Source organism: Poecilia mexicana, unplaced genomic scaffold, assembly GCF_051168715.1.
Source record: "Poecilia mexicana isolate PSO_F unplaced genomic scaffold, ASM5116871v1 scaffold_17, whole genome shotgun sequence".
NCBI lineage: Eukaryota > Metazoa > Chordata > Actinopteri > Cyprinodontiformes > Poeciliidae > Poecilia > Poecilia mexicana.
The window spans coordinates 23,081,820-23,225,998 of NW_028263386.1; the positions used below are offsets into that span (position 1 = coordinate 23,081,820).

At 41.1% G+C, this 144,179-nt stretch overlaps 4 protein-coding genes across 5 annotated transcripts; 1 reads left to right on the forward strand and 3 right to left on the reverse strand.

Annotated features, from left to right (window-relative positions):
* The first annotated feature begins 2,264 nt into the window (after positions 1 to 2,264).
* On the forward strand, positions 2,265 to 67,830 carry zswim5 (zinc finger, SWIM-type containing 5). Of its 2 annotated transcripts, none has more exons than XM_014999599.2 (16): positions 2,265 to 3,090; positions 48,544 to 48,731; positions 49,010 to 49,178; positions 50,536 to 50,684; positions 52,339 to 52,489; positions 53,234 to 53,410; positions 53,492 to 53,668; positions 54,182 to 54,328; positions 54,451 to 54,588; positions 56,930 to 57,081; positions 58,003 to 58,105; positions 58,188 to 58,323; positions 59,151 to 59,308; positions 60,240 to 60,403; positions 61,660 to 61,741; positions 62,765 to 67,830. In XM_014999599.2, exons 1-16 carry the CDS (start codon positions 2,562 to 2,564, stop codon positions 63,625 to 63,627), a joined length of 3,483 nt encoding a protein of 1,160 aa, XP_014855085.2. In that variant the 5' UTR covers positions 2,265 to 2,561; the 3' UTR covers positions 63,628 to 67,830. The 2 variants fall into 2 exon arrangements, with proteins under 2 accessions (XP_014855085.2, XP_014855086.2); XM_014999600.2 differs by having other exon boundaries at positions 56,933 to 57,081.
* Positions 67,831 to 77,308: 9,478 nt separating this feature from the next.
* urod (uroporphyrinogen decarboxylase) lies at positions 77,309 to 84,166 on the reverse strand. The gene is made up of 10 exons (XM_014999603.2): positions 83,989 to 84,166; positions 82,263 to 82,375; positions 82,017 to 82,096; positions 81,817 to 81,879; positions 80,684 to 80,881; positions 80,437 to 80,598; positions 78,992 to 79,126; positions 78,594 to 78,694; positions 78,201 to 78,267; positions 77,309 to 77,575 (listed from the first exon to the last, which is right to left on the reverse strand). Exons 1-10 carry the CDS (start codon positions 84,009 to 84,011, stop codon positions 77,411 to 77,413), a joined length of 1,107 nt encoding a protein of 368 aa, XP_014855089.1. The 5' UTR covers positions 84,012 to 84,166; the 3' UTR covers positions 77,309 to 77,410.
* A 928-nt stretch (positions 84,167 to 85,094) lies between these two features.
* Positions 85,095 to 103,753, reverse strand: lyn (LYN proto-oncogene, Src family tyrosine kinase). The gene is made up of 13 exons (XM_014999602.2): positions 103,561 to 103,753; positions 94,002 to 94,149; positions 93,619 to 93,661; positions 92,892 to 92,997; positions 92,119 to 92,217; positions 91,906 to 92,009; positions 91,663 to 91,812; positions 90,825 to 90,977; positions 89,433 to 89,615; positions 89,102 to 89,178; positions 87,967 to 88,120; positions 86,913 to 87,044; positions 85,095 to 86,083 (listed from the first exon to the last, which is right to left on the reverse strand). Exons 2-13 carry the CDS (start codon positions 94,125 to 94,127, stop codon positions 85,881 to 85,883), a joined length of 1,530 nt encoding a protein of 509 aa, XP_014855088.1. The 5' UTR covers positions 94,128 to 94,149; positions 103,561 to 103,753; the 3' UTR covers positions 85,095 to 85,880.
* A 737-nt stretch (positions 103,754 to 104,490) lies between these two features.
* Positions 104,491 to 109,431, reverse strand: LOC106925322 (cAMP-dependent protein kinase inhibitor alpha). The gene is made up of 3 exons (XM_014999604.2): positions 109,118 to 109,431; positions 107,750 to 107,940; positions 104,491 to 106,908 (listed from the first exon to the last, which is right to left on the reverse strand). The coding sequence occupies exons 2-3, from the start codon at positions 107,910 to 107,912 to the stop codon at positions 106,835 to 106,837; spliced, it is 237 nt and encodes a 78-aa protein (XP_014855090.1). The 5' UTR covers positions 107,913 to 107,940; positions 109,118 to 109,431; the 3' UTR covers positions 104,491 to 106,834.
* Positions 109,432 to 144,179: the final 34,748 nt, after the last annotated feature.

Genomic DNA, 144,179 nt, shown 5'->3' on the forward strand with positions numbered 1-144,179 from the left:
CGTGGATTGTCGGGTACCGTTCCTTTTCTGTTGCCTTACTGGGTCGCCGGACCAACAACTTTAGCTCAAGTCATGGCAAAAAAAAAAAAAAGAAGATTATTTTGCTTCGGTTCAATGAAAGGGATCATTGATTTGCAGAGCATTTCTGTAAACCTGTTTGCTTTTTGACCTTTGGACCACAAAACTGCTTAATTAGATTAAAAGTCTTTAACATTCAGAGATAGCCTCAGGTAAATGAGCTGTGGGTTACAGTCAGATGTAGAGGGTGGGTGCGGGGGGTGGTGGGGGTGTTAAGCTGTAGCCTTGGTATTAGATTAAACCCTCTGTGTCCTGCTGTGGGAAGCAGACTTAAAACTGCATGCTGCCGCCATTCAAGACAATGCGTATTTGCTGAGTTGGTGTAATTGATATTTATAGGCCACATAATGGTGTGAATCAAATTAGCAAAACAATAACTTTGTCATTGATGAGGAGAAACTGCCCATGAGTGCTTTTGCTTGTGCCAAGAACGACAAAAGAGGAGATAAGTGAGAGTTTTTTTAAAAAATTTTTTTTTTATCATTATATATTTTAAACACGAGAGCTGCAGACTCTCGCTATGAGGCATGTTTTACGGGGGGGAATCCAGTGAAATTATTACTGGTTTTAGCGCATTGTGTGATTCTTCTCTCCAAAAGCTATTGCCGTTAAAAAAACAAACGAAAAAAAAGGACAAAAAACAGGGGGGTCTGGGGGAAACATCTGAGTTTACATGGCGTGTACGAGACGAGACGCTGATTGGAGTATAAAGAGGTTTGTTATTGTATTGGTCAGTGTCAAGCATCATTCTTAACCTCCCTCCAGTCCACACAGCCCCAGTCTCTCTCTCTTTCTCTCTCTTTCTCTCTGTCTGTTCAGTACAATTAAGCCACAGGCATGAAGGCAGGAGGACAGGAAATACAGACATTAGCATTTTAAAATAAAAGATAAAAAGTAATACGTAAAAAATATTCAGAGATATCTGTCTTAAACAGGAATGGGATAATTATGGGGGACACTGAAGTTGTTGTTTTTTTTTTTCTAGAGAAAACCTGTGGTCAAAAATTATGTGTTTCTCTCTAAGAAATGTGGTTTCTGTTCCGCTGTGGAAACCAGAGCTTTGGGTGAAATTAGATGTGTACATGTTCAATTTAAATCTAAACTTTTTTAACTCAGCAACACAAGGAGAGCATTTAGCACGATGCTCAACGTGTTTTAACGTTTCTTACGAACGCAAGTCTTGTTTCCAGTGAGTTTGAGCTTATGTAGGGTGAGACAGCAGGTTTTTTTGGAAGACTAGAATTGAACCTTTTGACACATATGTGAAAAATAAAAATGTATGCGAGTTGTAAAACTGATATTAGACTGTCCCCACAGTGAAACAAGGCGGAGGCAGCGTCATGCTTCGGGGAGAGTTTTATTCAGTGAGGACAGATGGACGGAAACAGAGCTGGCCCCAGGCATACATGCTAGTTAAGCATCTGCTTAGGGCCCCACCACCACCACTAGCAAATGGCAGCAACAGTGTCATTTGCTTGTATTTGTAGTGATAGATTTACACCGTCTACACTTTCTGTTACAAAATGTAAAAACAAAAGATATTACACTTTTTCACTTGTTTACTGTAAGTTCAGTGTTTGTCTGCAGATGTTACTTTCAAGTAGTTCAATGAATATGCCACACTTACAGCAAGTACTGCTCTGCATTTCAAAATGCTAATTAATTGGAGCATCTTTGCTTGTTTGCTACTATTTTCCCATAATATAAGTGAAGTGATCTGCTACTGTAAATAGTATTTTTGTAAGGAAATATTGACTTAAAACAAGCTCCTATGTCTTGCTAAAGATTACTTGTAGTTTGGTTTTGTCTTATTTCAAGTGTCATAAGGTATTAGCACTAAAAGACTAAAAATACTTAAGATTTTGTGTTTTTGCAGTGTAAGCTAATCACAAACACTAATATCAATATCATACAAGCATAGTCTAGCCTAGGAATGACATGTTAGTACGAGAGGGACCCCAAATTAAAATCTGCGTAGGATCCCCCAAAAAGGCTTGTGCCGGCCCTGGACGGAACTAAATATGCAAGAGTATCCACGAAAAAAACAAGAGCTAAGACGAGACAGTGACCCTAAACAAACTAACCTAAATGAGTTTCCTAATGTCGCCGTTCTCTTTGACAGAACTTGGGCTATTTTTGCAAGGAACCGTGAATATACTATGTGTCTAAATCCGCAAAACTTCTCAAAGAATGTATTTATTTACAACTTATGTTACTTTGTCTTTGCCAATCACATAAAATCTCATTGAAATACTTTAAAGTTTTTGGTTGTTTACGTGACAACATGTAAAAGAAACACTTTTTTCTGGATAGAAACTGAATCTTTGTTTTATTTTGAAGGCTGCGATCGGAAGTCCCCCTGAAAACCCTGCTTGGTTGTACAGTGAATCGCTCAGTGTGTGTGTGCCGTTTGAGAGCGTGTGTTTCGGCTTCCTGCGCGGTGTCCGCACACCGTCCGTCTCGTCAGTGTAGATCGGCTCACCATGGCGGAAGGACGCAGAGAACAACCGCCTCATCCTCCCCTCTCCTTACCGCCAGCAAGCAAGCGACCCTGCCTCCGCCCCGCACCCAGAGGTCCCGGGCCGGGGCCGGGCCACGGCAGCGGCTCGCCCGGCTCCCGGTATCGCTCCCCGGAGTCTCTCTTGGACTGCGCCGCTAAAGCGGTAGCGGAAAAGTGGGCCTTTGAGAGAGTGGAGGAGCGCTTCGAGCGGATTCCGGAGCCCGTCCAGCGCCGTATCGTCTACTGGTCTTTCCCACGCAACGAAAAGGAGATATGCATGTACTCTTCGTTTCAGTGCAGGGCGGCCGGCGAGGAAGGTCCGTCGGTGGCCGCCGCTGGAAGTGGGGGGACGGGGTCCGGAGCTACAAACGCCGGTGGCGGCGCAGGATCTACCGCTGGTGCAGCGGCTGCCGTGGGGGCAGCCGGAGTAGTGGGCACGGGAGACGGACTCCCTTTCCGACGGGGGATCAGGCTGCTGGAAACCGGCTGTGTGGAAAATGTTTTGCAAGTCGGTAAGTGGAGTATAAAGTATTTAACAAAAAAACAAAACAAAACAAAAAACATTTGCTGGCACACAAACCGAGGAGTGTTTCCGAGTTCCTGCCGCTGCTGCTGGATCTTGTCAGGGGATGATTGATGGAAGTTTTTCCGCTATCGCAGAAAGTATGCAAAGCGTCAACTTTGAACGCGTTTCGGACCACACATGCTTCGTGTTATGGTTCACGCTTAGCAGACATAAAAGGAGACAACTATGGCCGAAGTTTGAGCTAACACTGGCCAAGAGTGGGGAAAATGAAACGAAGATACTGCTGTTCGCTAGCTTAGCCGACCAGCTGCTGTTTAAAAATTAAAGGGGCTTCCTATTGTAGGCTACCTTTATATCCTGTAGGTATCCTGTTCACTTTGGTGGGTTTTGTCCACTTTTGCTGGGTTTTTTTTAATGACGTTAAAGGGGCTTGCTTTTCCAGTAGCGGAAGGTGTTCTTTTTTCGACTCTCTTCCTCTTTGGGTGTCCTCGACCGGAGCTGTCCGGAGCCGTAACCCCGGCAATGAGGAGGAGGAGGCGGAGGGGAGAGGGAGGAGGAGGAGAGCTGACAGACGCGGATACAAAAGCAACCGACGTAAGAGCGTCGGGGCTTTATTTTTTTATTATTTTTTTCTGTTGTTTCGCAAATTACTTTTTCTCAGCTCAACTTCGGTTGAGAGTAGCTTAGGGTGGAAACAAAGGCGGTTATCGGGTCCCCCTTATTATGATTAATCCAGGATTAATCCGAGAAAAAAAAACAAATCCCCCCTCAGATTTTTTTTTCTTCGGTTTTTGCTTATTTGCTGGATGGACAAAGAGCGCTTCGTCGCCTGCACGTCACAAAACAAACAAACAACAACAACAACAAAAAAAAAACACCGCCACCGTTATCATTGGAAGTTATTCTGATGGTATAATTAAAGTTAACCTAGTTGTTGCGGTGTTACATCTATATTTGCTAATCGGTGCGCTCGCCCGCAGCGCTCCGAGCCGCGCGCAGCACAAAGGCTTTCCAGTTGAAATGATCGATAAGCGTCTCGCATTTCCAGCGCTGCAGAGAGAGAGAGAGAGAGAGAGAGAGAGAGAGAGGCTGCTTTCAAACAAAGGGCCATTCCGCAAAGCTTCAGCTCCTTCCTCTCTCCCCCTCCACCTCTTCTTCATGCTCAGCAACAACTGAAACCCCAGACATCAGGGAAATTGGTGGCATGAAACCGACGGATAGTCAAAAACAGTCTTCATATGGTTACCAGGAGGATTTTCTTTTAGCTCCCCCTTCTTCTTCTTCTTCTTCTTCTGCTCTGGCCATATGGTGAGAGAGCCGCTGGAGCTTTTCTGGGGGTTTCATGTTGCTCTGAGGTATCAAGAGGAGGGGAGGGGGGAGCAAAGCTTTAAACTGTACCCGCTGCCTTCTCTCCACAAATGCTGGATCTAATTGCATCTCATAGATGCTCATTGATTTCAGCCCCATAAGGGCGGGGGGAATAGGGGAATACGAAACAGCGACTTAAGAATATTAACTCGAGGTTTGTTTTGGAATGTGGTCTGGCTTGATCTCGTTAGTTATTGCAAGTTTGATCCTTTCCAGTGTTGTGCAAGAGTTTGGAGTGGAGCAAAGCTAAGGTTGCCCATAGTTAATTGCTTACATAACCACTTCCTGTGCCTGAAGCAGGTGAGGCAGCTTGGACGAATCTACATCAAAAAGCTCTACATCAAAATGATATCCGCTCTCCTGATGATTTTTGATATTTTAATTGTTTCTATCAGCAAATAACTAGTGAAATGTTAGGGTTCCCCCCCCCCAGTTATTTAAAATGTTACCAATTCTCAAACCACACACACACAAAATAATAATAATAAATAAAACTTAGGTTATGTAACACATAACCTAGAGATATCATTCCAGTAACACAGTAGGGAAATTTAGGTGTAGTAGAAGCAGCAAGTTAAATATAGACGGAGATACTTTCAGCTTAACGTCAGTAAAGTGTTAGCATGTTAGCATTATGGAGTAATGCAGAGTTTCCCCTCTCCTAGCTGTTGGTCTGTCAGCTGGCTGAAACGAGGCTCATTCAGTTTCTCCTCACTTGCGAGGGCAACGTTTTCACTTGTTTTTAGCCATTTTTTTTCTTTTTCTTTTTTTGCTTGTTACAATTAGACAGTAAACTGTGTTGGTACTTAAGAAAAGCCATAGCTCGTTCTTTTTCTTTTAAACTAGAGTAGGTAAGCTACAAGAAACATCTGTTAAGAAGCGGCCTGCAGGGTTGCTACCTGAAAAGCTAGCTTGTTGTTGTGTAGCTCCACTGGCAGCATACTGGAAAAAAGTGACTTGATTTAGCAAAATAAGCAGTTTAATTTACTACTAAAACATTTAAAATTTTGCTATTTCTGCTTGAGATGAAAATACCAATAACAGATGTGATATTTTATTGTTACTGTAATAGCTTTGTTTAGCTGCAGCAGGAGTAATTGTTGCTTTTTGTGTTTTTATTTAAAAAAAAAAAAGGTTAAATCATGTTATCCAAATTGGTTTAGATGTAGAACTGTGAGAATGAGATCATCTCATTCCCAGACCACAACTGAAGGTTTGCTCTTTTCAGTGTAGGTTTTGCAGTCTGTCTGTATGTGACATGAAGGTGGGAAGTGCTGATGGTTAGCGTAACATGGCGTGCAACGTTTGCACAATGTTTGTTTTAGTTTATTTTGGTCTGACAAAGCAGGCTGCTCACTCCACCAATTAACCATTTTTCATGGCTTTAAATCAAACGTCTGAGGGCGCTTCAGCCGAGAAAGCACAAGATTCCATTTCAATGGAGGGAAGTCTCGTTCTCAGAGCAATACAGTCATCATATCAGCTGGCGGTCATTTGGATCGTTTGGCGTTTTTGGTCATTTTGCACCCAGCTTTTTTGAGTATGAAAAGAAATGGTGTGCCAGCGGATACTTGACATCCAACATGAAGATGTTTCGTACTCGCTTTGACTGACAATTATTGTCATTTTCCATACTCTACCCGAAGTTTACTTCTGGAAAATATTCTGACTCCCAATAAGTGATATGCACCTGTTGGAGGAACGTCAGTCATCTGAGGTTTGTTTGGAAGATTTCACACGTCAGCTGGTCAAAACAAGGACCAAAATGAATGGAAATATAGCGCAGTGTTCAGAAAGTAGTAAACAATGATGAAAATGAATTTGAAATGTTAAGATTTCTGATATATCAGATGTTAATTCAAGTGCATTCATGTAAAAACAGTTTGTTTTACAGGTACAAATTGAAGCGATAAGGTTGTAACAAGTGGATAGGGAATTATTATTAATTGTTAGGGTTTGTGTAGCTTTTAGGGTGTTTGGGAAATATTCTTTGCTGTGAAAGTGGCTGGATGATGACATACGAGAAAGAAAACACACCGAAGGAGACGGATATTCATCCGTTTAAAGCTAATGGTTTGCTTCTTTATTGATGCAGACATGGCTCCATTTTAAACTAGACGTCCGATATGTTTGCGGAAGATTTTGACCCGTCTTGATTTCCCTCTCAGGAGCCCACAGGGTTGTCTATCATGGGTTCACCTGGTTATTTTTTTGCTGCTCCTCACAGCTATCACAAGCAAAGCAGGAGCTCCAGTTCCCTGCAAACCCATGCTCATCTTTTGACTAGCCTTTTGCTCCGGTTTCTCAGAACTGCGGAGCCTCCAGCCAGATTCTACAGTGTGTTTAGATTATTTTTTTTCTTTAGCAGGTTTCACAAAAAAAAAAGAAACAAAAAAAAAACAGATGTAGCACTTAAAACAAACTCTGGGGATGGCGGTTAGCCGCTCGGTTGTCTCCAGCAGCTCAACTCTGTTGGCTTTTAAAGTCGGCACCTCAGCCCAGATGAGTAATAATGAAATCAAAATGAGTCACATAAGCGCGTCTTTATCATCAAAGGCGTCTTTGTATGCGTCAGCCGTACAGAAATGATTTGGCTGAGCATGTTTCTTATTGCTGCCCTCCACCCTCGCCCACATTCCGGGCAAAGGTCTCCATAAGTCGGCCTCTTTCAGCCGCGATAGAGACGGATCGGAGGAACGTAAGCCCATCAGCGACTCATTGGCCCATGTGTTCTTAATAATCCACTCCTACCCCCAAGTCATAATTAGAATAATCAAAGCAAAGCGTGATTGTTTTTGTCACACACAAATGCACGCACACACACACACACACACACACACATAATATCCACAGTCCCCCCTAACCCCATCTCCTCCCCTTTACCAGAGCCCTTATAAAGTCCTCAGAGAGCAGGAGGAAGGGATATAACTGGCGTGAGGGTGGGGCTGCAGGGGGTTCCTCAGCTTTGAGTCAAGCGTTAGGATTATTGGGTCATGCTTTGTTACCCAGCTGTAGAAAAACCCCTTGTTCACAGACAGACAGGGGGATAGTGGGGGGAGCGCGTCGGGGGTCATCGGGTGTACGCGCTTGTCGCCGTCTCAGACGTTAATGCTGTTCCGGGTGTCTTCTGACGCTTTCTGAAACCTCGGTGACTCCGACGTAGTGAGGTGTAATGCCTAGACGCTGAAGTTGCAAAGTGCAAAAAGACGCTCACAGAACCGTCTCCAACCCTTAAAAGGTCGAGGTTATTGTTCACTGATAAACATTCGTTAAAAAGATAGAAGTTTTTTTCTTTTCTACGTTTTATTTTTCGGTTTGATGAAGGTTTTGGAGAGCCGGCCTGTCTTGCCAGCATTTGCCGGGATGCAATAATATCCTGGCAGGATGGCCGCGGGCTTCCTCGTTTGCAGAACTTCTGGTGTTCGTCTACCCTTTGGTTTTCTTTTTTTTTTTTTTTTTTTTTTTTTTTTTTAAGAGCATCTTGTGACTAGACCCAGACCGAAGGCAGAGAGCTCATCCTCGGTTGCCTCATCTCCCATCATTCCTCCTTTCTGGAGTCTCCACTCCTGAATCCGCTAACACTGCTTACTTCTCATCTCAGCTTTGCAAACTTTGTCTCTTCTTACAAAATTTGTGTGTCTGTATTTATGTAGTTTTAGTATCTGCTCGTCTCTTGACGTTTGCTTCGCCTACTCGGCATCACTAACCACTCAAACTTGGATCAGACGGCGTCCTTGAGGCTTGTTAGTTTGTTCGAATGCCGCCTTTTTAAGAGGTTCCCTCCGTGTTTCTGCCTTCTGGTTGAAATCTTCATAGTGGTTTTTTTAACAGGAGGAAGCTGGGAATAATCAGTCATGACTCTGAGGTCAAGCGGTTGCCGGCTGCAACTCGGCAGTGTTTCCACACTGTCGGGATGTTGGCTCATGCGCTTCTGGGTAACGGTGAGTAACTTCAGTTTAAAGTTGACAAAGCGCTGCCTGGAGGATTCAGAACGTTTTGATTTCCCATCCGCCAAACCTCGCCTTCGGTCGTCTTCATGTTCATGCATTATTTTTAATAATTTAAGCCAAAAATTGATTTTTTTTCTTAGTTTTCTTTAAAAGAGTTGCTTATATTACAATAAAATCAGATGAAATCTTCAGTCTCTTATAATGTAACATCAGTGTCAACAGCCAAGAGAAGTTTCTAAGTTTTGAATACCTTCAAGCATTTGAGCTTTTGATCCATAGCTGAGCTTTCAGCCTCAACATGCAGATGATTTCCCCCACAAATCATAGATTTCCCCAACTGGACAAATGTATACAACAATTTAGATTCGTACCAGCACAACATGACATATTTTGTTCTTGCCGTCTTCATCTGGGACCTCTTGTTCTTGACGCATATTCTGGGACAAATCTTGTATCTGAGAAATATGAAGCTGCAATAATATGGACCTATGAAGCAAGTGAAAACTTATTTCTACAAAAAAAAAAAGACAAATCAAAATGTGTAATGCTGATAAATTTGCAGTGCCTGGCCTAATTTGATAAAGGTCCAGCCAACTGGTGCTTGTAGTCTCACACTTGGTGAAATGGAGATCACCTGAGTGCAGTATGTCTCATGTGGGTGGAGTGTAAAGACGCCTGTGTGTTTAAGGGTCATTCACTGGTTAATTTCTGGCTACTGTTAAAGCATAAAAGACAAAGGAGCACTCTGAGCATAAGTCAGGAGATGGATACAAAAAACATCTCTTAAGGTACTGAACATCCACTGGAGTTGACTTAAATCCATCATCTGGAAATGGAAAGAATATAATCACTCCGTTTTTACTAACCTAGTGACTGCGCAAGAAAGAGGCCAGGTCACCATGACTACGATGAAGGAGTTGCATGCTTCAGCAACTCAGATGAGTTTACCAAAAGGCATGTGGGAGACTCCTTGGCCTTATTTTATTTTTTTGATGAGACACAAATTGAGCATTCTGGCCATCAGACAAGACACCGTCCCCCACTGTGAAGCCTGGTGGTGGTGGTATCATGGTGCCGGGATGCTTCTCGTCAGCAGGCCCCGAAAGGTTTGTAAAGGTAGAAGGTAAAACGAATGCAGCAAAATATAGGGGAATCCTCCATTTGCAGTCGACAGGGTGGATGTTCTGGAGTGGGCTAGTCAAAGCCCAGACTTTAGTCTGAAAGAGAATTTGTGGCAGGACCCAACCTGACAGACCTGGTTATACAAGCATTTATTTTATGTAAAATATTTTCATTTGTCAGAAATCAGTTTTCACTTTAAATGTGTTTTTTTGTATAAATCCACATTTTGTTGAGCCTGACTTATTTGCAAAAGCAAGAAAAAGGGGCTCAACGCTTTTTAAGTGCTCTCTTTGAATTGACGAGAGCTTTACGCCTCACGCTTGTTGTAACTGCAACTCGGTACCAAACGGTGAATTTCTCCTGGAGAGCCTGTTTGTTCACTAACATGTCAGTGTCTGCATTTTACCCACTTAGCTCTCAGCCACACTCTACCGGTCAGCTGCTCTCCGACTCACAGAACTGGGGTTGGGGAGGTGGGGGGAACGGATATTTAATCAGCGTAATTAATTCCACGCCGGCCGAGCTCAAAAAGAGGCAATCGGTGAAACAAATCATCCCTGCATTCTTATTAGCTCTCAGAGGCCTGTGAGAGATGAGGCCATTAGGAGGAAGCGCTGATTTTATTTATTTATTATTTTTTTTTTTAAGCTCTTCACCGGCGGCCGCACCTGCACGCACACAAACTCGGGACTGCACAATTTCCTTATTATGTAAAATCATTAATCCGACATTTTTGTTTATCGACCACATTCGCTCGCACAAAACACACAAAGCATAAAGGCAGTCCTTTCACTCTCATTGTTGCTGCCATTTGATTTTTACTGACAGTTAAACGGTGAAATTCCCAAGATGTGAAACTGAAGTTTTGACATAACCTTGATTTATCAGAGCAGAAATTTGAATATTTTTGTGCTGGTGTGGGGGAATAAAAGCTCAACAGGTTCTCCTTTTGTTTTGTGTATATTTCGCTTTTGTAATTCACTTCTATTTTTTTTTTTTTTTAAGATGATCAACTTTTCACCCTTCCCTCTTGCATCATGTTTAATAAAAGCGATGCATATTTGTTTTTTTAGATTCTATTGTAGGTTTAGGGATTGTTGACAATGTCTTCCAGTAACATAACTACCCAGTAATATTTTACAATTTCTGTCAACTTAACTTAGCAAGTTTTCTGGAGAAAACCCAGCATATTGTTGTGTTTCTCTTGTTAAATATTTTTGATTATTTACAACTATGAGTGGTCAAAAAGGTCCAAATAATTTTATCTTTAAATTACACCTTACTTCCATTTAATTCGTTTTTATGCACACTTATCTGACCACTGATTAAACAAAAATAAAATGAGACAACTTTCAATTGAAAGGTAATTATTGGAGTCCTGTCGCCAAACTTTCTTGAACAGAATATGTAAACATATTAAAGGCCTTAAATCATTACTTGTCAAAATGTTCCCTGCTAAATGACAAAACAATTGTCCTGCATGAGTAGGTATCAGACAGTTAGCCCACAAAATGTGGAATGAATAACTGTGTTGTTCCTTTAACAACTAGTACTTAAAACTACATTGTTTGCTTTTTCTTTTCAAATTTGGTTGTTGGTTTATTTCTGGGCAAGTAAAAATTAACCTCATTGCAAAAAGATGCACGTTTTTCCAAGATGGGGGTCTTCTGTGTTTTACGGCTTCTGGTTATCCTTCTGGCCACTTCATGGCACAAAAAGTTTGGACGCCGTCGCTTTAGAGCAGCGAAGAAAACAGAAGTCACCCGTCTTAGTTTTGTTTTCTCTTGGATAACTTTGTTCGTCCTGCATTTACTCACTTCTTTTTTTACGGCGCGCGCACTTCCCACTGCCGTCACTACAGAGAAGTCAATATAATTAGGCTTTTTGACGCTAAGAACTTTATGCCTTAATACAGTGTGGCTCGATCCGTCCTCTTCCACACGCAGGCTTCCCCCTGCTGTTTGTGCTTTTTGTTAAAACCTGACCTCAGGTGTTTCAGCCACAGTTGCCGCCTCAACCTTGTTTGCTGCAGCAAGGGAAAAAAAAGGAAAAAAAGCGCCGTTTCCCCTCCTGCCGCTGGTACAGTTTGCTCAGCATCTTTTCTCTCCCCAAAGTGTGTATGAAAGACAAACCCAGAGCAAACAAATACAGTTTTACACCACCTTTCATGTTTCTTTGGCCTACCTATCTCCTGTGTTTGTGCAATTATCAGCAGAGATCAATGGCGTCCTTGGTCTTTTAGCTCTTGAAGCCGACAGCCTCCTGTGTTCAGTTATTGCGCTGCTCCACACCTGTCTTTTATTAGCTTTTCGAGTGTGTGAGTGTGTGTGTTTACCGTGTTTGTTGTACGCCTTCGGTTCGCGTCTTTGAGAGAGGCCGGATTGGAAAGGGGACAGGCTTTCAGACCGGCCTATTATGCTCCAATTTGGTTATGATTGCCTAACAAATGTTGGTGGGAAAGAAGAAAAATTAGCAAACGTGCAGGGAAAGAGGGCGCCATTTGAAATGCAAAACCCAACTAAAGCAGAGGCCGACACATGATATGATCAGAAGGGAAAAAAAAAACAATGTGAACAAGAAATGCAAACTTTAAAACGCCAGATTTCATTATGCACAGCTTAAAATATGAAAGCACACCCTGGTCCGCACTAGGGGAGCTTTAAGATGGTCTAAAAGTTGGAAATTAAATATTTAAAAAGAAGAGAAAATAGTTTTATTTATGTTTAGCAGTCTGAGCTGTGGTTTTAGTTTCTTGATAAAATATTATAGTTGATACGAGTCCCATCAAAACGGGGAGGGAACATGCAAATGTTAGCCTAGCATTATAGCAAACAGAACCTGAGAAGACGAGCTGAACTTTTTTTTTTTTTTTTTAGAAATATAGAAAATTTAAAAAACTTCCCTTGATATTTCTGGGAATTAACTGCAAATGTAGAGTAACTTGTACAAACTGAATCACATCCATCCAAACACTTTACAAAATGCTATTTTTGTATATTGTAAGCCTTTGATATTGGCAACTTAAAGATTAATACCGTAATTCAAGTAAGGTATTAATCTTCACTGTGCATAGTCCTTGGGTTCTAATGTGTGGCTTCAGTAGTCCAGGGTCCCAGAAAACTTATGTGCATGTAAGATAAGTTCCCTTAAATTCCTGTCGTTTTCCATATAACTCACCCATCCAGTCAGGTGTTACCTATAGAATCTAGGAATGCATAATATTATCGGCATGGTATCGGTATCAGCTGATATTAGTTGTAAAATTTAATATTGGACATCGGCCATTCCGTCAGAATAATTCACCGATTTCTATGACAAACCATATAAAACACAGCAGAATGTCATGACGTTCCACGAAGTACCTAATCTGAGACCTGGACCAAGTGAAAATGTCAGCGGTGTGGAAGTTTTTTAACGTGTCAGAAACTGATTGCAGAACTGCCAATTATTCATTTTGAAGTCTTTCTTCCTTTATCTTGGATGTCGTTATAAAAACCCGCTGCCATTTTAATGTGATAACATGGTCCAGTTAGCAGTAGCACTGTAGCACCAACTTTGCTTTAGAACCTGAACGTTCCTTCTGTCCTCACTGAGCAAGCTGCGCTTTGTGTCGGCCCATCCGGGTTGGTTGTTGATCCATATGCTAATGCTTTCCGTCTTTCCTCTGACCGGTGTAAATTCGGTGCTTTAATGTCTTTAATGCATTCGAATGGCCAGTCACAGATCATAGATTTCAGGCACAGATAGTCGCCACTCTTTTTGTTCCCCGTCTGTACGAATACGCACAGGGGCTGTGTGTTGCAGCGAGTGTGTGCAACACATTGTAGTCTTTTCTAAATCCGAGCAGCACCGAGAGAGGCCTTCACGACAGAGCGAAACTGATGAGGAGTGAAATATGGATTATGTCTGGACTAGAAACCATTTCCATACCGTTTACTTGAGCTTGATCTCAAGAAATGCATCAAAACATTAATATTTTTCTCTCGCTATAGAATAATAATCTGTCATTATGTAGGTAGCTTTTTTTTTTATTGTGGTTACATTTAATGTTGTATTCAAGTGTAAAAAAAAAAAGTGAGATTCCCCAATGGGGACCGCTCAAAGTGAAGTGAATTTCCAGGTGGAGGAGGTTCTTCTCTTTCTGGCGCTGTTTGCCTCTATTCACCTCTGCCATCCTCTCTCCCCAAATGTGTGAATAAAGGTTTAAAAGGAAGCACTTAGTGCTAAAAGTATGAATAATCATATCAATTGGAGTCCAAGTTGCCTATTATAGTGATTCAGACTGTCAATGTGCATTAGCAAATGGGCCTGGTAGTTCTGTGTGGCTGAATAATTCAAAGTCCTCCTTTGTGTGAGACTGAAACGTGACCAGAGCACTTTTTATTTTTGCCCCTCCTCCCCCCCATCATCAAATGTCCTTAAACGTCTAAGCCATTCCCATTTTCCTTTACGGAAGTGGTCATTACGACTCAGTCAATTGCTATAGGCACACATTGAATAGCCGCTAATGTTCTATTGTGCCCTGAAGTATTGCTGTTCTTTCTGTTACAGGTGCAGAGTTGCTCATATTTCTCGAGCGTTTTTGGAGAGTTATGTTGACGGGGGAAGGGAAGCTTGAGCTGGATTTTTACATTTATTTATCCGCCGCGTAGTCGAGCAGTTTTGATGTATCTACAGTAGCAAGTAGTAGAAATACCGAAGTCGGAGAGCGCAGCGCAGATCTCATGCCCTCCTCAAAAGCGAGGTCTGTCTTGTGAAGTGCTACTTGGTTGTTTCGTCTGGTAAATGTAAGACTCAGCTAATATTATGGGCTGGGGAACATAAAGGTGTGTGTGCTTTTAGTTGAACTCTCTGTGTTTTTGTTTGAGACTCTTATTTTGAAGTCAAAAAGGAAGTTGTTCTTGAGTTTCTATTTCATGTTCAGAGAATGGGCTTATTCAGACTTCTGACTGTTCACATCACATAAACTTGGTTACATAAACTTTAAATAAGCCTCCATCCGTATTTAAAAATCATTTGCGTTGTAAGACTGTAGGTAATTGGTAACAAAATCACAAAAAACGTGGTGTAAACACAGAATGTCGGCTCTGGCTAACGTTTAGCTGCTAGCAGGGCGAAGAGTTAGCATCTGTTTCATAGCTTCTTAGCTTCTCTAAGCTATAGAGGGCTAACATGCAAACTCTTTGAGTTTGAACTTGTGTTAATCAAACTTGAAATGGGTGATTCCACACTGCTATATTTCTATTTTGTAAAAAAAAAAGAAGAAGAAAGAAAAAATACACGTAAGCTAAACATTTTAATCTCTTTTCTATCTCTTGAACCACCTTTGAGTATGAGGAGTGTCAAAACTGTGCTGTATTGTCTGGTTAAACCTGAGCAGGAGCATTTTACACCCTGATGTAATTTGTGAGGTTTGTTCTCTGTTATGTAAAACCAAATGAAGCCACTGTGAATCCTTAAACATTGTAGTTTTACTTCCATAAAATCATTTGTTGTCTTGTCCTGTCTCCTGCGTTGGACATATTGTTACAGATATCTGTCAAAAAAAAATCTCTTTTTTTTTTGTTTACCTTTGGCATTTTTAACAAAGAAAAAGTAATTTTTTCCCCCTTGTCTTCAATTCTGATTTATCATTAGACTAAGATGAATATTTATTGCTAAAGCTACATATTGGAGCTCTTAACAGCTTGTTCAAAGTACGATTGAGAGGTTTTTTTTCCCTGAGTGCTGTTTAGTCATATTGAATGTTTGATTGTACCTCCTTAAATCGGTCGGATCGCAACAATTTATTTTTCTTGGATTTCCTGCGATGCGTAGGCTTTCCACTTATTCTGACTCGCCTATCTGTTCCAAGAAGGCCTGCCGGGTCACGCTGCTCTATTGACGGCCTCTTCTTCCCGAAGCCATCAAGGCTACAATTGGTACAGTAGAGACACAGCTAATCTCATTGGATTGGATCATGAACTTTGAAACAAATATCTCCAGTTTCTCATTTCAGGGCGCAGCGTTGTGCTGCGTTTTCCACGATTCGCGTCCCTTTTCCCCTTTGCTCGTCCTCCCTGCCTCTCCCTCGCTGCTAATAACAGCACTCTGTGTGGTTTCTCTAGTGGAGAAGGCCTGCTATGGCCCATTAGGCTGGCGTCTCACCGCCAAATGAATGGTAAGATGACTGCGGAGGGAAGAGGGATAGGAGAACAGGAGGCGAGGATGAAAAAAAAAGGGACGGGGTGGAGATGGGATGGGATGGGTGAGAAGAGGGAGCAAAAGGAGACGGAGGGGAGGATGTGAGGGACTGGAGGGAGCGGGTGGGGCGAGAGGATGTGTGAAGTAAGGAAGACGTGACAGGAGGGAGGAAAGAGGATAGCTGAGAGGCAAAATGTAAGAAGTACATAACCAACCTGTCACCTCTGGCTCTCCCTTCCCCCTACGTACACACACACACACACACACACACACACTTCACAGTCACCAAAAGCCAAAGGGGTGGGAGGGACCTCATTAGGCTCTCAGCAGTCCATCACACACACAGGGAAGAGAGCCTACGGAGCTCTGTGGTAGGGGGATGGGGGATGCCTGCAGAAAAGAGGGGAGTTGAGGGAGAAATGAAATTGAATTGATAGGAGCAGTCAAGTGCAGCAACCCACACGCACACACACATGCACTCAGGGACATAAGGGACCAGCTCCCACCACACACACTCAGCCTCTCTCTCACAGCAACATGATTAATGTGGTCAACAGCCGTGAGGATCAGTCTGGCCGAGACCTCTCACCCTCTTATGTGCTCGTGCACACGCGCACACACACACACGCACGCACACACACACTCACACTCTTCTGGCTTCCCCACTCACACAGTCAGCCATCTTTAGTCTCCTCGCACCCAAACAAAGATGGCGGAGGCAGGTCTGCCACACGGGAGAGGTTATGCGGATTCAGTAGTCAGTAGAAACAGAACAAATATGTGAAATGTGCTGTCAAAGGTCAAAATGAGGTCAAAGGTCAACACTCTGTTGACCTTTGACCTCATTTGAAGCTCACAGACATTGAAAATGGCTAAAGAAGTGTTCTTACTTCAGTAGCAACTTCTGGACTGAAGAGTGTTGTCAGTGTGACGTCTCTTGCGGTGCATTCACTGATTGGGAAGAGGATTGGATGTTTGGTTTCCCACCAACCAATCAGCCATTGGGGCCTGATTGCCATAAAATTGAGCGATGTTTTCATTAATCTATACCTAGCATTAGCTTGGTAAGAACCAGCTCCTTGTTCTACGCTCTGCTTTGTGCAGAGAGTCTGGACTCTTGGCTATAGAGGAAAAAATTGCATACCGTTGAAGTTTTAAATTTTCACCTGGTCACTGACATTTGGCGGTGATGTGGAAGTTGTTGCGCTATGAAGCTTACCGGAAATTGCCTCCACTGTGAACAACCATGCTCCACTGCGAAGAGAGAAGTACAGAGCCAAATGAGATAGATGTTAATGTCAAATCAATATTTGGAAGAGTGGCCAACACGGACCGAATGGCTTTGTTCACTTCCTCCACGGCCATTGCGGACTACAATTTTAAAATGCAGCAGAAAATCAACATCATCATCACATCTCCTGTTCGCTTCGCTGATTGGTCCGGAGGAAATTCTAACCGAGCAATCCAACTCAGTGGGAGAAAACCCAAACAAAGGGAGATTACAAATGAGTGTAATTGCGTAAGAAGGCGATGGCCAGGCTAACCCGGCACAGAAATTAAAAAACAAAATGGGACTAATTTTCTTTGTTAGGAAAAGATACCTGCACTGTTACGTAAAGTGTTGAGCTGTTTGAAGTTGCTTCCATTCACAGGAAACGGGAAGGATGCAGAAGTCACTACTCATAAAATTGTACATTTTATGTATTATGCTTTCTCTGTCGCATGCTTCAGAGTGTGTGTATGTGCGCTGTTGGTCAAATGTGCGTATTTGCCAGTGGATGTAGTTTTTTCTGGTAGTTGTCATGGTGTAAAAGGATTAGGGGCCTTCACTACTACCTTACACAACATTCCTATTGTGTTGGTGTGTGCAGGGGCCCATCGGTGGAGGTTTCTCTTGAGGCCCTCCTGTTTTTTCTGAGGAGGAGCAAAGACCGCATTCACCATGTGTCCCTATGTACCCACCAACTCTGAATGCTTCTGTGGCCGCAATTTTCTTGCAGGAATGAGCTTCAGTTTTCACTTTGCGTCTTCTTCTGTTGGGAAAACACCAGCCAAGGTCCAAAAAGTCTTCACCAAGTTGCCTGATTAGATTTAGTCTTGTTTTGATTTTGAAAACGACTTTTCACACAGTTAAATATCGCCTCACAGAAAAAAAAAGGCACAAGGCGTGCTAAGCACTTTTTCTGCCACAGCAGCAGAAACCCAGCCTTTCTTTGTGTAAGTACTGAGGACTATATACTGTGTTTGCATAAATCAATGTTCAAAGTATTGTCTTATCAGTAGGATGAAACACCACCACTGTAACAATAGGATTAAAGCTGCACTTATGAAAGAAGCAATTAAATGCTATCTTATCTCATCTGCTTTTAACGGCAAAAAGCACTTTCATAATTTTTAAGTTTAGTCCTATACTTCGTCTTCTTCTTTTTTTTTTTTTTTCTTGAGTCATCTGCAAGTTCCTGCAGACGAATTTGTGGATGCCAAAGAAACCACCGCCGTATCTCTGTGGTTTTGTTATCTATACACTTAAGCTGTTAACATGAGATTCTCCTGGTATAATAACCTTGAGTAGAAATGGCAAAGGAATTTATTCAAAGAATTAAATAAACAAATATTTTACAGCAAAAACTAGATTCCTGTTTCTACTAAACCACTATATATATTTTGAAGTTGTCATGGTGAAGCTTGTTTTAATAGACATGTGGCTTGTGTCTTTATTAACTGTGAGCTTGGCTGGTGCTTCCTTTAATTTGTAACTTTTGTAAATGTATGTTTTCAGCAACCAGCCATTTCTTGTGCGATTTTTTTTTTCTCTGTAAACAGACATGCAGGTGTCGGAGTCTTCTTTTAGCTGACTGACTGGCAGAGTGCAGCAACAGGTGTGGAGGAAGTCTGAGAAAACTCTGGTCACCCTGCCAATCTCTCTAATTCTTAATTAAAAAGTGCTGAAAGTGTTGGAACGATATGATAGAAACTTTTAGTGGTTTTGAAACTGTGACTCTTTAAATTCTTGGCATACTTTCATATTGGTAAGCAGCTCCTACTGCGCTGTCTGGTTTTGCTTTAGTCATTTTTAACCCTTGTCCGTTTTGCAGTTGTTTAGATTAGTTCATTCGCTCCACAGACTTTACTTAAATAGAGCTTCAGTAAGCCCAATTATATTCTGTTTGCACTTTCTCTGACATTTATAAACAAAACCCACAGGACCTTTTTTTTTCTGGAACAGTTTCCCAGGGCAACCACTAATCTAGATGCTGGACAAAAAGGTACAAGTGGCAGATCAATGCAACCCGCACCATACCAATCGCTTGTACAAATGAGCCTGCTTTCAACCAGGAAGACTACACAAGTTTTTTTTAGTTTTTTTTTTGTTAATCTAAAATTCAATGATACAAGTCCAAACAAGTAATGCTTCTAAGTATTGTACTTTCAGGGTTTGCTGCGGGTTTTTCCCTTTGTTGAAGTACTAAGATGTACATCAAGTATGCAAAAATCTGATTTCTGGCTAAATGTTTTAGTCCGTATGTCCTTCCGTAGATCCCGAAGATCTTTGTCGAGACCAACAAACTTTTTTCTAATCTTGGTGAAATTCAGTTCTTCCATGTACAGTGGTTTGAGTAACTAACAGTGGAAGCCATGTTGAACGTTCATAATTAAGGAGATCCACTAGACAGATAATTTTGCAACTGCTTGACCTTTTAAGTATATTGAATAAATTAGTAGTAGAAGAAGGAGACGAGTGAGAGGGACTGCTTTGGGATTAACCACCATTTTTTATGATTACTCTTTGATTTGGTGTCCAACCTCTAGCAGTTTTTACCATCAGAGCTGCTGTTTAGCCTTAATTGACCCCTTTTTGATGTATCCCTCCCTTGTTCATTTCTTTGTCTTCCTCTGTCCACCGAGGCCTGACATTAAAAAAATTAAAGGGTTTTTGCTTTCCCACGGTTTCAAAGCCTTTCTGTATTTGACGGCAGCGACCGTCTCTGATAGACGGCTGATATGAAGTGTGAGTTTTATTTGAATTATTTTCTATTATATTGCAAAGTACTTTTCAATCAGTTGAATTGCTATGGAGAGAGAAGTTTTCCATCAAAATGAACGTGAAGCGCTCACTGCCAAACATGTCAGCATTGCTCAAAGCCATGTAAAGTGCTTTTAAATGAGCTGCCCTGTCTGCTGATTGACCAATTGAACTGTTCCATTGTCTTTGTCCTTGTCTTTTTTTAAAAATGTTATTTTGGGTTTACAAGTCAGCGGATTAGAAGCAAAAGAAGTAAAAACTAGAAGGTTGTCAATGGTTCCTTTGGGGGTTTTTTTCTATTGCTTTTAACCTATGAATCCGTTGCTGCACCGTTGCCACTGAAATGGACAAGACGTGGAGACATTTGTCTACGTTCATGACTACCTGTACGTACCACAACGTCCACACATCAGTTCAAATACAACTTACCTCCCAAACCTGAACAGTTTTCCCCCGAACCACAAACCGACTGCACAATCACAATTATACAACACCAAGTGACCCTGCCCCCAGGTGATACCCTAAAGGTTGGCACACCTTAGCATATACAAAGACCATTTCATCCCATTAATCTAAGGAAAGCCAACAGTTCACATCTTACTCTTTCAATTCCCTCCTTTTCACTTTCAGCTAAAAGCAAACTCACTTTACAATTTCCTCCAGTATTACAGGCTGCACTGTCAAAAACGATTCTCCTCGAGAGCCGGTGTTTCACTTAATGCCGAATCAGTTTGCATGAGGCAACACATAAAAATAAAAGCAACCCACTCTGCCCATATTCAATAGAGTTTGCTGTTCCTGCTTTTTTAGGGAGGTCCGCATCCTCGTATTCCATCACCGAGGTGAAACCAGGTACTATTTATTTTTATTTTTTTTTAAACTGTGTTGCCAGGTGACTCAGCTGGTTCAATAGACGGCAAGGCAATAGCGAGCTGAAGGGTGAATAATGCCTTTGACATCAAAAACCCTTGAAGCCAGGCTGGAGTCGTTTTCCAAAAAAGCCAAGAAAGGCCACAGAAGACCTGCTAGGAGTGGCTTTAATGCTGCTGACACTTAGTGAAAAGCTGCTGCTTTATCATTAAGGGGAGCCACATTTCCCATGGCAACAAGATACAGAAATGAATCTCTCGAATGAGGGATGCTCTTTTGAAATCCTGAGGTGCGACCCTTCCAGCGATCCAGACGGAAGAACAAAGGGGCTGATATCCTCTTGTGGAAGAAACCAGAGCTGCGAGGCTCTTAACTTTAAAAGACCTCTGGCCGCAGTAAATGTTGAGGCTACAACTAACATTGATAATCTAGACTATTCCTTTTCTAAAGAAAACAAAAGTGTCACAGAAACTAAAGCAGAAGTACAAACTCCTATATGTTTCAACTAAAACTAATAAAAAAAACCCCAAGTGGCTCCCTAATTAAAAAGCAGTTTTTTTTTTCTTCAAGTGAAATTAGTCAGTTTGGTATTAAATTGGGGCCTGATGTTACTTGGTTTGTCACATTGTTCATTGTGTTCATTGTGTGATTAGGGATGGTTGAGGAACAAAGGGCTAATAGAATCCAGCGTTTTAATCACCTCGTGATCCGGTGGAGCATCGAAAGTCTTTTGCCTTTTCTTTTGTCGTTGAATTGCTTGAAGTTCTAATTTTGCGTAATCGTTTATGCTGACAACTCAACCCTAAACTCCAACTGATGTTATGGCACATTTAGCCGCCATTGCACTTTGGTCTGATGTAGACCAAAGTCTACATCAGACCAAAGACTTTGGTCTGATGTAGACCAAAGTCTTTGGTCTACATCAGACCAAAGACTTTTGGTCTGATGTAGACTTTGGTCTACATCAGACCAACTAACTGACTACATCTAGTCTGACTAACTAGATGTAGTCAGACTTTGGTCTGACTACATCAGACCAAAGTCTACATCAGACTTTGGTCTGATGTAGACCAAAGTCTACATCAGAACTTTGGTCTGATGTAGACCAAAGTTCATTTACAAGAAGAGCTTTTACTTTTATAAAGATTATCCTTGGAAGCTCAGAATTGCATTAGTATTAAAGATTATCCGATTCATTTTAAGGTGATACACACACAAAAAAATGGAATGCCTAAGAAGTGCGTGCATATGTCGGCTTCATCCACAGAGGCATCTAAGTACTCCGTACTACACAGGTATATTCTTACTTCCTTTCGGCCCCTTTCTGTCTTTGTAGTCAGATGTGTTTCTGGTCCCCAGTGCATTGTGTCAAGGTTGTCTGCTAACTAAAGGGGAAGTTCCCTTGTTCATCTGAGTCTTCTCCCTTAGGTCCTATATTTAAAATGACCTCTTCTTTTGTCAAACTGTGAATGTGATTGAACGTCCGTGGATAAACTGCTATAACTCATCTTTCTGTTTAGTTTGAAGCATAAATAGGGTAGTGTTTATGCCTAAACATAAATGTATATGGACCTGGTGTACTCCTCGCCCTGAAGCTCAAAAACGCAGAACTTGTTTTGTGTCTTATGCTCTTGTGTTTTATGTTGTTCCAGCATGGACTTATAAACCACTCCAAGTTCCAGTTCTACATTATTATTTTTTTTTCTTTCTTCTTCTCGTTTCAATAAAAATATGAGACAAGACATTTGAGTTGCAAAATCTTATTACATTAAAATTCCACCAGATATTTATATACAAAGTACAAAGGGACACATTTTTTTCATAGTTTGAAATAAAACTAATCTTGTTTCAGGTCAGTTATGAAAAAATATGTCTATTTTCTAAATGTTAGAATAAATATATGTAGCTGCTTACAGTCTGGAAATTCTGGTAGTAGTTTTCCTTCCATTTGCTTGGGACCGTTCTTCCTGAGAGAACTGGTTCGACAGAGTCGTGAACGCTGCCTTGATGTTACGCACCTTTGTCATAACCACCTCGAAACATTGGCTTTGTTATCAGTAAGCCACTTTGTGACTAAATTGTTGATATATTTAGGGTATTTATCCATTTGGAAGACCCAAGCTTGAACTGCCCGGTTTACATTTCTGAATGTTGCTTCTATGTTTCCATATGTTGTTCTTTCTTCATGATGAAAAACACCAAGACCTATCTGTCATAGTAGGGATGCTGTTCTCAATCTTCAAACATTGTCCCTCCAAATGTTAAAAGATTCAACTGTAGCTTTATCAGACCACAGATTGTGTCTCCAAAAGTGGATGGTTTTGTCTCTTACTGTATTTACAAACAATTCTTTTAAAATTCATTTTGTAGACATAGCTCAAGAATCTCCCCCCCGCCCCCTCAAAGTCCTCCGTTTCCAGTTGAGGATGTTTTTGCTCTTTAAAAGTTTCTTTACTTTTAACACAGTTCTTGTTGGTCACAATAAAAAGAAAAAGCTAAATCCGTCTCTGTGATCTTAGAAAATTCTTGAGAATGGCTCAAAGCAGACCTGTTCCCTAGACGAAAACATAGAAAAGTGCTGAACACCAAAGGAGAAATAGTCGTCTCTGTCCTTTTACTGTCTGAAAGCTTCCTGTTATCTGTTAAGAGGCTGATTAGATCAAACCTAAGTGCCCCTGGCAAGAAAATTGGCTCTGATCAAACTTACCCTGGACCTTGAGCTACTTTTCAATTGGCAGAGTTTGTAGTTTTTAATGTTGGGAGGTTTTTTTTTTTTTTAAACAGCCTCATTTTTTCTCTCTCTCCCTTATTCCAGAAGCGTGTTTAACGTTTCATTTTTTAAAAATCAGATCCAAACTACATGTGAGTTTTCCACTAATTGAAGCAGAGCAGGCAGAAACATAAGAGCTCACAGGCCCACATGCAGTGCTGTCGCCGAGGATTCTGCTCCGTCTCTCCGAGCTCTATTCATTAATTCATTTCTTATTGGGACAGAGATAACAGGATTAGTCCTCCAACCATCCAGGAGTCAGCAGGGAGGAAGGGGGACCCTTTTACCCCCTTCCCTCCCGCAGACAATGGCTCTGTGTGTGCACGTGATTGTGTTTGATTGTGACTTTGTGATTGTGTGTGTTTGTGTCCTTGCCAGATGGGACCAGTGCCTCTTCAAACTCTCAAGCTCTCATCTTTCTTCTTTTTGGTTGGTGGCCAATCATGTAGTCTCTCTCTTTTTTTTTTTCCAGTCTTCCAGTGTGTTGGTTTCCGACGGTGCTGTTGGCAAAACCGAGCACAGCAGTGATTTTTACCCAAACGTGTCTTTTAAGTCATGTTTTTGGGTAAACTTTTCAGATCCCGCCACACAAACATGTTGCTGTGGTATACTTTCTTTTCTTTCTTTTTTAAGTGCGTTGTTTATGGAGACGCATCAACCGAGTGACTAATTTCTAATCTGTTTATTTGTAGAGCTGCCAATACCAGTTGTAGCTTATTTCATTCATAAACGAGCAAACAAAAGGTGTAACATTTTGCGCAACAATATTTACTTGAAAACTACTATCCTATATTTAAGTAGGGATTCTTTTACAGTTTTTATTCAAGACCATGCATGTAAACAAGTCTTAGTTTGTTCATTTCTAATATGCTTTCTGGATTACATACCGACCAATGCCTGCAGTCTTAAACCAGTCAGAAGCTGTCATTGCCACTGTAAGTATCTTACTATTTCCTGGTTAGGCAGGAAATGGCAAATAAGACAATGTAAGAATAACTACTGCATGTTCTAGAAATGTTCCATCTTCTGGTTTGCTCTTGGACTTCTTCTGACTTGCTGCAGGACTCTCCCCCTTCCACCCAGCCCCTCACCGCTCCCCCAGCCCTTCCCTGTCTCAGTTGAGACGGACTCAATTGCCTCTTCTCCCTGTCACTGTAGAGAAACTGGATGCATTCATCCCAGGAATGCAAGCACACATCACATTCTTACGCACAAATGTACACACATTCTCACAACCAACCCTGCCAGCTTCGCGGGTCATTGTATTTGGCACGTGGCCACTATCCGTCCCCAAGTTACACACACACACACACACACACACACACACACACACACACACACACTCGTATAAACACACACGGAGAACATGCGCTCGCCCCCTGCCTGACTCCAACTTTGGCAGACATCTCCTGCTGAGTAAGGAAGCCCTCCCTCTTCTCTCTCTTGCTCCGTCTCTTTTTGCCTCTCCTGCTGCTTTTAGTACCCCGTTCCCCACTTTGTCCACGCCGTAGGCTCATTTTTGTCTCGTCCCTCTCTCTTTTTTTCTTTCTTTCTTGCAAATTCTCAACCCGCAGAGAGTGAGCAAACCCCAGGCACTTCCATTCTCTCCCCGTTTCCCGAAGCCAGCCTCCGTCCTATCAAATCCCCCCGCCTCCCTGAAGGTGCCGTCAGCTGTATCGCCGCGCCGCTAAGTCCCGCTGCGTGCTTTCGAATTGACACGTCGTAACTGGATGTGCCAACTTAAACCTTGGCTATTAGTCATGTTTTATTCTCCTGTCGGCAGTAATGTCTCAACAAATAAGAATGAGAGGTGGGGCGCGAGGATTCATGACGCCGCTTTTAGCTTTAAGCCCACGATGGTTGTTTCACAATGGAAGGTACTATATGCAGTTGCCCAATGGCCTTTTTGTGATTCAGAACTTAATTGTCTTTGGCTGCCCTCATGAAACAGGAGGGAAGCTTAGGAGGGATGAGCAAAATGGGCAAAGAATAGCAGGGTTAGGATCCACCAAGCATTCACCTGATTATGGGATATGGAAACCAAAAGATGTTTGAGTCAACAGGATAATAGTCAAGTAGCTCTTTCTGTACAATAGCTACTCCCATGTAAATAATATAGATAATAACTATATTTGCAGCTTGTGAAAAGTAAGGCAGACAGTGGTAATTCCTTGTTTTTCTTTCTTTCAGTGTAGCATTGTCCCATCTGGGCCAGTTACTAGATGTTACAGTCTCAATGCCTATGGCTTAACTCTGGTCTGACTTCATTTGATGTCTGTAGTTACTGTTTCATGGTCCCTTGCCCACTTGTTGCTGTATGGTAGTCACCTGGCTGAACAAAGGCCAGAGTAGTTTTCCGTTATCTGAAGAGACGGACAGGTTTTTTTCTGTTTGAGGGTATTTCCAATCAGGAAACACACAGACAGACATAAATGTGGAAACTACTGGCCACTCTTATGTTTTAGCTTTAAAACTACAACCTACAGGCAAGTTAGACTGATAATTGCAGGATTTAGCTGAGCATGTATCCTGATGAATCCCACAAAAAGGTATTTCTGGGTTAATGTTTGTTTCGATTAGATTAAAACTTGTCGAGCTTTTATTCACACCATCAAAGCAGCTTCCTGACCAACGCAGGAGACGAAGGGCCTTTGCTAATGATCGGCCCTCCTCCTGTATCGTAGTCTTACGGTTCTTGAAGTTGTTTCTTATCCCGGTCCCTTGAATGAAAGTTGTTTGGAGGTTTCTTGTGTTTGGCCCCATTCTGTAGGTTTTCTCTTGTACCCGATGGTCACAACTCTCTGTACTTGCTGACTTTTTTTAAGGGTACTGTTTTCTTTATACCTGAAAAGAAGTGGGGGGGTGGGGGGGGGAGAATGGAAAGCATGCATGTTTGCAAGTGTGTGTTTCATTGCCATGCCAAGGACAAGCAAGCCTGTCCAGTGCCAAGTGGTGCTAAGCCAACTGGCTGTCGTTCAGGCTTTTGTTTTGTGCAGTGCTCTGTATTCAGGCTGCAACACACATTGTTGTGAAGAGTCTTTCAGTCAGTCACCTCTCCAGCCCCCCTTTGCTGCCTTTGTGTGTCTGTTTGTACGTCTGCGCTTTTGTGTGACAGTGACCTTGATGTTGCAAGAAAACCAGAAACACAAGTGGGCTGAGAGAGAGAATTAGAAATTAAACCCTGCTGCGTGTAATTACCTCCTTAACTGTCTGCGGTGTTGGACTTTGGGCATGTCTGTGGTTTTTCGTCTGTGGACACAGCAGAGACATGCACGGGCCACCGCTGCGGTTTATTTCAGACAGCTGCTGTCTGCCGTCACTGCTCCGCAGCGGCACGACGAGGAACTGAAAACGTCACTCATCAGTTTTGTTTCAGCTGCCAGCTTCTCTCCATCTCCAGGGCCGATCAGTTGCGTTGTCCGGGTCGCCGGAACACAAACGTAAAGCGTTCGCTCCTGTAAGGATCAAACGAGCTCACCGGGATGAAACGAAACGGACTTAAACTTAGCAGTGGGTTAGACTGGTGAAATCGGACTGCACACAAACCATGTGAGAAGTTACTTTTAGAAAGAGCGAGTCGTCAGCAGATAACACAGGAAGGCTCTTGCCTATTACTGTAAAGGATATGCTTTTGCACATCAAGGCTACTGTTTTCAGCTAGCAATAATAAGTGTGCAAACTTGATAAAATAAGATACTTTAGACAATTTGAAATGACTATAACTCTTATCTTTGTTTAAAATATTTTTAAAACTAGTGATGCACGATTGGCTTTAACATCCGCCTTTTTTTAACATACTGTATCGGTGCGATAAGTAAAAATGGGCTCATAGTTAATACTGGTATTTATTTGCATCTTACTTGTGTATATGTTTTGGGAGTGAGAGGGAACTGGTTATGTGGTATTTGTCTGGGTGCATGATGGTGATGGTCGTGTTAACTAAATCAGAGAGGCAAAATGGCGTGGCCATTTTTTCATTGTCAAAAGAAGAGGGCAGAGAGAAATCTACAATATTGGTAAATAGCCATTATCAACCACAAGAGCAATGTTATTCGATATCAACATCGGTCCAAATTTTGCTCACTGGTGCGTCCCTAATTAAAGCCCTGTTTTACAGTAACTATGCTATCATTCACACCATGTGATGTCGCCTTTACTATTAATATGGATAATTAATGACTCCTGACATTTGGTACAAGTATTTCTGGAGAAATGAAAACCGATGGAAAACTGGCTCCAAAACTGTGTGATCGGTTCATCTGTAATCTTGTTTAAACATCTAAGGCTTTATCAGCCCTTCACTGTGACGTTCTGGCTGATTGCTGGATACAATAAGCGTATTAAACAACATTGTTCTCCTTCAACCGCAATATGTTTTTCTAGCACTTTTTTTCTCTTCTTTTTAACACTGTTGCTAAGAAAACAGCCGAACTTGACAAACCTGAGTCGCATTAGCAGAAAGAATGTCTCGGAGAAAGACGATTGGCCGGCTCTCCCCATGTGGTGACCCTCCAAGAGGATATGTTTGAAGTGTCTATTCATCAATATGCATGAGCAGAATACAACCCCACCGCCCTGCGTCTACCCTTCCACCTCCCGCCTGCTGCCCCATGTGTCGAAAGCTGTTTTAAAATCTACATAATTTGAGTTTGAAGTGCCTTTCAGATGGCCTTCCCTGTTGTAACACTTTCCGGAAACGAGGGACAGGCACACTTATTAATCAGGCTCTCATTGTGTGTCTGTGTGTGTGTGGGTGTGTGGGTGTGTGTGTAAGAGATGGCAAGACGGTGATACATGGGAGAGGAAAGACAGGTGACTAAATGAGGGGGGAAAAAAAAGAAAGTCACACAGAGGTAATGTGTGATATTTAACCAGAAAGACTGGAAGAAACCGGTCAACTCTTTGAATCGTGTGGCCTACGAAAGCAAAGCCATTTGTCCGGGTGAGACGCTGGTCAGCCACAAAATGTTTTTCTGAAAACAAGACGCTCGGAGATCACTATTCTACTTAAGGCGCCGTGGCTCCCTTTCTAACCATCTTCCCACATGTTTGAGTGCTTTATCTGGTGGCAGACATCAGGACAGCCGGAGTCTTTGTTCGCTGGGGGTTCATCTGCAGTTTATCTTGATGTTCTTATTTTCCTGATCTGCATTTTCAGCGCTCAGCAAATGATTCCTGGTTGGCTCCCATTGACTTTGTGTTAAGTGTTTTTTTTTTTTATCTGTGTTTGTCCATACTGACTGAAAGTGGCTACAGTGTGCGCACATGATGGGATTGTTGTGAAAGCTAGTTTGAAGACCTTATCGTTGAGTTTGTATCAGTACCTTGGGAACGAACACTACACGACGATGTCCAGATCCGTTTGTCCATGAAAACAGAAGTGTTTGCATCATTTCTTGAAGATATGAAGACTTCAGCTTATTCATCCATATAAAACATTGCTTTAATAATCTGACTTATTTTTTGAAATGTGTTATTTTGAGACGCAGTGAGAAGTCTGTTCAAATTGCTGAACTGGCCCTGAGTTGGTCAGAAATCTACAGATTTGATATTTCTCCCGTCTCTGTTAGCTAAAGTGCTAACAGGTTGTGCTAACAACACCACTCTTTGGAGTGGAAGGGTTGCAGTCGGAAGGAGAGAAAGTTAGCTAAATGTAGCATCAGTGAGGTGAAGTCAGAGGAAGCAGAGAGATGTGGGACGTTGTTCAAAGTAAGTGACATTTGAGGCATGTCGTTTGTACAGCGTGTAAGAGAGCAAGACCTTTAGCAGGTAAGAGGAAAGTTAAATGTTTTACTGTGAAGAAGTTTGTTGGTTTTGTAGGTTTTGTCCTCCCTGTTATGGAACACACTGGATTTGTAAATGTTGGAAGCCTGTTAGAAATCTCAGCGTAGCATAGAGTTTTATTCTGGAATGCTAGCAACGCTAAACATGCTAACATCTAATTCAAGAAGCTAAACCCAATCTAAAATACCTTTGTTATTTCAATTCCTCACTTTTACAGGTGGCTTGAGGTGACTTCTGCTCCTGGAATAAATAAATGTAACTACTCACGGTAGGAAGGCCGGAAAAACCTCCATTTTGAACACTGTTTTGATGTCTTTTGAAATGTAAAAATCTTCTTAAACCGCTCGCAACTTTTCGATTTAGAGTACAAAAATTAGAGCGCAGAAACTTGTCTTCAAAGTTGTGATCAGTAGTTCTCTAGTTCCTTTTAATCTTTTACCAATCTGCAAGGATTAGTGTATGGATTATTAAGAATGTGTTTGATGCTAGTAAGTATCAGTCTGACCATCTACTGACTGACTCTGTAGATGGTCAGACTTTTAAACCAACCTGAGTTTTTTTCTTTTGGCTTTGGACTTCAAATGACCAATCTTTGTTGGTCATTTGTGGTTTTGTCTTTTTTTATTTAAAATAAAAGACAAAAAACCGCCCCCATAAATCTATGAATACTTTTTCTGTTTCATATTATTTTTCATTTACCTGGAATAATTCAGAAAATATACTCATCCTTTTCCTTTTTGGAGATCTTATGGTAAATGTCGATCAGTCGGGATGGTCGGGTCCTGTAGATTTCCTCCCTTCGCTCCCCCGTCAGTCGTAAAGTCATGACTGAAGGTTGTGCAGCTCTTGCTCTGCTCTGCTGGAAACCTTTAGATTGGAGGCCTAAATACACGCTCATCAAGCTCTTTTCATCTCGGTACATTACAGACAAAACCCTAGCATATGCATGGAAGTAAAAGCTAGAAATCATGTGCAATTACGTAGAGCTTTATTATCAAGCATGTATTCAGCACACCACTTGCCTATAAATCCCTACAGAAAGTCGTATCTGGATCTCAAACTGACATCAAACCTTCAAGTTTGGAGCTTGATTTTTTTTCTTCTTCTTCTGCACAACATATTATGTTGTGGGGGAAAAAACAAAAAAAAACTTTTTCCCTTGTGCTATAAAGTTGTGTCACACACAGTATATATTTTTTTATGTAATTTTCCTCCAGTTTCAGTCTGCTATCCATGCTTTCTCATATCACAGGCTGCAGAAATGTATGTGTGTGTGTGTGTGTGTGTGTGTGTGTGTGTGTGTGTGTGTGTGAAACTCCCAGAGGCAGCATGAACAGTACATTTTAAACTACACAGAACTAAATATGGGCCCCTTAAGGGACACATGATTCAGCAGCACTAAAAGGAAATTGCGTAAAAGTGCCAAAAGTCAAACTTATCATTTTTTTTAATACATTTTTTTTATGGTCATAAAAGTCTTGCACCGGGCGCCTGAGGAAACATAAAGCCATTTGTACATTCACCTTTAGCAAAGCGCAGGTAAAATCCTGCCAAGTTGCACTTGTCTTTCAGCGTTTTTTTTTCTTCTTCTTTTTTTCCCCTGAAAGAAATCGCTGAGGCGTAAAAGAATGCAAGTCCAGGTTGCTTGTCTTTAAGGGGTTTCACAATAGCAGCTTCTAGTGCCAGAGGGAACATACCAGCAAGTTGAGAATAGCTGAGGGATGCTGGTGCCTCCTTCTGTCGACAGGCTGAATGCTGGTTCAGGGTCAGATCAGAGGGTGGAGGATTAGAGCTGAGCCAATTTTTGTTAGCTTCTTTGTTTCATGGAACAGGAAAAAAGAAAAAAAACAAACTCCACAGCCTTGCTGATGGTCCTGTTTTTGGCCCTGTTTGGTCAGGATTCAGGCACACTGCTTGGTGAAACAGATTCTTTTTTATATGTGAAATCAGGAAATGCAAACTTGCACCTACAGCAAGTTGAAAACAAAATCCCAAAACACAACTCCACTGTGAAAGAAACGGAAACGATATTCCCTGCATGTGCTCACACACGTTATATTTATTCGATCAAAGGTCACAGTCTACACCAGATTTCATCATAATCAATTGGTCCTGATGGATGTACGAGTCAAAATAAATGAAAATGACTGGTGGGCATTTTTTTTTTTTTTTTTTTGCAAATGGCACGTTCGCTGAAACATCTCCTCGTTCATTTCGATTTCATATGCATAAATAAATCATTTCCAACTGTTTTGCTTAGCCATTGCAACATACTTCACTTCGCTAGTTAAGAGTTTTTGAATGAATTTGAAGAGACAGATGATCGTAGAAACTTTGAAATCACACTTAGTTTGATCAGTTCATGAATCCTCATCAAACCAGAGCAATTTCGGTTGACTTCCTTCTGATAATTATATTTCAATCGAGTCACATGGACACATTTCAGTGCAGTAGGCGTGACTAGATAGTCAAAAATTCAATTGACATAATCAGCTTGCAGAAGGATGCTTGTGTGTTTAAGTCTAGATAACTTAATCATGTCTATTAGCAGGTCAAACTGTTTTATTTGTTCGATCAAGGGTCATAGTCTCCCCATATTTGATCATAATCAATTGGCCGAGGTGCACATATGAGTTAAAATAAGAGGAAATGACTTGTAATGAAAGGTTTTTGAGAAATAAATGACTTATTTATTGCCATAATTGGTGAAAATGCTTAGTCACAAAGATAAAAATTAATGCATATGCCACTGTTTATGTACATGGCAATATATATATATATAGAAAAAAAATCACCTACAGGAATTGACGAAGGACTAAATTTACCCAGGGCCACAGTTATCTTGCTGCTCACTTCTTCTGCAGATTATGGCATTGGTAACTCTGCCGGATTAGCGCCCCCAACAGGTCAGCTGAGCAAGTTGAGCACTCTTCTTTAGTTCAGATTGCAAACCCACCTGTGGGGTTGGCTCGTTCATAAAATGTACCTACATTTCGGGGCGTCGTGTGGCATAGTGGGTACAGGCTAATGTCCCAGGTTTGACTCCTGACTTTGGTAACTTTCCCGCATGTCTTCCCCCCTTCTCTTAACCTCCTTCTTCCAGTTCTACCTACTCTTTGGAGAATATGGGGGGGTAACAAATGGCCACTAGCACCAGCCAAAAACAGATTATGAAAAAGAAAAAACGAAAACAAAATACCCACATTTAGCAATAACTGATTATCCGTGCCGTTTTCCAGAGTTGCTGGTACTAAACCCTCATTGTCCACATGGAGGTCAGTGAAAGGCTTGCATCACTGTTGGTTCAACCTTAAGCCGTCCCTTCACTGTGAGAATCCAGCCTATTGTCATGGCTGTTGATTTGTGAGCCAGTTTGTGTGTGTGTGTGTGTGTGTGCAATACAATACACCGAGCCAGGCCGATGTGTACCCGCCCGTCCATCCCAGCTGTCCTTCGTTTAAGCAACTTGGTGAAAAACCATTGCTATCCTCATATTGAGGACAGAAAAAGATGTTGAGGAAAATGGTTTTTATTTGGCATTGCTCTGATTTAGAAAGAGGAACAAGGAGAGAGAGGGGTGGGGGGATAAAGGAGCAATTGAATAAGTGAATTGAGTCAGTGGGAGAATGGTTGCCTGGCTTTGTGCGTCCCCTCAGTGCATGTCGTAAAGGTCTCTCTCCCTCGCTCTCACCCCCCGCTGTGTGTCTGTGAGTGAGAGAGTGAATAAATGTCTAGTGATTGGAAACCTTCTTTTCTTTTGTAAACTCAAGCCTCTGCCAGAGAGCATTGTGGAGCATTGTTTACCAGTCCTTTTCTGGACTGGTTGCGCCTCTCTCTCTCTCTCTGTGTGTGTGTGTGTGTGTGTGTGTGAAGATGTGTGTTCAGCGTGCGTGACAGTTGACATTATCAGTTGATTGCTCCCAAGACTTGTCTTTGTGTGAGCTCGCGCACACACATGGCCATGTGGGGTTATGTATATGACAGCTGACATTATTGGATTGCCACCATTGTGTGCCGGTGTGTGTTTGTCCGCGTCCAGCTGCATGCTTAGTGTGTGTGTGTGTGTGTGTGTGTGTGTGTGTGTGTGTGAGACAGCTGGCATTAGATTGCTTGTGCGCACATGCGCTTGTTTTCCATTCAAACATGGCTCGCGGTTTGACATCACAGTGATGTAAAGCCTGTTGCCCTCTTTGTCACGTCGTCATTCAACATGTGATCGACCAAGTCAAGCTAACTGTTGCTGGCAGCTTCTCAGGCTGCAGGTCAGTCAGGTTTTTTTGTTTTGTTTTTTTATTGCTTCAGATGCCTCTGATGAGATCTGAGCCTTTTACTGAATAAGGTTGTAGTTGCGTGACTTCTTTAGGTCGAGCAAAAGCCTCATTTACCACGGAGGCATTAAAACTCGCCGAATCTCCTTTGAAAATCAGGAGAAATGCTTTCAATTTCAGGCCTCATTCATAATTTTGTATACAAATTTATGTCAGGTATCAAAATGTTGGAAAAACGTATAAGCAAATGAAGCTGAAAAGTAACAACGTTACAAATGAAACTCCAAACTCTGGCCAACCAAGATGAATGTTGTGATGACATAATTTCCGGCTCGGATGTGAGCTCATAGTTTGAACATTTGTGCGGTGAGTCGTCGAAGGAGAAAAAAGGCAACAGTGAAATCTGAGAGCAGAGGTCTAACAAACTTGCACCCCATCATAGGATTTAAATCACTTTGTGGCAAGTTCAGTCTGCTTCAAGTTCACCATAGAGGGGAAACAGCCGCTCATGACACAATTTCAGTTTAAAAAGGAAAACGTTTTGCAGTATGCACGTCTTTTCTGTTCGACTTCTGACCATAACTAGGAGTGCACAGATTGCAGTTTTCTGGCCGATCGGCAATTACTGATCTTTAAAAGACCTGACCTGCTGATTCCGATTTTGGTCAATACCATTTATTTTTTTGTCTGAAGTGTTGCTAAATATTGCAAGAGACTTACTGAGTTAACTTGCCTGCAAATGTGCAGACATGACCTGGTGGGACGGCCTGTCTGTCAAACGTCTCTTCTGGAAAAGCAGAAGAGGACAGTGGTTGATTTTTAGACCTTTGCTGAGGTAGATACGAACGATTGATAAGATCAGCTTCACATTTTAGCATCGACTGATTACATATCTCCCAAAATTAAGGAAGTTAGTGCCAATAAATCGGCTGGCCCAAAACAATTGGTGCATCCCTAAAGAGAACCTTTAAGCTTTTGCAAACAGGTGTCACCATTCCTTTTCTCTGTAATTAACTGTCACTAGAAAGCCGTACATTTCAGTATGGCTCTGTGGTTGTATAGGAGTGAATGGAAGTAGCTGAAAGTCTCCCTTTTCTGCATAGAATTGGTCCACTTCCAACACCCTCCGCGGTTTACTGGGTATCAGTAACGTAGCTGTCAAAACAAAATTCTTAAGGTACCATCTCTCATAAGAAGCTCTGCCAGTCAGCCATTTTATTTGGGTCGTATTATGTCTCTTGAGCTGCACATGTGTGATACTGTAGGGAAGTGAAATGACTGATATACAATCAGGGTGGAAAAATTAGGCTCATTCACTCGGTCTAGAGAGACAAAAGAAGTATAGCTCTACTGATTGTAAGTAAAGAAGCCAGTAGATATTAGCTTCTGCAGCAGTGCTAAGACGATTCAGATGTTAAGGCATGTTTGGTATTTGAACTATTAAAATAGGCAGTTATAAGCATCGGTAGAGAGCGTCTCAAGCGTTGATGGGTTTTAGCTGTTCGCTGGCGGCTGCGCCCCCAAACCCTGGCGAATACCAGACGTCCACTATGTCAGTAATGTATAAAATCAGCCTGAACTGGAGAATAAAGTTCACTTTGTGCTTGATCTGAGCTTTGAAGGCAAATACAATGGAAAAGAGGGTCTGTGTCCTTTCACAGGTTTTATTCTTGTATTTCTGTCGATCCCTTCTCAGTTATTTAACTTTTCACAAGATAAGTTCAGTTTATGAAACTTAATATCACCATTTTTAAGAAAAAATTGTCTCAACAGTGCAGTTTGTACCATGTATCCCCCCCCATCCTCCTTTCTTTCTCTCTCCTTTGGCCTCCTCCACAAGGCCTCCTGGCTGCTGCCTGCCTGCCAGCCGCCTCTCACCCATTGTGGGCTAACAATGGCAGGCGAGGCCCCAGCCTCGAGGCCTGCAGCCTGGACCTTGACAGGGGTGGCAGGGATAGGTGGCGCTTTGGTGGGGGGAAAAAAAGGGTGTGATCAGCAGTGAAAGGCAGGAAGAAGGGGAGGGAAGCCCAATAATAATAATAATAATAATAAAAAAAACAGGTCACACCCAGATTAAAATTCAATATATGTGACTGCCTGCATCAGCAATCTGGTCTCAGTACACCCAAGTGTGAGAAAAGAGGCAAGATGTGGGCTGGGATTTTTTTAAGATGTGCCACTTTGGCGCTAACAGGAGTGTGTCCTGCTCTCTGCTTCGCTTCGGCTGTCTTAGCTCAACGCACCTTCGGGGTGTGTTGCTGGGGTTCCCCTTAATGGGGCAGCAGTAGTGTCATAATGCATGCAAGACGAAGCTGATTTAGTGATGCATGCCTCCTTTGTGTTACGTTTGCATTTGGGGATGCGGGGCGCTCTGTACAACGCACGCATGCACACACACAATCCAGTCCCCCTCTGTTTTGGGCCCCATCCCCATATGGTAGCTTGGCTTGATGAGAGCTTTATGAAGTCAACCAGAAGCTCCCTAGCCCTGTGTGTGTGCGTGTGTGTATGTTTTGCTGTGCATGCGTGTGTGATTGCTTTTCAAGCTAATGGATAAATGAGAGTTTCACCCTTGCCCAGCTATTGTGTACGTGTGATAGATTCACGGAGAAGGGGCATGTGTGAGTCGCCAGCTTGTGTAGTAGCTTTGCAAGCTGTTTTTAATTATATTTCATTATTCATGTTTCATGCATGGTCGTGCAGGAGGAGCAGTGATCGGCGTTGTTGGGGTAGGGGGTAACCAGGACAGGGGCGACATTTGAGTCGGAAACGGAGAACAAACAAAAAGAATCGTTTTCGACAGACGCGAGAGAAAATCCCTTTAAAGAACATGTAGGAAGAAATGGATGGGATAAAAGTAAAGAATGCACCAATTATTACTCTACGGCTGGTTTTTGACCCAACAATAATGGTTTTATCTGATTTCAAATTCTAAGATGACCAGAAACATGATTGGCAGAGTCGCTAAATTGTTGCTATTTTTGAGCAAAGAAATATTCATGGTTAACGTCGCTAAAATGCCAATCTGCTTTTATAATCCATGACAATTTACACCCTTACATTAACTATGAAATGGAAAAAAAACAACTTGAATAACATTTTGAAACTATTATAATATTAAATGTGCCTTTTCATGTGCTGAAAATGGCCAGATTTAAGCGCTTCTTCATCAAGAACTTCCACACCGAAGAGTGTTCAGGGCTCACCAAGCCGAAAACCCTCACATTCCATTCACTGGCCAATTTCTCTGCGGATCTCTGGATAAAATTTCAGGGATGTAAACGAGTCTCGGTCTCGCTTGTCTTGTTTTCGTTATGAAGCTCGGTGGGACTGGCTGTTACACAACGGCAAACAGGGCAACCAGATTAACCTATAAACCCGCGGCAGTTACTTTTATTTCGCTGGGCTTGGTGGGATCTCAGCCGCGATCCGGTCCGTAAATTTTAACGGCTAAAATTAATTGAGTTTATTGCTTGTAAAAGTAGTAGGAGCGAGTCAGTGTGTCTGCGCGCTCGTCTGAAAAATAAAGCGAGGAGACACACGAGTTTCTCCTGTGAAATACATTCGACATCCTGCACTCGTGCCATATTTAGTCGCAGTGAAACATCAAGTTGTCGTTTAATCATCGGTGGTTGTCTGTATTTTTGCTAATTTTGCAAGCCTGTTTGGCACCGTTTGTCTCAGTAGCCCGACTACGTTGTGTCACATTGACAAGTTTGGGTCGTTCTTTGCTACTTTAAAGTTTCTGCCAGCTTTCATCACACATTGGCTTTCAGATGTACAGTACAAAACAGAACTAGAAAGCGCCGATTAATAAAGCTGGATTTGTATTTCAACTGTTCTGCTTTGTGCTCAATTGTGTTTTTTTTTTTTTTTTGCAAGAGCTACAAATGCTCGGCTCTGTGCCTCTTTCTTTGTGTGTGTGTGTGTGTGTGTGTGTGTGTGTGTGTGTGTGTGTGTGTGTGTGTGTGTGTGTGTACAAATGGCATCACAGCAACCCTCTTTTTTTTTTCTTTCCTATTCCGCTTGTGTTGCTACCTCGCCGTTTCTTATGTTGTGCTCGCCAACCCAGAATGGAGCCATTTTGTCTCCTTCAGTTCCTGAAATGAAATATAAGCCTCTTAAATGCATACTTATCTTGCCCTGCAGACCGCGCTTGAAGAACAAACACGGACACACGCATACACACACACACACACACACACATTGCACAAACACTAACTAAAGAGGTATTGTGATGCCAGCCCTTGTTCCTTAGGCCGCGGCTGTATGCGTATGGCAGATGGTTGCTCCTTTTGCTTTGCATGCCGCCGTATTAAACAAGAACCATGGCGAAGGCCACGGCTGGTTTAGGAAAAGGGCAAAGTGCGAGAGAGACCGAGAAGGAAGAGACAAAAGAGCAACAAAGGCAGAGATGAGGACAACGTGCCGGAGCATTTGTGCACAAGAACGGTGTCCAAATGTGTGTGTAACGGCATTAAGTTTCCATACATAACTTGCAGGCACTCTTCAATGTTTGCTTTAGTCAGATCAAATCCGTTGCAGATGTCATACGTGTTGTGTGTTGCAACGTGTGACACAAACCTGGGTTCGTTGGGTTGTCCACGTCCCAGAGGCTGATCAGTGTTGGTAATTAGACAACGAACCCAGTGACCTTTTCAGCAGCACTTGAATTGCGTTCGGTTGTTTCTTGTTAGTCACTTTCAAACGCCGCTGATTCCCGAGGAAACCCAAACCTCCGGCGAATCCACATCGCCGCTCTTCGATGGGTTCATGCTTGTGTGAAAACACAAAAGTTTTGCTCATCGCGTTCCACCAGCTGTGGCCATTTTTACAAGCGTGACAATCAACTCGCACCGCTTCGTTGATCTAAATGTTTGAAGTTGGTTTGCTGTCAGCGACGGAGTGATGCTTCTGTCCCTTGCCGGTAATTTCTGAGCCTGCATGCCCTTTTTCTAAATAGCTTCTGCAGAGGACCACAGATGGTTCTGCATAACAATCCATCTGGTATGTTGCTTCGTCTCGTCTGTGTGTCTAAGTCATGCTATTTACCTGGGTTTTTAGCAAGGAAACTTAATGATAAACTGACTTTTAGTTGCACTTTTGGTTAAAATTTGATGCTTCTGACAAGAACTGGGAAAGTGAATCCTTTTTAGATCATAGTTAATGCAGCAAATATTACTGAAAGGCTGACAGGCTAACATTCCTTGGATTGTTAGCCTAGGAATGTTATTCCTAAGAATGTCAGCCTCCTAGCCTAGGAGGCTAGGAGGCTGACAGGCTAACATTGGTAGGAGGCTAAAAAGTTGACAGGCTAACATTGGTAGGAGGCTAAAAAGTTGACAGGCTAACATTGCTCGCCCAGAAGCCTAAAGGCTAACGTTGCTCGGAGGCTGAAGAATTTATTCTAAATGTTAACTTTACTAAATCTCATAAGGGCTAAAAGCTTTGATTTCAACTTGCTTGTTGCCATTAGTCAATAAAAGCTGAAAATACTGATTTACAAAGTCTTAAGCACCATTTGTCTGGCAATTAATTAAAACTCTCGTCATTGATAACGTTTGTTTCCGCATAGATCATAAATGCATATTTCCGCAGTCTAATGAAAGAAGTGAACTAGAATACTTTATTGCGTGAAATTCAAACTCTGATCCTGTGAATTACTAACGTGATAATGGAAAAAAAATATGAAATGAAGGAAAAGCGTCTCCAAGATGTGCGATTTTTCACACAAACAGCACTTTATTCATCCTTGTACAGATAAAAACAGTCAGGCAGACGATTGTGATCAGCCCAGCGTCTGCTCTGTCCGTCCTGTTCCAACTAGTCGGAGCGTCACCAACTTCTCACAAGGAGTCTGGGAGCCAACGTTTCTGCCTCGGATCAGCAGCATCTTAGGATGTTGACAAGACCTTTGAAACCTTGAAAATGGAGAAGAGCTTCATCCTCGTTTCTAAACCCCCCAAACGCAGCCGCAAGCGGCAAAGTTCATACTTTTTTTTCAGGTTAGACAAACAAATAAAGACAAGCTACTTTCAAAATTCCACCAACGAATGCAACAATGTAATATTTTACTTATTAAGCTTTTCACAAGCAGCTTTTGCTTTTAAGTGCAATCTTTGTAACTCAAAAACATAATGTAATACAGTAACCACGTTTCACCTTCTTGGTGTGAAACATGCTGAATTATTTTTGTTAGACTCTTCTATGCATTCAGTTTTGATTGGCTGTTAGGAAATTTGGGTGTCTTCGTTCTCGTCGCTGAGAAGGTTTACATTGGCGCCATTGTTAGTTATGAGTGTGCAGTGATTCACAAAGAAAGGACACTAAATGAAAGGTTTCTTTTTTTTCCAGCCTTTGCACTTCTTATGCTTTGCATGCGCTGAAAGGGGGGGGAAAAAAGTCAAAACTGGAAGTCCAGGTTTTTAATGAATGGAAGGCTTTATCGCGTACAGAAGGGAGTGACACGGGTCTCTCTCCGAATGCTTGCAGCGTGGCAAATTGCTTCTGCTTGGCCCTTTGTAAATTTGGCCAGACAAGGCCGCAGAACAATAACGCCTCGACACTGAAAACACAGCAAAGAACCGACTGGAACAAAAAAAAAAAAAAAAACACGCACACACACACACACACACACACACACACACACACACACACACACACACACACACACACACACACACACCACGGCCTTCTTATGTCCAATTCAGCTCTGGGTGAACACAGCTCACACATCCTCAGGAGAAGGACAACTCCTGTGTATAGCTCACACACACACACACACACGCACACACACACACACACACACACACACACACACACACACACACACACACACACACACACACACACCAAGGTCCTTCAAGTCTGATTCACCCGAGGTCCACTTCAAGCTTTGCATCCTCCACAAAGCGGGCGAGGGCTTTTATTTGTGTTTCTGTATGAATACTTCTGCTCTTGGCATTTTTCAAGAAGCTTTTGGTTCTCTCTCTCAATTTTTACCTGAAAGGTAAAAAATTATGGCTTTTTCTTTTTTTTTTCTTTTTTCTTTCCTCTGCTCAAAGTGTAACCTTCGCTCTAGTGTTGCACACATCCCACAAAGGCACGTATGAGCCAGAGTAGTGCTTGAAGACAAGCAATATGCAGACAAAACTTTAACAGGGGTTGATTTCAGATTTTAGATTTAACAGACAAAGTGTGATTTTTAAGGCCATTCAGCGAAGGATGCCGTTTTTTGTCCCCCCTGAAGGGCAGCCAAGTTCCATCCATTCGCCCAGATGTATCCATGAATGCAGCCTTTACCCACGACAAAGATGCTTTTTGTTTGTGGAAGAGGAACAGGTTTTCAAGAACTGTACTGTCGTTCCTCATTCTGATTATTTTGTTGGTTCTGGCGCCGTCTTTACCTTTCTTTGTCATTTTTTTAATGAACTGAAACGTTCTGTCGGAGTAATCTGCTTTCCCCAAACAGCTTCCTTCCCTCTCTGAATGACTTAAATGCATTTTGCTCAATTCTTGAGTTTTTCAGGACGTCCCCCCCCCCCCCCCTCCTGCTCCCTCCCCCAAACCCATTTGCTCAATCAGGTCAAAGATTCGAGACGAGACGCGTCAGCTGATTTTTCACCTGCGCCAGCTCTGTCAGTTTAAATTTTTTTTTTCTTTCTTTTTCCTGCTTCTGGTTGTTTTCACAGTGACACATCAGCTGAAAGGGACTTGATTAAACCTTTCTCCCTCAGCCGTTTCTCGCGCTTCCTCTTTCGCCGTCTCGTTCCCTTCTCGCCTCGCCGTCCGCAAAGAATGGAGCAAATCAGGGAATCAATTCAGTGTAATCATGACAAATGAGTCCCGGTGGTTCGCAAGGATTTCGTTTTCCTTTATTTATTTATTTATTTATTTATTTTGTTGTTGTCGTCGTCGTCAGTGAGCTTGTGTTTGGGACAGAGCTGCTGGGAAATCACAAATGAATCAATCAGCTGTTATCGCATCGGCAAACACCGCTGGAAGGACGGATGGATAGATGGATAGGCAGAGGGGAGAAGAGTCAGTGCACTTTGTGTGTGCGTGTGTGTGTGTGTGTGCACATGCAGTGTCTGCTGCGCCGAGATAGACGGGTGATTGAATACAGGGCCAAGTGGGTGTCTGTGTGTGCAAAGGGTGTGCGTGTCCGTGTGTGTGTGTGTGTGTGTGTAGGGGGGGTGCTGTGTTAACCTTGGAGCTGTCAGAACAGATGGGAGATGGGAAGGGCCACAGGCTGCGAGGGATGTGTTGGCTGCTGGAGGAGGATGAAGCCTCGGCTGCTTTTGGAAAGGAGGAAGTGAGATTAAGGAGGAAAAGAAATCGACAGCGAGTTGTTTTTTTCTTCTTCTATTTTTTTTTTTTTTTTTTTTTTTTTTTTTTTTGGCCGGTTGTATTTCTGCTGAGATGCAGATTGTTCGCAAAAGTAACAAGCGGCAGCGTGTGTGTGTGTGTGTGTGTGCTGTGTCGCAGGCTTGGATGACGGAGCCGGGTGAGAAATGTTCAGACCACAGGGGGCCCGTTGGCGTGAAGTGGCGATGGGTTTGTGGGTGGCAGTGGAAGATTGTTGGCGCGTACGTCTCTCTTTGTATCTGCGACTGAATGCGCAGTTTTCGTGCAGTTACATGGCACTGAAAAGGTTTGAGCAAAGAAAAAAAAAAACATTTCAAACTAAATATCGATTAGTAACAACTGTCCCCTTTCAGTGTTGAGTAGTTTAATCAAAACTAATAAATCTCACCATCTTCAACCTATAAATGAATCCACAAAAAGCCTAAGAGTTTTATCCATAAAAATGGATTAGTAAATGGAGATGATCTTGTGATTCCTTCATTTTCTCTTGGCTTCAAAATCGCAACCTCTGTTTGAACCTGAAGATCTAACCTAGAAGAAAACTAGACATCAGAACCGTCCAGGATGCCTGATGTAGGTAAAACGTGCTTTTGCTGAAAACTGTGATATCAGTATAATCAATCTAAATATCCCTGCCTCTTATATTTCTTTCCTTTTATTACTCTGTCCACGCAGTTCTTCTCAAGGTTTAGCACTGAAACTTATCAGTGCTAAAGTGACAAATTTAGCACTGATACGTTAGTTGCCCTTCCAGATATGAAGGGCAACTAAGTTCCATCCATTTGCCCAGATATATTATTGGCATCCAGACCTTGAGTGTGTAACACTTGAAATAATACAGTCCAAGTAGACATATTTGATTGTGATATTTCACAGATTGATTTCGTGTGCCGCTCTACTGCCTCCCCACCGTGTTCCAGGTTTTGTTTACAAAAAGAAAACCCCTTGTGCTACAGATTAACATTGAGATATGAAGTGCATTTAGTAAGAAAAGATTAAGGTTGACTGTGCGGGAAATATGTGCACAGCAACGCCGACAAACGTGAAAAAGATTGGTGGAGGATATCTGTATATGCAGATGATATTGTAGTTTCACAAAACTGCATATTTTGGCTTCTGCAGGCACAAAACCTCAACACCCTAATGCTTTTAGCAGCATTTTGCATCTGATCCTTTACAAGCAAGCATTAGTAGGAAACCCTGAAATGTTAAACTGTACCATTTGGCGTCGACTCTTTATGGATTTGCACATCGTCTATTAAACGGGGGGGGGAATAAAAACGATTCCCGCATGGGCACCAAAACGAAAGGATAGGCTTTTGGGTGCAAGTGTGGGCACAGAGCTGGGTGAAAATTAGCTGAATGGAATCAGAGCTGCTCTCTCGCATAGCATTAAAGTCCAGAGGGGGCGGGGAGAGGTGGGCGGGGCTTCCCTGTCTGCTTGCGTTTAAGCTTTTGCTTGAATAAGAGAAGCCGTAGATGGTCTTTGTGTGCGAGCGTGCACACGAGCTCTGGCTCTCCGCCCGGCTCTTTCTCCCCCCTCCCCTCCCCAGCTGATTAGGGGTTAATGGTCTACGAGCATGGGGAGCTCTCCTCCTCCTCCTGATTGGCCGACGGGAGCCTCTGTGTGGGCGGAGCTGTCGGCGAGTGACAGATGGCATACAAACGGGGAGGAAGGAGACAGGAGCGCGTATGCATGTGTATATATATTTAATTACAATAGAAGGATGCACAATAGCTGCCTGTCCTGTAACTCGAAGCCCGTTGTTGGTTTCTCCCACGCACCAATCACTCTGTCCGATGCGAAAAATCACACTTTGCTTATTTGACACACGAGAAACCGCCGCGGTTCTTTGTTTCCGCTTTCAATAAAACACATCAGAATGTGGATTCTCTCTGAATTCAGGCTGCTCTAAATATAAAGAGCACGAGCGACCACAAACGCCACGCGCATGCACACCCCTGTTGTCAGTATTGACAATGTCAGCGCCGGTGGCAGATTGAGTGTGTGTGTGTGCGTGTGTGTGTGTGTGTGTGTGTGTGTGTGTGTGTGTGGTTTTTGCAAGGGTGGCCTGCCTACCTGTATTCAGAGCAGATTAAACACACAAACACACCAAAGGGCCCTGCGTGTTTTTTTTCTTCCCTCCTCTTTCTATTTCTCTTCCCTCAGGATTAGGCCAGATCGTTGTACTTGGCATCCCTCCCAGTTTGCACACATCACACCCCTAATTCATCTTTGTTAGAAATTCATCTGTTTTGCCCAACCAAAATGTGTGCGTGTGTGTGTGAGAGAGAGAAATAGAGAAAGAGATTAGCGATATCTACTGTGAATATCACTGACTACAGTCGGCACCGTCCCTTCTTTATGTTCGCTGTGGCATTAAGAACAAAAGCAGACAGGCTCTTGAAAAGGTTGTTTTGTTTATCGTGTGTTTTTTTTGTTTTTGTGCCTAAGTGTGTGTACGCCCGTGTGTGTGTGTGTGTGTGTGTGCGCACATGTTCCCTCAGACTGTCTGATGCGTCTTTTATTATCAAGTGTCATTGCTTCCCCATCTGCTGAAGACACGCTGTCTACCTCTGCTTTGACACACACACGCGCACACACACACACACACGCACACACGCACACACAAGAGCTGCGTTCGATGAAAGGAATAACACAAGGTTAAGAGACACAGCCCTTCTCTTATGGGTCATAATCACAGCAACAGTGATTGGAGTACTCTGCTAACATTGTTTTTATATATCTATATATATATATAAATAATTAGGCTAATCACATCCCTCTAGCTTTAAAAGTCTTTTAGCCTGTGATGAAGGCAAAAAAGATGACAGGAAATACGTTTTGATTTCTTGCCTGACGCCTGATGAGAGGATTGTTTCTCCTCTCGTATTTGTGCTATAAATGAAACTCCTGGGTAGGTGGCTGCTGCTAAAACGGAGCAACCTGCCAATCAGGACAGCAGTTGATACAAGACGCCCAGCTCGAAAACCAGAGCTCTCTGATGACTTTCAGGACCCAAAAGAAAACTCCAACCCGCCAGTTTTAACAAACAAGTATATCAAAATGTAAAAAAAGAAAAAGGCAAGGCAATCAGGGTTTAAGAGGGTCTTATGATCTGCCAGGATTGGTCTCGCCGCCTCTGCTGAGGTGCGAATCCCCCGAAACCGCTAACTAACCCGGCTAATTAAAGCCTGCAGGGATGAGGTTTCCCTTTATGTGGAGAAGCGGCCGAGCCAGAGGGGAGGGGTGCCAGACAGACGGACTGTGAACTGTGAGTGAGCCATTTTAGACTTGATTGAAAGTGAAAAGAGCAGCGGTGTCACCATTGCATCCATCCCGGTGGCCCGAGCAACAATGGGCGTTCACCTAGGAGACGCAGGCGGAAAGAGACGGGGTCCACGGGTCCGAAGGCGCACGAGTGCGGGGCGCCGTCGGCTGCGGGAATGACTCTGACGCTGACCGTCACCTGGACAGCTGAACTTCACAAACTCCTCCGTTGGGGGCAGAAGCAGGGGATCCGGAGACGAGTGGAGAAAGTGGCTGATGGCTGGCAGGATGTAATTCAGACTGCTGTGAGTGAAGGTGGCAGCTTTCAGATCTGAGCTTTAAAGAATGCACTTTCTTGATTTCTGCTTCCTCTTCGGCTCTCTGCGGCGCTGATTTGAGTGAGATCAAATTTGGGGACACTTTGGGCAAATGGTTGGCGCAAACTGGCTCTGAGAGTGTGCATGTCAAAAAGCATGAGGGAATTGGAAAGCCAATGTCTGACATTTTACATCGGTTACCGTGCTGCAACACAGAGTGTTTGAGCAGGAGGACTCAGTGGGAGGTCGTAACACTTTGGAGGACTCCTTGTGTCTATCACCGGCAGACCCACCAGCCTCTCTTTCTCCCTTTTTGCAGTCTGTTCCTCATCCATCCTGTCACGCTCAGATGTCTTGTTGTGTGCATATTGTCTTGGTCAGCAGCGTACAGTTGTTCAAAACGAGGGGTTTCTTGGTTTGTCATAAGTATTGACAAACCAAGGTATAGATTCACAGCAGACATTGCCCGGTTACCTGGATCGAGTTATTTGTTTCTTTTTTTCTTTTTGGAGAGCAAACTCAAGACTAGACATGTAATCACTACTAGGTCAGATTGCTCTTTGGTGTGGAAGTGGTTACTGTGGAAAGAATCCAGGCTTGTCATTTCCAGTATCGGTAACAGCTAGAGATATGGAGGCATGTCTGGGAATCACTCAGGTTGCTACTTTTACATTTGCAGTGTTGGTATAGACTTTCTGTTTAAGCTTTCAACCTCGTGGTCATGCGGGATTTTGAAATATTGGGAGCCATTTGAGAATTACAGTCAAAGTAAGGGTCTAGATGCTTTAAATTAGATGTTATATATATATATGAATAGGGCTAGAACTCTGGAAACTTGAGTCCGAGACACAAAAAGTTTAGAAACCTTACAAGAAGGTAAATCAAACAACACGAGGTGTGTCACTTCTAAGAGCGACCTAGATGTCTGTGTCAGGTCATTGTGTTAGTGTGTCAACCCACAGATCACTCACTGGCATGCATGTGGTTTCCTTGGCGCCGCGTTGTGTTGGCATGTCAAGGCGCTCATCTGTTCAGATGCTTTTTTACACAAGCCAGGCCTAAAAATAGACCTTTGTGGAAAATACTGAAAAGGCACAAACATGCAGTTAAATGCAATCCAGGAACTCCAAAGGCTCATTTCTGCTGATCCGCTTGTTCCTTCGGCCGCTCGCGCTCGTGGCTCCGCTCCACGCCGTGCTGAATCACGTCCTGTTTCCTGCGCGCTGCAGACGCCCGTTCCTCTGCCTGATTGCTTGCGTGTGAAAATTTCTCACCATGAGGGCAGGATCTTTGGGCTTGGAACCCCAAAGACTTTGCCAACAGATCTCCTGAACAATCTCACCTCTTGAACGTTTTTGTATAATTCAAAGCATTTTGCTGTAGATTGGACCCTGCGCTATTTTGTTTTTGGATTCTGCTTCGGAGATGGATGCCTTTTAGGCAGCCGTGCCACGAAATCACAAAACACAATAGAGCGGACATATTAATGACTGCGTCAGGGCATGTGGGACTAAGTCAGCGATGGTGTTTGGTGCTTCATCAGGGCTTTAGATCTACGCCTTTCCTTTGCCGAAGACGCGTTTGTGTTTGCTTTTCGGTGGTCTTGATAGACTTAACTTTGTGTGTTTTTGTCTCCTCTCTTTTTTAGCTGGGGAAACAGTAGTGAGCTTGGGTTTTAGGTTGGATTTGGTAATCAGTTTTGTCGCGCACACTCCTCGCCTCGTAAATAATTGACCTGTCACAGTTGGATGGTATGGCATAACTGATACTTTTACTTCCCTCCTCAACTCCTCCTTTGTGCTCCTCTGTTTCTCCTCCCGTCTTATCCCGCTTCATCCTCCGTTCCTTCATTCACACTTCTTTTCCTGCATGGTTCTTGTTCCGTTCTGTACTGTATTCTTTGCTCAGTTTGTCCTTTCTTGTCACAATAATCCCTTTTAGAACTAGAGCTACAAAAGGTCAGCTTAGTAGGTGGTACGAGTTTTTTTTTTTTCCTTCAAGATTTGTCATCAAATGCCAGTCAGTTCCAAATTTTGTCAGCAGACAATGAGGCGCTTGTTGTTTTTTCCGTGCCCATGATGCTTTCAGGGTCACAGTGGGCTCTGTAGGCTTTTCTCATCGTTCAGTGGGGGGAAAGGCAGGGTGTGCTCTGTGTCGTCAGTCCACCAACTCAGGGACTAGAAACAAATGGTTAACTTAACACACGTGACCTGGACAGCAGTGGGAATCACAGAAAAACCTGCTTGGGCATAAAAGATACATTTCTCCTGCTGATGCAGTCTGCCTGATATCCTTTAGTCTTTAAAGTTGCAGGAAGACACGTCGATGGTGGAAGAAGGTGTTCTGATTGGAAAATGTGTTACAGATAACCTTTGATTTGGTAGAACCGCAGGTCAGAGCCCTGTGGTACCCCACAGTTCGCCTCTTCTGCGATATACAGATCTCGGGTTATCGAGTTTGCTAAACATAAGCGTCCAAGAAGGTTAAAACCCTTTAACCTTCTTGTAATATCAAGTAAAATATTACTTGATCATGCATTTTACATCACTTCAGAGTTACAATTTTCTAGACGATCGCTGATACTGAGCTGGGACACTGACTGGTTAAAAAGCAAAACATTCAGTAGGAAAACAACTCCATCCAGCTGTTTTTGAAATTGGACAAACAGCTGGTTAAGTACAGCCAATTATGCCTGATTTAGTGCAAAGTGTTGTGAAACACTGTCCATTAGCTGCGGAAGAGGAGCCCAGCAGAGGACTAGAGTAAATGGTCAGCTTGGTGTGTGAGGCGGCCCTAAAGATTAACCGTGCAAAACAGAATTAAAGTTAATTTATTTAGCCGGCCATCTTTACCCAATGGGGAACTGAATGTGTGTCCGATTTAAAACTCATCCCACCCTTTCAAAGCCCTTTTCTCTAAAGGGCACAAATGCTTCGTCAGAGACGAGGCAAACGGTACCGGCACAGCACCTTGTTGGCACAACGTCTTCACGAAGTTTGTTTTGGTCCGATGGTCCGTGGTTGTAGATCTCCGATTACCCTGTTTTACTTTTTTCTTGCCTTCTTTGGACTTTGAATTGTCTGCATTATGGAAAGTAGGAAAAGTGTCTCACGGTTCGCCCTTGCCTCCTCCCTGTGTCTTCTAGGGTTTCACCTGAGCGGCACTGTGACCGAGCCGGCCACAGCCTCGGAACCGGAGGTGACCCACAAGGTGGCAATCAGCTTCGATCGATGCAAGATCACCTCGGTCACCTGTGGCTGCGGGAACCGGGACATTTTCTACTGCGCGCATGTGGTCGCGCTCTCTCTCTACAGGATCCGCAAGCCTGAGCAGGTAGGAAGTCGAAGACGTATGGCGCGGACGGACGGTGACTTACCGGAGTTTCCCTTGTGACCTCAAAGTTGAATTTGTTTAATGTGATTGACCGACACAAAGTGCACCGAAATTTTAAAGGGGGAAAGATGAAGAGTTTCATTTGCATTCAGCTCTATTTAACTTTAAATGACTATCTTCTTCACTGTACACCATGCCGTCTTGGTTTTTCACATAAAAAAAAACATAATTTCTCTGTCAAACCTTTTGACTTTTCTGTGTTTTGTTTTGTTTTGCAGGTGAAGCTCCGGTTGCCCATATCAGAAACTCTGTTCCAGATGAACAGAGATCAGCTGCAGAAGCTGGTCCAGTATCTGATCACTGCCCACCACACTGAGGTTCTGCCCACGGCGCAGAAACTGGCCGACGAGATCCTCTCCTCCAACTCCGAGATCAACCAGGTTCACGGTGAGACTCCCCATCTGCCTCCTTTCAAACTCTATCTGAAGTCGTCTCTTTGGACAACTTCTTCGCCGTCTCGCTTTCGGACTGAATCCGTCGGGCAACAGCCGGCGCAGAAGTACAACGCTTTTCCAAATCCTTGCAGTGAAGTAGTTCCTCTGTGGCGGTCCAAACCATCGGCTCTGCAGAGGTATCTCCACAGTTACAGGCCAGACATGAAAGACGACCGACTTACGGGGGGAAAAAAAGCTTCTTGCTAGCCCACGGGCTGCCACATGTCCAGGCACCTGATTACTCTGGCGGCGCAGCAAGCCGGGGCTTCAAATGCCTCATTTGATTTCTCAGTTTCATCTTTGCAGCCGCCACCTACCCCCTCCACGCCTCCCACCGACAGAGGCAGGTTGGATAAATCACAGGGAAAGGGACTTGATTGATGAAATGGACGCTGGAGACGACACAGGCAAAGACGTGGGAAGAAGGAAAGAGGATGCTGACGGGGGTGATAGAGACCAAGGGAAAGGCTTTCTGGGAAACGGGAGAAAGCAGATGAGGGGAGAGGAAAGATGAAAGGGTCGGAGAAAGGATTGAGATTAAACAGAAGCTGAGAGCCGTAGCAGCGCCGCGTCTCGGGAACGACAACAAACCAGACGCATCCTTTCACCAAACAAAAGTCTTTATCTCCGTCTCCGTTTCATCCTGCTCGCTAAATGTTGACATTCTCCAACGCTTGCGTCCAGGAAGCCCCACGCTGCGCTTCCTGTCCGGTGTTTGACAAGAGGGATCATGGGGGTTGGAGTTCAGGCAGTCCAGAAGCGAGGGCGCCTTTGATGGAGGAGCGTTGCTTGTTTGCTGCTGCGCTCTCCCGGCCGGTTTGGAAACCCGTCCCTGGGTTTTCCTCAACTCGCTTCCTGCGAGATCAAAGCATCCTGCCTCCAACCCCCCCACCGGAGCACATCTACATTTCTCCGCAGTGCTACTCAGACACACAGAGACACACACAGCCAGAAGAAAAAATAAATTTGGCCCCAAGTCGAGCAGCATTTCTTATCTGGAATGTAGGTGCACTGTAAGGTTTTGCCAAAAAGAGTGAAAAGAAACGCAGAGTTGAGAGTTTTCATTAGCGTTGTGCGATTGCATCTTGAAAGAAGTGTCTGTATTAAGTTGAAGATTTTACGAGTCCAGTTTTTTTTCATGCCGTAAACAGCTCCTTTGGTCAATTTGAGCTTAGAATTAAGAACAGAACATATCCATGTAAAATATACACTTTATTCTACTAACACCAGCTTTAAGACGGGGCTGGCGCTTCTCGCTGTACTTCCAGATTTCTACGCTTGTCATTCACTGTCCGTGTTCATCTTCTCAGGTGCTCCAGACCCGACTGCAGGCGCCAGCATTGATGATGATAACTGCTGGCATCTGGACGAGGATCAAGTCAGGGAGCAGGTCAAACAGTTTTTGTCGCAGGGAGGATACTACGGCTCCGGAAAGCAGCTCAACTCCATGTTTGCAAAGGTTCGCGTGACCAAATCATATGTGTGGATTAGAATGGGATTTACCGTGTAATTCGCTGTGTCAGATTGATTGTTTGCACCTGAAAACTTGAAGGTAAACCTAGCAACGAGGGTCCTTTGGATATTGTGTTTCATCTAGCTTAAGTCAACTTGAGTGTGTTTGATTATGCTTTCTGAAATACCTTTTCTGGCAGAATGTGAGATTTGAGAGGGAAGCAAACTCTCATGACTATCACAGGCTGCTAACCAGTCATCAGAGTATGCTAACATTTTAAAAAACTGTCTTTTAAAGTCTTGAAAACTTTAAAATTTACGACAGGCCTGAGGAAAACTAGTGCATAAATGCCGTTACATATTTCTGTCGTTTACTTGAAAACAAATTGTAATACTTACATAACTAACTTTACTACAGCAGATGATTGTTGCTACGTTAACATATTAGCTAATGTGACCTAAAAGCAGTGTGTTAGTTCATGTGAACATTATACCTAGCTTCAGTTTGGCAATGTGTGCAGTCGATAGTCATATGCTAACGTTAGCACGTTTGCCAGTGTTAGTATTTTAGCTAATAAGTTATTTAGGACATAAGCTACTAGGATAGCAGTTAAAATTAGCTGCTGGTTGCTGACATTTTATGCTGTTATCTAATACTGACTTATAGGCTAATGTGAGTAATTCCTTAATAGACGTAGTTGGTAATGTTTGTACTGTGTAGCAACATGCTAATGTTTGCTTATTTTAGCATTACCTAAGTAACTCTTGTTTTCTCGTGGTTGGTTTAATACAAATACACGCCGACACGTTATTTGCAAAACTGAGGAATCATGTAAATTGCCACATAATATTTTTAATTAGATCATGTTTTTAAATTTTGTGCAGTCTTAAAACCCCGGTATTTTATGTTGCATTTCTGCCAAGCATTTTAATGGTTTATTCTATCTTAGGTACATATAACTGTAGCATCTCCAGCCTACATAAATTACACAAAATCTGTTTAATTTCCTCACTTGCAGACCTACATAACATACATTTTTCAGTGTGACAAGATGGGAAATGGTGCAACAGCAGATTGTAAAATGAGAACCTTACACTGGCCTGTGTCCACATCCAAAACATTTGTGTAACACTGGGCTTTCCATTTGCGTGCTAATCTACTTCTTTTCTGTAGTATCCAATGAAAGTTGTTAGACTTTCTACAGTCTTTGTTCTGTGTTTTCCATTCACTCTCATCTTAACATACAATTTCCATCCACCTTTCAATTGTGCTCCTATTAGACACTCGCCAATCCTTTTTTAACTTTTTTTTTTTAATCGCTTTCATTACTAAACATGCTTTCTGCCAAACAGTGCTCAACGTTTTCACTTCTTTAAAGGAACTAAAGATTTCTTCAGTCGGTGGTCTGGTTTCCTACGCAGTCTGATGTCCAGTGAATCTTAGGCAAGCATAGAAAAACACTTGCCTAAATAAACAGAAAATAGTCTGAAACCAAAGGACAAAAAAAAATGAATACGTCTACCTTCCTGTTTAGCTTTTTTCCTCCATCTGCTCTCAAACAGCTACTTTGACTTTACCGTTGGGGAGAACGTAGAGCGTGTTACAGTGCTGACTTTTTTCCAGACCCGGTGAATTCCTCACAAGCTGCTGATCCTTTCAGGTACGGGAGATGCTCCGGATGCGGGACTCCAACGGCGCTCGAATGCTAACGTTGATAACGGAGCAATTCATGGCGGACCCTCGACTGTCACTGTGGAGACAGCAAGGCACAGGGATGACGGACAAGTGCCGGCAGCTCTGGGATGAACTGGGTAAGAGGCTACACACTACCAGGAAGGCAAATGTATCAATTTTCTTTACAATTTTTTTTAGGCGACTTGATAGTGGGGTTCACAGGTCACTGCAGGTCAGGCAGAATCCTTCAGCCAGGACAAATATGGATTCACCTAGTTTGGTTAAAATGTAGGAGGTTTTTTTTTTTTTTTCCCCAGTGGACGGCTGTTCACCCTCTTCCTCCCAAGCTTCTCCTCTTGCTCTCGGCATGCGGCGAACGATAAAGGCTTACGGATCAATAGCGCTGCTCAACTTCTCTGCAATCAATCTCAGCATTTAGGAGGTCAATAAGAACACTTCCCGAGTGAGCAAGTGAGATCATGACACAGACAGAAATAACAGCCAGACGGTCAGATCATTTTTCTCTGGGATGCAGGCGTCTGACAGCTGGCACAGCTGGGGGGGAGGTGTGTGCGTAAAACAAATACTGATCATCTTTTTTTTGTTGTTTTGTTTTGATCATAATGTCTTAAAAGTAACCCCAAATCAAATTTGACCTAAAGAGAGTTTTGTTCAGATTGTTAAAAAAAAAAAACCTACGTTCAGTTTTCTTCGTCTTTGTACATAACGAAACTATTCCTGTCTGCTGATATTTTTCTCATTTTGCCATGTTGTAACCACAAACATTAAATATGTCATTGCGACTGAAATTGCATTCCAGAGCTTCCATTTCCTTTGGCTCCAAACACCTGACCCCCTTCCTCCTCTCCCGCTGCCCCCAGGTGCGCTGTGGGTGTGCGTGGTGCTGAATCCACACTGTAAAAGCGAGGAAAAGAGCGGCTGGCTGAAGCAGCTGAAGAAGTGGGGAGACATGGACGTCTGCCCGCTGGAGGACGGAAACTACGGCAGCGAGCTTCCGAACATCACCAACGCCCTGCCGCAGAGCAACCTCGCTCAAGGTCTGCACCGACGCGCGCGCCTCCTTTTTCCTCAAAGCTGCGCTTTTCAGGGCCTCTCATCGCTGTCGGTGTTTGTGTCAGACTCTCTGTCCAGACCGAGGCGGACGGTGTTCAGCCGCGCCGTCGAGGCGTGCGACCTCCACTGGCAGGACAGCCACCTGCAGAGGATCATCAGTAGCGACTACTACATGTCTCCGTCCTACCAGAGGGAAGGGGAGAGCTTGCTGTTCAACCCACAGGGGCTGCCGCTCTGGCTAGGTGCTATTTCAATCCACATTCCCATTGAAACTGTGATTTTTCTTTTTTTTTTGCGTGGAGTTATTATGTATTCATTTCCTCTTTATGCTGAGAATCTCAGTTTCAATTTGCTATTTAGGGGGCTAAATAAAAACGTATTTTCCCTGAATGACAGCACCTCTGTGATTGTTCCACCCACGTCCTTTACTTTCGCTGAAAGCTGACCCAGTACACTCGCGCGCTCTCTCGCGCACACAGTAATTCTGCTGATATTCGCGGCAGTATCTGCAGTAAGCAGCTTTCCAGCTCAGATCTGTCAGATTCTGCAACTTAAGCCACCTATCAGACACACACTGGCTTTCTGCTGAGACTGCACCCTGTGTGTGTGTGTGTGTGTGTGTGTGTGTGTGTGTGTGTGTGTGTGTGTGTGTGTGTGTGTGTGTGTGTGTGTGTGCGTGCGTGTGTGTATACGTATACGCCGTCTGACTCTGCGAAGCTGTCCTGACCTCACCTCGTTTCTCTCCCGACACACAGACCACGTCCCGACGGCGTGCGCCCGCGTCGACGCCCTGCGATCGCACGGCTACACGAGAGAAGCGCTGCGGCTGGCTGTCGCCATCATCAACACGCTTCGCCTCCAGCAGCAGAGGCAGATGGACATCTACAAGCACCAAAAGAAAGGTTCGAACATTAGAAACATTAGGGAGCACAGTTTATTTTCTAGATCGGGAGCATCGTTGCAGTACTTTTTAATGTTGACTGTTTTATTTTATTGTTGGTTTTTTCCCCGTCCCTGCTTTTAGAGCTTCTCCAGAGAAATGTTACCTCCACCACCAACCTGGAAGGCTGGGTGGGTCATCCATTAGACCCAATCGGTTGTCTGTTCATCACGCTCACAGAAACGTGCCGCATGGATGATGATAACTCTATGGACACCGGAGGTATTAAAAAAACTATATGGTTTGGTTTTCCTCATTTTACCTTGACAGAAATGCACTTAGCTAAAAGAGTGAGAGTTTTGGCTAAAAGAGCTAGCTAGCTCTTAGCTAGCTTGTAGCTTGGGACAACTAAACTCTACATTTTAGCTAGGTGTTAGCTAGTGGGAAAATTCATGCTTAATGCTTGAAAACTTGCAACATATTCCAAGGGTTTACATTCACATTTTTTGCTTAAAACTACCTTGCTGCTGCGTTTTTAACCGTACAGCTAAATAATCCTGGCTAACATCGACTTCAGCTAAAGTGCTGCATTTATCCCATCTTGAGCCTCCAAAATTCATGAAAGTACCACCAGAATGTGTCTCTCCTCAGCCTTTGGTTTATATATTGGCTTTTATGCTGTGCTGAAACTTTGCTGGCTGAAACATTATCACAGTGAATCCTCATTTTCTCTCTCCTGGACTTTCTGTTGTGTGTTTGTGCTGCTGTTGCAGTGAAGGCAAATTAAACCCATTGATTCCAAGAGTTATTCTTCTTCACTACTGATTACAAATACTTTCAGGGCACAGATGGAGGGCTCCAGACCGGTCAAGCTTTTTTTTTTTTTTTTTCCTCTTGTTCTTGGGCTCGGTCTTAGCTTTGGAGTGTGTCATTTTGGTTAAGTAATTAACCATTATTTCATTCATTTTGTAGTGGACAATAAAAAAAAAAAAGTGTCCTGAAATATTAGTCGAACTCTTAAACATTTGGCGTCTGTCTTGGAAAAAGCGACCTCGACTCTATGCCTGGTTAAAGAGAGGTTTAAAAAAAAGAACTACACTGAATTATTTTAGATTGTTAAATTGTTGAAGTCTTTCCAAACTAATATTACTTTTGGAAAGTTTTACTACTTTTGTCTCAGTGGGATTTGAAATCCACCAAGTTCAAGACATTATAGGCTTAAGCTAATCAAAATACAACATGTAAAGATTCAATGTAAAAATCGCCCCCCCTCCTCATAAGGCTTTGGGTAAAATCAAAATAAGAACCTTTCTACCTTTCCATGGTAGTTTTATGGAGCACATTTTTATCTGGGTAATCTGGTTTTTTTGTTTGTTTTTTTTGCTCTATTACAGGCTATGAAAACAAAAAAAGGCATAAATAACGACACCAGAAAACGACTCTATTTCCGTGGAGAGTTTCCTAAAGTGGAAACGCTCTTAACGACTGTTTGCTATAAGGCTGCATGCAGCCATAAAGTAATAGAAACTGAGTGGGCTGCACTCAACACGCCCCTGTAGTTTGAGTGTGGTATGCACAGAACCCAACCCCATTTGAATTTCCTGACTTGTCCTCTTTGCACCAGCGGCCATTGCATTTTATTTATTTATTTTTGTTTTTATTATTGTTTAAAAGCTTTGGGTAACAATGCTGGCTGACCACTGGCACCGTGCTGCGTGTGGAACATGAAGCAAATTAGTTTCATTTTCAGCTCCGTGGTCATATTTTCATAACCAACGGAGAACAGCTGGAAACATCTGTTTATGCACTGGCTAGACTCGGCCTCTGTGTCGTCCAATCACAAACCGCCTCCTCCCCCTGTCCTCCCCTCAGCTTTATCAAATCAACTTATTGAGCCGCTGATTCGGAAGAAACAAATTGACCGTACCAGAGGGGGAAAGTCTGTAAAATCTGTTTCCATTTTTCCACTCTAACTCACCACATGCGCGCTCTCCCAGCACAGGCTCCCTACCCACATATCCCTGGAATAAACAGGATTTAGGGGGATCTGTTGCTCAGAGGGGATTTAAGCTGAATGATGGGGTAGAGCGGTGGGGGTCGGAGGGGAGCAGGAGAAAACAAATCAACAGCTGAGGCTCCCAGGGCATCTGTTCTCACTTATACTTTATAAAGCAGCAGTGCTGGGTAAGCAGCCTTTTCACCAAACGAGCTCAAACGAAGTTACAAACAATGCTTTATTCCCCATTTAATTAAAAAGATATACGCATATTTTGTTAAAAATAATGAATCCGTAACACCAAAGCGTGCGGCTGATGTGCTACAAACGCTCAGGTTCGAGTTCAGGTGGGCTTTGTGCGACTCCTTCTGTCTCAGCAGTTTCTTTTGTTATTTCTATGGTATCTAATTAAAACTAATAACTGGTGAAGCACGTTGCCTTTTTCTGTTTTAGAGAGCTGAAATGTATATATATATTAAAGAAATAAATAAAATGAACACTGAACATAGACGCAGCTTGAACAGAACACAAGCAGCACATTGTTTTTAGCGTTTTAAATACGTATTCCTCTGATTTTCTCACCGGTTACTAATGTGGATGTTCGGTCTTGTCCCTGTTTTCTCCAAGAAGGCGATCCTAGACCTCCGGTCTACCACCATGTGCCCGTGTGGGGGTGTCCAGATGTGGGGGAGTCCTACCTCACTCTGGCCTTGGAGGTGGCCCTGATGGGCATGGGCCAGCAGAGGATCATGCCAGAGGGACTGTACGCCCAGGACAAGGTGATTTTTGCAAAAGTATTCAAAACCTCTTGAGCTTTACCGCGATCACAGCCACAAACTTCAGTGTGTTGAATATTGTAGACGAAGTCCTGAGAGTTGGGGGATTTCCAATGTCATTTATTTATTGTTTTTGGTTGCCATTCTTTATTTTGGATATTTAAAGTATCTTCCAGTTCCAGTGTTAATTGTTCTTTACAAAATGAAAGTTTGCTAGTTTTTGAGAGGGTGAGTTTGCGATATTATGCCATGATTTATATATATTACTAGAAAATGGACTCCACGCAACGATATTATTGTTTATCGCAATAATTATCTGGACAATTTATCGTCCAGTAAAATTTGGCACTGTGACAGGCTTACGAATAGCATGACAAAACGTGAAATACATCAATGGTAATTACTTTTGCACTTGATATTGGTTGTGCTTTATTAAAAATATATTCTCTCCATATTTAAAAAAAAAAAATAAAAAAATAAATCCCGTTGAGGACAGTGTTTCTCTGATGGCAAATCACTATAATTTAACATCAGCTGGAAGTAAATGTCAGGCAAAAAAAAAAAAAAAAGCATAGAAAAGGTCACGGCATTTTTCTTTTCTTGGAAAAACAAGCAGAAAGTCGCAGCACTTAAGTTCTCGGCGCACTGGAAGAAATCCGGGGAGCGTTTCTTTGTGCAAATGGTAATCTGCTTTGGAGGGTTTAACGTTGCTGCCGCAGACCTTTCTTAATGTCATTGGAATTAGCGACAATATTAATGTTTTAGACGTTTAAAACCCCAATCAAATGCACTAGACGGACCTCTGTGTCGATCTTTGGCTGGAGTTGAATCCCGTCTGTCTCAAAGTGCTGAGAGTGAATCGGTCGACTTCCTGCTTCGTCAGATAACAATTTGACGACACTTTGTCTTCTCGCCGTGGCCCAGGTGTGTCGTAACGAAGAGCAGATCGTCTCCAAGCTGCAGGAGCTGGAGCTGGACGACCTCCTGGTCCAGACGCTGCGGAAGCAGGCCGTGCAGCTGCTGGAGGGTACGCTACCCGCCGCTCGTTTCCGCGTCGCGCACGGGTTCGACGAAACGTGACCCGTTTTTTTTTTCCGTCTCGGTTTCAGCCGGTCCGTTCAGCGGCCTCGGAGAAGTCATCCACAGAGAGAGCGTTCCCATGCACACCTTCGCCAAATACCTCTTCTCGGCTCTGCTGCCGCACGACGCAGACCTGGCGTACAAGGTGGCTCTCCGCGCCATGAGGTGAGAGATTCTTCAGGGCCACGTGAAAAAAAAAAAGAAAAAAAAAAAAGAAAGATGCAACTCCTATGTTTAAATGTGTGGGCTAAATGATTCTCCAGGGATAACCAGAATGTATTTACGCAAGATTTTCAAATACATTTCTTGAAATCCTTGAGAATCCTTGAACTTGAATTAGGCATTTTCCAGATTTGGAAAGCGCTGGATTTCTGTGTAAAGTCCTTGAATGTGCCTGATATTAAAAGCTCACAGTTTTGATCTGTGTAATGGAAGTCAAAAAAATGAATATTGTAGACGTAGTCCTGAAAATATAACATATTATATTTTATACATTAAGCAAAGTTTATGAAATTCTGGGATTTTTTTTTTTATAAATTGGTATTTTAATCATATGCAAACACAAAATTTCAATGGAGAAAACAATCAGAAGACATTATTAAAAGAAATAAATGATGTCAGAATAATTCTGAATTGAAACTATCTCCTTTACTTCATTTGTATTGTTTTTTGTTTGTTTATTTATTTATTTATTTTCAATTTCCAACGTGTGGTGCCGGAAAACCTTGAAAAAGTGCTCGAATTTTACTGTGCGGAAAAGTGTGCGAACCCTGGCAGCAATAGGCGGAGGAGGGGAAGCTCCATATGAATATTCTCTCTGACACTTTCTGTGGCATCTAAATGAGCAAACTTTAAATCGTAGAGCGGGGAAAGCCTCCGCGCTTTTAGACTTAGCTTTTTAAACCAGTGACCCGGCACGGCTCCATGTTTTAACCTGTCGTCTCCATGACGTGTGTTCCACATTAGTAGCGCCTTCTCTGCTCCTCCCCCAGGCTTCCTGTCCTGGAGTCGTCGGCGGGCTCCGGGGACGTGGGCCACCCTCACCACGGCATCTCCATCGTTCCCAGCAGATACCCGCGCTGGTTCACTCTCGGCCACCTGGAGTCGCAGCAGTGTGAGCTCGCCTCCACCATGCTAACTGCTGCTAAAGGTAATATAAAAGAAAAAAAGAGAGATCAGTAGAAACAAAAGCAGCTGAAGCACAACAGCAGGCCATTTTGTTATTATATAAAATCCCCTCAAATGTAGTCGCAGAAACTTCTCTCCTCAGCTATTGTTCTCATAACGGCTTTTCTGGCCGTTACGAGATTAATCTTCCAAGCAGGTGTTTTATTTTATTAATCACGTTTGACAAAGTGGGACGAGCCGCTAATTGAGCTCTCCCCCATTAAATTGTAAATTTATCACAACTTATATCCCAATTTCTTCTTGAAGTTGAAGCTCTGGGGCAAGAACGACAAATATGAAGATGTCCGACTTCCTCTCTGCCCCAGCCCGAATTACAGCGTCCGACTTGATGTTCTCCATTTTAAAGTACAAGATTTTGTCCGCAGATTCTCTCTGTCTTTCATTTGTGTGTGATGTCTGCAGTGCTGACCGTTTGTTTTTAGGTTCTGGAAATTACCCTAAAGCCTATTTTTGTATGATAAGCACTTAAGAACTATTTATATGACAACTGGCCTGAAGGGATTTAAAAAGAAAAAACAAAGAAAGTCAAAGTTTTCCAAACCATATTTGCTTTCTAGTGTCTGGAAAGTCCCACGATTACAAACTTTTTATTCCTTTACATAACCCACACTTGGCGAATGTTTTTAACCATACTCAATACTTGTTACCAATATTACAATGCCTAACAAACATACATCTTGCCCTGTAATTGTGGTTGCAGCAACAATATCAAGTTCCTCCTTTGGGCGGACATGTTGGGATCCTTCAAACGAGGAAGTTTTCTTTGGTCACAGAAACATTTCAAATCTGAATCTCGGTTTTCTCCTTTGGCAGCAGAAAAGGTTTTACTAAAGCAAACCAGTTGTTAATATCTTCTCCTCCTCTTCCTCTTTTTTTCCCCACTTGTCAACAAGGAGACATGTTGAGACTGCGGACGGTGCTGGAAGCCATTCAGAAAAACATCCACTCTTCTTCCCTCATCTTCAAACTGGCCCAGGATGCCTTTAAGATCGCCACGCCTGCAGACAGTCCGCCGGATATCACCCTGCTCAATGTGGCGTTGGAGTTGGGGCTGCAGGTACTGAACGTGTGTGTGTGTGTGTGTGTGTGTGTGTGTGTGTGGGTGTGTGAGAGAGAGAAAGGGAGGCTGCAATTATCACAGTTTCACTACAGAAACTTTTGCCGCAGCTCAAGTTTCCTTTCAACAGACTGTCAAAACTCTACCCTACAAATTGGCATCCCACACAGAGTCAACGCTGTTGACGAGAAGAACCCACTCAATGGAGGAACCTTTCCACAGAGAAACGCAACAGATTAGCATCCTGCCGCATTAAAAATGTGCTCTACAGCTGAAACATTAATCAATGGAGAAATTAAAAATAACCTCAATGAAGTAAGAAACAGCAAAAAGTAAAGTTAAATATTGAGCTCAGAGATGTTGAGCTATTTTTCTCAGTGTCACATAAGCTGCTATGAATAAAATTATAGTGCATGTTTAATAATAACCTGTAAATATGTTTAAATCTACTGATTATTGAAGCATTATTTTTGTGCCGTAATGTTACGAATCAAAATGTTTTCATATTTAATTTATTTTTCGTTACCATATATAGTAAATATTTATACATTTTTAAAATTTCTCATCCCTTTTGATGCCTGATAAGGATTTAAAAGAAATTGTTTTTGCCAAAAAAAATTTTTAAACAATTTTTTTTGTGTGTGTGTGTCTTTTTGTTAATTTTATTTGGATTATTGCAGGGTTTATTTTTTTGCACAGATCTGCTGATATCTCCATCACTCCCCTCCCCTGCAAATCATAGATATTAAAAATCACAGATTGACTCAAAAGCAGGAATATCTTCACCAGTTGAAAACAATAAAACATGAAAATCTGAAGGAACTTCAACAACGTGGACTTTTCAGTAATAACATTTTTTTTTAACTAAAATTCCTGTTGCAAAGTTCGTTTTTCCAACAACTGTCTTTTAAGTCAGTGGCACAAAAAATGTGCAAAGAAAGTGGATAAAAAGGTATATTAATGGCTTTGGAAAATAACGGTAACCTATGCCAGACATTTACTAGCTGCAGCGTTACCATGACGATTTCGGCTGAAAACATCAACGTAAAAGCATTTCGTGTTTCTGTCACTAAAACGTTTAACACTCATTTATTTACTTACTACATCGCGTCTTGTTCATTGTGTTGTAATTTTCACCTTAAATATAAAGGATATTACTATTTAAAGTTGAGAGCAAAGGTTTAAGATGTGGATTTTAAAAATAGTTATTACATATTTTCCAGCTTTGTTCTTACTCCTTTTGTGTGTTTTTCCAGGTGATGAGAATGACACTGTCCACTTTGAATTGGAGGAGGAGAGAGATGGTCCGCTGGCTGGTAACATGCGCCACTGAAGTCGGTATGTTTCACTTTTTTTTTTTGACACCCCATTGAGACGCAGCAAGAAAAACAGGATTCCATCTCTAATTACAGTCCCTGCGGTCTGTCTCGATTTTCAGCTTTAAGGCTGACTTTGACTTTAATAAAAAGAAGAAAAAAAAAGATAATCAAACATATGCTCAGTTCACCACACGGAGGGATAAACATCAGTTTTCCATAAGGTATTTAATAATTTGATGATAGTGCAGGAGAGAGAGCTGTAACTCTGCTGGTTGACAAAAATTTATGCAGAGATTTTAAAGAAACTGCCAGAAGTGCTATGAAAAGATTAGAGGGAAGCGATGATAAAGAAACACGACTGAAAAAGTGCAGAGTATGGTTATAAGTTGACACAATCTCTGTCTTATTGGGTGAAACAAAGCTGGCAGCTTTAGCAATGATGACTCTCTGAGAAACCAGTAACCTGCCCAAACTGTGTAAAACTTGAATTCTTATGCTCAAGAAGTTTTACAAGATATTTACAGTCTGTCCATTCTGGAAACAAGGGTTAAATTTATACTACTTTACTGTGCATGTTACAAAAATGGATGAAAGTTTTACCCAAGAAAACCTGCTAAGCCTGATGGTAGAGTGCTGAGGCAGTCATCCAGTGTGTTTTTGAGTTAACGATACAAACAAGGCAAACATAAACAACCTAATAAGACGACAAACAATGCTCAGCCTGGTGGGGGTGCAAGTAAAACCTGGTGACCCGCCAGGCTGATAACATGCTGGGGGAGACCACGACGAAATCTGGATTGTTTTTTGTGTGTCTTAATCATGAAATTTAAACATTTCAGCAAATAAATACCATGTGGCAAAAGGCTCTTATTTGGACGTTTGCAAATAATTCTGGTAGTAAAATTATCAGTGGCAAGGATTCCGCATAAAAGTTCAAACTAAATGATGGTGATCGAGTCTTTGTGTCTGTTTTCCTTCCCTTGCCATCTTTGAAGAACTGGCAACGCACTGAGTGTCCAATCCCATCTGTCTCTCCCGTCAGGTCTGCGGGCATTAGTGAGCATCTTGCAGAGCTGGTACACTCTGTTCACGCCGACAGAGGCCACCAGCATCGTGGCGGCCACCGTCATGTCCCACAACACCATCTTGCGCCTCAGCCTGGACTACCCGCAGCGGGAGGAGCTGGCCAGCTGCGCAAGGACACTGGCGCTGCAGTGCGCCATGAAAGACCCTCAGAACTGCGCCCTGTCGGCTCTGACGCTCTGCGAGAAGGACCACATCGCCTTCGAGACGGCCTACCAGATTGTGATCGACGCCGCCTCCACGGGCATGACGTACTCGCAGCTGTTCACCATCGCACGCTACATGGAGCACCGGGGGTATCCGCTCCGGTCGTTCAAGCTGGCGTCTCTCGCCATGACTCACCTCAACCTCGCCTACAACCAGGACACGCACCCGGCCATTAACGACGTGCTCTGGGCCTGCGCGCTCAGCCACTCCTTGGGGAAAAACGAACTCGCAGCCATCATCCCGCTGGTGGTGAAGAGCGTGCACTGTGCCACGGTGCTGTCCGACATCTTGCGGCGGTGCACCATGACGGCGCCGGGACTGGCCGGCATCCCCGGGCGAAGGAACTCTGGGAAGCTCATGTCAACGGACAAGGCGCCGCTACGACAGCTTCTGGACGCCACCATCTCGGCGTACATCAACACCACGCACTCTCGACTGACGCACATCAGTCCGCGGCACTACGGGGAGTTCATAGAGTTCCTCAGCAAAGCACGGGAAACTTTCCTTTTGGCACAGGACGGCCATATTCAGTTCGCCCAGTTCATAGACAACCTGAAACAGATCTACAAGGGCAAAAAGAAACTGATGATGTTGGTCAGGGAGCGCTTCGGCTGACCTTAACCCTGCCTCAGAGACCTTCTTTTTGGGAAGTAGTTAAACTTATTGGTTTATTTAAGTTTTTTTTTTATTATTATTATTATTATTTTGTTTTTGGATTTTTACTTCTGTATGTTGAGCCATTTCTTGACCAAGTCTTACGTTTTCGTTGTGTTTCGTTTCTTGAATGTGAACCAAAAAGTGTTCGCTGTACTTGCTCCACATTAACCGTTGCTTCAAAAGACGGGACCTAAAGTGTCGCAGAAGTAACAAGGAATCAAACTCAACCAATTAATATTTTTGAAATGATCAGAACATTAAAAGAATGTTATTATAATAGCAAAAGAAATGTTTGCTTCCTGGTGGCTTGCGGCCATTTTGGATTGGGCGTGTGTGTAGTCTTTGTAGAGGTTAAGAAGACTTGACATCTCAAAGTGAAGGGAACTTCATAAAGAACACACAGTGGTTGAAAACGCACAGTGTTAAGGTCATACCTCGACTGTCGGCTTTAACTCCTCTGTTAGGAATTGCCTCTCATTTCATTCAGGGCTTCTTAGAGCAGAGAGGACGGATAACACGGCTACCTGTTCTCACTAGTTGAACATTTAAATACCTTCACCTGCTGCATGGTGAGGGTGACGCTTTACAGAGTGCATGTTTTGAGGGTGACGTTCTGGCTGCTTTCGTTCCTAGTTTAGCCTTCGCGTGTACATCAGTATATTCTTGTATACACTGTATGCTTTGTGTCATCCTGTTAGCGACATAAGATGCCATGTTTGATGAGGTGAACACGCTCCTCGTGTCCTGAGATGCCACTTCACTGCTAACTCTGCTGTTTGTGGCCAAAGCTTTGAAAAGCGTAAAGCGTCACCGCTAACATCAACATTCAGTCAACGATTTAATTCAGGTATATCTTTTAGTTTCATCACTCGGTGACATTAAGCTGGCGATCTTTGTGTCTTGTTGCGAAACTTTGACAACAATTTTGGACCTGGAATTTGGTCGTAAATCAGTTTGTCACCTGAATCCCTTTTCCATCACAAAAACATTGGCTAAAACTGAGAATTTTACCCACTTGTGTTGTTTAAACGCTGGGCATATTTTGAAAATTTTCTGCCAAGAAGAACTGCTTAAGTAGTTATGCAGTTTTCACTATAGTTTCACGGGGGCATTAATGTGACTGAAAACAGCAACATTTTCAAACACTATTGTTTAAGAAGAAGTCAACAAATTTTACTGTTCTTGACTGGTTTAGCGCCACCCTTTGAAGGACAGTTGTATTGTCGCCATGCTCAGGTATCAGTCACACAGACTAATGAGGAAATTTACATCACGTTTAGTGGACAGTAAGGTATTAGGCTAACAGTACCTTACTACCGTTAGCATCTTTTTAATGCTAACAGTAGCATTTAGCTAAATCCTTTACCTCTAGTTAGCTCTCCTACCTTAACCACTTGAAATAATTGTTTGCTAGTTAACAAAATTGTTTGACAGTTATTGTGTAATTACAGTAATATAAATAAATAACCCCTTATATTCTGCATTTAAAAAGTCTCTAATGCTACCTGTTTTCCCACCAAACATTTTCTCGCCAAAATTTGCTACTTGACAAAATGTCCTTTTTTTTTTTTTTTTTACTTTTGGTTTTTCAAAAGATTTTTTTTAAAGTATCAAGTGAACATCCAAAAGTAAATGCTAAGATTCCTCCAAGATCATTTTTTTTTGCATATTTTTGCTACATGTACATTAGCTAACAATATGTAATGCGCCAGTGTCAGAACTTAATTTTTGAAAATTGACCCCCCCCACCCCCCCAAAAAAAAGGCATGGATTAAATCTACCTTTTGATAGAGCATATAGCATATATATGCTCAAAAAAATTCCCTAACCTTATGATTTGACACATTTCACATCCATGTTTGATCAAAATCAAACATGGAAAAATGAACATGGCTGTGTAAAATTATTAGGGCTAAATAACCATAAAATGTGTTCAGTTTTTTGTTCTTGTGATGGAAAAAGCTGTGAACCTTCCTGTGAATACTACTGGTTTGTATCATTCTTTACTGTGAAGACGAGTGGCCTTTTCCCCCCAAAGGTTTCAGAGATGCACAGTGAACCACACGGAAATTACTGTATTTTGTCGCAACTTGGTGCGTTCATTGTAAGTATTGGAGACCTCGTGGCTTGGCATGGTTGGTTACCTTCTCCACGGTCTGCTGTCTCACCTGGTGGCAAAATGTCATTTCTGATGGCAGCCTAAGCAAGAGCTTAAGTCTTTAACTGATCAGACTAAAATATACAAGCACTTCACACAGTTACCTCTTCAGTACGTTCCTGCCTGCTTCAGCATTTATTTATTGATTCTTTTGTGACTTTTTTTTAATTTTCAAACTTTTTTTCTAATCACTGAGTGAGTTTGAAATGGCAGACACACAGAATAAGAACCAGACTGTATTTAAATAAAAGAGGCTACATGAGTAGAAGGGTTCTGGAACAGAGGGATTTTTTTTTTTTTCCTATCTGCTTCGACATTCCACGAGAGCAAACTTTTACGAACTGTACCCGGGTAAGTCGGTCATGATAACTGCGCCTTTTTCAGATCAGGAAAAATTGCAGATAGACGAATGGGGGGGAAAAACTGAGGAGGGAAAAGAGAAAAAGAAAAAAAAAGGCTAAACTCAGTTCTCAGGGACATCACTTAAAGAAACAAAAACAAAAAATAGTAGCATTAAGCATTTAAGATATTGTAAATAATAAAGTGTCAATTGAGAAAATTGTAAAGTTCTAATTATTTATAATGAGTATGTTATGTGTTTTATTTTTTTTGGTTGTTTTTTTCGGCGGGGTGTACTTGAACTGTTCTGCGTGGGGGGAAATTTGACGCCGTTTCTTTTGTAAGAGCAAAAATTTCAAGGCATTTCTCAGGTGCTCCTGTGTACTTTTTTTTTTTTGTTCTTTTTTTTGCTAAAAAAAATAATTCATTTTTATTCCGTTTGCAATGACAAAAACTTGCTTTCTTTCCAAAAAGAAAGCAGGGTTTATTTTATTTTATATTTTTTTGCTTTTTTTAAGAGTTGGGAATATTGAGGTAGGCATACATTTGTAAACTGATTTGTACTAAACCTGACTATGCAGAACCACTTTGAGGGTCTCACCCAGGAATGAAATTGAGGAAGTGTGGAGGGCGAGACCTGGTGGGCCGAACCACTATCAGAAAGAAGAAGAAGAATAAGGAAGGAAGGAGGACAGGAGGGAGAAAAGAGGAAGAGTGCTTGCATTGGGTCGATGTTGCATCTGCTGCAACTTCTTGAGCTTGAGGCGAAGGAGGGAAAAAAAGAATTAACCAATGGTAGAAAATGCCTTTCTGACCGATCAATGTACAAAGTTTTTTTTTTTTTTTTTTTACTTTATTTCTGTCCTTTATTATCAAGACCGAAGCCTTCGGTGTCTTCTTGCGTGGTTACTCTGCAGTGAGACGGGATAACACAAACATTTGTGTTGGCAACATTACCTGATGGCCTGTTTTATTCATAAAATCATTTTAAAAAACAAAACAAAAAAAGCATTCTCTCTGAGTTGGCTTTGTTTTTTTTGTTTTTGTTTTTTACATTACAGCCGTTTACTTGTTTCTGTCCCCATGCGGTCGGATGCCTCTTCTGTCGATCTAGGATGTGAAGCTGTGTGTCACGGCGTTTCCCCTCCGCCGTCCTGCAGCGCACACACGCACGGCCAGCTTATGCAAAAATAAAAGATGTGAGGCTTCGACATCGTAAAGTTAACAGGTTTTCGAAAAAGGGTCCACAGGCGACACCACTTCACCGACTGCGTAACCCGAAACTTAATTCCTGAGGGTTCTGTTAAGTTTTACCCCCCCTCGTCTTTTTTTTTTGTTTGTAGGAGATTACTGTTTGCTAGTAGAGATATAGTTCACCTCCCCGTTTTGTTTTCGTTTCAGATCCATACTTAACTTATGGGATAATTGAAAGTGTTTGTTGCCTCTTTGTGCTACTGATTTTTGAAAAGGTATTTCCAGTATTTGTTGCCACAGAAGTATCATAGCTTATCATCACTTTTTTTTTGTACCTTTTTTTTTGTGCGACTTCTTGAGCTACTGTCTATAAAGCAAGATTTTATTACTATTTATGTAACGCTACTACCATTTTATATTGATTTGTGTTGAGATCTCAGTGCTTTTCTATGAATAAAGTGTGAAACACATGACAATGGTTGGAATTTTGTTAAGAAACTGAGCGCAAAAACCCCCTCTAATTCTAGAGTAAGCATTTAGCCTGAATTTATTTACAATTATTTAAAAAAATAAAATTTGGTTTAGATGTCAAACTAGCTGCTATGTTTGGCAGATTAGATGTGAAAGTGGGTTTGATGCATTTGGTATAATATTGACATTTTTCAGTTTGGCTGCAGATAAAAGTTTTATTTGTATTATGAAACAGAGCGTTAGAACTGAATTACAACATTCTGTGCAATTATTACGGTTCTATTGTCACATTATTTAAAATGCAGCAAAGTTACACCTGGATGTAGTTCATGTTCTGATCACCAAACTGACCCTAGGAATGTGTAAATGTCTTATTAAACAGCATATAAGCTGTCTTATTAATGAGACAGGAAGGTATTAGGAAAATCTTCAATTAAACAGGCGGCATGTATTTTCCAGACACATAGTGCCATTTTATAGCACAATCAAGTAACTGTTACCTTCAGTTGTTATAGAAATCCTGTATTTATCAAATATGTCTTAAAAGAAATTAACGAATTGAAATTGGGTCTCCGTCTCTTTCTGAAACTCCGCCTCCAGGAAGTCGTCACAACATGGCTCCTCTGTTAGCCATTTAACAACGTTTTCACCTGCGTTGCGCTGAGAAGCAGCTAGCATAACGAGGTTAGCAGCTCCACCAGGTGTTTCTAATCGCTGCTGATTAGTCTGAAGGAGCTGAGAGGGCGGAGTGGCTGCTGTGAGAAAATGGAAGCCCGGAAACTGCGGTGCTCGGTCCACCAGGCGTTTTCCACAGCTGAATGGTTGCCACGGGAGATTCAAGGATTTCTCAAACATGCATGAAATAATCAAGGCAACACTTCAGGTATGTTTATGATGATGGGTTAACATTATAACATGATATAGAGCTAAAAAAGAAAAAGAAGAAAAAAAACCGTTTTATTTTGAATGCTAATGAAATTAAGATAAATTGTATTTCTATTAACAGTTTTTGTAAAAGGTAAATGAACTGCACTGTAGCTGAACTCTCTGCGTAGATGAAATCCTTGTGCCATTGGTGCCCCTCCTATTTTATGCCATCTTATGATATAAATATGCTAAAAGAACCCTATCTAGTTACCTTTCATAATTAAAAGCCATTCTTACTTGATTTTAAAGGAGCCACAGATTTCAGAACCTTGGACTAGGCCGCTCCAAACCTTTCATTTTGGTTTTTGAGTCATTCAGAATTGGACTTTCTGCTCTACCTAAACCTATAGTTTACACAGGGTGGTGCCACTGACTAGTAGTGACAACAAGCATGTCGCACAGCTATTTTCTTCTTTTGTTTTTTGCTGTACTTAGTTTATCATGAGTTACACACCTATTAAAAGCCGATGAGTCCAGGCTGTTTTTGTCCATCAGTCCAGTATTAGTAATTCTGATATAAATGTATTTCGCTTGTAGGCCCAGGCGGTTTCCTCTTTGCATTTTTGCCAACCATCCCAGAATTAGTGATAAATGAAGCTTGTGCCGCCTTATATAGCTCCATCAATCTCTCGCTCATTTGTCTCTAATCAGAATATTTTTCCTCTATGCCCTCCTTCACCGCTTCATTCTCATTCATTACAGATTTCTGCAGAGCCATCTAACCAGACAATCAGGCTATCAAAAAGTGCAAAGAGTGCTTGTGTGTTGGATTGTAAATCTAGATTGATTGGCTGATGATAAATGAGCAGATTTATATTAATTATCCAGACAGATAGATGGAGGACTGATTGCTATGTGCTCAATCTTTTTCTCCCCCAATCTGCCTCCACCTCTCTCCTTCTTCAGCTTGTGCTGACAAAACCACTAAGCTCTCTCTCTCTCTCTCTCTCTCTCTCTCTCACCTGCAAACTATGTAAAGCAAGAGACTGGGGAGTTTTCAGCAGCCTCTCTTTGTCCTTTGCTGAAGCATCCCTCATGCTCTTGTGTACTTTTGGACTCGCGCTCAACACCGTGGCAATCCCTTCCTCCAGACACGTCATGCGACCCGCAAAAAATGCCACCAACATTAACAAACCGCAACCAGTTCTTCAATATATTTCAAATAATGACTATTTGCTCGACTATTAGCTTGACTTTCATGCTGATAGTTTGCACACGCTAGTAAATTATACACAACATTCCTTTTTTAATTGATTGAGTCTAGCTGTGATCAAAACACTCATAACATCTACATGGTGTGGCAGGCAGCTGCCTATTACTGATGCTGCTAAATTATTTAGCCATTTCTCTTTACCTTGTCAGAGTTGAGTTATACCCAGTTACATTTACTTGAATAACCTTTTGAAAAGAATGTACTTTTGGTAGTATTTTTACTACTCTGTATGTTTTACTTGAGTAACTTCATTATGAAGTGTAGCTACTCTGGCCTCAGTAAAATTCCTGGACATTACCACTGTGTGTAACTTCACTGATTGAGGCTTTGATATCCCGACTGAAGCTCTGCTTTCCCATATGCCACAAACTTTGACACATCGTGTGTTCTAACATCTTTCTATTGGGAACAACATGATCTTCCTTAGTAATTTTAGCGACAGCAGCTCCTCTCCTCTCCATCAAACCGCATGACCATTCCGTTCAATCCACAAAAGCCTCAATGAACCTTGACTCTTGACTCAGGAGTTCAAGGCGTCTTCGAAGCCCGGTCTGGATCCGTTCAGGTCGGTATCCTCGTCCCTTTTTACTGCCTCTACATCAACTCTGAGGACGGACCGACCGCTCACCTGCTTCCCAGTACATTCCACCAACATCCGCCATGATGCTAGTGCTTCACCTGCCAGTGGTCACACTGTTGCGTCTGATCTGTGTTTTTCCATATGACTGATCTTCTGCCTTGCATGGGCACACTCTCCAAGTAGTGAAGACAGTGGAGAGGAATAGAAAAGCGGTAAATTGGTAAATTCTTGTGCCTGTACCGATGGCAACGCTGACATCACAACTTCACCAACGCTCGAGTGCAATCCCAGCTAGGTACTATCGTTCGAGCTGCTAACCATTTGCAGGCTTGCAGGTGACAAGCTGTTTGCGGCAACATGGCAGACTTGCCGGGAACAGGAAGGCGTCGTCGGCAAGAAGGCCAGTCATGGCTGTCAGGATGTGAATCGGCGCTAAGCATCTCGGCTTGTACTGAAGCCAGAGTTTCACTCCCAGCGTCTGCCCACCCCACTGCTCTCCTCCACACAACCACCACAGTTAATAATGCCTATCAGTCTCTGTCACTGTGGGCTGTGTACGTTCGTTCATGCATGTGGTCATTGAAAGATATGCTGCGTGTGTGTGTGTGTGTGTGCATGTGTGTGTGTTTGGAGGGGGTGGTCACTGATAAAGCGCTGATAGTGTCCATCCATGACAGATGATGTACAGCTTGCTGTCTCTCTAGGCAGATTGGATTTTCAGGCCTGCTGATTTGCTGAGAGATGGAGCCTGGACCTCCTTCAAAGACACCCACACACACACACACACACACACATATACGGAGGCACACATCCACCTGTTCATTCTCTGTGCACAAACTAAGCACATAAAAGCCCACACACACAATGACGCTAATGCGCACAATGAGATGATTTGTGCACATGTACACATTCAGAGCCACAAACACGAGCAGAAACACACACTGAAAACACACACACATATATTATTCTCCTGCCAAAGCCTTTAAAGGCAACCATGTGGAAATTGATCTCCATTTCTAAAGAGCACAGATTCATTGTTACAACCTTCTCACTGTCTCTCTTCCTGTCTCGCATACACACACACACATGCATGCAGACTGTCACTTTATTCCCAGATGGCCCACTGACACACAGCCGTAGCCTCTTCAGTCTTACCTGTCGCCAATCAGCGGTGATTTTTGTTCATTTGTCTTCGCTATTTATGGGCCCACAACAAAAGCTTTGTGTGTGTTCAGTTTGTGTAGGTGTGTTTGAGCGAGTGTGTACTTGTTTATTGTACTACAACACACAAAGGACAAGGATGAATAAAAAAACCGCTGTTTTTTTGTATTCTCCTCTTCGGCTGCTTTGAGCTTTGTGTAGTTTTGTAAATATTAATAACACTTGCTGCGGTGCAGTCTTTTTAATATGTGGAGGGCTGGATTTCTACATTTCCATTTTACGCTAAAGTGTGCTTGGCAACGACGCAAACAAAGGATCAAAAAGTGCCTCTGCATGGACACGGCTCCACGTGAAGTCTATTTTGATCCACACTCTGCGTCTTTAAACATGTCAGATTTCGAAGAAGGTGCTCACTGTAGCTGCGTTCCTGTTACGGATGTGCGCAAAACGTTAGCAATTTTCCGCTAACGTCGAAAAAGTACAATTTTGCAATTGCATTGTTTCCATCAAATAGAACCGCAGCTAAAATCACCCGATAAGGTACGAAACTCCTACCACTTCCTGTCATCTCCTTCATCTTTTCCGCCAGTAGCGACACCTGGTTGTCGATCGCATGATTCGTGTGATGCAAGAAGCGTTTCCGTTGCAGTTTTGTGAAATGCACTGATTTCAATACAGCCGAAAAACCACCTCATCCTAGTAAAAGACACAAGTTTATTTCCTCAGATTTGCCACGTTTCCATTAACCAAATTTATTTTTGTAATTCCAGATTTGCGCAACTGTATGGTCAATGGAAACGCAGCTGTTGTCAGCTGTGCACCGTGTGATAAAGCAGCAGCGATTCCCCTACAACAGTCTGCAGGTACAGCGTTGGGGCCGCCAAGTTTTGCTGCTTGACGACTCTGGTTACTTATAAATAAGGACCCCTTAACTTAACCATTGGGTTGGAAACCACAATGGTACACTAGAACTGGGCTCCATTTGAATGCATCATAATTTCCCCAACAGTCAACCGTCAACAGGGCTATAAATAAGCCAGAAAGACTCTGCCCTGCATGAGTACCCGACCGTATACTCTACATCTAACGATTACTGGTGAGAGCGCGCATCAGGGCTGCTCTTTGGTGCCCTTAACACACACCGAATTCATCTTTTTTGAAGTGTGTGTAGTTTTACCAGAAGTGTTGATGCTTCAGGTTCGAAAAGGATCAGTGGACTCTGCGCCTGAGGCCCTGGCTGTCACACAGACGCTTTGAGATTTGGTTAATAGTTAAACTGAGCTACCTTTGATTAGGCAAGTTAAGGCCACCGCCGATCGACTGGAACTTGAATTGGAACCATGTGCTTTAGCCAGAGGAGACTCAGTTGGAGTCTCCTCAGCAGGTCCTGTGGAAGTATGGTAGAGGATCGGTCATGCAGTGGGCCGGTTTCCCTCCATCTTAACAGGTGTGCCAACATATTGGAAATATAATTATTTATAGTTAATAAAAAGTATTTAATTACAAAGAGATTTTTAATGACAGAGCGAAAACGCATTCAAAACACCACAATGTATCAGGTTAGGATCATTCTTTAAAAAGAACTGGTTGTGTGGAACCAGAGATGGATTCATTGGTTTTATCATAAAATGTAAGGGAAAAAAACAAGTATGAGCAACTTTCCAGACAAATTCCAGGAATTTGACAGGAGTGTTGGCCAAACTTAGGATTAAAATTCTTCCATGAACACTGATGTTCATACGCTCGCATGTATGTCGGGTAATTACAACCACTTTAATTAATGTAGAAAAAAAAAAGTTCTTACATAAAATGACTTTAAATGGTTACAATTTGGTGAAAAACTCAAATAATATGCTGAAAGCGAACTGGCTATATTTCAGGCCTAATACCTGTTTACTAGGTTTTATTTTTTTCTTATCCCTGCCTGATTGGACGACTGCAAAATGGGGAGTAAACACAAAGCTACATGTTATTGGACAGAAACGGTGCACTTCATTACTGTAATCATAGCAGAGGCTCAGAGAAGAGATCAGTTAATCCAAAATTCAGTTTGGCTCCGGGACGCAGCTAAGAACGGCAGATAAGCAGATTCCTTTAAATCCGTTTGTTTTTGTGCTGCTGCTGATTTTGTTGTTTTTTGGGTTTTTTGGACAAATCTGGGGAACATCACGTCACCAGACGGGGGTGAAGGGAGGGACCAGCAGTCCCATCCTCAGCAGTAAACACCGTTGATTCTTAGTGATTACTTTTGATTGTTTTCTATCGTCTTTGTTTCCATTTTGACTGGAAGTTTAATGTCTCCACCTGTTTGATCTGTTCTTTATGTAAACCTTGATCTCCAACATTAACAGTTATTATGTTCCTCACTTAGAATCTGCAGATTTTGCGATTATGGTTAAATGTTTTCCTGGGTTGTGTCTAAGCCTTAAGAGGTGGAATTTATGGACCCAACTTCTTAAATCCTGGCTTTAAAAAGTATCGAAAGGTATTTTTAAGATGTCTTCCATTCCAGTGTTTAAATGTTCATTGGAATGTAAAGTTTATAATGTGTACTTGCATTATTGTGCCATTATTATACAATATGATCATGTATTGCAATTCATTCTGGGACAATTTATTGTTATCGTGACAGGCCTAGTGATAAATTGGGATTTAAAGCTATATTTGAAGATCTAGAGGGGTGACCCATTTTCAGTGTGACAAACTTTATGTCTAACACTTTGAATAAATGCAGAGGTTACTGTTTGGTTGTGACAAAAGATGTGGTTCAAGGTTGTTTTTTCAACCTTATTACAATGAATTTGACTTAAAGACTGTATATCTACTGAAAAATAACTAAAATAGGTTTTTAAATGTTCTTTAGGTCGGACAGATGAGGAATAAAGCAAAAATCTACTAAAAATTAACAAACGCGATTTTTCAAAACTGTCAAGTAGAATTAATCCAAATCTAATCCAGGTCAAAAAAGATTATCCGTAGAGGGCCACAGGATCACTAGGCACACTTTCATATCTTAAAGATAAATATATTTAAATATTTTCTTTTTTTTTTTACTTATTACAATCTGCTCAACAATAAACTAACCAGACATTTTAGTTGCCAAGCAAACTTGTCAAATCTTTGCAGAAACAGGATTTGCAAATCATTCAACATAGTTTTCCTCATAAAAAAATATACCTATGCTACATTTTTCCAATCTGTAAACATTTTCAGACCAGTGTCTCCCTTTCTTCTTGCCATGTAGCCCAGTTTAATGACTGGTTCTGTCTCAATCCACTCTGGAGTAAAAGTCACTGCATGCTTGTGGCCCTAATTACTGTGAAATTAAATTGAAACATGGTTATTAAGAGATGAACACTTGGCTTAGTCCATCATATTTTCTATTTTAAGAACATTTGAATTTGCCTGCATTTCGTTTGTATACGTCCTAGCACCATAAAACAAATAGTTTGACCCGCCTTTTGCTGGCGAGCTAAATCTGTACCATTCTTTGTTGCAAGCTGCACAAAATAGTTGTAAGGGAAACAAATTTCATGGCCTGGTTATGTTTGTGATGGTAGAACAGAAATGGCTTTTCCTGGGAAGCCTCCCAAAACAACTGGTTGGTAGAGATTGGCTCAAGGGTTGCCATGGAAACTTAGTGACAGGAAAATAACCCTTTTTTGCTGTAGTTCTCCGCCAGTTTGTTTTGGGTCCTTGTGTAGCCTGGTGGCAAGAGGCCAATAGAAAATGAAGCTCTGTCTCGCATTTGTACTCCACAGAAACTGGATGTCACGCATCATTAATAAATCGACTAAAGTGCATTTTAACTACTTCTGCAGCTCTGAACCGTTTTTTGTTTTTTTCCCCCAAAGCGTTCTTTAAAAACTGTGATGCACCACTTGAGCTGTTTATTTCTCCGGCCCCTTCATTTTGAAGCGTTTCCCAGAGGACTCGGGGACTCGCCGTTTAAAAACAGGCTCCCACACCTTCCGGCAGGACACCGTCTCTCTCCCTGTCCCAGTTTCGATCGCAGCGACTGTCGCGCCTCTGCCCCATTTTCTTAACCAGGCCTCAGTATTGAATCGCACATAATCAATCAAGCTCTCTTTCTTTCTTTTTTTATTATTCTTTCCTTTTCCATCCCAACTATGGAATACGCTTCGTTTGCCTCCAAGGCGGTGGGCAATTTTCTCTTTTCTTTCACACACAGAAGATCGAAATGATAAATTAAGGTTCAAATTGTTGTTTGGTGAAATGTCTCTTGGCTTCATGTCTGATCGCTCTATTCATTTGAAAGCATGGAACTCATTTAAGTTGGTTGGTTGGTTTCCAAACACAAACCCATCTTTTAAGCCGTTCTAAACCCTAACGTTAGAAAGCCGCTTGCGGCTCTTAGGGGCCGGTATCCTGCATGTTTTAAAACTCACACCACCATCATCATCCAGGCTGTGATGGGCTTAAAGGCTTCCTGGATCCCTGGGATGTTTTTAACACTTCCGTCAACTTCCTTTCATCGGACGTGAACGGTTTGGTTCAGATGGTTCAACATGGATGTGGTTGGGTGTTATGGAATGAAATGATCAAATAAAAGTTGGCTGCATGTTGAGAAACCAACCCGTGGAAATGAGCTCTACCACTTCTTTGCTGACTTTTTTCCTCCAACACTTTCTAAAGGGTCTGCATACGAACGCCATAATAATAGACATATTGATATAAACACTGCATCTAATACATAAATTGGTTTAATGTTCTGAAGCAGATGCATAAAAACAAATCAATAAGGGGTTAAATACTATTTCACAATACTATATTTGAGTCTTGATGTTTTATTTTGAATCGGTGTGAATTGAAGACAATTCAAAACTAATAAACTTGCTTATTGGTATATGTGGGATTTTCACATTAGTGCCATTTTTCAGGGAAATGAGTTGATTATAAAGATGAACCATCCTTATATCCTTCAGCACCATCTTGTAGTGCAATAAACATCTCATAAAACTAATCACAAACTTTCATTTTAATGTACTCTTGTTAGTATTCAAAGGGGGAATTTGCTCAGAGTGTTGGTCAGCAGTCAACATCTGCTGTTCTGCGTTTCCCCCTCCCCCGAAAAAATGTAAAATGTTCCTTTAGAGCAAAAACCCTTTTAAGCAAATCACCAATTTTTAAATCCCCGTTTGTTTTTTCCGTTATCAGCTTTTCAGACGGAACCAAGTTGCCCGACGACAAGCTACGTTATAGATTCTAATTGTATTTGGATATTTTTTTATGAATATATTTGTAAGCGCCAGACTAACATTGCTGGGATAAATACTAAAATCTTAATACTCATCATCCGAGCTGCTTTAGACCTACCAAACGGATCGAATGCGATCGCTAATATGATGCTGCAGCACTTAAGATGAGCTCTACATGCACGTCTACTTGCCAAAAATCACGCGATTGCTTTTCAATCCAACACACATATAATCCACTCCTGATTCAGATAAACATCACAGCTGAAGAGAAAAACAGCTTGTCTTAGAGAAGCAACATGTTTATCCTAAAAAGCTGCACAAAATGGGAATGTGGTGTTTTTTTTTCTTTTTCTATCCCGATGTAAAACAAACAGTCGTTTTCGGTTGATAATCTGTATTCAAAAACACATACATGATTTTCAATTAAATAATGCATTCTTTTCTACATCATCAGCAGTACACATTCTCTGTTCCCGTCTTCATTTTTGCTTGATCAGAAGCTTAGAGTGCTGGTGCACGGCGTCGACGAAGGCGCCGACGTTCTCCGGGTCCATGTCGGGGTACAGGCCGTGGCCGAGGTTGGCGATGTAGCCCCTGGTTCCGAAACCCTCCAGCATCTTCCTCACGATGTCCGAAATCTGTTCCTGAACCAGAGCAACGACTTAAGTTTAGGGGATTACTTCTGAGAAGGAATTACTTACACTTACAGTGTAAGAATACAAAATGTGGGCTGGAACGGGGCCACAACTAACGATCATTTTATTAATTGATTATTCTGACGATTAATCAATTAATCTGCTAAAATAACAGGGACAAACCTTTTTTATACAATATTAGAGATGGAAGTAAACACAATTTAATTCTTACTTTAAATAAGAAAAACATTTTATTGCCTGAAATGCAATAATATATAATTCCTTTAGTGAATTTTAAACTTTATTAAAAACTTTTAATTAAAATGTTGGGGGGTTGTAGTTTTGGCTTATTTACTGCTCTAAATGTTTGTTTTTTCAGCAAATGTGCTATTCTGTATACTCCAGTTAATGATTAATCGATTAGTCGATGATTATTTCAAAAATTAATTCATCACAATTAATCGTTTTAGCCCTCGGGTGAAATTAAACTAAATTTGGCTTTGTTAATGATCCAAACTATAAATGGAAAAGATATTCACCATTTTTCCTTTTCTAATTAATAAAAAAAATCTAATTAACCAGAGCTGTTCATCTGTCAATATGGAAGTCTGAACAAACAGGAAGTGCATGTTACCTTTGGTGCATACAGAGCACAGGGGTCCATGTTTCCCTGCAGGCTGACCTTCCCTCCAGTGCGCTCCCTGAACACATACACACACACAGAACACACACTTGTTAATCCTTTAACCAACAGGTTAAGTATTTGATGAGTGGAGCAGGAAACGCAGATGTTTGTTGACTTAAATCCTGCACCCAGTGACAAACTGGGAGGAGGGGGAGAGAGAGAGAATCAGGGGTGGGTCCACATCAAATGGTTAACCAGACCCACCAACGTTGCTTTAACTAGACACTTAGGCTTTTAGCTGTCTCCCAGGTATAAAAACAAGAGAGGAGGATCGACATAGACTCACGGGGTAGTAAGAAGTGGCAGAAGTTTATATGAACTGGATGTGTGTGTGTGTGTTACCTTGCTGATCGGGGGTCAATGGTCCAGTCCAAGCTCACCACTTCGTAGTGAGACTCAGAAAGCTCCTCTAAGGCATAGTGAGCATCCTTCGCAAACACAATCTGGAACAGCCAAACAGCAGACAGCACAGCTGTGATCAAATGCTGCCACCTACAGGTAATCACGCGCCACAGCACTTGGCATCATTTTTATTGATCCCATTAGGGATTAGGTGTTATTTTAGCTACACCATGCCAGTGAGGGAACACAAGCCTTCTGAATTTGTTCAAATCACAGGTTGGAGAAAGAATGAATGGGATCACAGCTTTAGAGGGGTTTCTGCCCCTGGTGACTTGTCTGCACTTAAATCAGATGGCCTGGACTGATGTGAAAGCATCTTTGGACGAGGCATCTCTCACCATCGGAACATCCTGTCCCTTCTCCTTAAGTCTGTCCTTGACGCGGCGAGCGATGTCTCGCAGGTACGGCAGGGAGAACTCCCTGAACTCCACGGGGCCCAGGATGCCGGCGTGGGACTCGAACACCTGCAGGGCCTGCAGAGCGACAACCCAATGAAACGGTTCAGCTAACCTCTGACAAAACAAATGCTTTTCCACGACTTCCCCCGCATCTTTTTTTTTTTTTTCCTGCAAATACCGACAACCTCGGCTGGTTAAAATTAGCCAGTTAGTAAATCTCCTGCCACTCGGTAGCGAGTCAGAGCTGCTCATGATTTCTGAGCAACGGCGTTCTCTTCCAGCGAATTTCCCCATGTGCATTAGACCTGAGCGTGTAGGCAGAGAGAGGACACTTGCTGCAAGTGGTTGAGTAAGGGCGATGCAATGTGAGTCACTGAGTGGGTCATTACATCGAGGGGGGAAAAAAACAGCAAAGTTGTACTTTAATAAAACTGGAAGCTTAAATCTAGTTTAGCTAGATCTCTATAGACGTGTTGAGTCAGGAGGATTGAATCTAAATGCACAGAACAACTTGGATGATTTTTATTTTTAGAGGGACATTTTTGAAATGCGTGTTGAAATAGATTAACATTAGATTTTGTCACATGCACAGTTACACACAGCACAGTGAAGTGTGTTGTGGGTAGAGCTGTTGCAATAAATCAATTAATTGAATGATAAATTAAGACGATCCCTTCGGTCTGGTTCATTGGTCTCAACTAGCCTGTTTTTGGAGGACAGTATTTTCTTACAGAGACCTTATGTTTTGTTTTGTTGTTTGTTGTTTTTTATTTATTTTGGATATTTAAAATGCCTTCCTGTCCCAGTGGTTAAATCTTAACCAGAATTTTAATTTTACTGATCTTTGTGAATGTGTTCTTGCGTTATTACACCATTACCACCATATTACTTACAAGGTCTCAAAACAACAATATTATCGTTTATAGCGATAAACGATAATACAATTATCATTCAGCAAAATGGGGCTCGTTGTGAGGGGGAAACATAAAAAAAAAAGAAAAACGCAAAAAGAAAGTAGAAGTTTCACACAACGCATAACTATTTCTCTAGACACTTACACTTCTAAAGAAAAAAAAGTATAATTGTATTACTAGAATGGCCCAACCACCAAATGACTCACGGCAATTTTGTTTCAAGGCTGTTTTTTTTTTTTTTTAGGAAATCAAAAGGAAAACGCTGAATCAGATGCATTTCCTGCTGATGCTAAGGAAAACCCGTCTCCCTTTAGATTCTAGGCGGGCAGCTGGGGCAAATCAGTAAATCAACATTCATCTTCGCAAGTGGCATCTTCCACTGCCCTGCGCAGCATGAATCGTGTCCCTGCTGAGTGCGTTTCAAGTGGCAACACATTTCTAAACGCGTTCTGAGAACGGAGGGGTTCTGACCTGAGCTCCGGCCGCTACCTGTCCCACCAGGTACTCCACGATCACGTCGGCCAGCATCCTCAGCAGCATGTGGCTGGAGTCTGGGTGGCGGTACAGCCAGCGCTTGGCTTTGGAGTGGGTGTTGGAGCCGCCGCCTTCGATCATGTACGACATCAGGGTCCACTGTGGCGCGACAAAACGGTTAAAACGCTTCTGGGATTTTCTAGACGTGGACCGACCGCCGGGCGGGTCGGGGATTCTCCCTCACCGGCGCGCCTGTGAAGCCGATGAGCGGCACTTTCCCTTCGATCTTGTGTCTGGTCAGAGTGATGGCTTTGAAGACGTAGTCCAGCTCTTTGTTGACGTCCACCTTGGCCTGGAGGCGCTGCAGGTCCTCGGGTTCCTTCAGTGGGTCGGTGAACGTCGGGCCTTTGCCGGTCAGCATCTGGACTTCCATTCCCATGGCCTGAATGGAAGGACAAAGACAGAAACGGCTCCATGTTTATGAAAAAAAAAAAAAATGAAAATACAAGTTAGGTGCATCGTCTGGTGTGTAAATATTCTCACGGTAATACCCTGCAAGACTAGATTTTTTTTCATTAATGCACTAATGATTCATGTTAAAACCATTGCTAGACTGAAAAGTTAAAATATGGAGGATATTAATATTCCCATCCAAAAATAACCAAACGCACATCGTACCTCGCCAAAATATGAACACGCCTTGAATCCTCATGCCGCATTAAGCAATGGATCAAATTCCTTTCTGATGAGTAATATTTCTTAAAGGGCGACTTCGTTCAGAGACTTCATAATCCATTCCATCTATGGTTTAGGTTTTACTTATAATTTTTGTTTGTTGCGATTATTTTGGATACTTAAACCATCTCCCAGTTCCAGTGTGGAGTGTTGTTTAGAAAATTGAAGTGTTTTAGCCTTTGAGAGGATGAACTTGCATTGTTATGCCATTATTAATGTATCACTTAAAAATGGTCTTAAAACTACAATATTATTGTTTATTGCAATAATTTCTGAAACAGTTTATCAACCGGAAACATTAGTTGTCATCATGGCGGACCTAAATAGATTTACGTCTGTGCAATTTCACACCTTCACATAGGGCGTTACAGAAAAATGAACCAATTAGGTCAATTCTGCACTGAATTTTATGTCGGGGTGTAAAACTAAATAAAATACAAAAGGCACTTTGAATTGTGCCGTTTGCTGAAAATAAATACATAAATAAAATTACCTCACCTTTTACAAAACACACTGTAAACATACACCAACTTTCTTTCAGTTCATCAAATATATTTTACTTGAACCAGACTAGTGTCAGAACGTATCCTCCATTTCCACATGGACACGTTTAAGGACCGTGGCTGTTGCTAGGTGACCCACCTGTGGGATGACCAGGATGTCGGAGAAGATGATGGAAGCGTCGAAGGGAAAACGCCTCAAAGGCTAGAATGAGAAAAGCAAATATTTCAAGGTGAATTGGACTCAGCTTTATTAATCCAAGAAAGCTAAAGAAAGCTCTCCACCAAATCAGGGCTTTTGTTCCCCCCTCCTCCCCCTGAAAAGCCTGTTTGGAGTTTTACCTGCAGGGTGAGCTCACAGCAGTTCTCAGGAGACCTACATGTGTCAAAGAAGTCCTTCCCTGCTCTGATCTCGCGGAACTCTGCAGACAAACATTCAACGGTAGGAAAGGGATTACCGACAGACAAAGTTATTCAGTATAAAAGGATAAAAAAATAAAAGATTGCAGGATGTACGATGTTGAACAGTTTTCACAAATAGTCAAGAGCTTTCAGCTTCTTTGTAAGAAGGGTAAAGGTCATCAGTACCTGGTAAGTACCTCCCGGCCTGTCTCATGCACCAGACCGGGACGTGTTCGGGTTCTTCTCCTCGCGCCGCTCGCAGGAATGTATCGTTCTTCAGCTCAGGAAAGTCTTTGGGGCTGGAAGGAAGAAATATCTAGTTAGAGATGCACAAAGAGCCAACGGGTAGATCAGCAGATTTTCAGCTTAATCAGCTGAAGACTTAAAAAAAAAAAAAAAAGTTGGATTATAGTTTATAAATGAATCCTGCCGTTTTAATAACAGCAGGATAATATGTAGTATAATCCCTCCGTCATTACATTACATATGTGAAGCTAGAAAACATTTTTAACTTCATTCTTGTACTGGTGTTTTTCCTTAGTTTGAAAAAAAAAAATTAATTGAAAGGTCAAAGCTTTATGAAAACAGGAAATCAAAAATAATCCACACAAGTCTATGTACCTTTATCTGCAGTAGAAGATAATTTATGTCTCTTATAAGATAAACAAGTAAGAGATATGAAGGGTTCTTCTTTTTAATATACATTTTTGGTTAGTGTTATTATTCCCTCTGACTCATAGTGGGGTGTGGACCATTTATCACAAGGCATTGACTGTAACTAAGCTTTTTTTTCCTGTTTTAGAAAAGGATTACCAAAATTATTTATATTCGCCAAATCCCAGAATAATGGGAGACGGAATTAAAATCCAGAGGTTTGCATATATTTTATTGCCATTGGATAGAACAGAATTACACTTTAAAGCTGAATGGCTCGGATCACAACGATTTAGATTTAGTTGGTTTAATGAGTTGCTCCAACATTTCCACATACTCTTTCTTCCTCAGGACGCTGCAAAACCCACGTAACATGATGCTGCCACCACCGTGTTAAACAACTGGGATGAAATTCTAAGGTTTAAAAGCGCCTCTGTTTTTCTTTCAAATGTCAGGAGGGTCATTAGGAGACCAAGACATGAATGCAATTAGAATGTAATCTGGCTCTTTATATTTGTTTTGAAGGAATGGCTTCTTCACATCTGAATGGCCTTTGTTTGTTCCAGACTTGTTTCCATGTGGGTAATGACACAGCCTTACCAGTTTCAGTCACTTTTCCTTTTGTTTGGAGCTTACATTCCCAAATTGTTGAACACCCTAACTTTTAGACAAAAAAAACAACCTTTATGACACTGAGAATCCTGAGCTGACCTGCCCTAAGTGAGAATGACAGATAACCCTCTTCTCTTTTCTTATCATCTGCCAGCAGCAGAACAAAACGGTTGAATGAGGATGGATCCCAACCGCGTAAGAGTCGGAGAAATGTAATACTCAACTTATATTATTTAAAAACAAAAATAAGACTGAGATTAGGATAACATGTTTATAGATGGTTTTTTTATTTATTTTTTCAAATGAAGACTGAAAGAATTAACTGTTTTCTCGGGTGCACTTTCAATGAATAAAAATAAAATAAAAAATAAACTAAGAAAAAGCATTTAAAAGTTGTTCAAAGAGGAAGATTTCCTGTAAATGAGCCCCGTAGGAGGAAATACGGACTGGCCATGCCGGGTTGTTTTTAGTGCATTTCTGATGAAACGTGATGAATGAAGAAGGGGGCTCGTTTATTCTTTCGTAAGAATGACACATGAAGGTTTCATAAAGTTGCTGTTTAAGCAGCTAGCTGCTACAAAACCCGCTGCGGTTAATCCTGAAGTAGGGCGACTGAAGGGGCCGACAGCAGAAGTAGGTTACTTACAGGATAAAGTCGTTGTTGCTCATGTCTGCGGCGCGGAAGAAGCGACAGGTTTACCTAAAAGCTCCTCTGGCTGCGTCTCAAGTCGTCAGTTTGAATCTGCGGCTCGTCATTTGAACTGGCCCTGCTGACTGCGAGAGGGTACGGCCATGTTGGAAGATCACGTGACCAGTCACCAGGGCGCACTGACGTTTCAAAACAAAAGCTCCTCGTTTTATGTTCTTTGCTCCCTTCCTTTTCTTCAATCGTTACGAGTCTATTATGACACAATATCATGACTATTATGTTTTTTTTTTCTACATGGCATGAAACTTACTAATTTAATCAACTACAATTACAGAGAAGGTTGTGGTTTGAGTGGGTAAGTCAACTTCAAACTACTGTATGGCCATTAAAGCTGCAGTATGATGGGAGGCAGATCTAAGCATTACGGTGTCAGAACGTGGGTCAAATTATCTATAAATTATATTATTGTATATAATCCTATTTCTTTTAGAAATTTAATGCTAAACACCTTTCAATATTCAGTCCTATGCATTTTGACGCCCTACATTTAATAATTGTGTTTTTCTTCATTAAAAGAAATGTTGCATTCTGATGTAAACATGTGTTTACATGTAAACATGTGCTGGTGTTGTTTTTCCTTAGTTTGACCAAAAACTAAGGAACATGTTTACATGTAAACATGTTGTGAAGACGCAACAAGTCTTCATGTGTTTAAAAAAAGAATTGCCAAGAAAACCCCATCCTGGGAACACAGTTTCCCAGGATTTTGTGTATCACTCTCCCGAGTCGTTTTTATTCTATTTCTTAAATAGGCGACTCATTTATCATTGAAATATTTAAACCAGAACCGGAATAAAAACGACTCGGGAGAGTGATGCAGACATTCCTGGGAAACTGTTTGTTGGTGCCTCAAAACACACAGCGATACCCCGACACTGGCCTTTGGAGTCACTGGTCTAAGACAGCAATACACAAAGGAAAGTCAGGGGAATCCAGCAAACCACGAGTAAATTACAAATGGAGATCCAATTTTTCAAATCAAACAAATTTTTTGTGCAATTTCTAAAACTGAAACTTAAACAAAATAACGAAGAACATCTGCATATGTGTATTTTTTTTTTTATTTCATACAAAATGTACAGCCATTCAATACCAAACATGACGTTTAATATAACCCAGGCTTTCAATCATTACATAGAAAAATATTACATATTTCATACTGTTTAATATCTTGAGTTAGTAAGATTATGTCGCTTGAGGCTAACATGTAGCAGTCCATCTTAGTCTCTCACTTACTTCCAAAGAAAGTAACGTTCAAAATCCGGGGTCCGTATTTTAAAGCAGCTTATGATTTTATTAGGTCTGTGACCACATATATATATATATATACATACACACACAAGTACGACACACAGTTCCACCACAACACAGGCAGAAATTCCAGTTTTCAACGCAGTTACTTGTGGTTTAACGCCTATCCCCAGGCCACTTCCTTAATATCTCCTCCTTTCTCTGCACTTCTTCCTGTCCAGCTTATACTAACGAAAAACCTTCTAAAAAAGTCTGCATCTAATCAGTCCAAATTACCCATTTAGAACGTTTACATTTAGACCACATTTCTCAAATATACTTACAATTACAATCTCATTTAAATACACTTCACATCCATTAAAAAAACAAAATTAATCCATATTGTTCAGAATATCCTGAAAGATAACGTCTTTCATCGAGATTGTTTGTGAAACTATATAAAATCATCAAAATTCAGTGGACATCAACATGTGGTATATATACAATTAAACTGTGAAGAAGTTAAAAACACACAACCAGTGGAGTGGATGTTAATCGTCGTGAATGTCCTATTGGGATGTCCCGCCGGCTCGGCGGCGCTACGGCTGATCCTGGTACTGTCCCTCTGTCGCAGTGTAGAAGTCGTCCAGGACGCTCTGTAGGTAGTCAAAGGTGGGTCTGTCTTCGGGCTTGTCCTTCCAGCAGGTCATCATGATCTCGTACAGCTCAGACGGACAGTTTTCGGGCTGGGACATCCTGTAGCCGCGCTGTATGGAAGACATCACCTCTCCCTTCGTCATCCCTTAGAGACAAGCGCAGACACAAGTTAGGAGCTCGTGTGACAGGAGGAACAATGGAGGTCAGTTTACAGGAAGGTTTCTGTAGACATAAATAAGACTGGTGAAAATGAGGGCAGTAGGTGTCAGTATAATGCCAGACAATGTGCCGACAATAACGGAGCCATAAAAATATCTTACAAACTGGAAGAAAATGGCAAACATGCAACGTTTGCAGCTGTTTTTTTGTTGTTGTTGTTGTTTTTTGGTCATGATCCAGGCCTGTTTGAATGTTGCTTGTATTTTGATATTTATTTTAGTTTATATCCTACCACATTCTGTTCAGCCCCCCTGGATTCATTATTGTTCAAAATGTCTTGCCATATAGTTCAACCCTTTTATGCTTCATTTCTTAGTAGCTGTTTCCCCACTTGCGTCAGATTTAAGTTCCTGGATTTTCATTGTTTGTTACTGCAGCCGTCCGTCACTTTTCTTTTCTTTTCTCTTTTTTTGTGGTTACCGTCCATGTGCTTCCATGTTCCTACCGTTTCAGTAAGTTTGACATTTTATCAAAACTCTCATTTTCCACCTTACATTTTGCTCTGCACTTGGGTCCTTGCCAACGTTTGTTGTTAATTTTGCACCAGATAAATTAATTTAATTAAATAACTTCAGTTTGTCTGGTTTGTTGCATTTGTGTTTTACTTCTAAGCTCCGCCTTATAGAATAGTAGCACATTAATTTCTAGAGTCAACGAGAGTACCAAATCTTCAAACTGTATTATTCATAATTTATTCATAAATATGATTGGTTTCACGCCGTAGAGAACAAAGCTGCAGCAACACACTTGCTTACCTGGATATGGGATTTTTCCATATGTGATAATCTCATAGAGAAGCACTCCGAAAGACCACATGTCTGATTTGATGGTGAAGGTGCCGTAGTTGATGGCCTCCGGAGCGGTCCACTTGATAGGGAATTTGGCACCTGGGAGTGTAGAGTAAGGGGACACACACACACACACACACACCTAAAATTTAATCAACAAACTCTACTATATTTACACATACTTTGCCTAGTCTATGTAAATAATCCACTGCAGCTCCCAATCCCACTCAGCACACCTGTGCCGTGTGTCGTGGAAAGTTTTCCAGTCTATTTGTGGACCCACAAGTTTATTGATAGATTCCTGGTTCCAGCTGAGTAGTCAGACAAGTTTCATTTATCACCCAAACATAAATACGTCTGTTCTTTAAAAATCCCCAAACATTCGGTTTTGATTTTTTTTTTTTTTCCCAACTGTAAAATGCAAATATGCTACATTTGCTATGCTAACCAACTCCATACTGGTAGATCTGAAAGGTCACTTTTCAAACATTACATGGCAAGCTAAAGTCTTACTCCTATAATTCCTTATTTTAGTTACTTATTTTGTTTCTTGGCTCCACTTAAAGGTTACAAATGTTCTTCACACTTGTGTGCTCTTAACCACAACAGTCTTTTTCACTCTTACTGTCACCTAAAAGACGCGACAGATTTGGATATTTTTACACACAGTCGGATACTTTCCGTTAGTAAGCTGATCCAGATTTTCTCTACTGTGTTTGCAGTCTCACATATGATAGTGTTCAGTTGTTTTGTTTAAATTAATGTGGAAAAAAAAATCAAGTCATAAATGTCTTGTGTATTTAATACAAGAGTCTGAAAGGATGTTATCTGCAAAGCGAAACAAAGTGTCTTTCCTGTTGCCCAACACAATAGCCCTTTCCAGGAAAGGGGGGCTTTTTTTTTTCCTTCAGTCTGTCACAGGGAGTAAAGGAAATGGCTAACGTGTGACAAGAGAAAAATGTCTTGCACAACAGAGAAGTTGGAAGGCGCACTCATTCTCTCCTTCCCACACAACGCTTACCTTCCCGTGCGGAGTACTCGTTGTCCTCTATGACCCTCGCCAAGCCAAAGTCTGCTATTTTGCAGAGCAGGCTCTCGGACACGAGCACGTTAGCAGCCCTCAGGTCTCTGTGGATGTAATTCTTCTTCTCTATGTAAGCCATGCCCTCCGCAATCTGAAACCCAACGGAAAACAAGTATTGAACGATCATGATAGATTTCCTGGAAGCAGGGAAAGATGTATATTAGAAATGTAATTTTATGACCACAGGTGAAGAATTGTAGTTGGTTCAGGTGACTACTTTTGAGTTAGCCTAGTCACTAAATTTGCAGTTTTGCAGCTTAATTAGAGCTGTAGGTGGTTTACTTTAACTACACTTGTAAGTTAAAATCAAGTCAAATTGACTTGTCTTTCTAGTCAAGTCAATTTGTATGGCAGCAAGTCGATTCAAGGTATAGATACAATTGTAGCTATCCTGGCTTCAAAGCTGCTTATATTTATGTCATTATCATATTTTGTTAACACAAAGTATTGTCCGTAAATTGAGTTGACAGAAACATTGATGTGTGTATATTAAGAAGCTTTGTGGCTAAATTCTAGTATTAACTTATACAAAGATTTTTAGACGGATTAAAAACAAACAAAAATGTTTCTTTATTGAGTTTCTACAGTTTTAAGCTGAGTAAATGACATGCATGAGTTAGTTTCAGAATGACTGTGTTTTTCCTTTGTCAGCTGGAGGAAATAAAGCTAAGCTATTCTTGCTTTGTTGTCACAGAAAGCATTAAAAGCCACGGTATGCAAAACCAAAGGAGAGCTATTCATTGCGTTGCACTTTCAGATAACTGGAAATGACAAATGGTCACCTAAGACCAGTATGACGGACTGAACGCTGGCTACCTGAGCGGATAGCCCAGCTAATTAAGCACCTGATAACTTGTGTTGCACTTTAGAAAGCAACAATAGGACTAATTTGAACTTTTCTGTTTTTAAAATCAAGTTAACAGATTATCTATTTTTGCTATGTAAATTCTGCAATACTGTGTAATGTAGTTATGTATAATGCTACTAGTATTCCTTACTGCGTCACGCCTAAAGTGGAGTAATAGAAGTGGAAAGTTTAAGAAGTACAAAAATAGGGCCGAGGGAAGATTACCTGCGCTGAGAAATCGATGAGCTTTGGTAGTTTCAGTCTGCTTCCTGCGTCACTCTTTAAAAAGTCCAGGAGACTTCCTAAACACAGGACAGAATAAGCTGTTAGCTGTGAGAACATAACGGCAAGCCTATGTTTAACTTTAACGTAATGAGATATTTGTTGTTGGTGTGCTATCTCAAGTAATCCACTTCATACAATCTAAGATGTACAAATGCAAAGCGGCTCTTTCGTTTTATTTGGGCGTTTGACTCGATGGATGATATCAAATTGTCTCAAAGCGTTTTACCGTCCACCTCCGTGGACGGCAAAACAACAAAGCGTGGCTCGGTACCGTTTGCCATGAATTCGGTGATGATGTAGATGGGCTCGGTCTTGGTGACGACGGCGTAGAGCCGCACCAGTCTGTCGTGGTGCAGCGTCTTCATCACGTTGGCTTCTTCCATGAACGCCTCGGCGGTCATGGTGCCGGGCTTCAAGGTCTTCACGGCCACTTTGGTTGCGTTGTTGTAGTAAGCTGACGCCGCACAGCGTGAAAACAAGAAACGGGGAATAAAGTATACTGTTAGAGATCTGTTGAAATGAGACTTAAGTTTATTTGTTTTTGTTGTGTTTTTAATGTGCCAAACAAACACTTTAACGAACTGGATAAGGCAAACGTCTTCCACATTCAGTACGGTACGCTACATATTGAGCGACAGGTGAAAACTTCAACTTAGAATGAAGGTGAAGTGTGCAGTATGCTTCATTTTCTGTTATAACAAACAAAACAAAAGGATTTTTAGATGAAGACATTTCTGTAGCAAGTTGATCTCATGTTCAGTAGGTAATCCAACCCCTACTGTAACCTGCAGGTCGGCCATGTTGAGCTACAGCCGAGCTGCAGTCAGCTCGACTAACAAAATCCAACTGAGGTTCAAGTTATTCTCTTAAAAATTTGCAATTGTTAGTCACCGGTTATCTGCAGAAATATCAGGGAACTTAATGAACTGTGTCTCAAATCTACAAGTCAAGTCTGAATAGAAATGTGTTAAAGTCAAACTGTATTATGATTGTCACATCTGTTGTGGTTTCACAACTTTCACAAGGGAAACAGAAAGGTTTGCTCATAATCCGGACTCTGAAAGTTTAGATCATACTGCAGATTTTTCAAACATTAAACTTTAATAGTCTCTCAACTTCCAATGCAAATAAGTCTTTGAGTTTTTTCCCCCCTCTATGATAACAAGTTGACCTCCAAAGCACATATACCAGGATAGACTCATTTCTGTAGGTCATCAAATGATCCAGGTGTAATGACATCCATCAGTGTCGAGTCGTGAAATTCATAGGCATTTGTCTTTTTCAAGTTAAGATCTGTAATATAAGAGATTTTGGACTCTGAAACCTTTTGCAGAGAGACTTTAGTGAAATGTTTCTCCGACACAAAGCAGAAGTCTATTTAAAGGCACGGCATAAAATGCCCTGCAATGATGAGCTAATTAGTTCTCAGGCTTATTTAGACACACAGCCGTCACAATAGGAAGTGCTCTAAGGCGTCAAGATTGCAGTCGGCCACAGAATCTAAACCACTTACTTTGCCTACTGCACAGCAAAAACCCTTTCCAGGACTGGAGTTTGAGATTCAGTTAAACCAAGAACACCTTCTTGGTTTAATAAAAAAAAAAAAAAGGTTCTTGAGAAATGAATAGATCTGATTAATTTAAATGCTTTGCTCCTTTCTTACCCATCCACACTTCTCCAAACTGTCCCGCTCCCAGTTTCTTCACGAACTTTATCGAGTCTTTGGAAATCTCCCAGGCGTCTTTGTCCCACGGCCGCTGGGCTTTGGGTTTCACGCACGGACGCTCCAGTTTGCGGCACAGACCGTCCGACCTGGCTGAGAGGCACAAAGGCACTTCTTATATTTTTTGGTGTTTTCTTGTGATGATTAAGTGTAAATTTAACCTTAACACCTTACTCTATTCATGAAGCGCCACACAGCGGAAGCTAAAGACTCATTAGTCGTGGAAAGCATAAAAACTGAAAGTAAAATAAGTTTGGCTACTTGGAAAGTAATTTATTTTCTGGGAAACAAAGACAAGGAAGCAATATCCTGAGAAATCTGGAAAGGGGAAAATACATTTTCAGCACATATTAGCTAGCAATTTTTTTTTTGCTTTTGAATGTGTCATATGTTGTAATTTCCTCTTTTCAAACTGAGACGCACCCAAATTAGCACAAAAGCATCCCTGCAGTTTAATCTAGAAATGGCAACAAATAAGGGAGCATTAAATATGAAATCGTATTGTAATAATAAATAACTGAGGAGCAATATTTACCAATAAATTTGCTCTTGGTTGTCACAAAGAGGATTACAATCCAAGCAACATTTCAAAATGTTGGTTACTGTATGCTCCCTTCTGACCGTCACTCTAAAAAAAACAATTCCCAAACTTTTCCAGTATTTTCTAATCCTACAGTGGGAATCGGCAAGTTTAGCCAAGTCTGAGTCAACACGCCGTGACCTCACTCTCAGCTGTGATTTCAAGCTTTTTCCCCTTCTGTTCCCGATCCATACTCACTGTGGTAATGTTTGAGCATGCTGCTGATGTCCGGGAAGGAAATTTTGGGAGAGACGTAGAAGCCGCCGTTGTCCAACTTCCTGATTTTATAATGTTTCACCGAATCCACGCCCTGGCCATCGACGTCTCTGATTGACAAGGAGAAATTCCCTGTGTGGGGAGGAGAGAGGGAAGGGAACAAGTCTCACTCTGAATCCCAGATGCTGAATTGTGAAGGAATTTTGTGGGAAAATTGTTTAATACCTTTGGATGTTTCGCTTTCCCTGATAAGATAAGAGCCTGGTTTGTTTGCGGGAGCCAACAGCTGCCTCTCTGCATCCTTCCTTGTGATGTCTTTGAAAAACCACCTGCAATGATTTCAGTGATTTTTATTTTATTTTTTTACAGTGAGATGCATTAACGCAGTAATGTTATTGATAAGGCAAAGTTAAAACTTTCACCCAACATCATACTCACTCTTCCGTTTCCATGGTATCGACTTGGGCAACGTAATTGGATGGGATGAATCCTTCTTTGTTGGACGTTAGAGATTTTGCTTTCCACCAATCACCGTGTCTGAAAACAAACAGGGAAAACATTTCCTTACATTTATGCCAAAACACATTTTCTGACTATATTACGCCAAAAATAATTATTCAGTTCAACCCAGCTTACACAGTCTGGAAGAGGTTTGTCTTTTTCCCCTGCACCCAAAGCAGTAAAAAAAGTTTCCTATTGTTTTGCGGATGCTCTCAGGCGCCGTTCACAATATAATCACTGGATTATTTGACACAAATCATGTGATTTGTGTCAAATCCAGCATCTATCCATTTCCTGGAGATTGAAGTGACGCCAATCTCCAGCGAGATGCAATTTCTGCACAATCTCACATAAAGGCATTTTAGTCAAACCAGTTCACCTCACAGTCAAGAATTTGGAGTGTAGGAGAAACTTTATTTCCATGCTGAAGATTCTGACTTAACTGTGAAAGATACTGTTATTTATCTAGATGTATTTGTGCAGGAACAGGAGATTAAACTACATTAGAGTTAAGAGTGACCGTTGTCCCGTCTACAGGTCGTCTGGTCAAAGGCTAATTTGCAGAACTGCTCAACAAAGATTCCTTCTAAAGACAGAAGGACTTGGACCTCAAGGTCACTCTGACTTTTATTGCTCCTGACAGAATGTAGAAATACCAAGACACGGTTTGATGAGCTGCATGAGTCCGAGTTAGAAATCAGCCCACTTACTCTTCCAGGATTTTCATCTTCTCTCCTTTCTTGAATCCTAAATCGTCTTGATGCAACGCCTCGTAAGGATAAAGACCAATCACCACTTTTAAAGTTGACTCTTTCTCTAAAGCAGAAAAAACACGAAGGTTGACATTTTTAAACACCAACGAAATATAAAGAGTCCCTCAGTAACACACAGTGGTTGTAGAGCAAGTTTGAACAGGATCGATACATTAGAAGTGTTGATTATGAAGGAATAACCTTTTTTTCTGCATTTGAATAAATGAATGGCAACTATTTAGATCTTCTCTCTCAATAGTCAATGGAAATATATTTGATGGAATTACAGCGATCAAGATTTCTGACCAGCTCTTTGCATGTTTCTGCTGATATTCTGATCCTCCACGTCTGCGAGGCCGGCCTCTTAAAATGTTTAGATTGTTAAACCGGAATAAAGGAACTTGAGAAAAACTTTTCTTTTTCTCTAATTTCATCTTGCATGACAGGACTAAATTAGAAAACAAATCAAATGGAAAGGTGATTGTGGCACGGAGTGAAAATTTCCAAGCGTTAACTGTTTGTTGTGATATCAGTGAAAAATGCTGACTTTTTAATGCTATTATGGTTATGTTGTTTGTTTTGTTTTCCTCGTCCGCTTACTTTACTCCAGGTAACATAGGAACACTTTCACCAGATGTGGAAAGTAAATGCAAGAGGGAAAAAAGACAACAAAAAAAAAGGATACCTTCCATTTGCTGGAACCTTTGACCTGGTAGCAGGGAGTTATTCTGTAAAGAAAAGCACAACATCAGATTTTGAATTGTATTTTCATTTTAGTTGATTTAAAACAGCTTTTGCACACATTCAGAATGTGTTCATTTCGTATTTCCAGACCATAATCGTCGTCATTGGACAACGGGAACTTCTGACCACTTGGGGAACAATTTAGTCATCTTATTGCGAAACGGTGGAAACCTTCTTAGTTTAGAACAGAGATTGAACCGTTTCTGCGAGCGTTCATGCTTTTTATTTATTTTTTTTAAACGTTTAAGACACGGTTGTGTCACATCTGTTCGGGTTCAGAGCTGCAAACGGATTCCTCCTGGGCTCAGCTTCCTTTCTACTCACCCTGTTGGTGTTGAAGGTGGGGTCTCTGACGTAGTGTGCCGGCTCCGGTTTTTGGGCCTGCTGTCTGATTTTGCTCTCCACACCGCTCGCCAGGCCGCCGCTCAGCGTGGACTTCAGACAGCCCATCCCGCCTGCTGGGGTCGAGAGGCTGGGGGAAGTGAGAAAAGGGAAGAGCGGCGCAGTCTGTTAAAATGAACGGCTGCTCAAACAAAACAGGCACCTGCGTTTTTTTGTTTTTGTTTTTTTTTATTTTCGCTTCTTTGCAAGTCCAAATATTTCTGATGCCATTTTTGTGTCGGATGGAGCCTGAAGCTGCCAATACCAGTTGTGAAGCAGCCAGATGTTTTGTTTCAATTTGTTCCTATTTTTCGTGAGGGTAAAAAAATAAAATAAAAAATGTAAAAGGGGGTAGAGATTCTCATTCAGGGCCATATTTCAGATTTTTGGAATGCATTAGAGGTTGTGAAAAGAAAAAGTTACGATTTCGATCCGAACTGGAAACTCTGGAGGAGCTGCAGAGACCCACAGCTCAAGTCCACAGAACTATGAGAGAGTCGTGCTCTTCAGGAAAACATCAAGCTATTGCAACAGTAGCACATTGGCGGTGTGAGTGTTATGCAGGAAGCTGGTCAGAGCTGATGAGAAGATAAAATCCTCAGCAGAACATGATGTAAACAGTCGGGGCTTATTTTTTTACTCCAGATGCCCGAAAGCATTGACCTTTGCGCAACCTGGTTTTACTTTTACAATTCTTGTTTTGCCACTTTCTAATTAATTGTTCTGAAAGTTTTATTAGTTTTACACGGTTACTCGTTTTCTTTCTGCTTGTCATTATCACTGAGATTGCCGCGTTGCATTTTCTGACTTCCCTGACTTCCCTGAACTCGGCCATAAAGGTCATAAAGACTTTTATTACCTGTACATGCGGAAACTATATAAATCACAGACTGACTTTCACATCGAAACTGCCTTCGTGATTAAGATTAATAATTTTGTGCAAAATGGAAATATTTACGACATCTACAATCTGCTTCGTGGCGACTGTTTCTGTGATAATCTTTGAAAAGATTCAGTTTATTTTACAGAGACACAGGCTTTTTTCTCTCTTTACATCACTTCGCTGGACACGTCTCTTGATTTAACAACCATAAGTGTCTCTTTTAATCTCCCATTATGGATCTTAATAATTTTGGCTAAAAATGTGAAAGAACAAACTAAAGATTTTAAATAAAGATATAACAACAAATGCATATTTTAGCAGTTTTTCATTTGTTTTCAGGTAACAATTTTTTTTACAATAGAATGACACCAAAATAGTCAGTAATACTGGAAATAATATAGTAATAATAATATAGTAATATTGGAAATGTCAACATCCCAATGAAGAAATTGTATTAATTCTCTCTTGGATAAAGTATTTTTCTTATTTTTAGAACCTATAAACTAAAATAAAATGGCTTTTTTTTTTTTTTTACCCGACTACAACATATTTCTTTCGATATGCGTTTCTGAAAATTATAAAGTCATGTAATATTTGCGTCACTCAGCGGGTTTTATTTAGATGGAGAGTAAAGGTTGCGAACTTCTGCTTTAGTCAAATGGAAAATGAGGGGGGGGGGAAACTCAAATGAAATTATACAGCATCCATGTAAAACAAATTAACAAACAAAGAAAAGAAAAAGGTCAACAGAAAGTTGTGCAGAATTCAGTACGGTTGTTCAGATGTTTGGATTGGTGGATTTTGATGAACTAATCTTCACAAAAACAAATGAATAAAAAGAATCTGACTGCCTGGTCAGAAATGGCAGCAATAATATTACGCATCACTGCACTTCCTGTGCTGATGCAGGATGAAACCCTGCACACTGAAATAGATCGACGATGCATAATAACACCAAATTATTGACGTAATACGCAACGCAAACGAAGCAGAAAGAAGCAAATGTGGCAGGCATTTGAATTACCGTCGCAAATATTCCCCTGGAAAGTTTTATACCTGCACTGCACACGTAAAAGCAGGAACATCGATCACAAGCTTAAACTGGGACGCAGAACAGAGCTTCACCGTAAAATCATTATGATTTGTAAATTTCGTTTTTACTTTTTTGCTTGTATTCCTGTTTGGCACAGGAGCAAAGCGCGGAGAGCAGGATGCTCCGATAAATAACTCGATGCTGGAATATTAAGAGCCGCTCTTGAAACCAGTTTGACGTGTTTGTCCTTGTGGGCCACGAGAAATAAAATTCAAACTACCGAGACGTTTCCCACCACTCTGCATTTTAACCAACAGCAATAATAAACAAGTCATGATATAACCTGCTGACTGACTCCCACTAAAGAAGACCGTTCTTTTTAATACTTCATAAACTAAAGGTGGAACAGTTAAATGGTTAACTTATTTAAACAGGTTGTTACAACTTTGCTGGTTTTTTTTTTTTTTTTTTTTTTTTTTTGCATTTTCCCTTTGCTATTTTATTTATTTCGCAACTGATTTCTACAGGATGTACACATTAAAGGTGGAAAAAGAAAGTTCTGGAATTATTTCTAATAATCTTATGTGAACAAAACATCTGGCATTTTAACAAGGTTGTGAGCGTACAGGGCTCGACAACCGTTCCTCTCTTTGCCTAATTCTTATAGCGATTTGGTCTCTTAGTTACTTCAAATAAATCCCCTCAAGAGAATCGATGCTAACTCGAGGCATTCTGAGTCGGCGTGCGGAGGTCATCGCCCTGGATGCACGCAGCCAAAATCAATTGCAGTTGTCAATTCCTCGAATCTGACTGCACGACAGAAGTTGCGAAACAGAATATAAATAGTAGGAGTAAAAAGTAGAGAGGAACTTGCGACACTTTAAATTTCTGCCGAAGTTCTGCGTTGTGTACCAGGCGTGGTCTGCAGTAAAATGCAGATGTGCAAATGCAAAACACATCTGTGTTAAGATGTAGATGTGTTTTATAAAACATAATTTGGTGTTGATAAAATGTGCTTTTCCTCTCTTTGTTTAGTGTGGTTCACCAACGGCTATTTTATCAAGACGGATTCTGTTGTCTCACATGCAGGATATTTGGTGACGTCGCATGACTTTGTCTGGGTTTCTGTTTCCACCTGTTAGATTAAATCTACTTGTGTTCTGTTGGGTTTCAGCAAACAGGTTTAGCTGTAAGTGAAATCGCTGCCAATTTTAGGTCAAATTTAAAGCCAATAAAAGAAAATTACAAGCATACAACCTAGTCAAACTCTGACTCAAAATAAACTCTGCGAGTGGAAATCGGATATGTCAGAATTTATGTGGGATCAGTCTAAATCTTTCGGTGAAAATCCAAACCAAAAGTGTTCGCTTTGGATCGGATCTTTTCAGATGAATTGCAAGTCAAATCAAACTATCATTCTGTTCAGCTTCAATCAGCTGTACTTGTGTAGTGCGAATCAGATCCTGCTCAGTAAACCTCCGTGAGATCGGCCAAGAGAAAAACGACGATTCATTAGTTTAATTTAAAGGTCAACACTTGAGTCAAAAAGGGGGAACCCAAACACAAAAAATATTCCTATTTTTGTCTGGACTTTGCCGCTGCAATCATTTCAGAGCAATAAAAGATTCACTGCCCTCGTTTCATCAATGTGGCTTCTGATCGGACTATTTCTGCTAATCGGCGTCCAGGCCGCAGCCTGCCAGATCCATCGCTATAGTTACACCAGTGTGGACACAAAGGTACAGACGACCTCAAAACCAAACCACGAGCATTAAAAAAACTAAACAAAAAAAAAGTTTCCTGTTCTGACTATCATGGAGCACACTTTCAGCAGATACCACAACTAACTGGCTTCTTGTGCTATAGAGAAGAGGTATATATTTAGACACTACTGATTCTAATATTCACTTGGAATTGGTGAATGTCAGGATTACACATTCTGTCACCAGAGTGAGAAGGAAGGAACATGCCACCACTTGCAGCAGCAATATTTCTATTTTTGCGCAGGTTATTATGATGGATTATCATGATGCAGAAAGAGTTATTTACACCAGCAAATACCCTGTGGCCATAAGGAAACAAGATAAGCATGCCGACGACTGAGTAAATCTTAAATCGAGGCAAAGATCCTTCAGTGGAGAGAAGTGCATTACTGCAAAAATCTGTGAAGTCTTGATGAATTAACAGAGTATATCAAACGGCAAGATGGGAAAAAAAAAAAAAGCCCAACACTTCCAGGGGGCAAAATAAAAAAAAAAAAATGCATAATGAAAGCGGAAGTTAGAAAAAATATAGGTGATAATCTTAATAGTAATGATATTTTTTTCAAAATGGGAGCAGGTAAACAATTTCTGCTCCTATCCAGAAAAACAAAACAGGTCATCTAGGTCAATGGATGCTCTTCAGAGTCCAGGAGACCGGTTTGGGAAAAGAAACAAAAAAGAAGGAAACGTATCAACGGCCAAAAGGAATCATCAATGCAGCTCTGTTAGGAGTTTTACATACACGTCCTATCCACTGTCCACATAAAGGTCATGTTAATTTTTTTATTTCTGAGGTTGTTGTTTTTTTTGACATTGGATGAACATCCAACCCACTCATGTATATATTTACACCCCCCGCCCACTAATATCTGGATAAAAGATCCTCAGGGGGAAAAAAATAAAAAATAAAAATCATGCCATCAGAAACGTATTGGCACAAGACTGGCTGGAATATTTAAACATTTTTCCTGTCAGAAACGGCGGCAGATGAGCACTTCGGGTCAGGAACCCCCTAGTGGACATGGGGGTCTGGGCAGGGAATTTCCCTTGCGTTACCTCGCAATAATTTAGCAAATACACCCTGGTCTATTTTATATACAGTCAAAAATGTCAATTTAAAATTGAATATATATATATATATATATATATATATATATATATATATATATATATATATATATATATATATATATATAATTTTGTTTGATAGGGACAGACACACATAGACAAACTGAGCAGCATCCCATGTTTGCGTCAAGGTGCGATACAATTCTCAGCACTTGTCCCTTCATGGGCTTTTAAACAGCACCTCAAAAACTGAAGTGATAATCATTTAAAATAGCACAATATAATGTTAACAACATATACAAACAAAGAGTGAAACATAAAACATCAAAAATTGATTCAGTTCTGTTTTTGACATAACCAGAGTGGTTTTTTTTTTCATTTTATTTTTTATTTTTTATGTACTAAAACTGGTTACGGACTTTAAGTCAACAGGAAGTGAGTTCCAAACTGCAGATCCTCTCACGGACGGAGCGCTTTGAGCAAAAGTGGCTCTTCCGAAGGGGACCTTACGATTTCCATCTATCTTCCATCATTTGCGGTCCATTTATATCCTCAAGAAAAAGCCATAAAACTTCAAATATCTCACAAATTTTAAAATGAATAAAAATAATAAAATATTAACATACATGGAAAAACCTTTATGAAAACCTTATAGCAGAAAATACGGTGGTGGTGCTCTAAAACAGGACTACAAACAGTCAGTAGAGTCGTTGGAGAACGGAAGTTTACAATGATTGTGTGCAACGACGACCAGAAACATTCAGACAAAAAATATTCCTATTTTTGTCTGGACTTTGCCGCTGCAATCATTTCAGAGCAATAAAAGATTCACTGCCCTCGTTTCATCAATGTGGCTTCTGATCGGACTATTTCTGCTAATCGGCGTCCAGGCCGCAACGTGCCATATCCTTCGCTATAGTTACACCAGCGTGGACACAAAGGTACAGACGACCTCAAAACTAAACCACGAGGATTAAAAAAACTAAACAAAAAAAAAGTTTCCTGTTCTGACTATCATGGAGCACACTTTCAGCAGATACCACAACTAACTGGCTTCTTGTGCTATAGAGAAGAGGTATATATTTAGACACTACTGATTCTAACATTCACTTGGAATACATCCAATGTAAAATTAGAAATATTAGACAGTGCTTTTTAGCTTGTTAAAGTAGGAAATGAGACGTGGCAATATAAAAAAATATTTATGATCGGCTTTACTTCCACAAAGCAGTTGGTGAGTTTGTATATCCGTAGAGCAGTCCCAAAGCCGTGGGTTTGATTCCAGCTTCTCTCTGCCGCATGTCAATGTTCTTTGGTAAATGAAAGTGTGTGTGTGTGTGCGTGTGTGTGTGTTGGTTAGTGCAGATGGCCGAATGTGGTTCTAGTGCAAATCGCTTTGAGTTGCTATGACTACGAAAGCGCAACATGAAATAAGTCCATTTACCATAATGTAGAAATATGATTATTGTTGCACTTGTTGTTCTTCTTGTATGATTCATTCATCCTTGCTCTTTATGTTTTGTTTGTTGTTTGGTTTTGTTTTTCCCTCTGCAATTAAAACGTTGTCATGTCTACCGGCCTAACAAAGTGAACCTGACGACAGCCATAAGTCTGGAGCCAATTTAGCGTCGTTGAATGTTGCATCTAAGCAAAGGTTATGCTTGAAATGTTCTGGTGCAAGCGGCAGCAAAATATAAACACTTTGAAAATCACATAAAGTAACATTTTGTACATTTCTTGTACATACAGAAGGAGGTTGGAGTAAAAAAAAAAGACAAAAACAACGGTGCTTCATCGGTCAAGTGTAATAATTGTTTTTTATGGCAATGATTGAACAAATTCACTCAGATTTGATCAAAAATATTCAGCAGTATGTATATTTCCAGTGCTTACAGCTGCGTTTCTGTCCACACCACTACATTGTTTTCAGTCTGTCTTGGTGCCATTGGATCTCAGTTACTAACACAGTGATTAATAACTGGTTCAGGTTTTACTTGGCAGACTTTCTGTCATCCAGCAACTATAAATTCCCACAACAAAAAATAAAATCAAACATGGGGTGCCTCAAGGTTTCCTTTCTGTGCCTCTTGCCCTCAACATCCATATTTTCCCCACTGACTCAGATTATGGCGTTGCTCATCATAAGTATGTCAGTTACACACTATACTCCTGCTTCAACATACGATATTAGAGGACAGCAGTCAGCATTCCAATGTCATTAATAATTTGATGGGTCTGATGTTACTGTCCAACGTGTTGCAAGAAAACTTTCCATTCCTCCCTTCTCAAAAATACAATCAGTTAATCGTTATGCAGTCCACAGCATCTTACAGTAGATGGTCAATTCAAACACATTATAGAGGTTTAAAATTGGAGTGCACCAATCAATTAATCCCTATTATTTCTTTAATTTGAGGTGACATACTTACAATGTGACTTCGCTCTGATCCACTGATCTCTTCTGTGTCTGCAAAGAATCAGCCACTGTCCTCTTACGCTGCGCTGTGAGTGTGGTTTGACTGAAACCTCCGACCACCACGTCACATCTATACATGCTGTGGCCGCAAAGCTGCTGCATTTGGACGTTTTGTCTCAGGCTTCTCTATGAAGAAGCCTAAAACTCAAGCTGTTGGTCTAGTTTGTCCTCAGTTGACCTCAAACATTGTGATTTTCATTGAGGCAAACGCGACTGCTGTGCACTTTATTTTTGACAAGAGGCTCAGTAGTCTCTGAAGCCTCACCTGCTGTGCAGGTTTTAATTTTTAAAATGTTAATTTAGCAATTTGGACCTCGAGTGTAGACTTTTCATCTAGATCTGAGAGCTCTATTTCGCATGCAGTTGAATCAACTTTGTGTTGTTTCACGGATATTCAAGTTTTTTCAACTAGATAAGTTTGAAACATTTCAGGTGTGACCTTTTAACACATGACGGCGTCAGTTATTTAAAAAAAAAATCAGTATTGGTCAGGCTTTTTAAAAAATATGTTATGGGACAGAAACCCACAGTCGACACAATCAGTTCATCCCTGATTCAAAGTCAGTTTAATACACTCCAATTTGATCCTGGTTAGAAAACAATGCAGTTAGCCTGATGTTTAAATGTTGACATTACTACTTTGGTGTAGTTCTTGTCTTTAATATTCTTCAAATATGTTTCTCAGTTATCCTTGTAAATTGCCATAAATCACTTTCTTTATCTGCAGTTTAGCACAAAGAAGTGTGTCTTTACATGCCTTATCAATCATTAACGTTAAAAACGTTGCACCTTCTGAACCAATGTCACGTTAGTCGATTTTTGTTCACCCTGCAGTTGAAGCCGAATTCACAGAAACCCTTCCAGGGGTGCATCTAGAGTATTTTAGAAGTGATGATCACTGATAATCTTGGGATGCCACATCAAGAAAGAAAACTGTACAAAAGTTTCTTTAATGTGTGACACCAGAGACCAAAGGGTTACGTTGGCTTGGATATTTTTTCCAAGACAAAATAAAGTTGTTGTTTCCCCCCACCCACCCCATGTTTAACTCATATTTATGAGCAATATTGGGCGAAGGTCATCATTTATGTGATTGATTACATTTACAAGCACCAAAATAAAAGGTGCGTCCGTCTCATTGTTCCTGTTCTAAACAGGAAGCAAATCTAGATCAAATCTAGATTTTAAACGTTCATCTTTCTAATTAAGGTCATTTTTAAGAAACCTGTTAGACTTTGATGAATTAGTTTATCAGAGCACATTCGCCTGTTTTCAATCACCAAATACCTGCAAATATTTGATCGCGCTGAACTTGGCAGGTTAAAACACCAAACTAGTTTTTATTCACTTAAACTAAAAAAAAAAAAAAATCAAGTATATTGAAAACAGTGTTAAACTTACAAATTAAATTTTTGTGATTTAAAAAAACAAAACAACTAACATTTAAATGAACTTAAGTTTCACTTTTACAGTGTAGCAATGAACTCAAACACCTGATCTGGTAAATCTTTGACCCGGTGACGGCGACAAGTGACTGATGAGTCCATCTTCAAGGCGTCTAACATTTCCAGATCTTTCCTTCAGATCTACAAATATTTGTGCAAAACTTAAAATCGAACAAGTTCTTTTTTTATTATTATTATTCTTGACTACCTCAAAAGAATCATTGTTCTTCCTCGAGCTGAACTTGTGTCCACTGATGTCATTAAAATATCCACATGGAAGTTTGCAGAGCTCAGCTTGGCTGATTACCGATGTTTAAACAAGAGAACAAGGGGGGCAAATGTTCAGAGGAGCGCCACAAAGATTAAAAGGAAGCTCAGAAACCAAAACTGCAGTGGGCAAAATCGAATGGAGACATGCAGCTGGGTCTGGTGTGTGTGTGTGTGTGTGTGTGTGTGTGTGTGTGTTTTTTCATGCTGCTGGTTCAGTGCCTCTGCTGTATTTTTAACATGACAGGCAGTAAACAGCCGGAAACCGGAGAGTCGAGATGTGGAGCCTGCGCTCGCTCTCCCGTGTGCCACACCGTGACCAACGTACAACCCGCTTTTAGCAGCGCTCCCATGAGAAAGGCAGGGAAAGACGGGACGACATGCAGGCGTCTTCGAGATGAACAACTTAAGGTTTCATTCAGAAACTCTTAAGAAAAAGGCTGGTCGTTTTTGCAAACTTGGCATCTATTAACACATTACTTTATCTAACAATCCAACTATTTAATGCAAAAAATTTCAATTCAACAAACTGATTTTAAACACATTTGACCCGCAGCGGTGTCTTACCTCCGTATCCCTGATGAAGTAAAGCGACCGCGTTGTTTTCCAGCCTGTAGAAGTTCCTTAACTTTTTTTTTCTTTTCTTTTTTTTCTCTATTCCTCAGAATTGCCCTTCGTCCTATTCATCCGAGTGCTGACACACACTGACACACACACACGGCATGACAAGAGGGTCACATGGCCGTCGTGGACAGCTACGGCAGAATGAGGAACTCAGAGTAGCTGCTTGGGGATTTTTCTATCTTACCCAAACTTCCTGGTACAATTGTCTAATGATTATTTGCATAATCAGCAACTGACACACACACACACACATGCTGCATTTCTCATAGAATCTGTAGCAACAAATCCCATTTGCCAAACACCTCGTGTTAAATGGGACCTTTTTAAAACCTCCAAATATTTCCCCTCAATGCCTTGCTAAAGTATTCAATCCCCCTTTTAAACTTTTCCATGTTTTAGTACAAAGAAAAACTTTAATATGTTCTGTTTGAGCTTCATATGATGGACTAAAAGTTTTGCAAGATGCAGAAATCAAACTTAACACCCGCTCAGGGCGGACACACGGTGGTGGCAGCATCATGCCTTTCTTTAGGTTAAACAGAGAAGCAGATCACAGTCAAACGGGGAAAACGGATTGATAGCGGTGTGTAACTCCAGTCCTCAAGAGTCACTGTGTTGAGGCTTTTGTTTTTTTCACACTGCACCATTCAGATTTTCATTTGTAAAAATAAAAAAAGACCCATGAATCTTTTCCTTCTACTTCATAACAATGCACCAATCTGTGTGTCAAACTCCCAAATAAATACATTGAAATCTATCAGTGTAGCATGGCGCAATGTGAAAATAAAAACTTTTCAAAGAAACTGTGTCTTTATTCTCAATTCTGCCTCCACACTCCCTGCTGGTCGAGCCGTGGAACTGCAACAACACAAGTAGCTTTCTCCCCCAAACTCCTCTTTTCTTTTATTGATCATTTATTAAACTTTGTTTAACATAGGAAATAGAAAATATACTTACAGAAAGAGGAAACCATGCAAATATTCTACATGTGGAATTATGACGAGCAGAATTAGAAATGACTCGCAAATCAAACAACATGAGAGCTACAGTATGTTTACTCTCTACAGTATCGTCGTGGTATAGGAGTCAGAGTTGAAGCTGTAGTGAAGGGGGGGGGCTGTGGTGCGTGTGGGGGTGGAAGGACACATGCAGATGGATTTATACAAATAATGAGCTTGTATCACATTTTTATACAAATGAGCAGGAATGCTATTCAGCCAAACATTCGCACAAACACACACGAGTTAGTGTTCCTGGAAGATCTGCTGACTGTTGCATATTTACATTTAGGAGTAGTTTGTCGGTTTTTGGCCACCGCGCTTACCGCTGAGAGGAAGAAGAAGAAGAAGAAAAGAGAGACACCACTGCAGCTGAGGTGATCTGCACCTGTCCTCTAAAATGATAAAAATTAAACGTGTTGCTCTTTGGACCAGGAAACAAGTGGACAGAAACTATCAGTGGGGGGAAGAAAGGAAAGACACTATAGGCCAGTCAAAATGCATGGACAGTGTCCTACCAGGAAAGACAATCTGGCTGTAAATGTGACTCACCCTGAAAAATAAAGTGAATTGCATCTCAAAGGTCAGAAGAAAAATCACATTGTGTTTTATTACCTTTTCGGAATAAGGAAGTGTTTCTTTTTATAGCTGCTGTTTGGGTATGTGTAACTTTTGTTGTGCAAATCAGTAGAGAAAACAACAACAACAAAAACACGCAAAGAAGACACAGTGGTAACGTTTCTAATTTAACAAGGCAGTACTACAGACGGGCCTGAAAGTGCATTCTTCCTTACTGCCAGAAGGTGGCGACTCCTTGGGTTGAAACGGAAGTCGGCAGGTATTGAAGTCTAAAAGAAGAGCTGACCCCACTGATTTAATGGGTTACATTGAATCCAAGTGTGGTATACATTAACAAAAACAATTCTCTAATAATCCATGTATGATCTGAAGCACAATCTACACCCCACAGTGGCATTCTGTCTCTTTTAATAAGCTGTTTTTAGTTTTGTGAACTAAGAATATCAATAAGTGCTTTAACCAAATTAACATGTATTGAAAAGTGAAGCCACAATCACAGATAGTTGCATAATTAACTTTCCGTCAGCACCTAAAAGGTCACAGATTAGCCCTTTTTATGCATCACGATGTTTTTAGCACACAAAATGACTTCCCTGAGTCTCATTTGTATTCAGTAACACAGGAGCAGCGGCCTTATTCGTTTTTCAGAAGTTGAAAGTGTATTTGTGACTAGGAGTATTTTTGCAAAAAAGAAAAAAAAAGCATTTTTTTTTGGTTGATAGGATAAATAGTGAAAAAATATTTTTTTATTATTGTATTATTATTTTTTTCCTCTTTTTTTTATTAAATGAGACTGACCCTTGACCCGACACCTGTATCCAGATATATTATCTTCAAGCAAATGTGAAAGCAGTGGGGTTTTGATGCTTTTGTGAACCGATGAGCTTGATTCTTCTCCAAAATTTGACTTTTCTTCTTCTCTAACGCAGCGCAAAACTGAATAAACGCATTTCCGAACCTGACAAACTACTCATGTAAGGCTGTGATAATACTTGCATTATTACTGTAAACGTGTAAAAAATAAAGATACGCATTTCAAAGGACGCGTCACGTCACTCTTCTTCTGGAACATCTCGTTCTCTGCGGAAGCAATTCGGCATGAATCGAACTTCCAAAGCTCCGTGTTTCAGTTCGGCTGCAGCTGAGTCCATGTCTCTCTGCTTTAGCGTCGGCTCAAAGGAAGCACAAACCATTAACTGGAAATATACAGCCTCTATCGGCACCACTGCTTCTACAATCATGCTACTCCCACTGTGACCCATTATACCAGCATGTCTCAGTGGTCCTACAAACTGCTCGGACTATTACAGAGCGCCATTTTCTCCCTCCTTTCAGTCCTTCAGCCTGTGTGTGTGTTGAACCACAAAGACTGAAAGCTAAATTTGTTTGAAAAGAAAAAAAAAAAAACTACCACTTGTGTACTCCCGACTCTGAAAAGCATCAGTCGTTCCACTTCGCAAGATGCACCGAGCGATCGCATCTCGACGCCTCAGCAGGGGCGAAGGCTCTGCTTGAAGGCGTATCCGCGGCGATGGTCCTAGCCTCCAGCCGCCGGACTGTTTCGAGCGAACAGGTCCACTGTGACGGAGACTTTAGTCCGTCCCGCGGCGCGCCGTCTGGTGGAGCGGGGACGTGGGAGCTTAGCTGTTCCTCTGCGCTGCGTCTCGCTGGGCTGAGGCGGAGGAGCTGTGGCTGTCCTCGGCGTCTTCTTCGTCTGTGGAAGAAGTGAAGAACGTTCACACTCTGGACCAAGCAAACTACGCCTCCTATGTTTTCTTCCTCCATTTGGAAAAGCCACTGGACTCGGTTAATGACACGGTTGTGCGATGTAGGCCTTGACATCCCATAGGAATGCAAGTTATTGATCAATGAAGTCCTCTAAAGTTGACTGAGTTCATCCATCGGACAATGATTAATTGATACACTTAAAATTTTCTTAAAAGCATGAATTTTTTCTTTTATCAAAAGTCTAAATGTCAAATTTTTTTTAAACATACTGAATTAAAATCAACTCAATTTTAAAGGGCCAGTATTATGTGTCTTCCATTATATAGCACAATCAGGTCAGTATGTCACCAGCAGTTGTTTAAAAAAATGGTACATATGTCAAATACAACTTAAAAAACATCTTGAAATTGGGCTTCTGTCTCTTTAAGAAACTCTTGCTCTTTCTGAAACTCCATCTTTAGGAAGTCATCAAATCTTAACAACTTTTTTACCAGTGTTGCGCTGACTCGTAGCTCGTAAAATGAGCTCAGCTGCTGCCACAGCTCCACCAGGTGTTTGGTAATTGCCGACGGCTTGTCTGAAGGAGCTGAGTGAGAAAGTCGTGGGATCTGGGGCTCTCTGCGAGGCGGAAACAATGGTTGCCACGGGAGATTACATTCAAAGCAACACTCCGAGGATTTTATTTTTTTGTTTTTGATGAAGGGAAAAACATTACAACAAAATGTAAACCTCAGATTTTTTTTTTTTGTGCGTAAAACTGCGCCATTACACATCATTGTCTGTCTGTTTAATCTAGACTGACACAGAGGCATAGTGGATTAATTTACCTCCTCCTCCAGCGTTGATGTGCAGCTGGGACAGAGACAGGGTAAGGGGCAGCTCTCGCCCGTCAGGATCGGTGGGACTCTGCAGGATGTCGTGCAGGGCGTTCCGGCGGCCCGTCCTGCCAGAGGCGATGAAGTCCGCATACGTGCTCTCAACGTCAGACATCTTTCACGCATTGTTCGGACAGCAACACCTGGAACAACGAGAAGGCCGCCTGGATCTTCAACAGTGTTTTACTCAGCAGTAAAAAAGCAGGAATTTGTTGTCGTGTAACTTCCTGTGAACTTATTCCAGGTTTTTGTTTTCTGAAATTATTATGCTTCCAAAATGAATCGTGTGTTTCTGGGCCACCATAAGTTAACTTAGAATTGAAGAGTGAGAGGAAAAATTACAATATTTTCAAAATTTGAATCACTAAAAATCTGAAAGTTGTGACACGCCTTTACTGTATTATGCGGCCCTTTTTCTCTGACACCCCTAAATAAAAACCATCTAGAAAATGTCCACCTAGGGGTGGCCAACAACAGAGTCACTTTGGACCAAAACAAATTTATTTTTCAATTCACTAAATACAGAAATATTTTCTTGAAGCGAATAAACAGACCCCTATATTTATAAATATATGCTGTTTAGAAGTTTGTCATTGCTGCCACCAACTGTTTTGGGGGGGAACTGCTCTTATTTTGTAGGTGCGCTCTGCTGGTAAGCTACTCTACTTGCCCGTGACAACAACCACTCGCTTGGCATCAGTCACAGGAAACATGAAGGAATATGTTCTTAGAAATTGGATGTTATAAAGGAAAAACATTTGCCAGTAGAATAGGGAATATTCAAGGTTTGGTGTTTTTGCAGTGCATGAACAGGGAGACTGGTTAGTGTGGATGGAAATCCTGGAGGAAAACCTGCAAGACTCCTGGAGGTTCTTGGAGATTGAAACATCCAACAAATGTGTTAGAAGGACTTGAAAATTGCTATTTTCAGACACAATTTTAACTCAACATGCAAAGCTGGGAGACACATGCCCCTAAAGACTTGCATGAAATTAGAAGCAGATTTATTATTATTATTATTATTATTATTATTATTATTATTATTTTAATGTTATCTATTTTATTTTAACATTGTTTTTCTTTCCTCTTGCATTTTGTTGTTCTATGGCAGACAGTCCGCATGAAACGTATTAAAAACGACAAAAGTGAGATGATGTGAAATGTGAATCATAAACACGTAGCAAGGGTAAATCCTCAAATTCAAATTAACTGCACAGACGGAAGTGGCCATATTTGTGGGAGGTCGCCAATAAATTCCCACTAAAATCTAGAAGGAGAAGATTTTTAGAGCGTTCAAGGCCTGCTTAAAACGTGTCTTACCTTTTACAGACAAAGCCACCACAGCAAACAACCCGGAGCTACATTTTGTCGGACGTGATTTCAGGAAACGGAGCGCGAGAGGCCGACATCACATCAAACGATCCAGATAAACAAACAAAACGCAGCCAAAGCTGGAATTGAAGCAAAGGTTACCAAATACCCCGTGGGGTGGGGGTAATAATCCCAGCACTGTACACACTAAACAACGCGAGCAGTCACGGCATTTCGGACCAGAATCACATCAGTAGGACGCTTTAAAAAAAGTCCTCAGTGTATCCTCTCTGGACGCTGCATCTTCCTCCTTTCCAGCCAATTAGCGGGCAGCAAGCCGCGTCTGCGCGCTGATTGGACACAGCACACAAAAGGATGAGGAGAGAGCGGAGAGCAGCACTGAGGCTCACGGTGCGTTCAGTGTCATTGTTGAAAAAACTAAACAAAAAAGCAATTAGGCCAATCAATGCGTTTCATATTGAGTACAGTGAAGTGACTCACTCACACCTGCTGATGATCAATTAATTGCTGCATTTAATTAATAATGCCAGGTACTTCTATGTACTGAGTATATTCAAATGTAAATGTTTTTTTCTCATACCATTGTTGTATAAATATAGATGTGCTTATGATGATAATAATAGATCAACTAGTGTGGTAGTAAAAAAAAACACAAATAAAAAGGTGATTCAAACATTACACCTGAATGCAACAGAGAGCAGAATACTACAGAATATGCTGTAGCTTTATATGTACACTCATTAAATGAATGTGTGGGAGTTTGTTGTGTTTAATCTAATTAGTACGACTTTAAAAATAACTTTGTTTTCAGGCTGGTTAAAAAAAGGGGAACATTTTGAGTAGTATAGATATTTATTTCCTTAGTTTTTAACTGAAGTTGTATTTAATGGTGGAGCGTGTTTATCCTGGAAGAAGAATAGTTTCTTTGTTTTAGCTGGAAACTCGTCACAAAAACATAGTTCTAAGCTATAAGGGAGAGTTATAAGATAGAGACAAGATTCTGCAAAAAGTCTACAGGTACAAGAATGAAACAGCAAATAAGTAAAAAAAAAATAAAGATGAGTGAAATAAAGACTTTTACCCTTATTGTTACAAAAGAGTGTGAACTTCTGATTTTAGGTCTTAATCCAGACCTACAGAGAATGTTAATTATTATTCTCTGTAGCCACAGGATGGTGCTGCTGTCCGTTAGAATAGCACAGCTTCAGTTCTTGATCCTGCTAGTCTATTACTGCAAAAGCCACAATGTATGCAAGGCAGTTTCAGCGGATTATGGGGTCTGTTCTCGTAAAAAAGCGTAATTAATTATAGAAAATCCTCCCTAAACCCTAAAGTAGGAGGGGTAAACGTTGGGATTATGCAAAGTTACTGTCAACACCCAGCCCCACCGTGTGAGGAGCATTGTGTCCCAATGTGTCCCTGCAACTTGAACGAGCAACGCTTTGCTCAACTTTAATTGCCATTTAAGCAAAGACGAGCATTTGTGTTTGTTTTTTTTTTCATGGATCAAAAACAACATAAAATGTCTTCCAGACCCTCATTAGCCAATCAGGGTTGTCGGTTCTAACACCAGTCAACTCCATTGGTGCTGGTGTTGCTGCATCAGGATTTAGAAGAAAACAGTGAAATAATATTGTGAGGAATTTGATTCTTTCAACCTGCATGCATCTTGCTTCCTGTTTCATGTCTGCTGGCAACAGTTCTTCTTTATCTACTCTTATCCTTGTCACGATTTGACAACCTCTAATCTGACTGGATGCAGTCTGAAGGTTCAGGACATAGTCATGAATTCAGGATTATTTTTGCTCATTTCTGACTGCAACATGAACTTGTTTACTTGCATAAATGGAGATGCATATTAAAGCCCACTTCAAAAAAAAAAAAAAAAAAAAGCACAATTGACAATTTATATTTCTGAACTGTAGTCAGGCCTTTCAGACCGTTTTAGCAGGACAAATAAAACTCGTACCACGTTCAACCAGATTCCAAGGTCTTCTGCTTTCGTCTGGTCTTTAATGTATTCACGATGTTCATATTTGCGTCTAATAGAGCAGATAAAGTTGGCACGAAGTTGTATCCTAAAATGAGCAATACTTGTAAATATCCACGATTCTCTTTGTGGCGTCTTGGCTGATTTGCTTTGATTTCCCATGATGCCACACTGTGAAGGAGCGTGTCAGAAGTCTTGCCTTAAAATACCTCCACAGGTCGGCCACCATGTAAGAAAAATAATGTTATTAATGAACCCAGTTGTGTCTTACAAAGTACATGGAAACATAATCTGGGCTTTCCCAAATGGCTCAAATCATAGCAGTTTTCCTGTATGAAAAGAAAGCAATGCAAAATTCCCTAATTCCCTAATCATAATCTTTTATGATTCAGACATTTAATAGAAATAATTTACTTGGGTAATCCTCACTGACTTGAAACAGGAAAAGTTTATAATGTCAGACAGTGAGAACAATGGAGTTGTGCTGTGGGGGTTTTAATATAGTGTATGTAGATACGTGATTTCAGCGGAGCATGCACGGAGTTCTGATTAAGCGCAGACTTCATGAAACCTTCAGGCAGCGTCTTTCCAGAGTCATGATGCCTTCCTGATGGACAATAAACAGCTTCACTGGAGCAGACAACAGACTTGCTTAAGGGAATTCATTTTTCAGACGAGGTCAGATGAAACTTTAATGTCACCCACTGAGACGTCAGGTCATTAAAGCAGCAAAGGCCCAAGCATTGCTAGGAAAAGGGTGAGACGACACATAAAGAGGAGTACGTACATTCAAATACATGAGCATTGTTTCAGCGTACATGCATCCTCTTTATGTTTGGTAGTTTGGTTTGTGTTAAAATTGCTACTTTCTGAGGCATCACAATGTGACATTTTGGAGGAGATGTGTGTGGTTAATCGGAACATCCACAGTCATTTCTTGCTCAATGAAGCAAACGGTGCGTATGAGCACAAGCGCGTTCAAGATTTAGCTTGCCATTGATGCAGTTGGCTGTGTGGCATTTGAAAATAGCTTTCAGCTGACTGAACAATGAGCTGCTTGACAAAGGGGAACAGAGAGAGCAGAGCAGACAGAAAGAGACGGGAACGGATATAGAAAGAGCCAGATTTGGACAAGATGAAGAGGATCTGCGTATCCTCTGATTTACTCCGTTCAGCTAGATTACAAACTTTTCACAGCCTCCTTTTGTTGTCCATCCCCGCCGTGTTAGAGGCTTTGTCCCGATTTGGCATGTGTGTCTGCACTTATTATGTTGTTCCCAGCCACTTCAGCACAGAAACAGGAGTTCCCTCTCCTCTGTTTTGGAGGCAGAGTGAGATTTGCGTGAGATATGCTAAAGGTAAGACCAGTCAGGAATGGAACTTGTTGTAGCTAAACTTCATTCCACGTTAACAAGCTCCAATAATGTGCGATAGAGACGATGATGGACCCAGTCCACAATGTAGAACAGGCAAAGGAGGCAAGTGAAGGTGAATAATTTACTTTAAAAATATCAGAATACATGATTTACAATCAACAAGCGAGAGTGGGAACGAACGGGGGATTGGGTACATGAGGATTACTGGAGAAACCAGCAGGAGGTTTCTCCGGTAATCTCTCCAGAGAGAGAGAGAGAATCATGACAATAAATAAATGATAAATAGTAGATATAATCTAAAATAAGTAAGAATGGACTGACCTAAGGTAAAACAGAGACAAAGGGGATTTAAATCAAAACAAGAGTAACACAGACAATGATTTATCAAAACTATAAAACAACCCAAAATCCTGACACTTGCAGGAAATAGTTATTTATTGTGTTGATGTTGGTATCAAGAAAAACCCAAACGGTGTGGGTCTTTCACTCCTTTTTTTTTTTTTTTTTTGCTTTACAAAACTCCTTCACACACTCTGCAGTTAATGAATGTGAAAGTTTTTACCAATACCAAATGGAAAAACAGGCATGAAATTAAAACAAGTCTGACAGAAGGTCATGCGTTGGGGTTCATTGAATGAAGGTATTTTAATGGGAATTTGTGCAACAGACTAAAACAAAACAGCTTAAAATTGTGGCTTTCAACATTTTTCCACAATGTTCATGCAAACATCCTGATAGAAAAATAATCTGACCCTCTAAAGGTTTTGTTCCAAGATTGACCTATATTTAGCTCCATCTATCTTCCCTTCACTTCAGAAAAAAACATTCTCACAGCATAATACTGCCACCACTTTGTGTCACTGTGTTTAAGCCGATGCAGTGTTAATTTTCCACTGCGTACAAAACGGCACGGTGGTGAATAAATGTCTTTGTGCTAGAAAAAGGAGTAGAGGCACTCACTGCCATTCTAAGATCCCCTTTGTTGTTGTCTTAGATCAGTTATTATGGTAGGATTAAATAAGTTTTTGGAGTCTTTTGTCACCACTTCTTTAATTGTAAACAAGTCATTTTATTATTTTCAGAACCAGTGGATATTAAGGATTCTTATTCTTTTACCCCCCACACATTTTCACTTTTTCAATCATTTGGTTTCAATTTTACATGAGTTTAATGTTATGCTGTTCCAGCAACTAAACTTTAGACCAGAACTCTGAATGAGATTTATTTATTTATTTATTTATTTATTAGATGTCCAGTTGAATGCTGAGGCTCCTTCTGCAGAGCACTCCTCTTGGTTCCCAGCTGTTTCTGTGCCTCTGATTTCCTTTCCTTATAGCATTCCCTTCCGTCACCAGTGAGTGGCGCTGTTGACACTGGTACCCGAGCCGTCTATCAGTCTGTCTAGCAGGGATGGGGTGGATGGGGGGTGAGGGGGGGAATGTTTTATTGTAAGCAAGAGGAGAGGAGAGAGAGAGAGAGTGAGAGAGATAGGGAGGGGAAGCACCTCTGCCGCTCTCCTTGCCTCCTCTCCTGTGCGCAGTGCTCCGGCCCGACCGCTCCTACCTTCCCTCTTCCCTCCTCATTTCCTCCCCACAGCTGTCTCTCTCTCTCTCTCTCTCTCTCTCTCTCTCTCTCTCTCTCTCTCGTGCGCGCGCTCTCTCTCTCCCCCTTTCTGATGCTGGCTCTCCTTCTCTCACGCCACCGAGCCGGAGGAAACCCTTGGCAGGGCTGGAATGACTGACTACCTGTTTTGCATGGTCTGAATTTTCGGGCGGGGGGGGGATTCTGCGCGTCGGCAAGGAGGAGAGTCGAGAAGGAAGAAGGGAGGCTCTCCATCCCCGGGGGAGATTTGATTTTACAGTAAGCACGCGCAATGTCATCCCAGCTTCCTCTTTTCGCTCGTCTCGCGCCTCCCGTCTACGCTAACGCTTGACGGCGCGGGGGGGAATTGCTAGAATATGACAGCCTGTTGGGAATATGGCCGGATGTTGAATTTCTACTTGGGAGTGTACGCCAGATGTTTTTTTTTTTTTTTTTTGGTGTGATGCGAATTCTGCTTTTCTTGTTTTTCATTTTCTTTTTCTTGCTATGATGTGCTGAAAGAGAAGAGGTGTGTTTGCATTGATCACCCACCCCCTCACCTTATTGCATCTCAGCTGGCCGTGCATCAATCCATCCGAGGCCGAGGTGTGTGTGTGTGTGTGTGTGTGTGTGTGTGTGTGTGTGTGTGTGTGTGTGTGTGTGTGTGTGTGTGTGCGTGTGTGTGTGTGTGTGAGACAGAGAGAGGGAGAGAGAGGTGGTGGTGGTGGTGGTGGGATGGGGGGGGGGTGATGAGGGGGTTATGGCTGCAGCTAAAAACGCCATTACTTTGTGATTGACCTAAATATGAGCGATATTTGTGAGATTATCAGGCGTGACAGCGGCCCCAGCACGCGCTGGCTGCACGCCTTTGTGCAGCCCTTTGCATTGGGGACGCCTGGACGCTGGGAAATGTTTCCATCGGCCATCTCTTGAAGCATGTGTACGGTTGAAGTGCACCTTTGCTGCTTGTGCGCTGTGGCTCCGGCCTGCCTGCCTGTGTGCTAAACTAGAAAACACACTTCCGTTGTCTTTGTAACCAGTCTCAGGCTGTTATTCATTTATTTATTTATTTTTAACTCCCTGATTTTGGAGAAATGAATCCCTTCAATTGTGTCTCCAAGATGACTGTGTTTGAAATCTTCATGTTTGCTGTGTTTAATGTCTGTAAATCGGTGTACATGGAGGGCTCTTTGTGTATTCTGGGTTAGCTCTGCCTTTCAGTTGGATGTATTGCATCATGATCCCCACACAGATGCTGTGTAGACTGGGTAATGGGGTCTAATAAGACTCAAACGTGATGCATAACATGCAAAAAAAAAAAAACAGGGTCATATGCTGGCTTGCAAATACTCACAGTTGGTTATTTTGGTCATGCTACATCCACAAGTGTCTTTTGATTCGGATTTTAGACCAACACAAAGAAGTGCATACTTGTGACATGTAAAGATAACGACGCTTGTCTTTTAGTGATATCAGATTTAAACAGCAACCTTGTCACATAATCTCCACTGGATTAAGTTGGGTACTTTGAGTGGACCAGGATTTTCCCGGGTTTAACACCATCTCCCCATCAAATCAGACAAAGGCAGCATGATGCTTCCACCGCCACGTTAATGATTGACATGTTGTGTTTGTTTTCCAACACTCAAAAAACTATTTTGCACGTTGGCCTCATCTGACCAGAGCATCGTCTTCCTTGTGTTTAAAGGGCTTCTGACGGCTTTTCCAACAATCTTTCCACACTTCCACAAAGCGTATACTTAATGTTGAATTCTTGCTGTTTTAACTAAAGAGCTTCAATTGGTCTTTAAAGTCTTTGGAGATCATCAGTATTTATGCTGAGATAAAAGAAGGTGGAGTCTATAAAGATTCAGGGCTTCACATCAGTGCTAGATTAAAAGATTCTGGACTGCTTTTGAAAAAATACTTGGCTATTCTACATTAGATATTCTACAGAACAGTTTCTGAGTCATAAAGTCTTTATATTACTTGTGAAAACACAAATTAAGTTTAGCCACTGCAAAGTTTTTTTGTTTTTTTTTTTTGCAAAATGACAACCTTAGACTCCAAAATTATTAAAGCACATTCTGAGTTTTATAACACATTTACTCCAGCTGTTTAAAAAAAACACTTTAGGATTCATAATTATTGCCCAAATAGTGTGAAAATCTCATCTTGCCTCATTTTTATAATATTAAAACCGTCTCGTTTAATGAGCTGGATTGTTAAATCGCCAATCATAACTCAGTCCTAGACAGACAGAAATCCTGTTTGATTGTAGATCTTTTAAAACTTGAGCTACTGCTTTTATGAGCTTGTGATGAGGATTTTTAATTTATTGGAGATGTAAAATAATGATAACCTTTACCTTTAAACGCCACTTTTCCCTTAACTAGCCATTTGGCTCAGAAACTAGTGAATGGTCAACAGATTTGTTCACATAACATGCTTCAGACAAAGCCAGGAAAGATGCGTTTAGTATGTCGTGTAAAATATAAAATACTTTTGCTTTCCAAAGTCCTTGGGCAGACCTTACTTTGGATTCCTTTCTGTGAAGGCTTCACACCAATTTGCCCTTCGACAGTTCATACCTTGATTTTAGATTCATGAAGAGGAATTTTGTAAACAAACTCTCGAAATAGATTCTAAACAAATCACTGTTAATCAAGTCTTGTCAAAGCAAAAATGTCGCCAAGGCGGGTACAAACCGATAAACATTTGTTACATCACGTCCAAATAGGAGACGACTGCTAATCCCAAAACTGGAAAAATAGGAAATTGAGAAAAGGGGCAAAAGGATCAGCATCCTCATTCTTCATGATTTGCTTGTAGTAAACACTTTAATGCCAACATTTATTTCCCCATGTACCAAACTCAAATGGCTTACCTCCTAAGCTATAAACTACAGCAAGTTAGCTTAGCAAGTGTTTCCCCTCTGGAATAAAACGGCTTAAAAATATATATATCTAAAATACAAAGTAAAAATTCCAATTTGTGATCAAAACTAGACTCCAATGTGATGGGAAAAAATACTACACATTATCCAGAAGGAGATGTCCTTTCTATACATTCGCTCACAGACATATAGTCACCAAAAAGATTTTTTGTCAAGAGTCTTTGACCCCTTTTAACTCTTGTGGTAGCATGATCTTAATGTGGCGGGTCAATGGACAGTGTGGTTGTCACAGCAACAATACTTTGTTCTCCTTTTGGTTGTGGTTTTTTTAATTCTCTTAAAGAGGTGTTGAAGTTCTTCCTGGTTCTTTTGTGACCTCCTGGATTAGCTGTTGATGTGCTTCTGGAGTAATTTTTGTCAGTCCTGTGAAGGACTGACACTTTAGCATGTTTTGTTGCTTTTGTCGATAACGGCTCCTCTTTTGCATGTTGTCAGTGAAGTTCTATTTTACTAGTTTGAATGACTTTGACAAGTGAATTGAGCTTAGCTTCATGTGTGACAGAAATACTAAAACAGAATCAAGGGGCAAACACAAATTGTCTCTTCTATCTTTTGTGAAACCCCAGAGAATCTCTCTATCTAGGTTTGGAACCACTAACTAGCATTTTAAGACCTATATTAACCACTAAAATAATAAATGATTTTGTTTTGCAACCGGTTTTTTTCTTTTTTCTCATAAAGAGACAGTTTGTTCGTCGACTGCCTTAAGCTGCGTTATGCCACGTCTCGAAGCGGAGCTGTAAAAGCACACAGGTGAAGCCGCCAGCCGCTGTTCTCGTCACACAACGTCGCACTGATCAAAGAGCTTCTTTTCCCTAATGTTGCGTTCCCGTAACACTCTGAGGCACCGTAACAGGAAGCCAGAAGTCTTTAGCGTACAATTCATCGGTTGGACTGGGAAGAGAATAAATCCCCCAACACCATCCCAACCACCGCCTCCCGCTTTTCTATTCCCATTCTCTCAATTTTCTTCCCCCTAATTGCCAAGGATTCATGGTAGATGGTAGAATGACCAGCGGAGCCTTGTCCCTGGAGGAGAATCTGGAAAAGTGATGCACTCTGCCAATGGTCCAGGGAAGCCCTTTGGAGCACGTAGTCGTCTCTTTCAAAAGGTTCGCCTTCGCCTGTTCGTCTTGAGCGGAGTTCATTAGGTTTTTATGATCAGATGAGACATATGTAATGTGGAGAAACTTCAAAAAACTTTTGCTGTCTTTATTCAAAGTGTTTTGAGGCTAAATATACCACAAATAATTCACCATCCCATAAAGTTTTATTGGATGTACGTTTCTGTGATAACGCGTTGAGTCTAACGGTCGACTCCATTTCAGCTCAGCGCTTCTTCACGTTGGCGGCATATAATCACCCACACCGCTGGTAAAGCTGACATAATACCAATAATGTATTTCATTTCCACTAGATTATCCTTAAGTCACGAAGCGGTTCTCCTCCCTCTACTTTTAATGCAAACGCTAAATAACTTATGAACATCCATAGTCTAACGTGATATAAAATGACAATGAGGTACAAGTGAGATTCATTCTCTTGCAAAACCAGTCACTATGTGAACCAGCGAACCATATGTCTAACCTGATAATCTCTGTTGATAACCTTGTTCAGGAAAGGAGACACGGGGGGGATGGGGGGGAGGCTGTGTGTTGCCGGGTCTTTGTATTCCAGTCATGACAGAACCTGATTCATATCGCAGCATGCGGCTCTCCTCTTTGCATCGGTGAGGCGGGATGTGTTGCCTGGTCAACAACTTCTATTTTTTTTTTTTTTAAACTGTAAAATCACTGCAAGCAGGAAAAAAACAGTTGATGGAAAAGGGAGGATAAGTGGGGGGGCACCTCATTTTTACTAAACGGTTTGGTTCCTGCACAGTTTCTGCTTCCACCATTATGATTAAAAATGCCGTTACTGTGAAACCCTGTTTGTTAGTTCTCAACAACAAACTTGTTTTCAGCTGGACTTCAGACTAACATTATAATAAGTGAGTCGTTTTGTTATGTAGATTTAGTCATGAGTCACTATGGCAGATCGACAGATTTGCAGATGATGCGTTCTTTTTTTCGATTCTTTTTTGACGCCTTAACCTTTTAAAAATGAATACTGTAAAACAGCACCTGCCTCCTTGCTGATTTTTATATGAGACAAATAAAATTTTCTTTTTGTTTGAGGATTTTATTTGTTGAGCTATCCAAACCAATCTGGCATGTGAAGAAGCAATTACCCCCCCGCCCCCAACATTACCCCAACAACATCCATTAAATGTTAAGACCCCATCCTACTTATTGGAGGGAATTTGTCTCGGTTTCTTTCCTGCTGCATGGCCCAAAGTGTGCTTCAGTTTCAGACCATAGAGTGATGACTTGACATTTTTCTCCAGGATTTTCAGTGGAGAGCAGAACTCGGTTCCAGCAACTACAGGAAGTTGTCCAGGCCCTGAAGCGTTACCAGCACCATATTTGTTGGTGTGATGCAGTGTTTTTTTTTTGGTCCAGAAATGCTGTTAATTCAGATGTAACAGTACATGCATCTTCAGAAAGGTTCCATGAGATAGACTTTTGTATTCTTTTTGGTCAGTAATAATGAACACTGACCTTCACTTAGTGCAGGGGTGTCAAACTCATTTTCATTTTGGGTAATATATTGACAAAACCAATTAAACTCTTAATATATCAATAAATAGCTGTTCCTCCTGGATTTGTTTTAGTGGGGGGTGGGTTTTTGTGGCAATCAAAATGACAGATTTTGTGGTGCCAATTTAGAAATATTTGTAAGGAACTTTTGCGATATTTGCATTAATATATGACGTTAAATGTGATGTTTTATTAATCGCCGTGTCAGTTATGGACTATAACTTCAAGTAAGGCTGAGGCATCAGCCACTTAAACTCAATATTTTTGATCAATTTTGAGAACATTTGCAGGAAAATCAGAAAGAAATGTGGAGATTTGTTGATTTTGTAAGAATTTTGCAGATTTGTGAAAAACTGGAAGGACGTATTGATGTAATTTGGAGTCTAGAGGGCCACATGATGCGACAAACATTAAACAAAACATTACAAAAACATAAACTAACATTAAAAGCACATGACGTCTGTAAATCAAGACAGTGTGAGTATGAACTAACTTCAATTTAAACTGTTATTGCAAGATAAAGTGTTAGCTACTAAAACAGTGCTCAGTTTTGGTCCTGATCTGAATATAGGCCATTAGAGCTGACCCGTTTGAGTGGCCTCATTGTTTATTCATGATGGGATTTACATTTTTTTTTCATACATATCATTTATTTGATTCTTAAAAGTGAGGAACCGCGTGGCTTCTCCCCATTGAGCTCCAGATGAACCGCTCTTCATCTCCAGCTGATCATTTACCAGCAGGAGAAAAGAGTAATGGAAGCAAGCAGTTGAATAACTACTTTCTGAGTGTGTGTAATTGGATCCAGTGACGGAGGCCTTACCGTGCTGACGTTGACCTTTGCTGTCTGCGTGGGACATGAACACCTGCAGCACCGTCCAGTCACGGAGCTCAGGTGACTTATTGACTATAAATCCCCATCTTCTCTCTTCAGCATCCACTTGTGAGTCGGGGTGGTCCACTAATGGACGATTTTTGAATAACAGCAGCACTTTGCCTTTCTGTTTGAGCCACTGGGTGGCTTAGCCTCTCTTATAGCCTGAACAGTGTGAGACTGGCTTGTGTGGACAGGATAATGGCTGTTTTTTTTATTATTATTAATATATATGGTGTTTTTCCTGCTCTTTCAGAATAATAAACTCCTGCAAAAATCACTTGACATCTGTTTTTCTTCCATTTTTCTTTCGTCGTGGGTAAAATCAGACGTTTGAGCAAAAAAGGCGCCGCATCTGTCCCATTTTGCGCAGTAAAACGAAGATATTTAGTTCAGCTTCATAAACACACAAAGCAGGCCTCCTCCTCCTGCTCAGCCAGAAGGTCGCAAAACTATTTTAATCACTGCAGCACATCAGTGAATTCATGGTTAATTGACAGGAGTCTTTCGTCTCTGCGTTTAGCCGTGAACGCGCCACGCTCTCTGTGTTGTTCCAACCCAGCGTGTCGTGTTTTTTTTCCCTCTCTCTCTCTCCGTCTCTCTGGCAAAACTCGGAAGCCTTCGCGTCCCTCCGCCGCTGAGGGAGACGGTAGCACTCCTCCTAATCCACCTCTCGTCGCACTGCTCACCCAATCAATCCCCCACGGAGGCGAGCCGAGCGTTGCCAAGCCCGTGGTTTGCCAAATTGCGGTTGCCCGGGCAACGCGAGCTACATTTTTTTATTATTTATTTATTTATTTATTTATTTATTTGCTGTGATGTCAGCACAGGTGTGTGGCGGCCGCGGTTTGGAGCGCAACAGGACCGGCTCTGGTTGGAGACAATGAGCTGGACTCCGATGTCATGACAATGACTCTTTGTGTCTGTGAGCGGAGGTCAGGCTCACAATTAGCTCGGAGTGTGTCAGCGAGGCGGTGAGTGGGCTGGTTCCGGACTTCCACACAATATGCCAACAAAACACATTCAAGTTTGCGGCTGTAAATCTGAGAAGTTTGACGTGCCCGAGCTCTTTGTGTGTGTGTGTGTGTGTGTGTGTGTGTGTGTGTGGGGTGTATGTCTTGCCACGATACAATTGAGTACAAAGTTTATTCCGGTCACGATACCTATGTTTGCTGGACGATAAATTGCGATATGTGATAATACTGTTGTTTTGGACACCATTTTCAAGCAATATGGTGATAATGACAAAAATAAAGCAAGTTTGCCTTCTGAGAGACCAATAAATTTTAATGTTGTAAAGAACAGTTAACGGGCTGCACAGTGGTAGAGCTGTTGCCTTGCAGCAAGAAGGTTCTGGGTTTGATTCCCGGCCCAGTCTTTCTGCATGGAGTTTGCATGTTCTCCCTGTGCATGCGTGGGTTTTCTCTGGGTACTCCGGTTTCCTCCCACAGTCCAGAAACATGACTGTTAGGTTAATTGGTCTGTCTAAATTGTCCCTCGGTGTGAATGTGTGTGTGCATGGTTGTGTGTCCTGTCTGTCTCTGTGTTGCCAACATGTAACAGAAACCATAAATAAAATGTAAACCAAATTTATAATCAAAATGGAAATTATTGTTTTAATTTACAATTGTCAGGGTTTTAAGTATATCGTTGATTGCTTTTAATAGGGTTTGAATGAGTGTCGATCAGATTCCCAGTAAAATGTAAATGGATGAGAGCCAGGGTACACGCAGCTTCTTCCCACTCCTTTCACAGCTAAATTTGCTTCTTGTTTATGTACAAATACAGTACTAAATACTAAATACTGTATTGTGCTTTTTGAACAGTGGGAGGAAGCTGGGGTACCCTGAGAAAACCCATTTCTATGCTGGGAGAACTTTCCCTTACCTGAAAAAAAAAAAAAAAAAGAGCAATATGTTTAAAAAAATAGAACTAGAATATTTCAAGAAGTGTACATGTTTCATCACTATTTAGATTATTTAGCAGTACTACAGTGAAACGTGAGACAATTAGCTTTTAATTGGACCTCATTCATATTTAATGCGGCAGATCCCTTATTTAACTTTAAATAAGGCATCAAGGTTAACTCCTTACGATAAACGTCTGCTTGTTATGGGCTTTAAAATCCCTGCCTTCTACTGCTCTTTATTTACCCTCCTTAATTCCAGCAGATTGCTCTGTCAGACACACCGACAAGCCTTTTTAGATACATTTACCAGCACACTCCATTATCCTGACATGAGATGTGGTTCTTGTAATATGTATGCTCAGCGTGCCCTTGTTTCCTTGCGTGTGTGTGTGTGTGTGAGTGTGTGAGTGTGTGTGTCGGACTTGGTGGGTGTTGGAGGACCGTCAGCTGCAGCCCGACAGCTGCTCTTTGTTCTCACTCTTCAATATAAGTGGGCCTTACATAATTACAAATGAGCTTCTTATCCATAATGCTGTAAAAAAATTAATAAATAAAGAGAGAGAGAATCATTATGTCCTGTGGAGATTTTGGAGCTAAAAACTTATAAAACAGAAAATAAAAAAGAGAAATTAACTGCACCCTAGTTACACTATTTTACCGTCATCACTCTGAGGAGAACAAGCTTCTCTATGTGTTACGCGACGTCTGTTGTCAGGAGGAGATACGTTTTGGAAGATACTTCTGGAGATGCACCAAGTGATGGACCAATGTTCTCCGGATTGGCTCTAATCCTCAATCAGCGGGTTGCATCATAACTAATTTTCGTTTTCATCGAAAATTCATAAAGATCTTTGAGCTGGAAAGGCATCAACCAATAGCGACTTTCTTTAGGTTAATAGGAGTCAGGTCAAGGTTAGCATCTTACTGCTGCATCTCAGTAAGTTAGATTATTACTTATACAAATTCTGGATGTAAATGAATTACACACTTAGCGATGGATAGTTTGCAGAGTGTTTGTTTCTGTTAATTTGGACGATTATGGCTTACAGTTGGCGGAAATCCAAAATGTTATTTCCAGTAGAGACATTTTTTAAGGCTTTTAATAAAGGGAAGGTTGTGTTGCGGCCTACGCAAATCACGGGGAAAGACTGCTGACCTAACAGTTGTCCCACATGCTGTCATTGATAAGGAGGTTGACATGCAAAAGGTCAAAAAACATGTAAAAAATTTTTATATTTTTGGCAAAATGTCCTATTCAACCAAATCAGTGGAAAGTTAAGTGGAAGGAAAAGTGTTGTATTTTCATATCTTGTAAGCAGTAATTGTCGAAATGAACAAATAGATCATTTAGGTCCAATAAAAATAAAAAATAATAATAAAAAAAAAGTTTCACCCCTTGAACTGAATTACTGAAATAAACTTTTTTTTGATGATCCTCTAATTTACTGAGCTGCAGCTCCATTATGTCTTTGCTCTAATTCCTTCATTTCTTTGTTGGGTTTAAAGTCTGTTATTTAACCTGAAGCACATTTTCTCTCTTTTACGTACCGCAGTGCTGAACTAATCAAAACTTCAGAATCAGACAAAATTCTGAGCGTGACATCATCCACATAACGCCACATCAGTGCACTTTAAGGTGTTTCACAGTTAGCGGGGCACTGTTTGGTGTTGGTGGGTAGCAAGTGGTTTTAAAATTTTAACATTTTCCACCACTTTAACACAAATTTGATTTTTTATTTTTTGGCTTTATATTTTAACCCACTTCCATTGTCCGCTGAGCAAGGACGTTGTGAGACGTGTTTTTTTTCTTTGCCAAGTGCGACTTTCTCGCATTGTTTCCTGTTTGCGGCTCCATTGTTGCTGACACATCAGAGCGGTTTGTGTCGGCTCTGCTGAAAGCTGCATGATTTCTTTGTATTCTGTCGCTCCAGGCTGCGTCCTTGATTGTTTTTTGAGCAGTAAGGTTTCGAGCGCGCTGCTGAAACAGAACTTTAAATGCGTGAAAGTTGACCACTCAACCAATTAAACCTTGAGAAGGTTGAAAGGTTCTTCGCAATGGCAAGCTGGCTGTATCTGGTCTTCCTGTAGAAGTCTTTTATTTAGTCTTTTTTGTTTTGTTTTGTTTTTAAATCACTCTGTATCCTTTAAATGACATTCTTGGGTGCCTGCAGCTCTCATTAGTTTCGAACCCTTCTGCAGGCATTTGCTGGCTGGCAGATTTTCTGTACGCGCACGGCAGAGGAAGTGGCGGCTCTGGCCCGCACGCTTCTCGCTTTGTCTGGCTTTTAATGCCTCTTCATTCATCGCTCTCGCATCCAGCCAGCGCCCCGACATCAGCTAATCCTCCTCTTTATCTTAAAGGTTTGCTCAGCACTTTGCTGTCACATTCAGAAGGCTTTCCAACCCAAGATTTCGCAGAGCACGCCTCGTATTGGTCGCTCTGCTGAGGTCGCTGGATGTTAGTATACTTTAGGGTATGCATTTATGACATTTCAGCTGGGGTCTTAAATTGATTTGTAAGTCCAGATGAAAGTATTGGTCTGATTGTTACAGAACGCCCTCTGTGACCCGTGACTTATTCTTTTGTGCAACTGAGAGCTTGACATTTTAGCTTTATTGTGGAATTGTTTGCAGATATTTTATGGCTAAGTCCTACTTTATATTGACAAAACATGTCACAGAAAAATAACTTTAAGTGCGTATAGAAGCTATTGCAGCTGAAGACTGCCATTACAAATAAAAATGGAGCGTATGGGTAAGTAACGCTTACATCTTTTATTGGATGGTGGATTTTCATTTTGTTTTGCTTTAGTTCGACATTTTTCTTTCTCTATACATTTTACTCATTTCACTTTCACGACTAGCAAAGTGAATTCTTTCCTGTCTGGTTGTAATTCTTGATTTTTCTAAAGGAAAGAAAAAAAATCAGAAAACAGACAAGCCAAGTTATATTTAGGACATATATTCAGACACTACCTCTGCTGACAAAACCAGATTATCCTCTTTTCCATAATCTCCAACATTTCATTTCACACATATTCCATGTTTTCAATCGCTTTGATCATTGCATTCTTTGGTGACGTGTTGCAGTTGATTAGTTGGGAGACTTGGGGAAATACAAGTCAACATTTGCAGAGTACAAATCTGACAGGGGAAGCCAAACTTGATGGATAGATGTAAATACTGGACAAATTTAGAAAAAAACAAACCCATGATATTTATGATATTCATGAAGGCCCAAAGACTTTGTGCAGGTTAACTTTAGGGACTCTAAAGATACAACAAGAGCTAAGAGAAGGTTTTAAATCAAAGCTTTTGTGTTAGGCCTCCACATTGCTTTTGTTTCACTTCACAATTTTGTGCTACTTTTTTTTTGTTTGTCAATTTTATGAAATCCCGAAGCATACATCAATATTTGTGGCTACAAAAAAAAAAAGTTCAAAGCATTATACACTGCTCAAAAAAATAAAAGGAACACTCAAATAACACATCCTAGATATGAATGAATGAAATATTCTCATTGAATACTTTGTTCTGTACAAAGTTGAATGTGCTGACAACAAAATCACACAAAAATCATCAATGGAAATCAAATTTATTAACCAATGGAGGCCTGGATTTGGAGCCACACACAAAATTAAAGTTAAATGTTCCCTTTATTTTTTTGAGCAGTATATTTCAAAAAATCTTTACTACTGAAGATCTGTACCTCTGTCTGCAACAACTTTATTTTTTTTCCCGACCTATAAATCCATGATAAAAAAAAACACTTTTTTTTTTCTTCCTCCGGAAATTGTTTATGTTGCTGTGCTGTACGTGGGAAACATTAACCGAGGTAATTAGCTGGAAAGGTCTCGTTATGAGATGCTTAGGCGCAAAAGAATTGGTGCAAATAATGAGGGTGTTGTTTCCAGTCGCTGCCTCCGAAACAAACCCCTCCGCCCTCCACCTTCCCTCCAGCTCACAAGGCCACACCCGCCCCGTCGGGTCTCCGTTCCGGGTTTGGGATTAACCGGACGCAGGGTCGTCATTGATCCGCCCGCATGAACACACACAAACACAGATCCGATCAATAACCTGCCTCTTACCCACTGTTAATGAATGAGCTCACAGAGTTTCATCAGAGTCATACTTACTGTCACATGACATGATTATATTTAATCCCAAGCCTCCTTCATGCATCTGGAGACTTATGTTACAGATGGATTTTTTTTTTTGTCATCAGCTCATCTGGGACACTGCAGAGATTTTTTTTTTTTTTTTTTTTTTTTTTGCAGTGACCAAAATGATATTTTAAACAGCTTTGGTGTCAGACAGATAAGAGGACATGCACACGTGGGAAATGGTTGAAAGTGAAATGAAATCAGAGGTGCTTTTTATAGCTGGTGTGAGACAAGCTTTCAGACTGAACTTAAGCAAGGGTTTGAAAAAAAAAAACTTCTCTGCCCCATATAGCTTCCTGTTAGTCATTTTCCTGGAGATATTCTCTTGAAATCCATTCGGCTAACGCTCTCTATATGCCACAGGTAGAGAACAGACAGAACCGGCTTCCGAGGACGACTTGAAGGAAGTGTTTTGCTTTGTTTTTTTCTCGCAGAGCTTTTTAAAGTTTGAATTGTAAGGAGTTGCCAGGTTGAGCTGGTGACTAAGCAGTATGTCTGAGTGATTAAGAGAGTTCCTTGGCTGCAGGTCAAATCACTGTGAAGTTTTCCCTCCGCTGGCTAACATATTGTACTCCATGTGCTTCAGCATTGCAGCTCAGCTCTGGGAATTCCTTCACTGGGCTTCTCTCAGCTGCTGCTGTGACATAAAAAGTGTGTCCTTACGTATCGTAGCCTCCAGGCTGAATTAATGAATGTCATTGATTTGTTGCAGTTATACAACATTATGTCCCGAGCTAAATGTCTTTCCAGCTTAATTAATGGAAACCATTGATCATACTATGATAGGCTTAATGGAGTTTTTTTTTTTTTCTGGAGTTACGTTGATGTTTCACCGTAGGCACATTTCACTGCTAGTATCTTTAAGTTGCAAAAGATAACAAGGTTTATGAAATTGCTGTTTGAAGTCGTTATCGAGTCTTGAACATGGCTGCTACAAATGGTCTGGAAAAAATATGGGAGTATGGAACTACTTAGCCTTTCTCAACACTACCACTTGATTCTCATCTCCCTTCACTGCTCCGTCTGGGATTTCTGCCATTGAAGTGGAACGGTTGTTTGTAGCACACACAATTTCCGGTAAGCTTCATAGCGTCAAACCGGTGTATTCCGTATGTCCCGGCCCAACGTTAGCATTTGGGTAAAATTTAAAACATTTTTTTGTTTCTCAATAGCAGAGGGTCCATAACCTCTCTGCAAAACAAAGTGTAGAACAATGGGCTGCTCTTTACCAGGCTAGGACTTAGCAGTCTGGAAAAGAAAACCGAGAATAGGAATACTTGTATTTTCAGATTACTTCTCTGTACATTTATTCATCCAGACTGCTGATGTGATAGAAGTTCACCTTGAGAAGAAATCAATGTGAGTTTGAATTATAAATATGACGTCAACAGCTGATGTGGTGGGTTGCAGGGTATCGTTCTTTTACGATTACCATGATGTGATTTGGTATTTTGACCTGTTGGGATGGTTTCCTCTAGTGCAGGTTAAAGATCAGAACATTTGTGATCTCATTGGCAATAGAAAAGACTATTGATCCTGGTCATAACTAATCTGACACGATCTGTTTTTATCTCTAACAGGAGAGTAAAAACATATTGGAGCTGTGCTCAATTCGTGTCGCTAGCAGTAGCCCGCTAACTATTTGTGGGACTCGAGTTCCCACAATATTTGTATGGATGAAGCCCCATCATATTTCTTGGAAAGATAAAGTCTGATTGGTAAATAATTATCCAGTTGCTTTCGGCAGGTGACCTCATCTGGTGAAGTTAGTGTGTGGTATTATCGTAGGAAGTGCTTTAAGCCTTCCACCCTGTTGTATCTGTGTTTGAAACTCTTATTTTGAAGTTAAAAATAAAGTAGTTCTTCAGGTGAACTGTTGTAGTGATGGAGTGGATAAAATTACTGCTTGTTAAAGAACATTGGAGAATTCATTAGTTGTTTGTAGGGCGACGTTTCAGATTGTTGGCAGAAAGAAAAATATTGTCAGCGGCTAACAATTAGCCACCAAAGACTCCAGGTGCTTCAGTGCTAGCTATTGGGGATAAATTAAAGGGCTGTTTCACAATTTTTTAAAATGATCTGAACAGACCTTAATGTGATAAGAAATTCTCCACAGTTTGAGATTTATAAAGTCATTTTCTCATTTTGCAAAAAAAAGAAAAGAAAAGAAAAAGAAAACAGCAGCAAAAACAAAAAGCTTTTTTCCCCCAAACCATTTCAGACTAGTCTAATAGGTACATCTCATTTTCTACATGCAGTTGTCGATATAACGTGTCAAGTTCCAAGATGCTGATATACAAGAAAAGTGTAGATAAGGCTGAATGGTTTTGTGAATGATGTCCGGACAGATCCAGCCAAATTATGACTCAGAATTTGACACAAATTGGAGAAATCAGCTGTCCCGGTCGTACCTCTGCAATCTTGAGAAAGCGATGATCAGCAGGACAAATGGCAGCGCGTGTTTCCACAAAGCGGGCATACCAGTCCACGTGTGCAAAGCTTTATCTCGTGTTTGTTGCCTTGTGTTGCTTTGGCTGTGTGCTAAAAATTAACCCAAATTACAACCCCTGTCGTTACCTTTGCTTCTAGCATCAAGTACGGCTTTGTTGTAACATCTGTTGAGGCATATGTGGTAAATGTTGTCCATTTCCCAACATTTTCAGTATTGTACAATCTATTAAATGTACATTCTCTTTAAGGTTTTAGTTTTCTTTCTGTTCTAAATTTATGTAGGATCACTTTTAAAGGGACAGGTTCATAGTGCCATTTTATAGCAAAATCAGCAAACTGTGTTACCTTCAGTTGAGATGAAAATGCTGCATATCTAAAATAACTAAAGAAATGTCACTCGCAAATTGACGCCTTGAAATCAACCTCTATCTCTACGTCGTGTCAACAGTTCTCCTCCGTTATGCCGTTTACAGCCGTTCTTGGGGAAACGGTTTGTATGATAAGTAGAGCAGATGCGCAGTTCCACCAGGTGTTTGCTGATTGCTGCTGGAGTAGTGTGAAGCTTGGATGGAGGCGGAGCTTTGTGGAAATGGGCGGAGCATTGTGCGAGCAAGCGTTTAGGCACCCCTGAATGGCTACCATGGGAGATTAAAAGGATTTCTCAAAAATGCCTGAAAAATATCAAAGCAATGGATATATTTTTGATGAGGGAATGACATTATGACATGATATAAAGCTAAAAAAAGTCGATTTTACATAATACTTCCTTCCTTTAATACTTATACAACAGAGGAAAACAGTTCCTGACAGTTGCTGCTTTTTGTGGCTAAGTAAACATGACTTGGTGTTCTCTGTTGGAGCTGGCCTACATAGTGGCATATTGCGGCCTAAAACATGTGACTGTGACCTGGCCTCTTGGGACAAGGCATGCAGGAGAGAGGAGGCGGCAGGAGAGAGGCTGTTAGACGGCAGAACGGGGAAGGAAGGAAGCACAGAAGGATGCGAGAAGAGGCTTTATGTGTGCAGTGAACATTCTTCACCAGTGACTGTGGGAGCCAGTGACACATGAAATATGAGAGACAGCAGCTCTCTCCACTATTTATAGCCCTGCCAGAGAGAAAAGGGGAAGATAAAGCGGCCACACCACTTACACTGCAGGGCAGAGCTGGCATGATTATTTCATTCGCTTAAGAGGAGAAAGACGAGTTGCGCCCGATTTCCCTTTTTTTTTTTTTTTTTTTCTTTTTAGGATGCGCATATGTCATTGCAGTAGCTTCAGATGGTCCGCTTGGATTTGTGAGCACAAATGTGTCATCGGTACAGTGAGAGGTGGCTAAATAATCCTGCGACTCTCCTCTTTCTCTCTTTTTTTACTTTTTTTTAGCTCACAGTCAAGCAGACGCTCGGGGTGGGGGGGGCACCAGTTGCCACCTTCTTTTTGTTTTAATGTGCCAGTTTAAACCTATATCTAGCTCTGGAAAACATTTTTGAACAAACTCCCAAAAACGTAGGAGCGCTGCTGCTGGGAAATCAGCAGCATGTCCTGTTCTGTGGGAGACGTGGTGATAGGAAGCCAAGAAGAAGCAGAGAGAATTAGCATTTGCTACTTAAATAATCCTCACTGGTTACTTAACGGGATCGCTGAAGGTTTTTTTTTTTCTTTTTAACATGTGGCTCTGTTAAAGCAGGTGATTCCTACCTGCTGTAGAAAACTTTTTTGACATCTTCCATTTAATTCAAATCCAGAGTAGCTGAGCATGAAGCTAGCTGCTAGTCCACCAGGGATCACCTAAACCGTCTTCTGCAGTTTTAAAACATCTCTAAGTAGAGCTATTAACCCAAATGCTAATTCGTGAAACTTTGAAATGTCGACATGATTGGATTAGGCTGTTATTTGGATAAAGCTTGGTGATTATTTACACTGAGAATAGAGAAAGGAAATAATACATTTTTCTGCACGTGCTGAGAATGAAACACGCCGAATGTTTCCGTCAGGATAAACTGATGTTAACGTAAAGCGGTGTAAGAAAAAATGTTACTGTCGTTGTTTAGGTGAATGTTTTGCTAAAATAATTTCAAAAACACTATTTGATTTCAACAAAATTCGTAAGGTAACAAATCCTGTTTTCATTATTATTATTATTTTTATTTCATATAACTGAGGCTCTCACTTCTTCTCTTTCATGCAGTCACATGTTGCCTATGACACGGTCACAGCATTTGCACAACATGCATCTGCTTATATCAAAAACAGTAAAGAAAAACTCCAGACAGTAAGGCCAGAATCTGGTAAAGATAACCAAAATGTTGTTAGTCAGACTCATCAGACTAGTTCAGTTTATCTATATTTTCACAGCCGGGGCGTCTCACTGTTACATAAAAGAAAAAAACAAAAACCACTGACGTCTAGATTTACACGAGCTATAAATCTAAGAAGAGTTCTCTGTTGCAGGTGCTTGAAACCTTTTAGCAGAACCTTGCTTTCAGAACCTCGCCGTGGCCAGAAGCCATTAAAACAATCGACACTGCTTAAGCTAAATTATTGGGAGTCATGAGGCTAGCCATTAATAAAAGTCTATGAGCGTTGTTTGGAGAGATCTCATCATATATCATCTCCTCTGTCATCCCTCGATGGGAGATGATTTCTGTTGGTGTCATCCCCAACTGGATGATACACCAGAGCTGTCAGATCCAATCAGGACATTAGATTAAATGAGTTAAAACGAGATACGGGGTGGGCATTTATCGTATCGTTTATCATTTATTGTGATTAAGAATTCTGGTTTGTCGTCACAATAAATTCCAATTAATGATGTTTAAAACATCCTAAACCTGTCTGTGTTGTCGTGGATATTTTCTCCACAGTTTTTTTTATTTTTTATGAAAGTGTCAAATATTGATAAATGTGAAAATATGTGTGCAGTTTAGTGATACGAATCAAACTTCTTCATGCATATGGTGTCCTAAAGAAGCACATTTGCAAATGGGTTTCTCAAGAAGTAATAAATGATTCTTATCTCCTCCCTTCTCTAAAAAATAAAAAATAAAAAATGTACAGCTGGTTGCAACTGAGACGAAATCATATTTGGAAGTGCTTTGAAACTGATTTTTTTTTTTTCTTTTTTTGCCCCCTGACATATCGTCGTTTCTCGCTGTGCTCCAACTGGCGTTACGCTGTCGTCCTGGCTGTGTAATGCCGTTGATCTCGCTCTTAGACTTCTGGTCCGAGGCGGCAGCAGCAGCCAAAAAAAAAAAAAAACGCCGGCTGCTGCTCTTTGATGCTACTTTCCATAAGCGATTTCTTCTGTGATGTCATTTCTTGGGAGAAAAGCCCTTCAAAGTCGACCCGATGTATTATGCATGGCGCTACAGTAGGTAGCCAGTAGTGCTGTGGGGTGGTAATGGGTGATGTTCAATGCGCTGAGAATAGCTATGGGAAGCCTTTGTACTGACGGCTTCTACTGAAGATGAAATCCTCTGTGGTCAACTTTTCTTCTTTTTTTCCCCCCTTCAAGCAAATATATGTTCCATTTAAGTTGTGGATGCATTACTCTTTCTGCTGCGGATGTGTCTATGAACTTCCATTTATTAGCTGTACTATGAAGCTCGGAGCTCTAATGTTGACCTTCATAGATCGAAACAACACAAATCCAAATATGTCATTTATGTTTTTCTATGAGCGGATGTTTTTTTTTAATTCATGAACCGCTTCTACCATAAACCAGATTCTCCAGGACTGAAATGCGGGTGCTAAGTCTTTTAAATCGAGGTCTAGGAGCTAATGGGTTTGTGAGATCTGTGGATTATACTGAATAACACATTGCCTCTGTATAGACTTAAGTCACCAAAGTTAATTATGCTGGCAACCAAGATACTTAATGATTTTTTTTTTTTTTTTGTCTTTTTCACAGTACATCCTTTACAAAGAGTTTCCATTTTGTAATTGTGACGCTGGAAGAAAAAAACATCGATTCCCACCCACTTCTGACAGGACCCATGTATCAATGTTTTATGGTCTTTCTATGGAAGGGAAAATGTTTTCCGTCTAATCGAGTCTCAAAGATCTTGGCAAATACTGAAAGAATAAGCCGTCCTTTGGACTTTTGATTTAAAAAGTGAGATTTTTCGACTTATGCATTTTCTTTTTATTCATTTATGTGCAGAATGTTCTGTTTTTTACATATTTTAAAGACCAAATTTAAAACTCAGCTTAATCATACATTCCTGTATTTCACCAACATGTCAGTTTGTGAAGTTAAATAAGTTTTTATGCTTTCTTAGAACCCCACCACCCAATGGGGCCAATGATCGTCACCCGCCCGGCTTTGCTTACTAATTATAGTCCGCTTGCAAAAACAGCACAATGCAAAAGCAAAACGCACCAAACAACATGATAAAGTCCACTTTTATTTCAGACCAAACAAATGGAGCAAAGTACGGAGCCCCCTAGGGGACATGGGGAAAAAAAACAAAACATTTTTCCTCATGTCCCCCTAGGGGGCTCCGTATCAAAGGACTTTCCTGGTGTGAAAAAAGAAAATCTCACACTAAAATTTCACAAGAATTTACAAACAGGTCACATACAGTTTCTAAAAACATACATAATCACTTAAATGACACTATGTTACCATTTCTTTCTCCTTAACCCACGTTCATTACGACACAAATGGGAACTGATTTGCTTTTTTGTCGACCCAAATGCTTTCCATCCAGCCAGTATTAGACCAACTGCAGCTACTGAGCTTAAGACTTGTTCTTTTCTTTCTTTTTCTTGTTTCTGGAAAGCATGGGAATCGCTCCAGTTTGACCCAGGATGTGGTCGCAAAAAACTGGTTTACCACCACTACAAACACAACTCTGAGCAAACCACCCTCCCCTCCCCACCCCTCCCACCCCCTCCTCCAGTTTGGTTCTGACAAAACTCTGACATCTGCTTCACAAAGCAAAGCCACACTTTGACCAACACAGTTAACTCTGAGGTGATCCAGTCTGCAACTTTCCTCCCCGAATGCTCTTGTTCACAAGCAGCTCTGTCACTGCGCCTCTTTTGCTTCTGTGATCAGGCGGCTTCAATTCCTCTGTGGGCGGAGGGGAATCTGAAAGTGTCTTTCCAGCGTGTTTATTGTCGCAGTTGTAACCTCTGTAATTATACCATGTGACGGAGACGCTTGTGTGCAGAGCTCACCCAGAGGATCTGCGGAAATATGTTTAATTCATGATGCCGATTGTATTTTTAGCCGCTTGTTGTGTGGAAACAGAGTTGTAGCTTTAAACAAGGGCCATTTTGTAATACGGAGAAACAAAAAAGAAGGAAACTGTTTTCCTTTTGGTTTTTACTTCTGGACATTTCCCCCTTGGAGTGTTTGCAAAAGGATAGATTTCTCAGGGCTTCGCGCTTTTTCATGTTCGTTTATGTCAAGTAATCTCTACAGGAGTGTTCTTGTTGATTTAAATTTGGTGCAAGAAAGAGCAGATTTATTCAGTTTTGAGAAGTATTTGCAAAACTGTATCAAAAGTCTGTGGATTACTTTACGTCTCTTGATTCAGACTCAGGTGTGAGTTTGGTTTTTTTTAAGTAAATCTACAAGACGCAAATTTCTTAGTAAGATTCTGGCCTAGATAAAGTCACTTGGCTTTACTGGCCACAAGGTTACTGGTGTTACATCACACAGATTTCACAGGATAAATGATTCTGCCACTCAGAATGCTAAACGGTGCCCTTCCTTCCTTCCTTCCTTCCTTCCTTCTTTCCTTCCTTCCTTCCTTCTTTCCTTCCTTCCTTCCTTCCTTCCTTCCTTCCTTCCTTCCTTCCTTCCTTCCTTCCTTCCTTCCTTCCTTCCTTCCTTCTGTAGGAAGGAAGGAATGGGTACAATTCCAATGTACAATGGGTACAGAAGGGAACCCTTCTGTACCCATTGTACAGAAGGGTTCCTTCTGTACAATGAACCCAAGTGACTGAGAACTCCGGGTAAAGGTAATATAGATCAGGATGAACAGAAAGTGTGTCACAGAAACCAACATTCAACCAAGCGAGTGACCAGGTGGATCAACGTTCCCACAGTGGAAGCTGATTTGCACTGAAGTGGCTGCAGTTTGGCTGCAGAGTACAAATAAATGTTAAGAGCAGCGATGAAGCCCGTTTTTACGTTTCCAGCCTGAGCCGTGCAGACGAGAACAGAGGTAGAAGTGAGCTGGGTTGAGTATCACTTTTCAAAAAGCCTACAGTAACCTTCATAGCGTTGCTGTACTCCAGAGGACGGTCCTCGGGAGTACAGCAACGCAAGGTCAGGCTTCCTGTATGTGTAAGTGAAGCAGAGGAAGAGAAATTCAAAGTAACAGTAAGAAGAAAGTGAAAGGGCTTTGGGAATGTTCTCCGTTTTATTTCCATCTTTAGATAATGAAGAAGCAAAAAAAAAAAAAATGTTTTTCTTTTTTTCGTGTTCTTCTCCCCCTCTAGTTAATATTTTAAAAAAAAGAACCCTCAAGGGTTTCGAAACGGTATCTGTTTTCATAAAAAAAAAAACAGAAAGATGTATGAAACAGAAAAAAGGACTTGTGCAATAACGTAACAACGGGGCCAGAACGAACTACAAGAAGAAGAAACAACCTCGCCTGTTGCTTGTTTACGCTGGGAATCATCGTTTGATGGCGGTTCACGCTCTCTGGAACCAGAGAAGAGGATCAGCATGAAAAGTGGTTACTATTTATGCGTTTAATGAGGGTGTTTGTATCTAATGCGGCAATAAAATGTTTTTATGTCTTCTTGACATGGTTCAGTTACCGCTATCTAAGCAAACCAATCTTTACGGTTTTAAAACTGTCTGGAGTGACCAAAATGTTTTTGTTTTTTTTTGTTTTTACCAGTTTCACATATTATGTTAAACCCACAGTCACGATGTGGTAAAGCACCGCCCACCATTGTTACTAAGGCGACGCTGCTTAACAGCAGAATTTAGTAAACATTGTGTCTGCTAAGCAGCCAAATGTGAGCATTTTTGTCTTGAATCTACCACAAAACATCCATTCCAGTCCGACCCTAGTTAATAGCTAAGACGATTCATCCCTCCATTTAATGATTGTCTAAAGTCAAGGTCGCAGAGGGGGCAGTCACTGTCTCCACCAGTCAGTGTGTATGAAAACCGTGGCGTATTCTGGACAAATGAAACGAAAATTGGGCCACTGTCGATGACGACGCTTCCCATGATTCTGTCTGCAAGCGATCATATTTGTTTTTCCAGCGATTAGCACCTCAGTAATTGCCTTTGCTGTGATTTGGCATGTGTTCGTCTTAAATCGAACACACGGCGCCACCTGTAGGGCATGCAGGGTTCTGAGGACACCCCTGCGGATTGCTTGACGGGCTCGAACAAATGACCTGCTTGCGAACAGTGAATGCGGGAGATTGTTGCCGAGACACAACATTACCCGCTTCCCTGCTCTCGCATGATCTCAGTCTGTGGTATCTTTGTTGCCTTCATCATGTGCCGAGCAAAGTATTAATATATTCAGCGAACATAGTCCTCATTTGAGAGAGAGAGAGAGAAAAATTACAGTGTAGTAACTGTTTTCCATTCCTCAGATGCCGCGTCCTCTTGACTTTTGGTTCCACATTTACATCTGACTGCGATTGTCTGAACTCACTGGAAGACGAGCTTGCCCTCTCTCCCTGAAGATTACTCACTCTTTCTCTCCGTCTTGAACACTCAGACACCTGGTTATTTATTTATAGCTGTCTTCTGTACCTTGCGGTGTTGCCAGACAGGATTAAGTGAAAGTATTTGACTGATTACAAAGATACCAAAGTTTATCAAACTTTTCTTGCAGAATTAAAAGTTGTACCTCCGCCTCTCCAGGGTAGTTTGGTAGCTGACTGTTAACCGAGTAGTTTTTGACGTATTAGCAAAGTTATTCCTACTCCTCACCCATTTGTGTCCGGCTCAAAAATCATTTGAAAGAGCAAAATGTGAATCGCATGTAAATAAGAGAACAACTTGCTGCCATTGGGCCTTTACTAGCTAAATCTGATCATCTCTTCATCACTCCCACATTAAAGATTGTTTTTTCTTTAAAGCAAATTTAGCAAACAATAAGGATTCAAGCGAGTATGAGAAAAGGCAAATTGTGTTGGGCCAGACAGCTGACTCAAAGCATGTCCAAGACTGCGGTTCTTGTGGAGTGTCCACATTATCTGCCTCCTCCCAACGAAGCCACACAAAAGTCATGGTGACCTTCTGACCCCGGAACCGAGCGGAAAGTTCCAGATAGACATCAAACCAAAAGAGACAACGTTTTGCTCCAGGCGATGCTTTGTTGGAAAACCATCTATTTGGCTGGTATTTTGGCACATAACTAGCTTTATTGCACACCCTTTCATAGAAAAAGCCAGTTAATGCCCCCCCCCCCCCCTCTTTCTACACTAAGTCAAAATAGTTTGGTCTAGGTTAAATTTGGTACATTTTATTTTGCATCCAACCTGTTTTAGCCTATATTGACTAGAGCATTGGTGTCTAAAGTCAGAAACATGAGGTCTTTTTCTCACCGGAAGTATTTTCTTTCAACATTTTAATATGTCCTGCTGCTACAAAGCAAAAAATGGTTGAGGAGGAAAACAACAAATTTGAGCTAATTTGACCTTTAAATGCCTTAGCTCTCGATCTAGTCAGTTATATCAGTGGGATGTTCTGGACAGACGGGTCCGATCCGTGAAAGCCCCAGCTTCACAGCCTCCAGACTTAATGAACTAATCTGTAGCTAAACACATGGTGCCAGATACGGCAGGGCTAACAGTGTTTGTGCGATCCAACCGACCTTCCATGCTTTTATGCAGAATGCTTTTTATTACTTTGAAAGTGTGACTTTATGTAGGTTCCTTGCTGCTCTGCTTGTTGCTACTGGACTTTTTTTTTTCTCGACAAGCTGTCGTTAGTGAAAGAGCTGCTTTGTAAATGGAGGTATGTAAAAGTCAAACCTGTGAAAATGTTTATTGACAAAAGAAACTGGAAGGCAGCGACGAGCGATACATCAGTGGACAGTGAGAACCTGTATGAATCAATCGGATAAAAATACATTTTCAAGACGATCGGCCAGCAATGACAGAAATGAGGATTCTGGTTTAAGTCTTCCAACTTTAACTAGGCCTTTTTAACCAACGAGCAGATTTGGGTAGCAACTAGTTATATTTACTCAATTGTATTTACTTGAGTAACTTTTAAAAAAAAAAAATACTTTTAAGAGTATGTGTGGTATGCTGTATTTCTTACTTTTTCTTGAGTAATTTTATCATGAAGTTTTGCTATTTATAATTTTTGGATTCTTACACGCTAAATGAAGAACAAACACAGTTTAACAAAAAAATTCACCAGACAAAGACACACACCTGCGGTTTTCGTTACAGATTCATAAGTTTTATTTTTGAAAGTAGCTGATTTGGAAACATGTTCTTTTGGCTGATTTTGTTATTCTTTGTTACTTATATAAATTATTGTCATTTTGATCCCTAAAACACCAACATTTCCACTTAACTCTATATTTTGGTCCATCTGATAATTTTGAAATATTAAATGATTGACTCAGTGCTGCTTGAGTAGATTTTTTTTTTTTTTTTACCAAAAACTTGTTTACTTTCTTGAGTAATTTCTTACATGGCAGCTTCTTATTTTTACTTGAGTACAGTTTTTGAGTATTTTACCCACCTGTACCAATGAATTGTGATTTTTCCTGTACCTGCTGAAAAAAAAACTGTTCCCATAGCGTGCCATGCCCATATTTCACAGCAGGGATGGAATATAAGTAAAGAGATAGTTTCATCTCATTTGACTAGACCATCTTGTAGAAGTCTGTGTGTATTCTATGACATTCTCTCTGGTGCTTGGTAAGACGGAGCAGGCGACCCGGAAGGTGGAGGAGGGTGTGGATGTGAGTTCAAGGCAGAGACTCCAGCTTCTGGAGAGCACCTTCTAATTAAACCGATTGTCTTGGATCACAGAGCCAGGATAATTGAATTCCAAGGTTGCAGGTTTATTTTTGCCATTGCAGAGCTTTACAGAGAGAAAACAGAGGGACTTTATTTGAGCAAGGATTTTTTTTTTTTTTTTTTTTTTTTTTAGAAATGATTCCATATCTGAGAGGTGTGGGATTAAAGTTGCATTGTGATCTGTCTGTATCTCTTAAAATTCTCAAAATATCTGAAGATGCTGCAACCTATAGCTATATATAGGTTGCAGCATATATATATATGTATATATATATATATATATGTATATATATATATATATATATATATATATATATATATATATATATATATATATATATATATATATATATACATATATATATATGTATATATATATAATATTACGTCCAGTTTACAGGATGAGACGAAACATCATATTTTATGCATTAAAACACGTTTAGATATGTCTTTAAATCTATTTTTAAAACTGAAAATCTAGAATTTTCTCAGAATGTAAAGATCTGTTTTAAAGAATCTCATCATTAAAGAATAATCTAGTCTCTATGAACTGTGTTATTTTTTTTCTATTTCAGTCGAATCTCATTATAAAACCGAAACAGCCTTTCAGTTTAGTGCCACCAGGAAGCACATCGTTAAATAGAAGGTAATGTTTCCATTCAGTCACGTTTTCAGATTTATATCAATTGATGCGCCAGAAATTCAACAGCAAAAGTAACAAACATCAAGAGCGTTGTCAGCTTTTGAGGTTTTTAAATATCATCATTTGATTGTTATTAAGGTAAAGCACAATGACTGTTTATGGAGTGTTTTTTATTTTATTTATTTATTTATTTAAGCAAATTAAAAACAAGATACTTGCCCATCTCTAGCAGCCAGGTTGATGGGTTTTGTCTTTTCTGTGCTAAATGAATTCTTTGCTTGTTTTGTTGTTTGCCACTGTTCTGGTTTTGGAGTCGAGCTGTAACCGTACCAGTTTCTTATGATTCTTATGGTTGTAGTGTCAACTTAACGAGGCTCAGAGTTTGTGTGTTTGTTGATATGTGCAGCACATTGGCCATGATTAAATGATTAAATCACCCAGCTCTCCGGAAAGAAGTAATTTGGTGAATGTAATTTACTGCAGTCAGCGAGGACGCAACACAGAACGTCAGTGTGTTGGAGTGCCTCTCATTCTCTCACATTTCGACTTCGTTGACACAGATGCGTTGTCTGATTTGTGAAAACTTGCCGAAAAATTAACTCCAGTTCTGCGTCGGTCTCTGCTAACGGCGTCGTCTCGTCACAACGAGCCCGGACGGCCAAATTACCACAGAGTATTGAGCCTGAAGGGTCGAGAAACCTTTAAGAACGTCATCGAGCTTCTGTCATCTCCACACATCTGTCGTCAACATCTGCTCTGTTTGCGCGAACGGAAACACAACCAGAATCGACGGAACTGGCATCCGTTTCCAAGGAGCTTGAAAAAAAAAAAAAAAGATCAAAAAGCAGAATTGTTTCCCGAAGTAGTTTGACTTTTTTGCTCTCATGCGTTTATTAATAATGTTTATTAAATAATTGGTTTTTATTGTTGTAATGGTGTATTATCAGAGCCGCTCTGCCTAAGTGATAAGCTGTGGGATGCTCGATGCATCGCAGCGTTGCAGGAGGTGCTGTAAGTGTCTGTGTGCCCACTTGATATAAATGTCCATTAGCATTTGGACCTTTACCGCAGAAAGCTTTAGCTGACTGGTGATTAATCCTTCATGAAGCTTATTAAGCCATCTGCCGTTGTGTGAAAACCTTTCTTTGTGAAGCATAGCGTTGACATGAACCGGTCCAGAGAGATGTTGGGGTCTTATTAGAACAGATATTTGGGGATAATTGTACTTTGCCAACATAGACTGACTGCATAGTGAGGTAAGCAGCATCACCACTGGCCAAGACTATAGTTAAAAAACAAACAAAAAAAGCTAAGATCCAAATGTGGCACCCCGCTCCTGCTATCAAAGTAGCAAATGCTAAAAGTTTTGCTATTGTTAGCCTAAGTCTTTACCAATCGTGGGTATAAAAGGGCAGCCAGGTGTATTAGCTCCCACTTCGGTGTAATAAAATCACAATTAACTTAGGAGTTTACAGGTGAAAAACAAGTCTTTAAATACATTTATAGCCAAAAACTGTTGGTGTATGCTAAGCTAGCAGTTACTAATCAATGTCAAAGCAGTGTGTCTTGGCGGATTCACTGAACGAACGTCCTCTAATGGCGGCTGCTTCCGTTGACTTTTTTTTTTCTTTCCTGTGGAAAATTCAGGAACTCCAGAAGTCCAAGACAAAACGTGATTGGTCAATGGTTTAACACGTACTCTGTGTGTCCAGTCGTTTAAGTTGAACGACACATAAAGTGTAGAAAACAACACAAGATGTGTTGAACATACTACAATCATCACTGTGGCCTGGATCTGAGGACAATCCGAGCTCTTCATGGTCCATAGTAATACATTAAAAACTAATTAAACAACCACTAGGTGCTGACCTTTTTATTCGTCGAAGGAATATGAAGGTACAGTCTAGCAAATCCTAATCTTTTGGCGTTGATTAGGTGTTTAATTTACAACCGTAAAGGACCCATTGGATGCCCTTCTTGGTAGGCTGTTTCATGTATTCAAGCTTTGCAAGTCCAGTGTTGGTTCTTCCTGGGAGATCCCCTGTTCCTGCTGCCCGCCCCCACCCACCACTGTTTTGCCCCCTGGTGTGGCTGCCTCCATGGCACCAACATCCACAGAAACGTTTGTGTAGACGCAATATCTACATTTATTCCTCCCCTGTTGAGCACATCTAAAAGTAGCTCCCGGTCACTCTTGCAAAAGGAAAAGAAGACGTCACGGTGCTTGCATCTTGGGTTTTCAACTTTGGCTACAATGTTGACGAGCAGCGAATCTAAATAGTGCCTTCTTTTGTTTTACTTCTGGCCCTGGGAACACAAAGCTAACATGTTGCGGACGGCCTGCTTACATAGTTATTGAGTGAGAAGTCACTTCCCAAGCTTTCCCAAACTTTCAACATTTCAGCATCCTGTCTGGACAGTAATTCATTAGGTTTTTTTTGGCAATCTTTGCCTGCTAAAGTAGCTGGGTGAATTAGTAATAGATAATAGTGGTGCCATAGAGACATTTTGAAATGTCAATGTTTTATCATGTTTTTGTGCTTATACAGCATCCACTGCTGTATGATTTCTGAGTTAAATTTGATCCATCTGTCTGTTTGCAGCTCAATTTTTAAGGTCTGACCTCTGCAGCAGCATCTGAGTTTTCATATTTATATTTAGATATTTTGTAAAAAGCAAAGAACTCCATAAAGTTGTGTGGGAAAGTATGGAGTTTTGACAAAAACAAAAAAAACAAAAACAAAACAACTGTTTGTGAAGCTAGAAATCATCCAGTCATTACTCCCTTTATTTACTTTAGCTTAATTAGTTAGGTAGGCAGTTTCAGGTCGAAATAAAAAAAATAAACACGTGCAGATCGTAGCTGTTTGAGGTGACGAAAACCACACAGACACACACATACACCTCCTTCCTCCTCTGTACACAGTGAATTTTAATAGAAACACGCCACGACACAGAAAGCTCTAATTACATTGATAAAGAGCATTTTGAAAGCAGACTCGTGGGCACACAGCCTAGACAAAAGGACAGATGACTGGGAGAGACAAAACACTGCAGAGAGTTTTAATGAGGCAACATGGGACTGTCTGTCAAACAGTGACACATTTACACTCACACAAAAGCACAGCTTAGCGGTCTTTACGCAGAAAAAAGAAAAAATGCAAAGCATCCACAGACGAAGAGGCAAGCAAAGTTATGCGTGTGATTATAAATCACAGTGAGACGGCATGAAATGATACTTATAACACGCATCTGGTTTGCTCTGAGAGGAACTTTGTCTTCACCGCACGGTGCCTGTCTCGAACCTGACAGACGGGCTTAAGGGGTCAAAAGTTTAACCTCAATATTCCCGATGTCAGACATGTCAGTTGTATCATGGCGAGGCTGTACAGACGGTACAAAAAAAAAGCAATATCGGAGATTATCACTTTGAAATGTGGGGCCTAAACGCCACTGGAATATATACACTCAGAAAAAAAAATACAAGATTATACACGAGTAAAATAAAGCCTTTAGGCCTAATCCATATTCAAAGTCTTGTCTGTGGCCGGCCCGCGGGTCTCTGTAGCCTAGTTCTGATGGCGGTTATTGGGGAAAGCTGCTTTGTACCGGTCAGTGGTGAGATGAGAGCTTGGACACGGTCTGCTGAGCTGACCTATATTTGGCCGGCTTCCCTGTCTGAACCGTCCAAACCCAAGCTTCTTCCACGATTCCTTCTATAGGCGGGTCGGTCCCCCTGGGGGTATCTTTCTCTGCTCTTATCCAGCTTTCTGCTCGAGTTCGAGCTCGAGCGTTCTGTCAAATGAAATATTTTATGTGCGTGGTTCTAAAAGGCCGAAGTGCTGCAGGAAGAAACTTCACACATGGCAAGGTTTTTGGAGTTTTATCGGCCTTCCACGTGCGGGGATTTGCACTGTTGATCAAACATGGCTGGTCGGTTGTCTGGTGGGGGCTTCGAGGTCGATGCCTAGAAGCTTTAAAGCCAGAAAATATCTACAGGCGCAACTGTGAGACGTTTGAGGAAATTGGCACAGCTAGCGCCACTGGTGGTAAACGTCAGCCGTTACCAAGTTATCGTATACCTTTACTCTAACTCTGAAATGTCCAAGTGGTTGCAATCATTTCCAAGTGTAGGATTGTACAGATGATACAACTGCGCAGCTTCTTGTGCTCCATTCTTTGGCGAAAAGCCATTCCAATGTCCCGTGGTAGGCGGCTCTTTTTCGTACAGGACTCTTACTGGTACAAAAAACACAAGAGTTCAACCTGATAAGGGAGGAAAATAACCAAAACCTGGCAAAATCAATGGACCACCCTCTGTCAGGGCTCTCTAAAAAATATGGCTCCCTATTAAACAGCTTTTTTCTTTTCTAGCTTCTTCTGACTTTGAGTCTTCGTCCTTTTGCACCAGCTTCTGTTGTTATCAGAGAATCTGGTTACACTGGTGAGTGATGCCTTCACCAATCTCAAAAAGTTACATTTTTATTTTTTAGTT

Coding starts and splice junctions, on each gene's coding strand:
- zswim5 (XM_014999599.2), top strand. CDS start 2,562: ATGGCGGAAGGACGCAGAGAACAACCGCCTCATCCTCCCCTCTCCTTA. Junction 60,404..61,659: donor CGTTGGAGTTGGGGCTGCAG/GTACTGAACGTG, acceptor GTGTTTTTCCAG/GTGATGAGAATGACACTGTC. Junction 61,742..62,764: donor AACATGCGCCACTGAAGTCG/GTATGTTTCACT, acceptor CTCTCCCGTCAG/GTCTGCGGGCATTAGTGAGC.
- urod (XM_014999603.2), bottom strand. CDS start 84,011: ATGAGCAACAACGACTTTATCCT. Junction 82,376..83,988: donor AGCAACAACGACTTTATCCT/GTAAGTAACCTA, acceptor TCTTCCTTCCAG/CCCCAAAGACTTTCCTGAGC. Junction 79,127..80,436: donor AGGTAGCGGCCGGAGCTCAG/GTCAGAACCCCT, acceptor GTCGCTCTGCAG/GCCCTGCAGGTGTTCGAGTC.
- lyn (XM_014999602.2), bottom strand. CDS start 94,127: ATGGGCTGTCTGAAGTCCACGCTGAGCGGCGGCCTGGCGAGCGGTGTG. Junction 90,978..91,662: donor CATGCTCAAACATTACCACA/GTGAGTATGGAT, acceptor TGTGCCTCTCAG/CCAGGTCGGACGGTCTGTGC. Junction 89,179..89,432: donor CACCGAATTCATGGCAAACG/GTACCGAGCCAC, acceptor TCCTGTGTTTAG/GAAGTCTCCTGGACTTTTTA.
- LOC106925322 (XM_014999604.2), bottom strand. CDS start 107,912: ATGTCTGACGTTGAGAGCACGTATGCGGACTTCATCGCCTCTGGCAGG. Junction 106,909..107,749: donor CATCAACGCTGGAGGAGGAG/GTAAATTAATCC, acceptor CTTCTTCCACAG/ACGAAGAAGACGCCGAGGAC.